Below are 144,179 nucleotides of genomic sequence, written 5' to 3'. Positions count from 1 at the left end.
GGCTTGTAGGTTGGGTTTTAAAACCCAACCTACCAATGGGGCAAACCTACAGGTCAGGTTTTAAAACTTAGTCTACCAATGGGGCAGACCTACAAGTTGGGTTTTAAAACCCGACCTACCAATAGGAAGACCTGCAGGTTGACCTGCACTACTTGGCAGACCAAAACTACACTTTGGGTTTTAAAACCCGATGTGCAAGAAAGCGCAAGAAACACTGCATTTCAGGTTTTAAAACTTGAAGTACAATTAAAAGATGAAATAAAATATCAAGGAAAAAACATGAAAACAACAAAAAGAAAGATGCAAATTGACACAACTTACAAGGGAAGTTGACCGACCTTGGAGGATGTAGGCTATGAAATGGAAAAGTTTCATAGGGATTGTCCCATGATTTAGGTTAGCTGAAATCGGTGACACCAACTGGCTTTGACTAGGGAATGACCTTCACTAATGAAGGTTGTAGAATCTAGAACTCTAATTACCTGTATCCATTGGGCTACAGAGTCAAGCAACAAAGACACAGACAACAAGATTGATGCAAAGCAACCAATTGAAAACAAGACAAAAACTTGTGCAACTGCACTTATTGAAAAAGGAAACAAACCTAACCTAAACTAACTGACCATGAAAACCTTCCTAAATGAAACCATTGACGGGATCACTAAAGTAGTTGCCTTTCTTTAGTAGCTTGTAGTTCCTTTCATGATCATAAGAACTCACAACCAATAGAAGCACACACAAGTATACTAGAACCTGATGCAACATTTCTTGAAAAAGATGAACAGATCCACCTTCCTCCTCAAATAAATATATTGCTACTGCTCCAAAGTGAATCAATGAACCAAGACTGCTCTTTCTTAGATGAAAATGCATGTTTGGCCTCTTCCTCAAGTGTATCTTCAAGGTAATGTACAAGTGGAACCTTTGGCTTTCCATTGGCTTCCAACCAAGCAAGATGTCCGATAGGACATCCTCTTGATGGGACAAAAGTAAAATTCTACTTGTTGATTATGCCTTTATTAGATGCTTCTTCATGGATAGCCTCAAGTTGAATATAATAAGTTTACTCATGTGAACCAACTGAAAATATGATTGCATAGCTTGCATCTTCATGTTGCTTACAAACTTTAAATTTGAGAGAGTTGTCATCAACACTTGAGCAAAATTCCTCTATTATGTTTGTGAAAAGGGCTTCATCTAGTTCCTTACTATCTTCTTCATGCACAATATTTTCATGTTCATGACCTTGAAATATGGATGCAGTCTTCTCATCTTGTTCAACTTGATTAATACCTTCATGCATGTCCATATTTTCACATCTCATGATTTGATTATCATCCTTCTTTACCAACACCTTTGAAAAGTGGCTTTCAACCTCTTGTTGTGTATTGTCCATGGTATCTGGCATAGACCTTTCCTTTTGTTCAACAACTTTTTGGTATTGCATCAACTAGATTTGAGAGTCACCAACTATTTCTACTTCCTCCTCTTGGAAGAGACCAGCAAGATCATTTTATTCAAGTTCAAAATTATCCACAACTACATTTGTTGGTGGTGCCTCAAGTGCAAGCCCTTCTGGTGGTCAATGAAACTTGTCTTGATTTTCATCTACATAACAAGGAGTAGTATTTGGATACAACCTCCTTGGAATTTCTCTGTAAGGAGAAGAGAATTCACCTTGATCTATTTTCTTTTTAAGAGCAAGTATCTCATTAGCCAACCTCTGCACCATGGGATTTGTTCTCTTGGTAGACCATGCTCCAAAAGAAGAGTTTTCTTTGAACCCATTTGGCTCTATCTTTATTTTATCAGCAAGGATAACATCATCTTCAACTTCTGTGGCCAACTATTGTGTGACAACCAAATATGTAGGAGCATTTATACGCAAAACAAAACTCACCTCTAGCAACTGTGCATTTATAAAGAAACATTTTAAGTTTCCAGTAGTAGGTTGTGAGGCAACGAGAATGTGGTTGTGCAACTTATTGAAATTTGCCACAAATTATTGCATAGGCTCCTATGGTTCCTTCTTCATTTGAGTCAATTGTGCTAAAAGTGCTTGATCATCTTCAACGAGCTTGAACCTTGCTTGGAACCTTGTTCTGAGGCTAGCCCAATTCATAATACAATTATTAGGAAGTTGGTAGAACAAATCAATAGCTACACCTTGCAAAGTTTCAATAAATAAACTTATAGAAACATATTCATGCTCAACCTCGAGAACACCACATGCAATATAAAAAGCAGTGATGTGCTCATCAGGGTGTTGAGCACCATCTCCCAAAAAGTTAGGCAAATTATTTCTTGTGCCCTTTGGAAGCTCATGTAGAGGTGTCGTAAGATTCAAGGGACCAAAAGTACCCCAAGGACCTTGGGATGCTATACTTAGTGGATTGCATGGGGGAATTATAAAACAATGGATGGTTGGGATAACCACAACTTTAAAACTTGAAGCCTCACTTGGAATAGGAGACCGATGTGCTATAGGAGGAAAAGTCCTTGTTCGCTGCAAAGGAGATCTTGTTCATGGAGGAATCACAAATGGAAAATTATGCTGCTACAAAAACTCAAATGTAGGATCAAAAATAACTTGTTCTCTTCGACCATGAGTGTAACTTTGATCAACCAGATTAGTACTTTGAGAAAATCAGCAATATATATACTACAATGGAAAAACACACACTGCAACCCAAAAGAGAAAATACTAGTTGCACACCACTCCCCAAAAGATTTCCCAAAAAATAGTTGGGTGAATATTTTCTCACCAATGTACCAATGACAAAATATGAATTTCACATAGAACTATGTTGAGACAAAGTCTCTCCTCTCATCAAGGGGAGGTTCCCTAGTAGAAGTTGGGTATTTCAACAACCTTGAAAGTAAATTCAGGGGTAAGCTTAGGGCGTATAATTCTATTTTTTCTGAATTAACATATATCCCTTTACTTGATGAAACTTCTTACAAAATAACCAACTAATGAAACTTGCATACAATGACTAAAATATATCTGTAAAACCGCATAAGAACAAAGTCATATGTGAATACAACCTAACTTTCAAATCAATTACAACTATAACTAATATAACTTGTAGCTCAAAGTCTTCAAGATATATATATATATATATATATATATATATATATATGAAACTTTCAATAATCTAAAGTAACTAGGAATAGTACAAATCCTACTACCTAATCATTGTATCACAATACTAATTCTTAAATATGAAAATAGAGCAAAGTCTATTTGCCCCAATTTAGATGCTCCCTTAATCACATGAACAAAAATGCCACCAATATCAAGGAATTAAAGAGCATTTATAAGCAATGAACATTGGAACATCCACTAATATAAATAATCTTTGACCCAAAACAGAGTTTGGAATCAAAAGGAATTGCTTTCTTTATTTGTTTGATTGAATCTTCACAACAAAAAGCTTAAAGTCTTAGTTGAGGCAATGATTTGGTAGAGTTTTTGCTTAGCATATAAAAGATAAATATTACAAATGAGGTTCCTCCTTTTATAGGAAATGAGAGGAGAAAAATTTGGCCGCAGTTGAATAATTCAATTGTAGAGTCCCACTTGACTACAACTACTGCATATAATAAAAATGCAAATGTAAGAAAATTTGTAGTAAGAAAAGATGCAACTACAGGAAACCTACTTAGTGTCAATGAGGACACTTTATTCTTCATTTTCTTCCCTCTAGATTTACTTGGAGAAAAATCAATCATCTTCCAAAATCTGTAACATTTTCATCATGTAAATCAATATTCACCATCTCATCGTCGACTTCAAAGACCCAGAATGATGTCTGCAAGATCAAAATTATACTTAGGCAAAAAGATAGAAAAATGAGCAAATCGGATTTTAAAACCTGATTTGCACTTGGGTAGGTCAAGACTGCAAGTCGAGTTTTAAAACCCGATCTGTAGTTAGGCAAAACATAGGTTGTAGGTCAGGTTTTAAAACTAAACCTACACCATGTGTAGAAAGAAAAAAAATGACAAGTCGGGTTTTAAAACCTAACTTTCATTAGGGTCAGACATGATCTGCACATCGGGTTTTAAAACCCAGTGTGATAGTAAAAGAGGCTTGCAAGTCAGGTTTTAAAACCTAACTTGCCAATGGGGCAGATCTACAGGTCGAGTTTAGGCAGACCTGTAGGTCGAGTTTTAAAACCCAGCCTGCACTACTTGGCAAACCAAAACAACACTTTGGGTTTTAAACTCGACGTGCAAGAAAACACAAGAAACACTGCATTTTAGGTTTTAAAACCCAAAGTACAATTAAAAGATGAAATAAAAAATCAAGGCAAAAACATGAAAATGGCAAAAACGAAGACGCAAACTGACACGACTTACAAGGGAAGTCGACCAACCTTGGAGGATGTAGGCTACAAAATGGACAAGTTTCGTAGGGGTTGTGCAATGATTTAGGTTAGCTAAAATAGATGAAAACACTATCACCAAGTCATCTTCATCAACCACATTGATTTCACATGCTTGTGGGAATGAGAAAATACTCCCCAAAAGTTTGGCAATCAAATCACCTTCCTTCATTTGTTCTCTCTAGATTTATTTCGCTCCTTGCCAACCTTTTTGAATTTTCCTCGCAATCTTCTTTTTTGGTTCCTCTCAAGCCTATTGTCATTGATGCTTTCCACATGCATGATTGAATTCCCAACCATTTTTTCTACCCAAAGGGATTCGATTACCCCTATTACAAAGGCAGAGCTATGTGCTTCTTCATAAAAACCCTTGCCATCTGCCTACCTTCTCTTTGCAATTTTGTTGCTTTGGTTCGTCTGGTTTTAAATCTTAATATAGGACAAATCTATTTTTATTACTTTGTAGAGACTCTACTATATCATATTTAATAATAAAAGAATGTAATTATTTATTTGTACTATTAATTCTATGTTTATGGTTAAATATTTATAGTGTGATCTATAAATAAATCATCAAATATTATATAAACATCTCAAACTAGAAAAAAATCTCTTCATATCTTTTATAAAGATAAATTTAAATATCTAAACTAATGTCATAGATTTTTTTTTAATTATGTGTAAAAGAAATCATTATATTAATATTATTACACCGAGAGGCATATTATACTCACATAATGGATTGATAGATATCCATGATTAAAAACCCCCTTTGATTTTTTTTTAAAGGGCAAAAGGTCGAAGCCCATAATGTATATATTAATACTTATAAAATTATTACAAAGTCTAATAGAAATATGACTTGTATGATTTGATCCAGAAACCAAACTAAGGAAAAATACCTTTCCCAATGATCTTCCAGATCATTCTTGGATACAAATTTGGGAAATAGATATACCAAGATACAATCACCTTCCAATTTAAATACAAAAAGCTCTGACATTTTCAGAAAGAAAAAATAACAATCATGTGCTTCAAGACTATTTGCTTTCAAAAAATCCATGCTTCGAACTGACCTTGTATACTGTTTCTGCAAGGCTCATACTTTTGCTCTCAAAATGCCTTTGACAGTGAGGTTGGTAGTCTTCAAATTTAATAGTACCCGCTTCTTCTTCAACACAAAAAGTTGTGGGAAGAGAACACCTTCAAGATGTGTCCTCCAACAAAATCTTCTTCTTCTTTTGTTCCGTGGTTGATTAAAAATCCCCTATGATTAAAATTGACACCTGTCATAATTATTATTAGTTTTACTATTAATTTTACTTTTAATTTTTTTATTTAATAAAAAAAATACATGGTAAATTTGAAATAGTCTAAATAATTGATTCGTTGACTATTAATATGAAAAAAGTACACTACAAATAAAATAAGATTCAATTTATTTGAAAAAATATATATAAATTTTTCATTCGGTTAAAATATATATTGAAATTTGTAAAATATTTTGTGAATTTTATTTCAAATTAATTTAAATTAAATTAAATAACTTAAAATAAATAATTAGAAGTAAATTAAAATAATGTAAATTAAATTAAATAACTTAAATGAAAATAAATATAATAAATTAAATTAAAATAAATAAATTTATAAAATTAAATAACTTAAATGAAACTAAATTAAATTAAATGTTTTTCATTAAGTGTGGTCATTGGATTTTTATAATAGACTTTGAAAACATGCATTTTTAGTGGCCTCGCAATAGTTGTGAAGACGTGTTTTCAGTGGTCTCACAATAGCTATTTTTTCTTTAGTTTTTTCATGCATAATAAATTACATTGCAATCTTGCAACAACAATTTTCAATAATCTAGTACCACAGGATTCCAACCATCTTCATGGGGTGAACATTATTGAGCTTAGTTTGAGTAAATAGTTATGAGAGATATTCAACTCTATATTGAAAATTATTTAAGTTTCATGGTCTATTCTTTGCATTTCTTATGCATGGTGAATATTTTTGTCTTGGTTGGTGAGTTGTGAATCCATACTTTGCACATATTATTTTTTTGACATATTTTTTATATCTTTGCTATCATTTATGCAGTTGAAACATTCTTGATATTACACTTATAGGATGACATAATTTTTGTAGAATTTTGAGGTAAGTGATTTATCATGCTATTGCAGTTTCTTTATCAACATATTGATTTTTATTATATTTTAATGTCTTTCCTTTCTCTCAATCTTTGTTACAAATGCATATCTATATGGTTTGTTTCAATATTTTTTTAATGTTAAAAAAGAGGATTAGATTCAGCCTTAGATTTAGATAATCATGGGCAATAAGTTAATTTTTTCTAAGAAATGGTGTAGCTTGAAATAGAGCAAATTGTAGGATTGTTGAATTTAAAGGCAACTCAATCAAGGAATATACAAAGCCCTTATTTGGTGAATTGTAAAGAATAATTAGGTGTTTTGAATAAATTCATGTATTAGCATATACAAATTTTATAGAATTATTTTGGACCTTTGTAGTTAAATTTGGTGGATTTCATTTTTTGAATGAAATGTTGCAAACTCTATGACTTCAAATTTTGTAGCAACCTTTGTATGCATAGTTATATTATGCTAAGAACTTTAATCATACTAATAATATTTTCAAATCCTTATGTCTACTTGCACATCCACATTGTATTCCCTTGATTTACATTCTTCAATCTTCACTATATACTCTAAAAGGAAGAAATAGAACATGAAATTTAAGATTAACACCCATGAATAGTTAATGTAGCACCCCTCCACCTCTAAGTAATCAACACTGCAATAGGAATACTCATTTTTTTAAGGACGTTTTGAAATTGTTTCTCTATTAAATAAATTGATAGTTTCAAATCATTACCCATATTCCAATATAGAAGAAGATCCATTCAACATTGTCTAACATTAACCAATCCATGAAAGGAAAACCATTTTCAAAAACATTGCTTTGACCTAAAAGTTTCCTCTTGAATATGGAGTCAATTGTAAAAGCTTTGACGTAGTCTTGATTGAAAAGTTGCATCCTCCTCTATAAAATATTTTTTTATAAAAATTCAAGATTTGAACTAAAAATTGTGAGGATGAATCTCTCTCACTTGGACATAGCAATGTGTCTCATACATCCCATGTCTATTTGTGTGCCACACTTGTGAGAAAAATTCATTCCACATTATCTAAATTGACACTTGAATAGTTTCAATTCAAGATGTATTGATTTGATGTGCTGATGAAGATTAGATTTAATTAAATGGACTCTTTTATGGATTGTGTATTATTACTTACAATCATTAAACAAAAATAAATAGACAAGCATCCACTTTAAAATATTATCTATCATTACATTTTTATTTATTTATGTGTGCTTGAAATTTTCAAAGTCATAATTGCTTTAAAACAAAAAATCATATATTATTAGAATTATCAAAATCTACAATCATTGATGTATGAATTTTGCTGATCTTTGTTGTGAAATAAATTCTGTAATTTCTTTCAAATACTCCTAAGGATCTATTCAACTATTTCACATCAAATGTATTACAAACAAACTCTTAATTATCATTTAAGAATATTAAATATATTCATAGTTTGATATCTCTCGACGAATTTTATGATTTTTAAAAAAATATATGTATGCTAGTAGAAATATTATGATTTAAATTATAAAAAATAATTAAATGAAAAATAAATTATTAAAGTATTTTTAAAAATATTAAATTATTATTAAAAATTTATGATTTTCAATGAAATTAGTTTTAAAAACTATGAAAATTGAACTTTATAAAGGTAAACAATTATATTGTGAAATCGGAATGGGAAATATTGGATAGAGACGGATGGCGTTTTGCGGAGCTCTGGTGCGAGCTAGGGCCCGCGTGCCCTAGATTGTTTTCTGCTCGCGGGGGGGGTTTTCTGTGTTCGCAGGGGTCTGGAGGGGGTTGGACAGGGGTTTGATCTCCTCTTTTCTATGGTTGGGCATTTTTCTGGCCATCGTCTAGTGCGAGGGTCTCTTAGACGGAGGGCTCGAGGTCGTTTGGGCATTTGGGCCGACTGCCTTGCCTCTTTCCTTATTTTGCTTGGTACTTGGGCTCTTTTTTCCATGGAGAATCAGGGCCTTGCTTCTTCCCTAGATTTGGAGATGGTAGATCCATCCTCTTTGATGCATGCCAGTAACAAGGATTGGACTGAGTTTCCCCCTTCTGGGGAGGGTACCTCCTCGTCAAAAGGGTCTTTTCGAATTAAAAAAGTTAATGGATGTTTGGAGAGATCAGAAGATAGACCAGTTTTGGTTATTCAACCTGAGCAGGTTTTAGAAGATGTTGATTACTGGGGCAAGCATGCTCTTATATGCAAATTTTTGGGCCTTCGTCTCTCTCTTCCTATGTTGGAGTCCTGGGCACGTCGGGTTTGGAACCTTGAAGGAGATATGGAGATTCTTTTAGCAGCTAATAACTACTTCCTAGTTATTTTTTCAAGCATAGCAGACAGGAATAGGGCTTTTGAGGGTGGCCCTTATTTCTTTAACCAAGTTGGGCTCTTTATCAAGCCTTGGCATATGGGCTTCAACTCTACGGAAGAGATCCCGTCGTGGGTGCCTGTGTGGGTTCGTTTGCCGAGGCTTCCATTGGAATTTTGGAGGGAAGATATCCTCCACTCAATCTCTTTACTTCTTGGGAAACCTATTGGATCGGCTTCACAAACTCAAGATCGTAAGGTAATCTCCTTTGCTCGCATTTGTGTTGAAGTTGATTTGAATAATCCATTACCAGACTCTATGGAAATTTGCATGGGTTCTTCCTCCTGGATTCAGCAGCTAGATTACGAAACCCTCCCATTCAAATGCAAAATTTGCCATGAATATGGTCATCTTCATCGCAGATGCCCCAGATTGAATGCTTCCCCCTTGCCTGCCTCTGAACCTCCTAGGTTGAACAAGGGGAAAGCTCCAGTGTCTGATGGGCCTGTTGATAAGGAGGGATTTACCCCAGTTAAATCCCATAATAAAGGCAAAGGCAAGAAGAGACCTTGGATGGACAGACAGAATGATGACACATTTAACAGGTTTGAGATTTTGGATAGCGTAGTCCAAGAAGATGGTATTCCAACTGAGCTTTCTTCTGGGGTTAAGGGTCAAGTAGAGAATCAAGAGGTGGTTGCCAGGAAGGAGGAGCTGATTCTATCATCAGGGGTTCAATAGGTTTGTCAACCGGCTTTGGACTTGACCTCTCATGTTTAGAATATTGGTGGCCTCCAGGAGTCACAGATTACGGTGGGTAATGCTAGTTTGGCTCCTTGTCTGGAAGTTTTGAAGGCTTCCGCGGATCCTGTGAAGGGTGCTAAGGCTCCTCCTGCCTTAGGCTTGCATCAAAAATCTTTTAAAAAGGGACCTCTAGATAAATAGTCAAGGAGTGGAAGGAAGACTGATCAAGAGAAGGTCAAGATTATGGGGGATACTTTGGTTGATTCTGGGTCTATGAAACCCATTGATTCCCACTTCTCCCACCCCCCTAAATGATAGTTTTATCTTGGAATGTAAGGGGGTTGAACAGCATCCCTAGACAAAAGGTTGTTCGCAGATTAATCGAGTCTCAGGCTCCGGATGTGGTATTCATTCAGGAAACCAAGCTTACAGTGGATGGTTTGAATAATTGTGCTCTGCGTATCTGGTCCCAAGGCTATTGGCAGGGGGTGGGGGCGTTCGGCAGTTCTGGGGGGGTGGCTTGCTTCTGGAACCCGAGGAAAGTCTCCCCCTTATGGTGGGTCTCTAGTCGGTCTTCTATCTCTATGGTTGCCTCCATTTTTGAAACAGGCGAAAGATGTCTTTTCTCCAATATTTATGCTCCTACTGATCTTCCAGGCAAGACACACCTTTGGGATCATATCAATTTTGTCCATTCTCTAGACCCGTTTCTCCCATGGATTTTGGCTGGTGACTTTAATGCTGTTATTAGTATGGATGAAAAATGAGGAGGGTTAGCCAAGCTTGATCCTTCCTCTCTTTTGCTTAGAGATAATATTGGTCTCCTTAACCTTGTTGACGTGAAGCCAATCAATGGAATTTTTACTTGGAATAATAGGCGGTGTGGTGATGTGGCTATCTTAGAATGGCTTGATAGATTTCTGGTTTCCTATTATTGGATGAGTAGCAGGTGGACTACCAGTTTTGATATCCTGGATTGGAGGGGATCTGATCACTGGCCTATCAAACTTTGTGTCTCCTCTTATGGGGTCACCAAAAATCCATCCTTCAAATTTCAATTGATGTGGTTACGGGATCACTCTCTTCAGGATCTGGTGCTGGATTGGTGGTACGAAGGGCTTCCTGCCCATGGGAGGGCCATGTACACTTTTAGCAAACAGCTCCAACATGTGAAGTATAGGCTTAAGAGGTGGAATAAACAATGTTTTGGGAACCTGCATGCTCAGAAACTTGCTGCTCAGTCCAAGCTGGATAGTGTCACTCGTCAGATTCGAGACCATGGGCTGTCCTCTGACCTTTTGAATGCTGAGTCCTTGGCCCTTAAGGGCTTAGAAGAGTGGGAGCTTGGGGAGGAGATTTTCTGGAAGCAAAAATCTCATATTGATTGGCTTCAGGAGGGGGAGAGGAACACATCTTTCTTCCATAATTCGGTTAAGGCCCATAGGCAGGGGAGCTCCTTTTCCATGCTTGTCTCGAGTGATGGGACCCAACTCTCGTCCTGTGGTGAAATTTTGAGGGAAGCTGCCAACTATTTTTCTAATATTTTTACTAGGGAGGATATTGCTACTAGATCTGAGGAGAGGGCTATCTTGGATTCTATTCCTTGCTTGGTCTCAGATGAGATGAATGGGGCTCTTTTGGGTCCAATAATGCTGCTTGAATTGGAGAAGGTTGTGTTTAGCATGAAAAAAGGCAAAGCTCCTGGCCCAGATGGGTTTCCGATTGAGTTCTTCCAGGAATTTTGGGAAATAATAAAGTTTGATCTCCTTGAGGTGGTTCAGGAATCCCTTAGGAACAAACAAATGCTTAAGTCTCTGAATTCTACTTTTCTGGCTCTCATACCTAAGAAGGAGGGGGCTAATCGGATGGATCAATTCAGGCCTATTGCTTTATGCAATGTTGTCTACAAGATCATCACCAAATTGATTGCTGAGAGACTCAAACCTCTCCTTGGGGCTTTGATTTCTGCTGAGCAGGGAGGCTATGTGGAAGGGAGACAAATCTTGGATGGTGTTGTGATTGCTATGGAGGTTATTCACTCTATGGCTTCCTCTAAGGAGAGGGCGATGTTCATTAAGCTTGACATGGCTAAAGCTTATGATCGGGTGAGCTGGGAGTTCCTTCAGAATATCCTCTTGGCCTTTGGCTTTAAAGAGGAATGGGTGAGTTGGGTTCTCAGTTGTGTTACCTCATCCTCCTTCTCCATTCTCATTAATGGGGAATCTTCAGATTGGTTTAGTGCTTCTCGGGGACTCCAGCAAGGGGACCCTCTTTCCCCTTATCTTTTCATTATCATGGCGGAAGGTCTTGGTAGATTTATTAAATCTCAGGTGCAGCAGGGTCGTATTCACGGCTGGAGCTGGAACAATGATCTCCCTCCCTATTCTCACCTTCAATTTGTGGATGATACTGCATTGATGGGCTTGGCTAGAGTTAGTGAGGCAGTGAATTTCAGGAGAACTTTAGACATCTACTTGAAAGCTGCTGGTCAGAGTATTAATGATGATAAATCTTCCATTTATTTCTTTAATACTCCTCATCTCATTCAGTACAGGATTGCCAGGATTCTTAGATTCCAAATTGGATCTCTTCCCCTGATATACCTAGGGATTCCTTTGGCTTTGGGACCCCAACAGAGAGATTTTTGGTAGGGGATTTTGGATAAGTTCCAGAGTAAGGTTAGTCATTGGACTTACAGATGGCTCTCTTCTGCTGGTAGAATGCTTCTCCTTAAAACTATGGTGCAGGCTCTCCCTATTTATAGGTGTTGTGTGTAGATTCCTCCTGCCTCCTTTATGAGGGAGTTTGATGCTCTTTCCCAGCAATTCCTTTGGTCGGGAAACCTTCTTTCTTCGAAGTGGAGTTTAGTCAAGTGGGAGTCTGTCTGTAGGTTGAAGCATGCTGGGGGCCTTGGCCTTAGGTCTGTGGCTCTTATGGTTTCAGCTTTGGCAGCTAGGCTGTACTAGAGATGGTGCAACAACCAGGATCAGGAGTGGGCCAAGATTCTTTCTTTCAAGTATGTTCCTGGGGTTGAGAGTCAGGAAGTGTCGTGGATTGCTCTATTGGGCAAAGGTTCTTGCATATGGGATATTCTTAAGAAGGGAGCTCAGCTTGTTAGGAATGGTCTCTTCTGGATCTATAATAATGGATCTGATGCTCTTTTTTGGTTGGACTCTTGGGATGGTCACCCTCCCATCCTATCTAGTTTCCCTCAGCTTCTGCCTCTTTGCCAGATGTTCTCTGATGCTGGGTGGATTAAGGTGGAGCATTTTAAAACTATTAAGCGTATTGGTCATCTAGAGGTGTCTTGCTGGAAGGATCCACAAGAGTGGCCTGTGGGCGGTTCTGAGGAGGATCGAGCAGCTTTGTGTAAGGTCTTGGAGGGCAGGCTTTGCAGCTCTCTGAAGGAGAGGGACAAATTGGCTTGGAGTCCTAGCCCAAAAGGTAATTATACTGTTGCTCAAGGCTATGCTGTGCTTGATAGGAATTTACATGGTCCTGCTGAGGTGCCTTGGTGGAGAAAGGTCTGGAACAACTTTTCTTGGCCCAAGTGTAACTTCTTTTTATGGTTGGTTGCCCAGAGGAAATGTCTCACTTGGGAGAACCTTCGTAAAAGGGGGTTTCAGGGACCTTCCATTTGTGTTCTTTGTTTGAGTAGTGAAGAATGTTCTTCCCACTTGTTCTTCCACTGCCCCTACTCTCGTGAGATTTGGCACAGATGGTGGGAGGCTTGGCATCATGGTTGCATTCATGCTTCCTCTCTTATTGAGTTTTGGGAGAGTCTGGGCAGGCCTCCTGCGAAGACTCCTTTTCTTCAGGTGGCTTGGTTCATTGGGCCTAGTTTCATTCTTTGGAACCTTTGGCTGGAAAGGAACCGTAGAGTCTTTTGTGATTCCAGATTAGATAGTGGTCAACTGTGGACAAAGATTATCAGTAGGCTTCAGGAGACTATTTATGCTAAATGTGATATGTCCGTAAGTATTGATCCTGGGGATGTTGCGGTTGTGCGAGATCTGAGCTTGGGTGTTAATAGTAGGGGTTGCTCTGCTAGTATTATGCCCCGTCGTGTCAAGAAATGGGTCTGTCGTGATGGGAGATGGGCACCTCCTCCTGATGGGGTTCTGAAGATTAATACAGATGGATCTTCTCGGGGGAATCCTGGGCATGTTGGTATTGGGGGTATTGGCAGAAGTAAAGATGGTGATGTTGTTTTTTGCTTCTCTGTCTACAAAGGGCTTTACTCTAATAACCTGATGGAGGCCCTGGCTATTAAGACTACTATTGAGTGGGGTTGCTCTCTTGGCTGGAGGAGGATTATCTGTGAGTCTGACTCTCAGATTGTTGTGGATATGTTGAACAACCAGAGGTTGGATGGTGTTAGTTAGCATTTAGCTTTGATGGTCAGACAAATTTAAGTGTATGTAGCTCCTTGGAATCTGTCTCTTTCTGTCACATCCCTAGAGAATGGAATACCGTGGCTGACTGCTTGGCGAAGTGGGCCTCGGAGAAAGGGGATGGTTGGGATATCAGTGGTAGGGGTGAGTTACCTTCTGATTATCGAGAGATTTTGGAGAGAGCTTTATTGGAAGACATGACTATGTAGTGTTGTTGTTTGGTTTGTTGGTTGTTCTCTTTTTACTGAGCCTTTGGCTTCTACCTTGTATCTCGATTTGGATTGAATAAATTTTATCCCCTTCTTTTTTAAAAAAAAAAAAATTATATTGTGAAATCGTAATAATGATAATTATAAAAAATAATTAGATGAAAAATAAATTATTAAATTACTTTTTAAATTATTAAATTATTATTTAAAATTTATGACTTTTTTTATGAAATTAATTTTTAAAATGTGAAAAATTAAGATAAAAAATTATATTATGAAATCATAATAATGATATTTACATAAAATAATTAAATGAGAAATAAATTTTGATCAATGTTGCTTCTGGGTTAGATTGTGTGTAAAATTTTTGCATCAACATTTTGAATCACACTACGATCAAGATGAAGAATGCTAGAGAAAGAATATTATTGTAGACTAGGAGACTAAAAAGAAGAGGGAAGGGAGGGTATGGGTGGCACAAGAAACAAGGAACTAAAAGACCCTAAAAGTTAAAACCAAGGTCATAATACAAACATAAAATAATAATAATAATAATAATAATAATAATGAAAGCACAAGAATTCTTTGTAAGCCGGTTTCTTGAGAAGATTGTGTGCAAATTTTTTAGATCAACATTTCAGATCACACTCTGTGAGTCATCATCAGGATGATTGAGAGAACAAGATGTAAAAAGATAAAAATAAAACCAGTGGACAGTAAAATAATAAACCTCAACAATAAACTAAAGAAGACAAATAACCAAAAAGAATAACAATTAACAAAGGACCAAAAGAAATAAAACTAAAACACTAAGGAAGCACTATCAAAATAAGTACAAGATAAAAAACAAATGAACCAAAAGAACAAAGAAAAAAGGCAAAACATGAAATGAATAAAACAAGAAAGATAAATCAAATAACCAAAATACATATAAAAATCCAAAGAGCCAAACAAGAAAAATGATGTATGTATGTATGTACATACACACACACACACACACACACACACACACACACACACATATATATGCATACATACATATGTATACACACACATATATGCATACATACATATGTATATATACATACATTCATATATATATACATATATATGTGTGTGTACATATACATATATGTATACACATCTATGCATATGTATGTATGTATGTATATGTATGCATGTGTATACACATATATATATGTATATATGTGTGTGTATACATACATACATGCATACATACATACATACATATGTGCACTGGTATATATATTTATATATACATACATATATGCACTGGTATACATATGTATACATATGTGCATATATGTATGTATGTATGTATGTATGTATGTATACAATATGTATATGTATATGCATATATGTATGTGTTTGCATGTATGTATTTATGTATAAGAAAAGGCACCAAACTCAAAGAATAAATAAATAATTGTTCTTGTGTGTGTGTGTGTGAGAGAGAGAGCTTTTGGCACCCAAATGAAAATATATCGGATATCAAATATATATCCATATTGCACCCAGTGCATTTATGACAAGGTTCATGATCAAGATTTCATTACTTTGACATCATGGACTCAAAAGACAGAGTGTACCCAATCACCCTACGAGCTCATTTGGGATTATCATGGTCCACACCATGTCATCTTTGCTATGATATATAAGAGAAAAAGGAAATAGGAAATTACTTGTGGGAGTGTCTCATAGGTTTTTATGCTTTTATGGTCTTTCGTGATCAACCCATGATGCCACCAATTGTGGGCAACCCCATCCAAGTGCAGTAGGTAATGACAAATTTGTAATGCAAGAGGCAATATTTTGATGCATTGATCTATGTGATTTATGTGTATATTTAATACATGGGTGCATGCATAATGGTTAGCGTGTCCCATTCTCATCTCCTATTTAGGTCCATTTTGTACTTATTATCCAATTTTGATGCCATGTACACCCACTAATTGATTTCCTAGAGAGGTGTCCTTCTCCATGGGGCTTAATGATGGTCACTAAGTGAGAGGTACTAGGGCACCCATGCTCTAGTCCTAGGACCAACTCACATTAATTTTTAACTTAATTTTGCCAAATAAAGAGACACAAACATTCTATCTTCATATTAGTTTGTTGGCTTCGACCTTATTTTTTTAGAGATTGTTCTTAATGTTTAGCTTTTGGTGTATGGTTGTGGGTTGGCTCCTATTTGCTTTTGTTGTATGTACCTATAGAATTAAGTAATTGGGTTCTAGATTCCCACAAAATTTTTGGGCTTATTGAGCCTCCATCTTCAACAGTTTGCAACTTTAATGCATGCTATTGTAGACTGTTCAATCAATTGATAAAAAATTAGTTAAATTCTATCAATGGAGAGAGTGAATATGTCAATTTTATGCTAATGAAAACACTTATAAGAAAATCAATGATCTAAAAATTAACAAAGCACATACAACTATTGATTCGTACCACCGAAACAAGAATTTCAATTAGGCGGTGTTAACATCCACATATATTTTCACATTTTTGAGATAGGTGGTGGAAGGTTTTTTATCATCAACCACATTGTAGTAATGAGGTGCCTTTCTATTTTTTAAATAAATTATATTATGATTTTGTATTGGACCATATAAAACCTAGTTATTTTGACATGAGGTCATTCTAGGGTGTTGATGGTGGCATGCCACAACATAGATTAGAGGCACATGCTGTTACACCCTTACCTGCTCCACCCATGGTTCCTCCTATTGATCTAGTTTTTTAGTACTTGTTGTAGACAATATTATTGCATTCACTCAAGCTTCTTTATTCAATTAGTATGCACCAATCAAAAGTGATTATTATTTTTTCTTAAAAAAAACACTTGGTTTTTGTAAAGTTAAGATTTATATTTTTAAATTAAGATATTGTAAAAATTACTTATCCACACTATGATTGGTTTACAAAAAAATGTGTTATAGGAGCAAATTTTTAGGTAGGATAGATTTTTTAGGTTTTTTTTCAATTTCTTTGTATTTTAAAAACTGAAATGGCTATTTTAAATAGTTTTTCTTTATTTTTTATCATTTATAATATTGTAAATAAAATATTTTTCCTAAAGAAACTTATACATTTTAATAATTATTTTTTATCTCAAAATATAGATAATAAAACCAATTATATGTTGAACACAATGTACCACTGAGAGCAGGGTGAATCAGTGGTTTCCAATAAACTAAACCCTTTTTAAACCTAACTTATGATACCGGCTAGTAAATTAAACACAAAGAGGATATATTGGTTGAATCAAAGAGAAGAGTAAAATGCAAGGATCCACAAAAGCACAACTCACAACACCAGATGTATGAGGAAAACTTAATGTGGGAAAAACCTTAGTGAGAAAAGTTGTTGGAGTCTACTGCTCCAATCTAGCCTCACAATAAAATAATAGTTTACAATGATTTAAGGAACCAACCCAAGGAGAACCAACCCCTGCACCGAGCTCCAACTCAGTGATATACAATGAAATAACAACTTATTACAATGATAGCATCTTGTTACAAATGTGTTTTGTAACACCTACTCAACTTCTATCTATCGGTTATAACTCTTCTCCATTTCACCATGTAGTACTCCTGCCCTATTCAGTTTCTAATCTCGGTTTGATCTTGGTTAGTTTATCATAATATAATGTTATAGTCAGATGTTTTGATTTAGTGCATATCTATTAATGTGGTTTTCATACAGTTTGTATATGAGCTGATTAGTTTCCTATTTTGTGTTATTAATCTCGGGCTAACACTTTCATTAAATTTATATATGTATGCATGTATGACTCTTGGTTGCAGGAGATTTCAGGTGCAATGTCACATGGGTCTGAGGTTCGTCTCCACCTGAATTTGTAGGTTTGATTGTACCTCTTTAATCCTTAGAGTTGGATTAGGTGGTCGTGATATCCTCATTTGACCATAGTCATGCTCAAGTGAGCATCGTTAGTCATCGTCGGTATTCCCTTTAGTTGGGTATGTGGGTCGTCTATCTATGTGGCTTTCTTGGATTGCATGTTTTGTGTGCGGTTAAATCGAGTAATTAATCCTTAATCCTTAATTTGATTAAATGTGTGTTTTTGCATTAGTATTTTGGGGACTAAATTAAATAGGCTCCATTTTTATGTGATTAATTGTTAATTGAATTGCTCAATTCAGGTTGGTAGCAAGTTCAATTAAATGGTTAATTTTAATGTCAAATTATTCTATTTATGCTTATGAAAAGAAAGATTTAAATTTAATTGAAATAGAATTAATTTAATCTTGTTGGCTTCTTTGAAATAGAAAGGTTAATTTTAGTTATTTGAAAAAAATCAATTTTAAACTGAAAAGCAAGTTTAATTTATTGATATAGTTTAAAAGAATGATTTTTTGAGAATTATTTTAAATAAAATATTTTAATTCCAAAAAAGAAAATTTTGGTCAAACTTCTCCCATTTAACCTAGGTTTTTGGAAAAATATGGGAGGTTGATTTTTTTTGGAAAATATTTTTGGATGAAAAATTTGGGGGTTTTGTCAAAGGAAGGAATTTCTTGAGCCTGGAGGTTGGGCTCCTTACTAAATCTTTTCCAGGATTGCTATATGCGGTAAGATTATGGTTTATAACTTTGATTTCCTTGTTTATCAGAGTTGTTTGTTTGTTTTTTTTGGAAGGAATTTGGTTGTATTGTTGAAGATCTCATTTATTTGGGGAAAATGAAAGAAGTTGTAGATTAATTTATGAAATTAAATCCTCCTTGCTCCCTTTCCAATCTCCAGATTGAATTTTGGATTGCTCTCTATAAACTTGGTAAAAAAAAAGATAAATGAATAAATAGAACAAATTTTGGGGGTTTGGTTGTTCTTGATAAAAAAATTTATTTAACTCCTTTGAAGGTTTCATGTTCAAGTTTTTAAATTGAATTTAGTTTGGGGTTTTGGCGGATTTGATGTTAAATATGTGTAAATCAATCTTATCTCGCCAAGATGGTGTCTGATTGAAAGAAATTTTCATCTTCCGGGTTATTCTGTAAATGGAAATTTTAAAAAAAAACTCATGCTTTCTGAAAAAGAAAATTACTTTCTTTTAAGTCTCTGGGAGACTAGTTTTTTTTATTGTGTGTATTTCACAGCAAGTAAATTTTTTTTAAAATATATAAAATAAATAAAATAAAATAAAATAACCTGCGTGGCGGGGATAAACCCCCACCACGGGGAGGTAGCACGCAGGGTAGCAGTTGCTACCATTTGGTAGCAAGCTACCAATGGTAGCCGCTTGCTACCATTTGGTAGCAGTGCTACCAATGGTAGTGTGAGCTACCATGGGGTCCACATGGGTACCCCCCCCGTCTCTTTTTCAATTTAGAAAATTATAAAAAAAAATTTAATATATATATATTTTTAATGCAAATATATATATATATATATAATTTAATATTTTAAATAAAGGTTAAGTTTTAAACATATTTTTTTAATTATGATTAAATTTGGCATTAATTAATAATTCATGAATAATTTGTTATTAAATAATTGTATAATGTCAAATATTCATTAATTAATATTCAAATCTTATTTTATTATTATGCATATTTTTGTAATTAAATACTTGATTTATTAATTTTTCGTTATTAATTATTAATTTGTTATATTTAATTAATTGTGGATTGATAAATATATACATTAATTAATAGTTAATTTTAGTATTTTTCTATATGTACGTAAGGAAGTAATTTTGTGGATTTGGGAAAAGCTTGCATATTTTTGGTTCTTTTAAATGTAGATTTCCTTAATCGAAAAAGTTTAACTTGGTTCTGGAAAGATGAACTTGGGCAATTATTTTCAAACCAACATGACAATGATGTTTTATTTGTAGAGTAATATCATATTTAGTTGGTTAATGGTTATTTAATTATATTCACATGAACTTGGTTTAAGAACTCATAATGGCGTATTTATGTATGTTCGATGCTAATGAACCTTAGAGAGTTAGAAAACCAAGAATGATCTGTACCTAGTTGAGGTAGATAAATACAATCTAACTTAGATCATTTAGAAAACTTGATCGACATTTTATGTTTAAACCAATTTGGAAAGAGATTGTATCTACCAATTGTTGCCTATGCAAGTTTCATTTCTGTATTCGTTTTTGCTTAAGTAATGGCAAGCCTTGATTTGTTGGATTGGACCCTGTCGTATGGATTGATTTGGGGCACCTGTTTCTATCTTTAGTCTCAAGTTTGACTGTTGTTTTGTTATGGTGTTATTTTGGTCATATCCTTTATGCGGGTGTCGAATGATGTTTGGTGATTGACCATAGTTGGCCAGGGCTCTAGTTAGAGTATCATCTGTTAGTGCACTTCATATGAAGTCATGTTTGACCAAATGGTTGTTCCATCCATTTTGAACTCTATTTGCTTGACCTTGTGTGTTACTTCATTTATCAAGTTCATTTGAGTATAGTCTAGTGTCGTATGGGAAAGTGGATTTCGATTGGGGGCCGCGCCCAAAGTGGCTGCTGGGTAACCCATCGAAAGTGAGTCTAATAAGTGATAACCTAATAGTATATTAGAGTGTTGTTAATGAATCACTAAGTAAGATAATTGTGCCTCACATATGGGATGAGTGCTAGTACAGAATCGACATGTAGTGAGAAGGCCTGAGATGGCAAACCATCATCCTTGTCTTCATGAAAGGATGTGTGGGTCCACATAAGGCTTGGATGGGCTAGAGGTTTGGATTAGGTTGCCAGAGTAACCCAGTGTATGGGGTCGGAACCTATGAAGACCTGCCATGGTAACCATACCAGGTTGTGTGATGGCACTTGTTCCTATGTTCGCTAGTGTGTTGTTGTGTTGTCTTGATAGGAGCACTTTTGTGGAGTCATCTTGTTGCTTATGCCCTTGTGAGTACCTGATTTCATGCTATACCTTGGGTTGTGATGACTTAGTTTTACAGATGCTCTAGTGGACCATTGTATTTGCTTCTATTATGTTCAGATGGATCCTTTCCTATTCAGGGATCATTTATGTATTTATTGACTGATGTGATCGTTTGTATAATGGTTATGTTCACCTTGATGGCAGGATTGTAAATGATGTGAACCTTATGTATTCTTAACTTATTTAATTATCAGAGGGGTCTTGCAGTTGAGCAGACCTGGAGATGTAGCCCTCTAGGGGTGAACTCTGAGATCAATTTGGTGTTATGTGATGCTTACATCTTTATATTCCTTTTTAGTTTTAGCATGTATGGATGGCATTATGATAGAATGTATAAAGTGGATTAGATGAAATTAATCTTAAATGCATGTATGCAGTAATTGGATCATGAAAGAATTTATATTAGAATAATGGAATATATTTAGTTATTGTTAAGGAAATTAAGTATGCATGGAAAGATCTCATTAGTTTGTGATAAAATTCAAGTGTGTTGTTAAATTAGATGCATGACTTAAATTTTAATGAAAAGTATGAATGAAGAGTATAGATAAATCTTAATGGATGAACCTTATCTTGTGATTTATATTTTCATCTTCTGAAAGAAATTATCTTGCTATAAGATAATCAGCTTATTGGATTTATTAGTGTGAGTTAAGTGAAATATGGGATTAAGTAATCACATTGGGAAACTCTTTAGGTGTTAGTTGATGTCTTCTGATGTGTAATTTGAACTTTGATATCTCATTGTATCATTGTGTTGTGTTTTAACTTTAAAAAAAATATTATTGTAGTCTATTCTTGTGTTTTAGCTTAATCCCTTCAGGGTTTCTTGGTGGGGCATTACACACCAGTGCTTTCACTACTGGTTATCAAATCACTCTGCATGATCCCTTACTTGTCACTCTATGTCTTTCTTATCTTCCCTTGATCCTCAACCTACACTTTTTCACTTTGTGATGCCTTCCTATTGGTTCAACCATCACCAGTACCTTTGACTATTAGCTCTGTAATAGTTCCCTGATCATTCTGTCTCCACCAGTTAAAGCCTCTTACCGGATCTGCCTTCAACACTTAGTCACTCTATTCTTCTATGAAAGAGATCTCAAACTAATTATCTCTTTTCTTTCTCAAGCACACTCTTCTCTCACAATAGGCATCATGAATTTCATCTTCGGTCTACATATTTATACTTGTCTTTCCCACTACTAGAATTCAAACAATGGAGCACTAGGGTTTTTCTCCACCAACCCAATTTGTATCAAATCTGATCAGATCTCATCTCCTTGATTGATAATCTATAGCAGATCAAACATCATCACCACATCCAATGATTCCTATAAATGCTTTCTATAATTAGTAACCTATATCTTGATTTTTGGCCTAGCTCTGTCAATCACCATTAATGCCTCAATTATTTCCTTTGGAAAATGAGTATAAAGATTGGATTCTCCTACTTGATTTACATCACCAAAAATCTTATGCATCTTGATCCACCTCGAGCCGCACTTCTTCTATCATCAACCTGTGATTTACTAGTTCCTCGTTTAAAGTCAACCTACTCATCACCTACCACATCGATGAATGGTCTGCCTACCACTACATGTGTGCCACATGGAATCTATGTGTCTTCCTTAGTCACCATCCAACTCAACCTAGTCTTCTATGTTAGTTTGAGCTCATTCACCGACCAAGACACACGACTGGTGTTAAGGACCTTACCAGTTCATATACCCTACCGATAGACCTTCATATCATGAAGTCCCCTATTTTGCCGGTAGATCCAATTGACTCAGATTGCCCCCAATTCTATGTTCACACTCTATGTGATTCAACAATTGTTCAATCTTACTGATTTTTCTTTGGCTTGTGCACACATGCTCACCGGTGGATCACCTTATTGTCTACAGACCGATAGTCTTCATGACACTAACATTTCATCAAACTCACATTGGCTCATCACAAACTCCAAGTTTCATACTAGTTGACATCTCTTTCTTGTATCTACATACCGGAAACATACATACCAGTCAGTGAAAACTTTAGTGGCTAATATTCGCCAATTGGCTATTTTTTGAAATTTGGGAATCAAATTTGGCTAATAATTTCAACTTTTAAGGTGACCCAAATCGCCACATTTTTACAAATTTTTATTTTAATGTTATTTAAATTGCCAGAGAATTTATTTTATTAATTTTTTTAACTTAAAGGTTTGCCACAATATTTGATACATGATTTGATCAAATTTGCCAACATTTTATAATTTATTGTAGAAATCCAAATTAATTCACCAATAATATATCATAGTTATTAGTTACTTTAGGGCTATATCACCAATATTTTGTTTCCATTATTGATTTAAAATATAATCTAATGACCTTCATTGTATTCCATAAGATAAAATGTAACTACAAGTTGTAATGCTCATGGGGTTTGAAATTGCTTTTAAATTGTTGACTTCAATGAAAACCAATGGTCTAAAAGCAATTTTTGGCCCCATGAGTATTACAAATTGTTTGTAAATTTTATCTCACAAAATAGAAAGAGGTCTCTTATATTATTTTAAGTTAATGGTAGAAACCAAATAAACTATAGTCTAACCCTTAAACTCATTAATGATTTCAACCTTCATGCCTTTACTTTTTTATAAAAGATTATTTTTACATGAAATGAAATGCAATAGTAATTAATGCATACAATGATTATTTTCTAAGATTCGCCAATATTTTCTATCAAAATAAATTGATATAAACAAATTCGCCAATAAAATTAATTTTTTTTAATAAAAAAGAAAGATTCGCTAATAAACATTATTATTATTATTTTTTAAAGTTAAATATTCACCAAGATTTTATACAATTTTTTGAGGGGGGGTTTCTTAAAGTTATCACTGGTACCAGTTGACACTCTTCTTTGACTACCAGTGGTCATGGTCTTCTCTGTTGTCCTTTCCTTGCTTATCAGTAGAGTTACAACTCATGTTTACCTACATACTATATCCTGCATACACTTCCTTCATACTGGTTGACTATACTGGTTGACATTGTGTGCGGGAAAAGTGGGGTGATGAAACTGAAAATGTGAATTCAAACTAGTCCACACACCATGGGACTCTTGGTGCAAGTTATGGAGTTATATTGAGAAACGCAACTTCCCAAAGGATGGTCCATTGTTCTCTATCTCACAAGACCCCTCAAGCCAATGCCTTTTCTCTTAGATCACTGAGCAAAGTGACTTACAGATGACAATCATGAGAATGAGGGATACTTGATCAATCTAACATGAATGCAATCCTAGATGTGAATGATATTAAACATCACATGATTTAAACTAGAATGGATACAATGATTAAGAGGAAAGGATTAGTAAAAGAACTATCCTAACATGATATACTAGCTTACTATAATTATTATGATAATAGAAATGCTTCTAAACTACTTATTAGATTATTTCTATTCAAAGAGAGACTAAATGCTTTATAAAAATGAGTATAACTTAGATGCATGAAACTTGGATATCAAAATGGAGGAATGAGAGCTCTATTTATAGGAAAAATGGGGCAATAGATGGTCAAGATTGGATGATCTTATCAAGGGTCAGGATTGAAAGTTATCAATCCATGTTTACAATTTTCACCAACGAAATTGTGACAATTGTCAACAAGAGACTGCTTGAGAGTAGATGTAAGAAGCATTAAATGCTTGAGAAGACATGAAGGTTACCTTAGGAGGTAAGGTTAAGGTTGGTTTTACCCAAAGGATAAACTCTTGTGCAAGGGTTAAGGTATAACCATGGTCAAAGCAATGAATGCTTGATGAGACCCTTGGGTTAGATGAGGGTTGAGTTAACCATTAATGGTTTGGAAGACTTTCAAGGTTAACTTGTTGAAGACACAAAGTCTTTAATGGTTTTCAAAGACTTTGAGGGTTTGAGAAGTGACTTCCCTTTGTTTAGGGATGTGACAATATTTAGTAGATGGGTTAGGCTAATTTAGAAGTGATTAGAAGAATCTAGAAGGGGAATTAGAAAGGCAAGTGGGAGATGTAGGAGAATGCAAGTGGATGGGGGGTAATTAAAATAAATTACTTTATTTCAACTAAAATGCAAGTGGGGGATTAAAATAAATTAATTAGTTTTATTTACTTGCAAGGAATAATTTAGTTAAATGTAATTTTAATTAAAAGGGGAGAAAGGGAAATTAATTAAATAAAGTGATTTATTTAATTATGAAAGGCTTAGGTGAATTTGAATAATTTATTTAATCAAATAGATGAATGTGAATAATTTAATTAAATACAATTTAATTAAATAGAGGAATGGGTTAAAATGAATATTAAATATTCACTTAGGAAAGTGGCCATTTTTATACGTCTACATTTTGCCCCTCTTTGAAGTGACTTGTATACACATGTTGATTCAAAGAAAATTTGATGTGTTGCCAAAATTTGATCGATGTGATGTCATATATCAAGATGTTGATGTCATGTGTCGATATGTTGATGTCATGCATCAAGATGTTGATGTCATGCCCTCGGTTTGATAAATGATATTGATGATGCCCCCTCGGGAGATGAACCAAAAATTTGAAAATGTTCTTGAGTCGATAAGAATTTGAATTTGATTGCATTGTTGAATTTTGATTGTGTTTAATGCAGAGTTATTGATTCATCTCTCAAAAAATGATGTTTGATAGGGTTAAAAATGAGACAATGAGCAAAATACATGCCCCACCTACTAACCCTAATTTGCTTTTACCCTATAAAAAGGTAAAAAGTGATTTCATTTGTATCATTTGTACCTTTTGAATTTTGGTGAGAGTGACACTTGGAGAGTGCCAAAATGTTGGTTCCCTATGCTTCGCATCGATTCGAGTGTGTTCGTCAACATCAGAGGCCCACTGCATATGGTCCTCCTGTAAGTCATCCTAATTTTGTCCTATTCATTTCTGATTTGGTCGATTTTGGTTGCATTTTTTTTTTTTTGCTTTCGAATTTCATGTTTTAGTGCGTCTGGTTCATCACCTGGTGCATACGATACAAAAGTTAGCGCATAGGGTTTTTTTAGCTAGGGAAGCATTTGGGAGGTTTTTGGTAGCTCGTCGTAGGTTTAGGGTAGCACATAGGGTCATTTAGTGCATAGGGATAACAAGTTTGTGCGTAGGGTTGACCTAGCACATAGGGTTCTTAGGGTAGTGCGATGGAAGAATTGGGTAGCGCATTAAATATGTTAGTGCATAGAAGAAAAATTGTAGCCCATCAAATGTTTATGGTAGCGCATGTCTAGTAGCCTAGCGCGTGGGATAAAAAGTTGGTAGAAAAATGATTTGGGGAATGCATCAAGGGAAAATAGATGAGGTAGATGGTTTAGGGGGGGATAGGGATTTTCCAGATGGTTTGGGATGGGGTTTGAGCCAATTTTTTTCCTACTATGATGGTGTCCGAGTCTTGATATGATGATTGATAGTTTTGTTGAAATTGCTTTTGTTGTTGAAGTGCCAAGTTGATTGTTTGTTTTCAGAATCCTGATATGTTGTTGATATGGATCTTTGATTTTTTCCTTACAATTGAATTTGATGTTTGATATGAGTTTTGATTCATGATTTCTGATATGGTTCTTGATATGATGTTTGCGATATAGGTTTTTGAGTTGATTTCGATATGGGACTTGATTTGATGTGTCGTTGTTTCAAGTTGATATTATTTTGTTTTCAATATGGGACTCTAATTGTTGATATGGAACTTGATTTGATGTTTCATTGTTTCAAGTTGATATTATTTTTATTTCAATATGGGACTCTGATTCTTGATATGGAACTTGATTTGATGCTTTGTTGTTTCAAGTTGATATTGTTTTGATTGCAATATGGAACTGATTTTCGATATGGAACTTGATTTGATGTGTCATTGTTTCAAGTTGATGTTGTTTTGATTGATATATCAGATAGATGTGGGAACTGATGTTTGGACATGTTTTTGTTGTTACAGGAATGGCTTGGCATGCTTTAGTCGCGAGACCAATTTCCTAGACCATGGTTCTTGATTCCTCAGTTGACACAAGATGATAGAGATGTTATTGAGAGGTGTGGTTTATCCTCTTTGTTGGACATGCCTCGGTATATCATTAGCCAAGGTTTGTTGGTAGCTTTGTCGAAGAGGTGGCATAGTGACACCAATGCCTTTCATTTGGCTACTGGCGAGGTAACAGTCACTCCTGAGAACTTATCGGATTCTGTAGATTCTAGTGATTGGGGCAATTTTCCATATGAGTAGACAGAGGAGGGCGGAACAGAGGCTCTCCGTTGGATATTCCATGATGATCAGATTAGTGGATATGAGATCCTATGGAAGGAGTTTATAGATTTTGATTATGCTCCACTACCTTCTGTACTGGCAGGTTTCATAGGTGGCTTCTTGTGTCTCAATCGTAGGTCAAAGGGACTTGCAATGGGGTGGGGATTGGTGCTAGAGGATATGGTGACTCAGGGTCAAGGGTTTGCATGGGGGTCTTGTATGTTGGCACACTTATATAGGGAGCTACACCAAGTAGTGTATCTAGGATACATGATTTTATCAGTCAGAGTCATGTTATTACAGGTGTGGGTTTGGGACCACATTCCTACAGTGAGGCCACTTGTAGATAAGGATAGGCCAGCTGGTTGGGCTTATGTATATGGGTATACAGGGATAGTTGTCCAACATAAGTTGGTCAAACTAGGGCATTAGATGAGGGTGTTAGATGACATTATATGGTCATCTGAAGACCGTATATGGATTGTGAGGTGTGGGTGGAGGACAAGCTAGAGATGCCCTATGTATACATGTCAAGATACTTGATAGGGTGGATGCCCTTTATTATTGAGACATTTTTACATAGCTGTGTTCAGTGGCAGTATGGTCGACAACAGGGTATACCACAGGGAGCATGTTTATATGCTCATCAGAGATAGGATGTGCCAGAGTGGGGGCCGATGACTGATAGTGCAGCGGTAGTGGAGGAGTATATGCAGTTGGCTAGACAGATATGGGATTATAGGTTTGAAGTGGTTGATGTTGGGATGACAGATGATTTCTCCTCTTACTTTGTAGCACATGTTGTAGCATGGATATGAGATCCAGCAGAGATGATTCCTACTTTTGATGATGATGAGGATGAGTAGTCGGAGAGGAAAGGGGAATTGAGATGGAGAGAGGAGGTGGGGGAGGATATAAAGGAGGGAGATTATGGAGGAGATGATGGAGGAGATGGGAGAGGAGGTGGTAGGGGAGACAGGGAGATAGAGAAGGAGATGGGGAGATAGAGAAGGAGATAGAGGGAGAGATGGGAGAGGAGGTGGATTAGTTAGGTGAGCAGTTGGTGAGAGAGGGAGGGGAGGTTTGGTGGTTGGAGCTGGTGGAGTTGGCCAAGTTGGTGAGGTGATAGCAGTTGTGGGTGGGATGGAGGAGTTCAGGCGGCCTACCCAGAGAAGGAGATCAAATGTATTACCTCCACTAGCGCCTAGGATAGGGACAAGGATGGGTGGGACCATGACATAGGTACTTGTTCATGTCCGGATACCCACCCACTGATAGGACTCATAGACTAGGTCCCTATAGATCATAGTGCAGCAGCTTTAGGCATAGGTACTGGCTTAGTAGCACCAGATTACCTAGATTACGGAAGAGCACCTAGGGCAGACAGAGGAGCTTGCAGAGAAACTGCAGACAATGACATCTAGTTCCCCTATGAGGGACACACTAAGGGAGATATGGTATACATCTAAGGAGGCTGAGTACTATAGGTGATTATACGAGTAGCTAGTCCCTAGAGAGCACAGATCTCCTAGCTATACAACTAGTTGACCTGTTCGGAGCCAGACGTGGACAAAGAGCAGAGGTGTTATAGGGCCCTCACGACATGATCCACATAGGGATCTAGGTGTTGGGACATCTGCTATGAGACCCTTAGCCTTAGGAGATATTCATACCTAAGAGACTTGTCTCTATTGTATTTTGAGCATTTTGTTGTATTTTGATAGACATGACATCCTTTGTATATTTTGACCATTTTTGAGATATATATGACACTGATTTCTGATCCACATGTGATGTGTTTATGGATGATGATTTATGCATTGACTATGTTGCTTCTGTTGTTTATGTGATGCTTTTATGATGATTATGTGATGTTGTGATGAATTCAATTTGTGAGATGTATCTTGAAAATGTATGATAATGATAATGATGTGAGATGTAATGCAAATTTATACGATATGCAACTAATTTGTAAAATGATATGCAACTAACTTGTAAAATGATATGCAACTAATTGTAAAATGATATGAAACTAATTATAAAATTATAGGCAACTAATTGTAACATGATATGCAACTAATTGTAAAATGATATGCAACTAATTGATCATCCTCATTCTATCATTGTCATTCCTGTGTAGTCACATGTTTTTTCTCCGTTTATTGTTTATCATCATTGAATGTTTGATATGCTGGAATTTTATGCAAGAATAATGGTATAATTGAACCATAATGACTTGAGTAAAATGTACATGGATTTTTGATAGTGTAAGATGGCACAAGCATCAAGGTATAATTAAACCAAGACAACCTGAGTGTTGCTTGCGTATAAACAAACAAGATTGAACCATTTGTATGCATAAAGTGGAACAATGTCTTCAGTGATATGTTTATAATCACTTCTCAAGATAAAATTTGCATAGTACAAGTGATCACCTCACAGACAAAAAAACCAAAAATATCAAACTCTCTGGCCATTTCATCTAGCTCGATGCATCATTGAGAAATGTTTTAGGAGATCCGATGATTCAAAAAGTTCAATTTGCAAAAATAGTCAAAACTTAATGCGAGATGTAAACAATTTATATTTTAGAAAATCATCCATCATGTGTGTTAAAGTTGTGGAGTTTTTTGCTTTCTCGGCTAATGAGTTGTTGCTAGGATTTTCTTGGTGTGTTGTGATTCTTGTTTGCTTGTTTGTTGGAATGTTTTGAAGTCAAAGGAATTCTGCCCCTATCTATAGATATCGATCGATGTGGATATTTATAGTGATTACCAAGCCATGGTGGGATATGATAAACTGATCTTCAAATAATTAAGGACAGTGACTACGCAAAGTGTGTCTGGGATAATGCTATGTAAAAAGTGTTGGGCGATGGTCATCAGTTTTGACTTTGGATACAAAATATATGAGTAATGATAGATAGAGGAGTTGTTCCCTCACAAATAATGCATGTTGCTAGGTTTTCACCACTTGTGTTTATTGCACCCTTTTTTTGTTGTTTTTGATGATTTTTTGTATTTTTCCTATTTTTGATTTTTTTGTATTTTTAACTTTTTCATACATTAGACCACTTAAGTATAGAATTTATTCAGATGGATGTTGTTGATTGGTTCATCCAACACATCACCCTCTGAATTTGTTAGTTGATAGGTGTTTGATCCATAGGCTGATATGATAACATAGGGACCTAACTAGTTAGGTTCAAAATTTCCCTTCTTTTCTCGATCTTGTTGATTTTGGAGATTTTCTTTGAGTACAAGATCACCGACTTTAAAAATCCTAGGGATGACTCTATGGTTGTAGCTTCTGCACATGCGCTATTGGTATGGTTTGAGGTGATCATAGGCATGTTGTTGTTTTTCATCCAGAAGCTCTAGTTCTTGCAATCTATTTACCCGATATCTGGAATGAGGCCTTTCAAAGATAATCTAAGTGATGGAATTTCTACCTCAAGAGGTATAATTTCTTCTAATCCATATACCAAGGAAAATGGTGTAGCCCCTATAGGTGTCCTGATGCTAGTCCTATAGGCCCAAAGTGTCAGATTAAGTTGTACATGTCAATCCTTTCCTGCATCATTTACTATTTTCTGTAAGATTTTCAAGATTGTTTTATTTGATACCTCTACTTGACCATTTCCTTGTGGGTAGTAAGGTGTAGAGAAACGATGTTGGATTTTGAATTGTTCACATAGTTCTCACACATCCTAATTTTTGAAGGGACGCCCATTGTCTATGATGATGGAACTGGGAATGCCGTATCTACAAATTAGATAATTTAGAATGAATAAGGCAATTTGTTTTCCAGTTACTGTGGTCAATGGGGCTGCTTCGATCCATTTTGTGAAGTACTCTATTGCAGTGATTATGAATTTGTGTCCATTTGAAGAGGAAGGATGGATTTTCCCTACTAAATCAAGTCCCCACTAATAGAAAGGCCATGATATTGTAAATGGCTACAACTCATGTGCTAGTGCATGGATAAGATTGCCATGACTTTGGCACTTAGGACATTTCTTTGCAAATTGATAAGAGTCTTTTTCCATGATCGGCTAGTAATATCCCATTGTCAGAAGTTTTTTAGCGAGAGTAGGACTACTTGAATGTGTGCCACAAATATCCTCATGAAGCTCATGTAAAGCAGAGTCAGACTCATTACGATCAAGACAACAAAGAAGAGTACCATCTAGACCTCGATAGTATAGGGTATCAGCAGTTAATGTATAATGGGTGGCTTGCTGAATAAAGTTGCATTTTTTATTTGGAGATAGGTCAAGGGGTAGGGTATTGGTTTTAAGGTATTCATAAATCATCCCGTATAACAAAGAGCCTGAACCGGTTAAGGCATAGATGACTTGGGATGCAAAATTGTCATAGGATGGGTAGAACAGTTGCTCTACCAGGAACTCATAATGACTCTGTTGCTATGGAATTTGTAGCAGTGAAGAGATAGTAGCCATTGCATCACTTACTCTATTGTCCAACCTTGGTATTTGCTTAAAGATGATGTGTACAAAGTATTGTTTGAAGTCATCCACCATTATTTTGTGTCACAGCAACTTGTCATCCTTTGTCTGATATTAATTGTTGATCTGATTTATAACCAGTTAGCAGTCTCCATAGATATTCAATTCTATAATTCTCCATTCTATAGCCATTTTGATTCCTATGACTAGAGCTTCATACTGAGCAATGTTATTGGTGCAGGGAAACATGAGTCTATATGATCTTGGAATGGTGTGCCCTTCAGGAGTGACAGACAAGATGTCGACACCTGAGCCATGTTGAGTATAGGAACCATCAAAGTATAGGGTCCATTGTTTGGGTGTAATAGTAAGGACATCCCTGTTTGGAAATTCCACTTTCATTGGTTTCTTATCAAGTAGTGGTGCTTCAGCTAATTGATCCATAATTAGTTGTCCCTTGATATCCCGACACTCTGTGTAGTGGTTATCAAACTCATTAAGAATCATGACCCATTTAGCTAATCTTCTTGTAAGAGCTACTTTGTTGAGTAAATACTTGAGAGGATTAATTTTTGCTACTAGCTTGATTGTGTGAGCTAGCATATAATTTCATAACTTTTGAGAGGTGAATAATATAACTAAACAAGCCTTTTCTATGACTGTGTAATTCAGCTTATATCCATTTAATATTCTACTGATATAATAAATAGCTCATTCCTTGCCTTCTTGATCTTCTTGTGCCAACATTGCCCCTAATGATATGTCAGTTGTTGAGATGTAAAGAATGAGTGGCTTCCCTGCTATTGGTGGTACCAGAACTAGCGGATTCATTAAATATTGCTTGATTTGATAGAATGATTCTGTACACTTGGCTTCCCATCTGAATGGTATGTTCTTATGTAGCAAAGGATTGAATGGTAGGATTTTATCTTCTAGTTGGGCTATGAATCTCTTGATTGACTGTAGCCATCCTTGTAGATATCTGAGTTGACTAATATTCTTGGGAGGTGGTATCTCTATGATGGTTTGTACCTTTGTTGGATATACTTCAATTCCCTTTGCTGATGCGATATAGCCTAATAATTTGCCTGATGTTACCTCGAAGACACACTTCTTAGGGTTTGGCCTGATGTGGATTTTTTCCAGTCATTGAAAGATTTTATCTAATATGCCTAAGTGTTCTTCCCGAGTAAATGACTTAGCCAGTAAATCATCCACATAGTCCTCCATGAAGGTATGCATCATATCATGAAATATTCTCATCATTTCTCTTTGATAAGTTGCCTCAACATTTTTCAAGTCAAAAGGCATGATGTTCCAACAATATGTTCCCATGGTCAGGTGAATACAGTTTTATCTTGATCTTCTGGAGCTATCTTGATTTGATTGTGTAGCGTCGTAAATTGTACGCACTTGCTAGGGTGGTACAATTTCACACCTAGTTTAGCACCCACCTTGGCGCATTTTGCATCTTGCATTCCATTTCCCCTTTAGCACTTAATTAATTAAATTAATTAGGTCTAAGGTTCTATCTTATCATCTTCCACATCATAAAGTTGGGCCCTTTCATTAAAGTGTGCCCTTTTCATTTTATTCCTCCAATACATCATTTAATCAAAAGCCCTAATTAGGTCCTATTTTGAACTTGGGGGCTTGATTTCAGGGGTCAAAACATCTTGAGGTCACTTGTAACTTCGGGATTCTCTCTAAAATCATCATATCCGATGGCCCTGAAAATTTGTCGGGACCATGGCGCCCGGAGTGCACATGGTCCCGGACATTTTTCCCAAAATTTTAGGACCACGATCCAATCATAAAATAAAGCTTAACCCCAAGAAATTGGTGGGAGATTCAATCTCTAGGTCGGCCAAAAGTTGAAATTATGACCTAGGGTTTCATATATAAGAGCTCTCTTTCTTCATTTGAAGGGATCCAAATTTTGGTTTTCAGGGACCTTCTATGCAGCGAAAGAGTAGATCTTTGAAGACTTCAATAACATTCAATATCCATCCATCAAGCATTCATCAATTTCATTTAGGGCTTTGAAGGCATTGAAGAGCAATAAGGGATCACCGACTGAAGATTGGCTTGTATGCCTCCCTTGGGGTTGGGTATGATTTCATGTTGTTTTCATGTCTTTGCATAAGCCTCATTATATCATTTTTATTCATGCTTTAGATCACTTTGCATCTTGATTTGGAGCATTTACATTATCATTTACAAGCAATTAGGGTTTACTTTCTAGGTTGCTCTAGTTTGCTTACTTGCATTTTAGGATCTTGCACACACACAAGGTCTGCACACACATTACTTTTACAATACAACTTGGCTATTCGTGGAGGTGGAAATCACCAAAGCAGGGGTTTGACTAAGGCAAAACCCTATATAGCTGCCCAACACACCTTTTTAGATATAAGTGCAGATTTCTGAATTCGAAGGACGCCGTGAGTTGCAGATCCGACGGGAGCAGACTGAGATGGGACAACACACCAAATTTCAGAGTAAAAGACCAGGACAGGGGCGTGGGGCACCCTAGTCCTACCAGGATAGGGGCGCTGGGTGCCCTGGTCCCTCTGTCAGACAGTAGTTTCAACATTTCTGACAGCTTTTCAGGTTGCAAAACAACAGTTTCCGAAGCAGTTTCAGGGGCAGAATCAGGACAGTGGCACCTGCGCCCCCGTCCCAAACATTTTCACTCAAATTTTATCTCCGAGTATGCATTTGCATTCTTGTCTTGTCCTTGTGTTTATAGCTTTCTATTGTTTAATCTCAATTCTGCAATCTTGTTATTAGTTCATACTTGCATTTTAGGGTTAATAGTTGAACTTGCATCATTCTATCTACCATTTGCAACAAAGGAATAGAAATCCTAATAGGTAGCCCGTGGCTCTCTCTTCCACAAAAAGAAGTAGCCAATTGTGTGATACCTCTAGGCTCTCTCGTATTCCACAAGTGTGTGATTGAAAGTGAGATTAGGGCATGTTTGCTTAGTGTCACTTTTTTCCCCACACATTTTGGTGAACCCGACGTGAAATCTATTATTTCTTTCTCTTGCATTGCATTTTTTAGATCTAGATCTATATTTAGTGTGTTTCATTTAAGTTGCATTTTTCATTAAAAAAAAAAAAGGAGAAAAAAAAAAAGGGGAAAAGAAAGAGTGTGTTTCTTTGTTTCTTTGCGTTGTGTGTTTAAGTTTTATGCAATCTTTATTTCAAAATGTCAAATTTTTATTTGCATAGCCAAGATGAATTAGATGAAGCTTTAGATGATTTTTTGAACCCTAAAGATACCAAACCTTCATTTTACCAAAAACTCATAAACATTGTTACTAGGCCATTTCATTGTGATGAGAAAGATAAGTTGAATGATTCCTCTCAAGGGTACATTCCTATCAACTCTTCCACTAAATCTAGTAACATGGTTGTTATCAATGATCCCCTCTATGAAGAGATGTCTCCTTTTGAATCAAAAGATAAACCTTTTAATAGATATGATCATGCTTTGTTGGATGATGCCCTTGATGACTTTGTGTCTCCTAAAAAACACTCCCTTCATAAGCATCCCTTAGAGAAAGAAGAAATAATAAGCAATTTCCTTAATTCTCTCTCCCCTAAAAATCATATTGAACATATTTTGAGGAAAGAGGATGAGTTTAACACATCTATTGATGCTCTCCCTCCTAAGGATGAGGAATTAATAAACAATGTTATCTCCTCTCCCAAAATTGACAATACTTCAAACATTCCTTTCAACAACTTCACTATTTGGGATGAACCATTAGAAGAAGGTGTATATTATTCTCTATCCCATGAGAGAACCCTAGCCAAAGGGGATGAAATCAAGATTGAAAACTCCCTTGATAGTTTCTCACCTTCCTTGAATCTCAATTGTTCTCCCTCTAAAAATAAAGCATCTCCCTCTCCTCAACTTGGTTCTACTCATAAGGATACCCTAGTTCAAAGCAAGATGGTTAACATCTCTTTCAAAGATCTCCCTCTCAAAAGTGAGACTTTAGAGAGTAATGTTGATCCTTCTCCTAGAGAGTTTATTCCCCATGTAGATCCTTTGATGATAGAGGATGATATGACCTTTCCTAGTATTACTCTTCCTACTAGAACATCAATGCCTATCCCTTGTCTCTCTCCTAAAATTGATTTGATCCGTGATAAGATTTTAGTGCAAGAGAAGACTATCAATAATTCTTCCAACACTTTTGTTCATTCCTCTAAACCATCCTCAATCAATTTGATACATGTGAATGAAACACCTAACAAACCTCTCTTCACTGTCCAAGGTGCTTGTCCTTCTCAAAATTCTCAACCTTTAAATAAGCCTATCCTAGTGGTTTAAGGTGGTTATGCTAATTATTCTTTTTGCACTCCTAAGAAACCTGTTATTACTGTGCAAGGAGGTTATTCTTCTAAGAGCCCTTATGAGTATGCTAAGCAACTGACTAGAGAGAGTTATAATGCGGTTGCTCATACCTATAACACAAGAAACAATAGGCAACCTAATCCTCCTCCAGTTATCCCAATGTCGCTTCCTCCTTCCCAACCTATTCTTCCTCATGCTCCTCGTATTTCACAAATGCTTAGTAAGGACTATGATCTCATAGAACAACTTAAAGCTACCCCTGCTAAGATATCCCTTTGGGATTTGATCCAAACTTCTTCCGCTCATCATGGAATGTTACAAGATGCCTTGAAAGATTTGAATGTTCCTCCACCTAATACATCTAGTAATATGGTAACTTTGGTTAACTCTGTGATGAATCCTAAAGCTCAAATTGTGTTTACTCAAGATGAATTGCCTACTAGTGAAATTCAACATCAATATGATCCCTTGATGATTGTGGTTATCATAAATGACACTGCTATAAGACGAACACTGGTAGATAATGGCTCTGGCCTTAATGTGTGTAGCATTAATCTATTGCATAAGATGAATGTGGATACATCCCTTATTGAGCCTGACTCTCATCCCATTCGAGGCTTTGATAATGTGGCTAAGTCTTCATTAGGTATTATCACCTTACCCATCATAGTGGGATTTGTTACTTTGCCTAATCCTATCCATGATTTATGTCGGGAAATCTAACATACAACTTGTTATTAGGGAGACCTTGGATTCACAGTATGCAAGCTGTCCCCTCTACATTGCATAGACAAGTTAAATTTATTTATAACAATAAGACATATACCTTGATAGGTGATACTAATTTTCAAGCTTGTTTGCAAACATCTACTTCCAAAGGGAGTTCTTCTAAACCTTCCTCTTCTAGTGATGACTCTTTAAACAAGATACCTATGGATGAATCATCACCCTCTGATAATCAAAATTCTTTGGATGAGTCTAAAGTTCTTGAAGAAAATTCTTCTCAACTTGAATCTACACATGAAAAGGATTTTGATCCTAAGAAGGTTCTCGCAGAAGACGATTGGGGATCTCTTGACTTTAATCCCACCTTTGTAGGTGAGTAAAGGGTTCCTCCTAGAGAGCTTAAAGTTAAAAAGAAGGAAGAAACTAAAGAGAAGCCCACTTTGTCTAAGCAATTCAGTAACAACTTTGTGGCTACCTCCGATTCAAAAAAATCTTCAACATCTTCCTCTAATACAAATAGCACTGAGACCTATGGGGCATCACCATCTTTATCTGATTTAGCATCCCTTTATGGTTGTGGTTTTCACATTTTGGCTAAGAGTGGCTATAGTGGAAATGGTTGTGGCACAAATGAACAAGGAATTAAAGTTCCTTTAGAACATAACATGCATGAATATTCATTTGGACTTGGATATAATATTTCTAAGCCCACCAAAGCATCTAAAAGACCATCTCTCAATGTGAATTCTATATTTAGTAGTGATGATGATCTCACTTCAACTAAATCATCTTCTACTCCTATCAACTCTCATTCCCCTCATAAGGAAATCTTGGCAATGAACAAATCTCTTTATGAATCCCCTCAAATTTCTAAATCCACTTATGAATCTTTATCTCCTATTCATCATAAAGTCCTTTCCTCCAGGGATAAGGCTCTAATAAATTACACTCATCCCTCTTCTAAGATTTCTTGTGACTTTTCTTCTTCAATTTTATACATGTTTTTGATCTCACTTCTAGTTGAGCATTTAGCATGTCATATTCAAATACCTCATTCAGTCTATCATGTCTTTAAATAACATTAATGGCTATTATGTTGCTCATCATTATGTGACATTGGTAGCTCATTTACTGGGGGCTCATTGTCATTCATGATGGTACAATTTCAAGTGCAATCATATTTTTGAAGCAACATAATAGCCTAATTTTCTATGTTATCTCTTGTTCCTATGGGGACAAGAGTGATTTCATACATCTCTTCTTTTTATGGTTAAAATTTCCCTTTGGGGTAATAGTGTGGAAATATTGATCATCTTTTCTTTAGAATCCTCTTTTTCTAGATATGGGAGAAGATGTGTATTCTCTTTCTTATCCTATCCACTTCTTGTAAGGAGCATTTTACATACACTAATGTCTTGCTTGCATGAACTCATGTGAGTATGTAGTACATTTTGCTTATGTCTAAATCTCTCCCTATAAGATTGTGTAAGTCCTTCTCATTGTCCTTATCCTTGGGAGGCCATGATCTTTCCTTATTTTTATCTAAGGATCCACTTTTTCCTATTTCATGGATGGTGTGAACTTTATTACTTGATGTTATTCCTTGTGTGCATTTCTTGTTGTTTGTTCAAGGATTCTCTCTTACAAGAGGTGTAAGTCCTTGACTACAACCTCTTTTGCACTTGGTAAAATACATCCATAATGAATTCACTCTCCCAATTGGGTTAAAAAGAGTGTCATCCTTCATTAAGAATCACTTTCACTTCGCAAAAGAAGGAAGTATTGCATTCTTATTCTCTTCTTTGTCTTATTGTAGAAGATGTTATATTTGTCTAAGACAATTCCTCTCAGGGATAGGTGTCTTTTGTACAAAGATCTCTTCTCCTCTAAGGATCTCCTTTACACATACTACAAGATATCCCTTTTCAACTATCTTATCCTTGCTTAAAGAGTGCAAAACTCTCTTGCTTGGATTTATGACATTGTTGCATTTTTGGGGTATCTTCTTTTGTGATGAAGGTAGGTATCCTTGTTCTACTTTGCTTATGACATAAACATTACACTTTTTGAGCAATGGGTCCTTCTCGAAACTAGAGCACAGACTCTTAGAGCGAGATGTCTCCATTTTTCTTTTATGCAAGGTGATTATTCTTGGAACCAGAGCACAGACTCTTAGAGCGAGATGTCACACTTTTATACTATGCATATACAGGTTGTAGCATACTCGGGCATAGACTCCTATGAGGTGCTTCTAACCTCCCTTACACACACATGCATGAGGTTGAGTGGAACTAGCGGCATAAGGATAGACTTTCTCACTCTCCTCCCTTACATGGATCACCTAGACAGACTCTAGGGGCTAGTTTTCCATGTCCTTTTTCCCATGGATCACCTAGACAAGATCTAGGGGCAAGAAGTCCATGTTTTCTCTCTCACTATTCTTTTCATGAATCACCAATGTGTGTATTCATGCTTTTTTTCCTTTCTTTTCTTCTCTTTGCATTTACATCCTTCATCTTGTGTTAGAGAACTCCCAAATCCTCACACTCTTTGTTGTGTTGGAATTGAGATTTAGTCCTCTTTCTTACCAAATTATTCTCCATTAGTTTTTGATCTCATATCAAATCTTCTTGTGAGCATTTGTCATCAATATTCTTTAACAATTCGAAGTGGTAAACATGATACCCTGTTTCAACTCACTAAAATTAGCAAGCCGAAACAGGGGGGGGCATATAGCTACCGTTGAATTTTCATCACCTTCCTTAGTAAGCATTAGGTGATTTTGTGATCTAACATGTGGTATTGTAGGTTGTGGTTCTTAACTGAGTACTGCAGATACCGCTGGGGGCTTCATCCAACAACTTATGGATATATCCTTTTTCAAATAATGTTTACTTTTCTGTACTTTAGCTTGCATATGCACGTAGTGTTCATATGATCGCTAAAGTGGGGGCTAAATGTAGCGTCGTAAATTGTACGCACTTGCTAGGGTGGTACAATTTCACACCTAGTTTAGCACCCGCCTTGGCGCATTTTGCATCTTGCATTGCATTTCCCCTTTAGTACTTAATTAATTAAATTAATTAGGTCTAAGGTTCTATCTTATCATCTTCCACATCATAAGTTGGGCCCTTTCATTAAAGTGTGCCCTTTTCATTTTATTCCTCCAATACATCATTTAATCAAAAACCCTAATTAGGTCCTATTTTGAACTTGGGGGCTTGATTTCGGGGGTCAAGACATCTTGAGGTCACTTGTAACTTCAGGATTCTCTCTAAAATCATCATATCCGACGGCCCTGAAAATTTGGTGAAAAGTTGTCGGGACCGTGGCGCCCAGAGTGCACATGGTCCCAGACATTTTTCCCAAAATTTTAGGAGCATGATCCAATCATAAAATAAAGCTTAACCCCAAGAAATTGGTGGGAGATTCAATCTCTAGGTCGACCAAAAGTTGAAATTACGACCTAGGGTTTCATATATAAGAGCTCTCTTTCTTCATTTGAAGGGATCCAAATTTTGGTTTTCAGGGACCTTCTATGTAGTGAAAGAGCAGATCTTTGAAGACTTCAATAACATTCAATATCCATCCATCAAGCATTCATCAATTTCATTTAGGGCTTTGAAGGCATTGAAGAGCAATAAGGGATCACCGACTGAAGATTGGCTTGTATGCCTCCCTTGGGGTTGGGTATGATTTCATGTTGTTTTCATGTCTTTGCATAAGCCTCATTATATCATTTTTATTCATGCTTTAGATCACTTTGCATCTTGATTTGGAGCATTTACATTATCATTTACAAGCAATTAGGGTTTACTTTCTAGGTTGCTCTAGTTTGCTTACTTGCATTTTAGGATCTTGCACACACACAAGGTCTGCACACACATTACTTTTACAATACAACTTGGCTATTCATGGAGGTGGAAATCACCAAAGCAGGGGTTTGACTAAGGCAAAACCCTATATAGCCGCCCAACACACCTTTTTAGATATAAGTGCAGATTTCTGAATTTGAAGGACGCCGCGAGTTACAGATCTGATGGGAGCAGACTGAGACGGGACAACACACCAAATTTCAGAGTAAAAGACCAGGACAGGGGCGTGGGGTGCCCTGGTCCTACTAGGATAGGGGCGCTGGGCGCCCTGGTCCCTCTTTCAGACAGCAGTTTCAGCATTTCCGACAGCTTTTCAGGTTGCAAAATAGCAGTTTCCGGAGCAGTTTCAGGGGCAGAATCAGGACAGTGGCACCCGCGCCCCCGTCCCAAACATTTTCACTCAGATTTTATCTCCAGGTACGCATTTTCATTCTTGTCTTGTCCTTGTGTTTACAGCTTTCTATTGTTTAATCTCAATTCTGCAATCTTGTTATTAGTTCATACTTGCACTTTAGGGTTAATAGTTGAACTTGTATCATTCTATCTACCATTTGCAACAAAGGAATAGAAATCCTAATAGGTAGCCCGTGGCTCTCTCTTCCACAAAAAGAAGTAGCCAATTGTGTGATACCTCTAGGCTCTTTCGTATTCCACAAGTGTGTGATTGAAAGTGAGATTAGGGCATGTTTGCTTAGTGTCACTTTTTCCCCCACACAGATTGTATCTAGGGAAACCTTCCATTAATGAGAGCATTGCATGGCCTACTGTGAGGTCTACAAATATGTCAATGTTGGGCAAAGGAAAGTCATCCTTTGGACATTCTTTGTTGACATCTATGAAATCTGTGCATATTCTTATGTTGCCATCTAGTTTTAAAACTGATACAATGTTTGAAATCCATTCAGCATAGTCTATAGGTCGAATGAATCTGACGTCTAATAGTTTCTTTAGTTCAACTTTGACCATTAATGCTACATGTGGATTCATCTTTCTTAATTTATGTTTAACCGACTTAGCTCCTAGAGAAATAGATAAATGATGCATGATTAAGTTTGGATCTACTTTGAGCATGTCTGTGTCAGACCAAGCAAAATTGATTTTCTTTTCTTTGAAGAATTTGATAAACTCCGGTTGTTCCTTTTCTATCAATGATTCGGCTAGATGTATGTTTTTATCTATTTCTTCTGTACCAATGTTGATTGATTGAGTGGGTTAAATTAATATGGGTGATCTCTCTTGGTAGTGTTCAAGAAGAGTGTCAAGTCTCTCATCCATAGGTGCCTTAAAAAGGTTTTCACCCTCAGATGCCTCCTTTATTTTGACTTATTTGTGATCTAGTGCTGCCATTGAGTGGTTTTCAGCATTAGATCCTTTATTTCTTTCATTTTTGTGACTGAGAGACTTGGCACCCTCCTGATTGTAGATATCATTATTTTGTTCATTATTATAGTCTGTTTCCAGATTGACTGTACATAGGCAATGGACAATGGATTCATCATCTAGAAATATGGGTAAGTTATGGTGTTCAGGTTCATCCTAGTCTATTAAATCACAAAATATGAGTGGTAAAGGATCATTTGGTGGCTCAAGGTTGATTGCGGTAAGTGTAATGATAGAGGTATCATTAAGGTTGTCTAGGATATTGGTTAAGTTAATGATATTTTTGAGGTCTTCGATGGTATTATCTTCTATGTAGACTTGTTCATAATGTTGTTGCTCATTTTCCTTAGCTTTGCAGATATTTTGTGGAGAAAATTCAAGTAATTTAGACTCTGTGCCTTGTCCTTCTTGAGAAAGGGTTGTATGAATAGAACCTTTAGGTATATCTTCAATAACATTTGAACAACTACCCCATTCATAGTCATTAGAATTAGTTTTGGAATTACTGTCCCAGAGCCTTTCAGTGTTGTGGACAAGTATGTTGTAGGGTGAAAAGAGATCCCTAATAATTGATACCAGTCTTGTAGTTTTTGTGGATTCAGAATCAGAACCTGCTTGTACTCTTTGCATTTGTTCATATACTATTTCTCCTTGGGGAGTAGTGATTTCTTTAGGTGGTGATTCTGCCTTGTTTTGAATAGGTTCTTGGACATGGTGTACTTCCTCATAAGTTGCTTCTTCTCTTTGAATAGCCAGTTCTTCTTGTCATTTCTCTTTTTCCTGGTGTTCTCTCTCTTTCCTTATTATTTTTACTTCTTCGTGTAGTGCCTCTTGCCATGAGTCCTCATTGTATTTCTTCTTTTCTTTCCACTAAGGTTTTTGATATTTATCCTTCTTTTTCCTTGGGGGTATGATGTGTCTATATCCCAATCCTATTTTGTCTCTAGAAAATTATGAAGGAGGGTCCAATGGTTCTGTAATGCCTTTTTGATGCTTGCTTATAGGTCCTTTACCGTTGTATCCCATTCTTTGAATGATTCAGAATCCTTTTCCATACTGTTGTTTTGGTATGGCTATCTCCAGAGTAGCAGCTCAAACTTCTTCCTCGTCCTTGTATAGCCAACTAAGGATATTTTTCTCTTCTGATTCATTTGCTAGTGTGCCCAATTGGATAAATTTTCCATCAAACTTAGTGATGGGCTATGTTTCTTGATGTGTTGATGCAGAAGGTTTCCCATGAGTTTTTGGCAATGTTGGCAATTTGGATAAGCACATAGGTTCGAAAGAGTATTCTCCCATGCCTTGCTCTTTGATTTTCATCTTTTGTTTGAAATCCATGGATAAAGATATAAGCCTTTCTTGATGATGATTTGGTGCTAAGGAAATTTGGGCTTCCCTGTTGTGTGGAACTAGGCTGTCTTGAGCTACCCCCATAGCATTGCAATGTTGAAAGGGGTTATTCTCAGTAGAGATGGAAATCTCTTGTCCATTATATGGGAATTTGACATACTGATGGTAAGTTGATGGCACTACTTGCATTTCATGTATCCAAGGACAACCCAATAAAATATTGTATGTCAAGTCTATGTCTAAGACATGACACATAGTGTCCCTTTGTATCGGTCCTACTTTAATAGGTAATATTACTGTTCTCTTGGATGATCTTTCTTCATCATCATATGCCTTGATGGTGGTCTTTTTGTGTGGATCAATAGATAGCTCTGAGAAGCCTAATGCATGGATAAGTTTTAAAGTATAGATATTGAAACTAGCCCCTCCATCTATTAATACTCTTTTAACTCAATGTTTATAGACTAAGACTTCAATATGAAGGGAGTATTATGTGGATGGCTCAAAGAGATATTATCATGTTTGGAAAAGATAAGATTATGAGGCCCTGTCATGTGAGCCACCATGGCTTGAAATTTGTCAATATCCAAATCTTGAGGTGCATTTGTTTCAGCGAGTGCTTGCTCTTAGATGTCCTTATGTTTCGGCAAGAGTTTGAGAAACTGGAGTATGGATATCTGAGCAGGAGTTTTCCGCAGTTGATCAACTAAGTTATACTGAGTCTTGGGGAGGATGGTTGTTGTTGATGTATGTCCTTTCAATACATATTTTTGAGCTTTGGTGGTTACATTGATTGACTTATGTTCGTGTTTGTCTTTGATTTTAATGACATTTACTTGGTTGTCATCTATTGATATATGATTCATGGTGTTATTGTATATGTGATTTATGCGAGCTCCTCTAGTATCATTTGATGATGAAGCTCCTTGTTGTAATTTGGAAGAGGATTTTTAAATGCATCATGATCACTATTTGTTTTGAGACCATCAACCGTTAAATCATCTCTATCAATCATGTCTTGAACAATTTTTTTAAGCCTCATGCAATCATTCGTTTGATGTCCTTTGTTTTGATGAAAATCACAGAAGTGTGAGTCATTCCACCAAGGCGGTTTGACCTAGGGTTCAAAGTTGTTTATGGTTGGCAATGTGATAATCTTATTTGCTAGGAGTTCTCAAAATGTTGATTCTAAGGATTGCCCCAATGGTGTGTAGATGCGTCTATTTGGGAAATTGTTGTTGTTGCCCCATTGATTTGGATTAGTTCCTCTATTAGTGTTGTTGCTTTGGGCATTGTTGTTGGTATTTGGATTTGAAGGTCCCTGATTGGTATTTTGCGTATAAGTGTTAGTGCCTTGGTTAACACCCTTTTGAGTTTTGTTAGCTTGTGAATTACCTGATAAAGCCAATACTGGTTGTTTGGACTTCATGTCATTAGTATCATTTCCTCCCCCATTAACAATATTTTTGTTTCTGGTCCAAAATTTGGATTTGTCGAAATTGTTGTTATTTTGGTTTTTAAATTTTGAGGAGTTATTTCCTTCCTTAAAGAATTTTAGAGTTCCTTTCTTGATGCAGGCTTCCTCTACTTGGATGTCATTCTTGATTAGTTTTGCAAAATATGGGATGCATTGGATCTTGATTTGATAGCTCATCTCAGTATTTAGATTGTCAATAAAGATTTCCATCTTTTCCTTTTCACGTACATCTCAAGGATACCTTGAAACCATATGTCTCCAACATTGAAGAAATACCACGAATGTTTCATTGTTTTTCTATTTTGTATTACATACATCCAACATTGTGATTGCATGTTGGATATTATAGGAGTATTGTGTGATAAGTTTGTTTACCAACTCATCAAAGGATCTGATGGGAGGTGTTAGTTTAGACAACCACTCCATTGTTTGCCCTCCTAAACTTCTTGGGAATAGCCTCATTAGTTAAGTTTCATTGTGAGAAAATTCAAGGCTCATGGCACATAATTCTCGAACATGATCATGGGGATCACTCTTACTATCATACTTGTCATATTTTGGTATGTCTGAATTTCGGGGGAAGGGTATCATGTTTAATCTCCTATCAAAGGGGTAAGGACAAATTTCATTCAAGGAGTATTGTACAGTGGTCCCCTGTTGCATATCTCGCATTTGTCTTTGTAACATTTGCATTTTTTGTGTAAGAGCCATCATGGGTGTATTTGTTTGCCAAGGGAAAGCATTCTTCCCTCTCATTATCCGTAGTTTAGGCATGGTTGTGTTCAAGTATGTTATGTTGTTCAGGCATGTTATGTTGTTCAGGCATGTTATGTTGTTCAGGTATGTTATGTTGTTTGGGTATGTTTTTTAGGGTAATGTGTTTCCTCTTCTCTCTATTGTTCTTGATAAGTATAATGTCAAGACATTGTCCTAAAGATTTCACTATCAGTGTCTTTAGGAAGTCTAACTCTCTTGCTTGTTAACATGAGCATGTATTTTAATTTGTCAGCTTCTATGAGTCTTTCCATAAATTTTTAGAATGAGGGATTTTCTTGAAATTCTTGGAGAAGTTCCTTTGTGATCTCTGTTTATCCTAGATCAATATAATCAAAAGGGTTTGATAATCTACGACCCATACTTGATTCTAGTTGTGGTTCACTTTGCTTGTTTCATTGAGAGTGAGTGACAATGGGCATTTAGTAGAAGCTTTTTGTGACAAAAGGGACAAACTCTTCTTCTACTTGTTTAGGGGTTGGTGGCTTGGGTCGATCTATGCTATAAGTGATGCAAATTTCTAGGAAGAAGGTGGGGTTGATCCTCCCTCCTTGATTTAGCTGTTGACTGAATGCTTCTTTTTGACGAAAAGCTCTACTTCTCAATGGTTCTCTGTCAAATTTATTTGATTTTCCTTGAAGATATAAGTGCATATTATGGATAAAGGTGCGATATGATTTGAAAATTCGATGATTTATGTAGAGAAATTTGTTTCATTTGGAAGTTTTTGAGAACTAGGTTGTCATTTCTTTAACTTAGTTTTGTGATGAAGGTTGTTTTTTCTCAAAATATGAGGAGTGGTCATACATGAGTGATCAATGGTTTCATTTGATTTTTTTGGATTGAGATACTTTGTTTGAAAACTTAAGCCTACTTTTATCGAGTAGAGGTTTAGGTTCACCTCCATGACAAAGTGCATCAAATGATATGGATAAGAGCTGGATATGGAAACTCAATTTGATGACTTAAGTTTAAACTAGGTATCTTTGGTTGATGGAATCCATTTAGTTGTTGGACCTTTTGATCAATGTGATGGTGTTACCTAATTTTGATTGGAGAAAGCCTTATCTCTAGGTAGTTTTTAGTTTTGACAACTGTTATTCTAAGAATGCTTGCTGATTTGTTGGAATATTTTCTCTGATGTTCTAGTTGGTGAGTTTGACTAAGGATCCAAAAGGGTATTCAAGACTGATGATAAGAAAATTTCAAAACTGCTAAGTTAACTCTCTATTTTTTTAATTTTTACCTATGTGCCAAAACAAAGACCGGATGTGCTACTGTGTGATCTAGATACACTAGGAGATTGCTCCTATGCACTAAGCTTCCTGTGCTATGCGCTAACTCAGAGTTTTGAATTTTGTTTTGACAGGAATGATCAAGTGCTATTATGTCCTGACTATGTGCTAATTTTTAAACTCAAAATGCCAAAGTTTGCCCCCAATGCGCTGAGCTGATGCTTCAAAGTGCTAATATGGTATCACCAAGCGCTAGTGAAATGTTTATCAAATTTTCAAACTTTTATGCACTATTTTGAAGGGTTGGTGTGCTATGTTTTGGTTGGTATGCACTAAAGTATGTTCCAGATGCACTAGGAGATTGCTCCTACGTGCTAAACTGCTTTGTTTACTCTAATTTTGGCTTTTGTGGAAATTTTTAACACTTGTTTGATTTTCATGGATGATTTTCTGAAAATATAAATTGCAAACATAGCATAAAAGAGATAACCAATTTTTGCCTATACTAAATAGATAGTGTATGTCCTATGAGGACGTGTTCAAATCCCCAATGTTTTCACAGGTTTTCCATAAATTAACCCAAAGTGAATTGCTTCACAATTAGGTAGCTATCTTGGGAGATATATGGTGAGTAATCTTGGGGGCAGATTCTTCCCCACCCTTGCACTAGGATAGTGAAGATGTTTGGATACTGAATCAACTTAAGGCTTCTATTTCTATAGTTCATAATCAAGCTTCATGTTCGATCTTCAGTGATAAACTCCCTCAAGAGGCTTCCCAACCTTTAGAACAAAGGATTTACATATCGTAAAGATATTGGGGGAAGGCTAATCGCTGAGCAAAATCATTGAAGTCACTTTCGTCAACCTCCACTTTTGATTATAGTGGGTTGGAACTCTTGGCGATAAAGTCATTTCCCACTTAGGTCGTTCCCCTCTCACCGACCATTTAAATGGCGCTCTAAGAGAAACTCAGGAGGATAAGCCTACTAAAAGATGTAAATGCTTGAAATACAGAAAGCATAAGAGTGGTTTGGCTTTTTGGTCACCTAGTTAAGGGGAGAGCATATACCTTCCACTTTCGAGACAAGGCAATCAAGTTGTTCTTTTTATCCTTTCAATTTAGTGATTTTCTAAAGTCTATTTGGAGATGTTTCTCCAAAAAAGCATGGTGTTCCTTTTATCCTCCAAATCAATTATTTTTTAACTAGGTAAAGAAATCCTGGTCAACAAAAGAAATCGCCATTTGGTCAGCAAAATGAAAATCGTGATTTGGTCAATAAAATTAAAGTCGATAGGGGAAGAATTTCCCTCTTTGCTTTGCTTAAAATTGAAGATGAATTTCTTTTACCTTTGCAAAATAAAATGGATCCTTTTAGACACCAAAGGATGCTGAGGTTCGTTTTAAACTTTGCAAAAAGTAAATTTGTTTGGTTCTCTTTTTTTAAAATTTTTTTTAGAGCTTCTAAAATGAAGTGTGTTCTCTCTAAGAAAGCAAAAAAGTGATTGTTGTTTTTCTTTTTACTTTGCAAACAAAATATGAATATTCTTTTAAGCCCCAAAAGGAAGTCTGATGTTCATTTTAAGTAGCCCAAAATGAAATGTGAGGTTCACCTTAACTTTGCAGAATACAGGGAGAGTGAATTCTTTTTAACCAACTCCTTTTTGAGAGAAATTAAATTAAAATAAATTAAAAATATTTCTAAACTAACTCCTTCCTTGCATAAAAGATTAAACCTACACACAGTCAATGATAAAAAGTTAGTGTGGGCTTACACAAGCCTAAAAATGATTTTCTCAATTACAATTTTTTTTCTTTTGCTCTGCTAACCCTATGCGCTAAGTTGTTGCCCCAATGTGCTACATAAAGGTATAGATGCGCTATAGGAAAGACCCTATGCTAGACTAATTTCCTAATGCGCTCTGATTTTATAGTTGCTAGCAAAAATGTTATTCGCTAATCTATCTACTCAAGGTGCTAAGGATAGGGTCTTATATGCTAAACAATAAGTAATAAGTGCTAACAAACAACCACTATGCACTAAAAGAAGGTACCAACATGCTAACTCAGTTCTCCCACGTACCTGCAATATTAGTCTTGCATTAAAAATGATGTTATTTATGGGGTTGATCCCCATGGTGGGTGCCAAAATGTGTGCGGGAAAAGTGGGGTGATGAAATGAAAAATGTGAATTCAAACTAGTCCACACACCAATGGGACTCTTGGTGCAAGTTATGGAGTTATATTGAATAACTCAACTTCCCAAGGGATGTTCCATTGTTCTCTATCTCACAAGACCCCTCAAGCCAATGCCTTTTCTCTTAGATCATTGAGAAAAGTGACTTAGGGATGATAATCATGAGAATGAGGGATACTTGATCAATCTAATGTGAATGCAATCCTAGATGTGAATGATATTAAACATAGCATGGATATGATGATTAAGATGAAAGGATTAGTAAAATAACTATCCTAACATGATATACTAGCCTATTATGATTATTATGATAATAGAAATGCTTCTAAACTACTTATTAGATTATTTCTATTCAAAGAGAGACTAAATGCTTTATAAAAATGAGTATAACTTAGATGCATGAAACTTGGATATCAAAATGGAGGAATGAGAGCTCTATTTATAGGAAAAATAGGGCAATGGATCGTCAGGATTGCATGATCTTATCAAGGTTCGGGATTGAAATTTATCAATCCATGTTAACAATTTTCACCAATGAAATAGTGACAATTGTCAACAAAAGATTTCTTGAGAGGAGATGTAAGAAGCATTAAATGCTTGAAAATACATGGAGGTTACCTTAGGAGGTAAGGTTAAGGTTAGATTAGCGTCATCCATTGGATAAAGGTTTTACCCAAAGGATAAACTCTTGTGCAAGGATTAAAGGGATAACCATGGTCAAAGCAATGAATGCTTGATGAGACCCTTGGGTTAGATGAGGGTTGAGTTAGAGAGAAAGTCTCTAATCATGTAAGAGGGTTGAGTTAACCATTAATGGTTTGGAAGACTTTCAAGGTTAACTTGTTGAAGACACAAATCCTTTAATGGTTTTCAAAGACTTTGAGGGTTTGAGAAGTGACTTCCCTTTGTTTAGGGATGTGACAATATTTAGTAGATGGGTTAGGCTAATTTAGAAGTGATTAGAAGAATCTAGAAGGGGGGTTAGAGAGGCAAGTGAGAGATGTAGGAGAATGGAAGTGGATAGGGGGTAATTAAAATAAATTAATTTATTTCAACTAAAATGGAAGTGGGGGATTAAAATAAAAAAATTAGATTTATTTACTTGCTAGGAATAATTTAATTAAATGTAAATTTAATTAAAAGAGGAGAAAGGAAAATTAAATAAAGTGATTTATTTAATTATGAAAGGCTTAGGTGAATTTGAATAATTTATTTAATCAAATAGATGAATGTGAATAATTTAATTAAATAGAGGAATGGGTTAAAATGAATATTAAATATTCACTTAGGAAAGTGGTCATTTTTATACGTCTATGGACATCAATGGCAATACATTGCCAACAATCTCCCCCTTTAACATTGATGTCAACACACTCTGCTCTTTCAACTGGCTCATTCTCCCCCTTTGACAACAATGACAAAGGGTCAAGGAACCTCTTCATTTGATTCATTCTCCATCGATTATATAGTGTATTCTCCCTCTTTGTCAAATCTACTCTTTGTGATTTCCACCGGTATAGATGCATAAATGCTTGAACTCCCCCTGTGACCAACATGTGGTTCAAGAGATACAAATATACCTATAAACTCCCATTGAACCATAAATCTCCATATTCAATCAAGTGTATGATGTAGGTGATGCAACTCCTAACTTGTGTCTCAGATAATCAAATGTGCTTACCAGTAAAGGTTTTGTGAAGACGTTTGCCACTTGCTCACCTGTAGGTACATATTCCACCTTAACTTCCTGCTCTTCAACTCTCCCTGAGAAAATAATATTTGACGGCAATGTGCTTGGTCCTTGAGTGCATAGCCAGAATCTTTGATATGTTAATGGCACTTGAATTATCACATCAGATGGGAATAGGATCAAATATGTCTACCTAAATATCCTTGAGGGTCTGCTTCATCCATAACACCTGAGAGCAACATGGAGTAGTAGTAATATATTTTGCTTCAGTAGTTGATAGAGAAACTGAGTCTTACTTCTTGCTATGCCATGAAACCAATTGGTCACCTAGGAAGAATGCACCACCACTTGTGCTCTTCTAATCATCAATGCATCTTGCCCAATCAACATCAGTATATGCCTCCAAGCTAAATTCTCCTTTCTTGGGGTACCATAGATCATAATTGAGTGTCCCTTGTAGATAACTAAAGATTCTTCTGACTACATTCATATGTGATTGCTTAGGTGATGCTTGAAATATTTCCACCAAGCACACTGCCTGCACTATATCTGTTCTAGAGGCAGTTAGATACAATAGGCTACCAATCATGGATCTATACAGGATCCAATCCACTACCGGTGACTCATCATCCTTGCTCAATTTGTATCCAATCACCATGGGGGTACTTACTGGTTTGTAATCCTCCATTTGCAACTTCTTTAGTATATCCCTAGCATACTTGGTTTGTGAGATGAATATTCCCTTGTCAAGTTGTGAAATTTACAAACCAAGAAAGTATGTCAACTCTCCAAGCATTTACATCTCAAACTCTGACTACATCTGATCAGCAAAATCTTTACAGAGAGTATCCTTGTTCCCTCCAAAGATTATATCATCCACATACACAACCACAATAATCATCTAGTTTCCATCTATTCTGATGTAAAGATTGTTGTCAACACTTCCCTTTTTGAAACCTTTCTCCTTCAAGTACTTATCTAGCCTTGAATACCATGCTCTAGGAGCCTGTTTCAAACAATACAAAGCCTTCTTCAACCAGCATACAAATGTTTCATCATCATATAGAAAAAATCCTTCTGGCTGTTCCATGTAGACCTCTTCTTCTAGATTTCCATTTAGAAAGGCAGATGTCACATCCATTTGATATAACTTATATCCCTTGTAGGTAGAGAAAGCAAGAAAATATTCTAATAGCTTCAAGCCTAGCCACCGGTGCAAATGTTTATTCAAAATCAATACCTTTTGCTTGAGAATAGCCTTTGCACACTAAGCTTTCTTTATGTCTAACAATCTTACCTTCTTCATTCATCTTGTTCTAGTAAACCCATTTGGTGCCAATGATGTTCTTGTCTGCCGATCTAGGGACTAATTCTCATGTCTTGTTCTTCTCAATCTATTGCAATTCCTCTTCCATAACAGTCATCCACTTCTCACTCTTATTGGCATCATTAAAAGTTTTAGGTTCCATTTCAATCATGAGGTAGAAGTTTACCAGCTCATTGTTTTGAGCTAGTCTTCTCCTTGTATGCACACCATCATACTTATTAACTATGATCTTCTCTTTTAGGTGATTCTTCTGCACATACTGATTAGGGGACTATTATACCTAGCATATCTATTTCTCCATTTGGTCTCCTTGAGTCAAAATATGGACCCCCTTTTTTTTCCTCTTTTTGGTTTTACCTCAGAACTCTGGAGTCCCGGAGTCCCGAGGTCCCTTTTTGGTTCCGATCTCGGAACTTTGGAGTCTTGGAGTCCCGAGGTCTTTGTTGTTTCAACCTTAGAACTCCAGAGTCTTGAGGTCCTTGTTGTTCTGACTTCGGAACTCTGGAGTCCCGAGGTCTTGGGTCTTTTGGCCTCAAAACTTTAGAGTCCCAGAGTCCCGAGGTGGTTTTGTTTTCCTTTCTATCGACCTCGAAACCCCGGGATACCAGAGTCCCGGGGTCGTGTTTATGGTTTTTGTACGGAAGGATTTGGGAGGCTATATATAAGAGACGATGAACTTTTTGAGTTCATTTGTGCATTTAGAACTTCTCCTCCCTAGCCCCAAGTCGCAAACCTCTGGACTCCCGAGCTCTCTTTTGGTGTTTGTTGGGTTTTCAATTCACCAGGTTGGTGAATTTTTTGTGGTTTTTTCTAGATTAGATGTCTTTCTTGTAGTTTTTTTTTTTTTTCGTGTTTTGGTTTTTGGGCATGCCCTAGTTTTCTCGCTCGGAACCCCAGATCCCCAGAGTTTTGGGTGTCGACCTCCATTCCACCCCGAAACCCCAGATCCCCGAAGTTCTAGGTTGCTGGAGTTTCAGGTTTTGACTTCCATTCCACTTGAAACCCTAGATCCCTGGAGTTCCAGGTGTCGACCTCCATTCCACCCTGGAACCCCGAATCCTCGAAGTTCTGGGTGCTTGTTCCATTCCACCCCAGATCCCTGGAGTTTTGGGTGTCAAACTCCATTTTCACCTCAGAACCCCAGATCCCCAAAGTTCCAGATCACCCCAAATCAGGAGCCCAAATCCTCGAAGTTCTAAGCGTTCTTCCTTTGTGCTTACCCTAGGACCTTGAAGTCCCAAAGTGAATCAAAATTTATGTTTAGTATTGAGGACTAAAAATTTGTGTTTTGCATGTAGGTTCTAGTGGTTAGATGGACTCATTTACCAACAAGAGAGGCAAATAAATTGACAGACTTCCAGCCAACATGAAATACCAATATCAAGGACAGGTCCATGTTTCAAAGCTAGATGATCAAATTAAATGGGTCACAGACACCGAAGTAGGTCACATAGAAATTGGGGATATTGGAACCCAATAGGATAAACCCAACCTAGATGCTCTCCACGAAAGAATCAAGAGGTTTGGTCTAGTGCAAGCTACTCTATTCCCATAGTCATTGCAAGCACCAGAATTTATAATGACCATCGCTCCATTCTACAATCTAGAGACCAGAAAGTGCACTGATACACAGGGAAAAACTATTATCGACTTGTCTCTAGATATGCTGGGGTTCGTCTTTGTAATCCCAAATAGGCAAGAGGCATTCTTACTAACTGAAGAAGAGGCCTAGAAGGCATGGAATGACAAGGTATCAGCCAGAAAAAGACACATGAATACCAACTGGCTGGAAGAAGAGAGAAAAATAGGGCTCAAAGCTATAGAGGTCCTGAGGGTGGACTTCAAAGAGCCTCAAGGGGACTTGCTTATTATACTCAGTAGGGCCTTCACTAAGCCTAATTGCAAGCATTTCCACCGCTGGATGTTCCCATTTATGAGTACCATATTGGTAGGGAGGCAATATTTTGATTGGCCACAAATCCTTTCTAACAATATTTGTAAGCAGATGAAGGAGGTGTAGCATACCCAGAAGTTCTTTTTCACATCCTATGTCATTTGGGTAGCTGTGAGAGCCAAAAAATTTCTAGGCCTACAGGTAGGACAATTAGGAGAGAAGGAGGGATGGAAGAAGATATGGGAGTATTATTCCCAACTTACTCTAGCCAATTCTAAGGTACATTTCAAAAGGGTTAATGATGCCTTTATTTTCCCAATAATCATCAAATTAACAGGGGATATAGGATACCAGATTAGCTCTGAGGCTATGGCTATCATCCAAGAGTGGGCATCTTAGTTTATCCAAAACCCATGATCCACTTATATCAGGGTTAGTGGATTCACAAGGAGCCCAATGTTGTTGCCTCGGTATTGAAATGATAGGGTGATCCTTTTAGAATATGTAAGGCAGCTTGTAGGCCTCCAATCACTGTTGTCATCAAAGCATAAGGCAAGAACTGATTTCTTAGTGTCCATTGGGTATTTTGCATGTTCCAAGATACAGGTGGCAAAGTTGGCAGAACAAGAACTTCAAGATCTAAACTTGAAGGAATACAAGCATGCTAGGGAATTTTATGATCCCTACGGGAAACTTAAGCAAGCTATGCCTAAGGCATATGAGGGGCATAAGCCTAGCTTGAAAGACTTTTGGGCCAACTTGCAGGACAGTTTTGAGGTCAAGGAGAAGAACTATAATAGGTTGTCTGTGCAACAGGTGAGAAATTTTGGTATTGAGACTAACCTCCCTAAAGATCTGAGGGATGATGCAGAGTTACTTGATCCAATTTATAGAGAATTAGGGATAGACAAGAGGCCCCTCTCCTGAGTAAAATGGTCTGTAAGAAAGGATACAGATATAGAGAAGGTCTCCCAGGTAGTCATCAACATAACTAAACAATGGTTAAGCCAGAGGGTAAGGCCAAGCGTGTCAAAGAGAAAACAGAAGGAGTCCACCTCAGGGGTACCTCAGTCAAGAGGCCATAACGAGTATGCTAAAAAGAAAAAGTCAGCCTCAAGGCAGAATACCTCCACCAACCCAGTTGAGGAAGATAGGCCACAAGAGAGTACTGAGTACTTATTAAAGAAACTTCAAGAGCAGATGAGGGAGTCCAAACTACTGAAAAAGGCTGCAGACCTAGGGGTGACCTTTGGGCTAGGTGTGGTTCCACTTGCTAAAGTTCTCCCACTAAGGACCACTATAGGCCACATTGAAGAAGAGGGTACCCAGGGACAAGAAGAGAGAGTAGAAGCCATTGAGGAGGTACCCGCTCAACCACCTTCCACAGGTAAAACAAGTGCTTCAGGCATCACTGCTCCTGCACCACCATTAGTTAATGTATCCACAAGGTAGCCTGAAATGCAAGGTTTCACATCCACTACTAAGGAAGTAAAAATTAGAAACATTGAGTCTGACTCTGACTAGAAGGAAGAGGATCTTGAGCAACAACAGCCACTAGGGAGCGAACAAGAAGGGGGTGAGGTAGAAGACATCTTGAATGAAAGGTTGATTCTAACTCGACAAGACCAAGAAGACCTGCTTAAGGATATAGAAGTCGGGCAAGCAGAGATGGAGCTAGGTAATGAAGAAATGGCATTCAATGAGGAGGTCAGTGGTAAGCTCGAATAATTACACAAACAACAAGCTCTCCAAGCTAACCTAGCCCACTAGATTTCATCATTTCAAGATCCTGGGCAAACAGGAGCTGAAGCAAGAGATGAAGCAGAAGAGAAGGTAGAGGTTCATGTCATAACTATAGATATTGTATCACATCAAGGTGATAAAGCCAAAGATATACCACAATTGTTGAAGTTCACCTTCAGGAAGAAAAAGAGAAAAGCAGAGATCCCCAAGGTTACTCTACAACAAGCAATCACCGAGGAACCACCAAAGGTTAAGAAGTTGAAGATAGTTCATCACCTATCAAAAACTAGTTCTAGAGAAGTTATTGCAGATGTGGTGATTCCATCATAGGCCGAGGAAAATTATTCTCCCAAAAACCAAGTATCATAGATAAACCTAGGTAAGAAAACCAAGTGGGGAGAACTAGATACCTTGGAGCTAGCCACAAGCATTGTCAGAGGGTGCATGGAAAAGGAGCACACTTCAAATATGGAGCTTAAGGTGTAGCTTGGGCAATATAAACAACTCTTGATAGAAATGTGTAAACCTTTGGACTCTTGTAGAACGAACGACCTACCTTCAACCTCATCACTGCCAGAGGGAGAGGTAAAGGCACTACTGGAGGTGAGATGAGTAGTTGCGGCCACCAAATCTTGGAATCAAGTGAATGCAGCCAAGATTAGATTGTTTCTATATAATACAATGGAAGTATACGTTAAGGCGATATACGCAGGTGGAGCTTTGGCAACCTGTTCCACATAATGGGAGTAGAAGGAGAACACCTTTAATAAACAGCTCTGAATTTTGAAAAGGATACTATGGTTAGGAGAAGAGTTGATAGTAAAAGAAAACCTCTTAGGAGGGGATAGTTGTGAGAATTTGTAGTCCTACATATCCATTTTGGAGCTGAAAATAGAGATGTATCAGTAGTATATCAAGGAGATGACTAGTATTCGGGACCCTCTCCTCAGAGAGATTTTGTCATATGAGAATTTTGTGACAAATATACTAGGGCCTTTTTGCCTTAGAATAGCTGATACTAGAATAATGGACCATCTACAAGTTTTTAATCAATGGGATGCATATGAGGCACAAAACCTAGGACCTTCCCCCCAGTTCGATGCCACCCTTATGGATAGATACACACAACTGATTACTCAGTGTCAAGACGTGGTGGATATGGTAAAGGAGTTAGAGGAACATGAGGCACATGCAAATGAGGCTTTGAAGAAATATAAATTTAGAATTAAGCATGTAGCCAATCCGCCAGTCCAAGCAGTTGCATGCATAATTGAAAATTATAAGGCTTTTACCAAGAAATAAAGGATAGGCACAAAATTGCTAAAGATAGCAAAGATTTTTCTTGATTTTAAAACTGCTCCTCCTACTCAAGTCCCAATTTTGAAAGAAATCCTGCATTATTACGAGAACGTGGCTCACCTAGCATGGTCTTCATAATGCTCATGAATCGCCCATTTTGTAATTGTTAAGTGGATTGTCAAGCAGAAACTTGCAAGTTAACTGCGACTCCTAATTTTAGTTCTTAATTTAGGGTAGAGTTATTTCCTAAATAATAGGGTGAAGAACTTCTATAAATTGAGAAGTGGGATTCATTTGTAAGGATCCCAAATTGATGATTTGTGGCCTACTTAGAGATTTTTAGAGTATTTTACAAATTGCTAAGAAGTTTGAGTTATTTTTGTCATACATTCAGGGAGATTAATATGAAAAGTAGCTTGTAGATTGCCTGATCTACATCTATATTCTACCAAATTGTTCTGTGTAATCGGTAACGTCTATTATTTTGAGTTAGCAACATGGTAATATTTTTTTGTCTATCATGTTATGAACCATATTATGCATGTCAATGGTGTGTGAGAATTACTGTGATAGGCCATATTGTTGATGATTCTATGTCCGCAGATTTGTGAAATTGATGATTTTGTAGGTTTTATGGATGTCCATTGTTGAATGCTAACTTGGATAATATTTGATAATTGCTCGAATTGTAGGGAACTAATTGAATAGTTTATTAATTTTTCATTGTATTGATCTTCATTTTTATTTTCTTGTTTCCCTTATGCTTCGCATTTTATTTTCGCAGAGAGTCTTAAATCATAAAATACAAAAACAAAGGAGGAAATGCAATTGTTCGTAAACCAATGAGATTTAGCTCTAACCAGTAGGCCCCTTTATAGGTATAACCACATCAACCATTGAACTATCCATCACCATCAAGACCCGACTACAGAGACCTTGGGGTAGTAAGTTCTTCTATACTCGTTACTTTTCAGGAGAGGTGGTGAGTGTTTTCATAAACCACCTGACTATTGGTGGGTGTGTCAAAATGCTCATCAACAGAAACTGGTGCTAGAAGGAGGGCCTAGATGAAACCCCTCACAGGTGAACTACATATGGTACTTCTAGGAGATGGATTGATTCCCTTTACCCAACCTGACCTCAACAACCAGTAAGATGACATTCTTACTCAACTATACAACTTTACTTGGGACAGTACGATAAATTACAACCATTGGTTACAAGTACGACAAGTCTTAGATAATGAGAGACAAAAGGCTATATGTATAGAAGCAGAGGCACAAAGACAACTCAATCCTTAGGTGAACCCACAAGAAAATCTACAACCACCTCCTCAACTAGATAATTGAGGTACTAAGCTAGATCATATATCATCTTTTTCTCCTGAGAGATTCCACTGAGTCATGAGGAGTGGTTCTTCACCGTCTGACTTAGTTGAATTAGGACCTGCCACTAGGAGGAAGAAGAAAAAAGCTAAGAAAAAAGCATCCTCACCAGTATAGTCATCCATACCCAATGTAAGAGATCAACTGATCCCCAGTCCTCCACCTATCACTGCACCTTTTGTAACTCAACGTTCACCATCTCTACCTTCGATGGCCTACTTCAACCAAGACACCACACTGCTAGGAACCATACCAGGGGGTATACATGACCTACCTAGGAATCCTAAAAAATTTTGTAGCAAATTTTACTATCTAGGCGGACGAATGGCTGATGAACATATTGAAGCATTCAAAGATGCGGTTGTTTGTAATCATATTGAACACCAAGATGTAGTATGTAGACTCTTCCCATATTCACTTGGGGATAATGAATACAATTGTTACTTAACCCTACCTACAAACTCCATCACAGGTTGGGATCTTTTGGAGAAGGCCTTCATTGATCAATTCTAAGTGTACGTAGACCCTGAGACACTATACCATCAGTTTGCTTCTCTTAAGAAATTGTTGAATGAGCCATTAACGACTTTTAATACCAACTTCCAAAGGGCATTCAAGAGGCTACAAGCCCCATACTAGGTAGTGCCTAATGTAGCCATCAAATCATATCTGAGAGCTATTGACCCTTGGACTGCTATGTTCATTAAAAAGAGAGTTCCTCAAGATCAAATGGATACCTTAGCAAAAGTCTTCACATTAGAAATTAGCATGAATCAAGAGTTGAATCAAACCCTAGGAGGGATCGGATATAATTTACCCATAGAGGTGAATCAAGGAAATTACAATCAACTCCCAGGTGTACCCTTGTCTCTACCTATAGGTTCCCCAATGATGAACCCCATACCAATTTATGCACCACAACCACAGGCAAGTCAATAGTTCACAACTCAAGCATCGACTTGGCAAAATGGAAATCAATAATTTGAAAACATGAATTTGGCAAACCAACTTCCAATTATGGCACCTGAGAATCAAGGATCCCATATATCCACTGAAGTAGAGGCCTTGAAGAAAATCAGCAGGTTACTTCAGACTTGAGCTAGCTAAGGATGAATCCACCAGGAGGGTATAATCAATCTCAATCATATAATAATCAGTGAAATTACAATAACTTGAACCAAAATCAAAGGCACAATAATAAACCTTATAATAGGTAGTGGAATACGGGTCTGAATAACGGTGGGGTGAACCATGACCACCTGGATGCATGAGATAACCCAAACCACACACAAAGTGTTAACCTTGCTAATATGAATCTACTAACAAATTGGTGCAGGTTGCATGACACAACTTCCTATTTTGAGGTTAATTGTGCACAGTTTGAGAAAATCATAAGAATTGCTCAAGCTGACTCTCAGCCCAAAGATTGTTCTAATGATGAACTTGATAAGGTAAATACTACCATGCTGGTTGATACTTTCCTATGTAAAGAGTTTCAGGCTGAAGCTAATGGTGAACCATGCGTATACGATGCTCAGGCCTTTCAGACTAGGAACAATTATAATCTTAGGAGTCAAGGCAAAGCTCTGTTAATAGAGCCACCTCCCCCAATGGGTGAGTTTGTACCTCCAGATGCTAATGCGAGCAACAATCCTCATCCACCTCAAGCTTTCCAAGGAACACGCCCTAGACAATCTTAGGGGAAAGATTATGTTCTGAAAGGATCATTCGATGTTACTAAAGAGATGGAAAGGATTGCCACTACTATGTCCTTAATGGAAGTATTGAGATATTGCCCCGAACAGAAGAGGGCTCTCCTTAGGAAGTTGGAAATGTTAGAATCACAAAGCAATGAGGTTAAGATAGCAGACTTTAATGAAGTCAATGCTAACGTCAGTAATGATGCAATAGAAAATTCACCATTCTTACCGAGTTTGAAGATATGTGGGAAGAATTTACATAACTATTTGGTGGACTCAAGAGCTTCAGGAAATGTAATGCCTTACTTTATATGCCAACAACTCGGACTTCAACCAGTACGTGCAAATAGTAAGGTAGTACAATTAGACAAAATATAGGTTAATGTCATTGGAGAATTGAAAGATATATACATCTAGTTAGGCGCTGATCCTCGAATATCTCACTATATTGACATTCAAGTGGTGGATATTCCAGAAGTATATGGGATGCTCCTTAGTAGGGATTGGTCCAAGACATTGGGAGGATATTTCTCAACTTGTTTTACGTACTTATGGCTTCCTTGGAAGGGGGTGAGCAACCTGATCCAAATTGATAGTGAGCCTAAATTGAAGAAATTGGTCATGGATTATGGTGCTCTTAATGAAGTGGCATTTGCTGAGGTAAGCCCAAGGGTTTACAGAGTCAATGAGATTCTTACTTTCTCTGCACCATCCCCACTTCAACTATTTCAAACTGACAAGACCGCATATAGAGGGTGGGTGAAAGAGTTTGTTACAATAATACAACAAGGAATGTGCTTATTAGGAAATACTATGAAGATACAAGAGTTGTTGCTACCAAAGTGGTGTCGGATATACCATTAGGAACACTCGGAAGTTTCATGTATCCCATGTCAGAATGAGATCACGAAGTTGATGAATTCAGTTCCATTCGAAGAAGATGATCATACCAACAATATGGGGGAAGTTCAAGGTGTCAAATTAGAGTCCTAGAAAATCAAGCCCGTAGACAGGATTGCCTTACCTAAAGAATACAACCATAAGGTTCTTACAGTTAAGGTTGTTAAAAATGAAGAGGGAGATGTTCCTCTAGAGCCTAAGAAGGAAGAAACACAATCCAAATTTCAACCTCAATCTAAATAGGTTTTTTCGAATACAATTGAAGTGTTTATACAACTAGGAATTAAACAAAATCAATTATCACAAAGTCTTGAGCTTGAGAAGAAACAATCCTCTCTGAGCACTAACCTCAGCATTGACCCAAAAGTGAAAAATATGAAGAGACCAAAAGATGAAATATGGTTTTTAAAGTTTGACGGGTCAAGATCCAAACAAGGCAGCAGAGTAGGCATAGAGTTAACCAACCCAAAAGGGAAAACCCTTTTAGATTCTTACCGACTTCAATTCCCTTGTACTAATAATGTGACGGAGTGCGAAGCTTTAATTAGAGGATTACTTTTCACTCATAAGAAAGGAGCAAAGTGTTTAAAGGTGCAATGAGATTCAAAGTTGGTGGTTAAACAAGTGCGAAGCCAATATGCGTGCCATGACAAAAGGTTAGTGGCATATTAGAATAGAGTGTGGGATTTGATTGAAGATTTCGAGGCTTTTGACATTCAACCGGTACCTAGGAAAGTAAATAGAATACCCGATGCATTGGCTGTAGCTGCCAGTACATTAGAACCAGTAAGCCAATCCCCTTTAAATAAGTTCTTGGTGGAATTAGTCTCTGCACATGTTGTGCCTGATAATATCAAACATTTTCAAGTCTTTCAGGATGATGCCCATATCTTAGCCTTTCTCGCCAATTTGGGGGCTTTTGAAGATCAAATTATTGATGAGGAAGACAAATCGGATGATTTTAATAACGAAGGTAATGTGGATATTTTGGATTTACCAACGAATGTTATTCCTAAAATGATGGTCACCTTGGAGAGAATTTTCTATTTGGACCTAAGAGTAAAAGAGAAATTAACAACTAATTCAGATGCCAGAAAATACAAGCCTCATAGTATTGGTTCGGAAGGACAAGAGAGAATTGTTTATATTGGGAAGATTTGCACTCAAAGCGAAAGAGAAAAACTGATATAGATCTTGAAAGAATTCATCGATGTAATAGCATGGGGGTATGAAGATTTAAAGACATTCAATACAATGATTATCACCCATGTGATTCCCCTAAAACCCAACATAAAACCATTCAAGCAAAAACAACGTCCGGTCAATGCACTAATAGAACCCTTGATCTTCAAGGAAGTGCAAAAGTTACTTTCCGCTAAGATAATTTTTCTAGTATGACATTCTACTTGGGTTGCTAATTTGGTACTGGTGTGGAAAAAGAATGGAGAAATACGGCTTTGCATGGATTTTTGCAATCTTAACAAAGCCTCTTAGAAAGATAATTACCCACTCCCTTCTTTGGATGAAGTATTACAAATTGTGAATGGTTCACAAATGATATCATTTTTAGACAGTTATTTAGGATATAACCAGGTGTTGGTAAATTATGAAGATTGTATGAAGATGACATTTACAACAAAGTGGGGAACATATGCATATAAAAGAATGCCATTTAGATTGATTAATGTTGGGGCAACCTTCTAGTGAGTAATGGATACAACATTCAAAGAACTAATTGGAAAATGCATTATTATTTATATGGATGATTTGACAATATTTTCCAAGATCAGAGAAGACAACCCAGACCACCTCATAAAGGTATTAGAGAGGTGTAGGAGATATGGGATTTCCCTTAATCCCAAGAAATGTGTGTTTGGAGTGGTTGAAGGAAAGCTAATTGGCCACATAATCTATGAGAGGGGGATCTTTATAGACCTAGATCAGGTAGAAGCCTTGTTAAAATTATAAATGCCGAGTAGTAAAAAAGAGATGAGATCTTTCTTCAAAAAAATCAATTTTGTCAGAAAATTCATTACTGGGTTTGCACAAATAGTTAAGCCCTTGAATGAAATGATGAAGAAGGATGCTAAGGTCGAGTCGACAACTGAAGAAAAAGAGGCTTTTGCCCAGATCAAGAAATCCATCACCGAAGCTCCTATACTAACTATCCCTAATTACACACTGTCATTTTACATATATTCTTTTGCTTCGCTACACTCAGGAGCAGTTGTTTTGATGCAGAGGCAAGCAAGAGATGAGAAACCTATTGCATTTATGAGTTCTCCTTTCAAAAGTGCTAAGGTTAGATATTCTGCTCTTGAAAAATGGGCCTTTGCATTAGTAAGAGCAGTCAAGAAGTTTAGACATTACATCTTGAGGAGTAAAATCTATGCGATCATTCCTAACCAAGCAGTAAAGTCACTACTCATGCAGTCTAAACTGGGAGAACGACGAGGGAAATGGATGACAATATTGCAATAATTTGACTTAGAGATGCATCCAATGAAATTAGTCTGAGGCCAAGGATTGTCTCAGGCAAAGGAGACCAACATCCCTTGAATCCAATGCCAACAATATACATTGAAGTCAATCACTCAGGACCCTTGGTACATAGATTTGGTATTTGTATTGTTGAATAATAGGTGTCCTGAGGGATTGACAACTACATAAAGATGAGCATTAAGGCTCAAGAGTGCTAATTATATGATCAAGGATTCGCCACTCTATAGAAAAAATTATGAAGGTATCTACCTTCGGTGCCTTGATCATCAAGAAGCTCATAATATAATTGAGGAATTTCATAGGAAATATGGTACTAGTCATGGGTCAGTAGATGCCACTGCACATCAAATTTTGAAGGCTGGATATTATTGGGCTAGCATATTTAAGGATACTCATGAACATGTACGACATTGCCATATGTGCCAAACTGCAGCCTCTAGAGAAAGAAATCCCGCTATGCCTCTCCAACCAGTGTTTGAGGTAAGACCTTTTGCTCAATGGGCCCTAGATTTTGTAGGAGTTATTAACCCTAATTCACCTACAGGGCATAAGTTTATTCTTATAGCAACAGATTATTGTAAACAGTGGATAGAAGCCATTCCCTACCACAAAGCTACTATTGAGGTAGTCTTAAAATTTATTGAAGAGCATATCATCACCAGGTTTGGTATGCCATTCACTCTGGTATGTGATAATGGTCCTGCTTTTACTTCCACACAGTTGATGCAATGGTCATACCAATATAAAGTGATATTGAAATTTTCATCCAACTACTACCTACAAGGTAATGGGGTAGCTGAATCCACAAACAAGAACATCCTAGATGTCATCAAGAAGCTACTCAAGAAAACCCCAAGGATTGGCATAATCAACTGAGATATGCCCTATGGGCTGATCGAACCAGAATAAAAGCCACCCTGGGAACTTCTCCATACTACCTTGTCTATGGCCAAACCCCTATTTTCCCAATTAACATACAAATACCAATCCTCCTATTAATGAAAGAACTTGACATTGAGGATCAAGTAGAGGTTCACCTCTTAAACTTATTAAGACTTGATGAAAAAAGAATTAATACGCTACAACACTTTGCCAAGCATCAAGCCATTGTTAAGCGATGGTTTGATAAAAGAGCCAAGGTGAAAGCTTTTCGGATCTCTAACCTAGTCCTGTTATGGGACAATGCCAAGGAAAAGAAAGGTGATCATCACAAGTTTGAAAGGTTGTGGCTAGGTCCTTACCAAATAGCTGAAATTCTAGGCGAGAACACTTTTAGGTTGAGCTCATTGACTGGAGAATTGGTACCATTGCCCGTCAATGGTCAATTCCTCAAGTACTACTTTGATTAAATCCTCAATAAAGCTTGACCTGTTGTATATAGTAGTTAGTTGTTTTTCTTTTTGGTTGTGCTTCGTTGGGCCTTGCTATGTGTTTTCCCTTTTGTTTGTTGAGTTAGGGTATATGTTTTGTTCTTGAAGATTCTAAAAGGAAGTAGGTATCATTTGTATAACATCTTGCTAAATTCTGAGAGACTTCGACTCTCTACTATTTATGATTCATTGTCATTTGGTTGAGTTTGAAACCTTTGTCTATACTCATTCAAAGTGGTATATAATTGTTTAAATATGATACGAGGTTTTGAATTTTAATTTGGAAAAGGCTAGCTTGATAAACTCAACACTAACATCACATTAAGATACATCAGAAAGGTTTTATGAGATAGTAGATAAATTGGGTATCAAGTGAAAAATCTGAAGTCAAGGCATTTCATGTTATCCACCATGGCTCCCAACCCAGTTATCGAACTTCAATGTTTGGAAGTTGCTTGAGAGATTATTGAAAAAAGAAGTCATTCTCTATATCCTATAATATTCCATCAAAAAAAGGAACAAAAAAGAGAGAGAGAGAAATGATCCTCTTAAGAAACTCAAATGGGTGTTTCAAGTAACCTCCACCGGGGCTATGGATGCCTGGCTGGCAGTGGACCACTACTTGATGGAGACTAGAGGTATCTCTATCAGGGCTATAGATGCCTGACTGGTAGCAGAGCTATGCCCAGGATAACCTTGCATGAAACACGATTAATGACTTCACCTATGTAACTTGCGCCTAGTTTCCTTTGACTATCTACATTATTGAAATGATGGAGTAATAAATCATACGCACACACTTAAGAGTTGATCATGTCTATTTCTCATCTTGGTTGTTTGTTCAAATCACTTATTCATCTTAGATTCTTATACATCCTTTTGAATGATAATAGCCTTACGTGTCGGGTTAACCAAAGATTCTGAAATTCTAAATTGCCTATAGTCATTTTTCTCAGACAGTCACCATTTGTTATGCCTAGCATATCTGTTTCCCCATTTGGTCTCCTTGAGTCAAAATATGGACCCCCTTTTTTTATTCTTTTTGGTTTTACCTCAGAACTCCAGAGTCCCAGAGTCCCAAGGTCCCCTTTTGGTTCCAACCTCGGAACTCTGGAGTCCCGGAGTCTCGAGGTCCCTTTTTGGTTCTGACCTCAGGACTCTAGAGTCCTAGAGTCCCGAGGTCTTTGTTGTTTTGACCTTGGAACTCTGGAGTCCCGGAGTCCCAAGGTCCTTGTTGTTCCGACCTCAGAACTCCAAAGTCCTGAGGTCTTGGGTCTTTTGGCCTCGAAACTTCAGAGTCCTGGAGTCCTGAATACCTAAGGTGGTTTTGTTTTCCTTTCTGTTGACCTCGAAAACCTAGGACCTCGGAGTCTCGGGGTCATGTTTATGGTTTTCGTATGGAAGGATTCGGGAGGCTATATATAAGAGATGATGAAATTTTAAAGTTCATTTGTGAATTCAGAACTTCTCCTCCCTAGTCCCAAGTTGTGAACCTCCGGACTCCTAATATCGCTTTTGGTGTTTGTTGGGTTTTTGATTCACTAGGTTGGTGAGTATTTTGTGGTTTTTTCTAGATTAGATGTCTTTCTTGTTGTTTTTTTTTTTCACATTTTGGTTTTTGGGCATGCCCTAGTTTTCTCACTCGGAACCCCAGATCCCTAGAGTTTTGGGTGTTGACCTTCATTCCACCCTGGAACCTCGGATCCCCAAAGTTCCAGGTTTCAACTTCCATTCCACCCAGAACCCCGAATCCTTAGAGTTTCGGGTGCTAACCTCCATTCCACCCTGGAACCCCGGATCCTCAGAGTTTCGGGTGCCTATTCCATTCCACCCCTGAACCCAGGATCCCTAGAGTTCTAGATCGCCCCAAATCAGGAGCCCAAAACCTTAGATCTCCAGAGTTCTAAGCCTTCTTCTTTTGTGCTGACCCCAGGACCCTGAAGTCCTAAAGTGAATCAAAATTTATGTTTAGTATTGAGGACTGAAAATTTGTGTTTTACCTGTAGGTTCCAATGGTTAGATGGACTCATCTGCCAACAAGAGAGGCAAAGAAATTGATAGACTTCCAGCCACCATGAAATACCAATATTAGGGATAGGTCCACGTTTCAAAGCTAGATGATCAAATCAAATGGGTCATGGACACCAAAGTAGGTCACACAGAAATTGGGGATATTGGAACCCAATTGGATAAACCCAACCTATATGCTCTCCACTGAAGAATCAAGAGGTCTAGTCTAGTGGAAGCTACTGTATTCCCACAGTTGCTACAAGCACCAGAATTTATAATGACCATCGCTCCATTCTACAATCCAGAGACTAGAAAGTGCACTGATGCACAGGGAAAAACTGTTATCGACTTGTCTCTGGATATGCTAGGGTTCATCTTTGGAATCCCAACTAGGGAAGAGGCATTCTTACTAATTGAAGAAGAGGCCTCAAAGGCATGGCACGACAAGGTATCAGCCAGCAAAAGACACATGAATACCAATTGGTTGGAAGAAGAGAGAAAAATAGGGCTCAAAGCTACAGAGGTCCTGAGGGCAGACTTCAAAGAGCCTCAAAGGGACTTGATTACTATGCTCAACAGGGCCTTCGACAAGCCTGACTGCAAGTATTTCCACCCTTGGATGTTCCAGTTTATGACTACCATATTGGTATGGAAGCAATATTTTGATTGGCCACAAATCCTTTCTAACAATATTTGTAAGTAGATGAAGGAGGTGTAGCATACCCAAAAGTTCTTTTTCACATCTTATGTCATTTGGGTAGTTGCCAGAGCCAGAAAATTTCTAGGCCTACAGGTAGAAGGATAGTTAGGAGAGAAGGAGGGACAAAAGAAGATATGGGAGTATTATTCCCAACTTACTCTAGCCAATTCTAAGGTACATTTCAAAAGGGTTAATGATGCCTTTATTTTCCCAATAATCATCAAATTAATAGGGGATACAGGATACCGGATTAGCCTTGAGGCTATGGCTATCATCCGGGAGTGGGCATCTTGGTTTATCAAAAACCCACAATCCACTTATATCAGGGTTAGTGGATTTATAGGGAGCCCAATGTTGTTGCCTCGGTATTGAAATGATAGGGTGATCCTTTTAGAATATGTAAGGCAACTTGTAGGCCTCCAATCACTGTTGTCATCAAAGCATAAGGCAGGAATTGATTTCTCAGTGTCCATTGGGTATTTTGCATGTTCCAAGATATAGGTGGCAAAGTTGGTAGAAGAAGAACTTCAAGATCTAAACTTGAAGGAATATAAGCACAGTAGGGAATTTTATGATCCCTATGGGAAACTTCAGCAAGCTATGCCTAAGGCATATGAGGGGCATAAGCCCATCTTGGAAGACTTTTGGGCCAACTTGTAGGATAGTTTTGAGGTTAGGGAGAAGAACTATAATAGGTTGTCCATGCCGTAGGTGAGAGATTTTGGTATTGAGACTAACCTCCCTAAAAATATGAGGGATGATGGAGAGTTACTTGATCCAATTTATAGAGAATTGGGGATAGACAAGAGGCCCCTCTCCTGAGTAAAATGGTCTACAAGCAAGGATACAAATATGGAGAAGGTCTCCTGAGTAGTCATCAATAGAACTAAACAATGGTTAAGCTAGAGGGTAAGGCTGAGTGTGCCAAAGAAAAAACATAAGGAGTCCACCTCAGGGGTACCTCAGTCAAGAGGCCATAAGGAGTACACCCGAAAGACAAGGTCAACCTCAAGGCAGAATACCTCCACTAACCCAGGTGAGGAAGATAGGCAACAAGAGAGTACTGAGGACTTATTAAAGAAACTTCAAGAGAATATGAGGGAGTCTAAACTACTGAAAAAGGCTATAGACTTAGGGGTGACCGATGGGCTAGGCGCGGTTCCACTTGCTAAAGTTCTCCCACCAAGGACCGCTATAGGCCACATTGAAGAAGAGGGTACCCAGGGACAAGAAGAGAGAGTAGAAGCCACTAAGGAGGTACCCACTCAACTACCTTCCACAGGTACAACAAGTGCTTCAGGCATTGCTACTCCCGTACCACCATTAGTTAATTTATCCATAGGGTAGCCTAAAATGCAAGGTTTCATATCCACTACTGAGGAAGTAAAAATTAGAAATGTCCAGTCTGAATCTAACTAGGAGGAAGAGGATCTCAAGCAACAACAGTCACCAGGGAGCGAACAAGAAGGGGGTGAGGTAGAAGACATCTTGAATGAAAGGTTGATTCTAACTCCTCAAGACCAAGAAGACCTGCTTAAGGATATAGAAATTGGGCAAGCAGAGATGGAGCCAAGTGATGAAGAAATGGCATTCAATGAGGAGGTCAGTGGTAGGATGGGAGGATTACATAAACAATAAGCTCTTTGAGCTAACCTAGCCCACCAGATTTCATCATTTCAAGATCCTAGGCAAACAAGAGCCGAAGCAAGAGATGAAGCGGAAGAGAAGGCAGAGGTTCATCTCATAACTGCAGATATTGTATCACATCAAGGTGATAAAGCCGAAGATATACCACAATGGCTGGAGTTCACCTTCGAGAAGAAAAAGTGAAAAGCAAAGATCCCCAAGGTTACTCTACAACAAGCAATCATCAAGGAACCCCCAAAGGTTAAGAAGTTGAAGACGGTTCATCACCTATCAAAAACTAGTTCTAGTAAAGTCATTGCAGATGTGGCAGTTCCATCATAGGCTGAGGGAAAAGCTTCTCCCAAATACCAATTATTATAAATAAACATAGGTAGGCAAACCAAGTGGGGAGAACTAGATACCTTAGAGCTAGCCACAAGCGTTGTCAGAGGGCGCATGGGAAAGGAGCACACTTCAAATATGGAGCTTAAGGCATAGCTTGCGTAGTATAAACAGCTTTTGATAGAAATGTGTAAACCTTTGGACTCTTGTAGAACGAATGACCTACCTTCAACCTCATCACTACTAGAGGGAGAGGTAAAGGCACTACTAGAGGTGAGACGAGTAGTTGCGGTCGCCAAATCTTGGACTCAGGTGAATGCAGCCAAGATTACATTGTTTCTACAGAATATAATGGAAGCATACCATAAGGCAGTACAGGAAGGTGGAGCTTTGACAACCTGTTCCACACAATGGGAGCAGAAGGAGAACACCTTTAATAAACAACTCTAAATTTTGAAAAGGATACTACAGTTAGGAGAAGAGCTGATAGTAAAAGAAGACCTCTTAGAAGGGGATAGTTGTGAGAATTTACAGTCCTACATATACATTTTGGAGCTGAAAATAGAGATGTATTAGCAGTATATCAAGGAGATGACTAGTATTAGGCACCCTCTCCTCAGAGAGATTTTGTCATATGAGAATTTTGTGATGAATATACTAAGGCCTATTGGCCTTAGAATAGATGATACTAGAATAATGGACTAGCAGCAAGTTTTGAATCAATGGGATGCATATGAGGCACAAAACCTAGGACCTGCCACCCAGTTTGATGTTGCCCTTATGGATTGATACACACAGCTGATTACTCAGTGTCAAGAGGTGGCAGATATAGTAAAGGAGTTAGAGGAACAAGGAGCACATGCAGATGAGACTTTGAAGAAATATAAATTTAGAATTAAGCATGTAACCAATCTGGCAGTCCAAGCAATTGCATGCATAATTGAAAATTATAAGGCTTTTACCAAGAAATAAAGGATAGGCACAAAATTGCTAAAGATACCAAAAAAATTTCTTGATTTTAAAACTACTCCTCCTACTCAGGTCCCAATTTTGAAAGAAATCCTACATGATTACGAAAATGTGGCTCACCCAGCATGGTCTTCATAATGCTCATGCAGCGTCCATTTTGTAGTTGTTAAGTGGAGTGTCCAAGTAGAAACTTGCAAGTTAACTGTGACTCCTAATTTTAGTTCTTAATTTAGGGTAGAGTTATTTCCTAAATAATAGGGTGAAGAACTTCTATAAATTGAGAAGTGGGATTCATTTGTAAGGGTCCCAAATTGATGATTTGTGGCCTACTTAGAGATTTTTAGAGTATTTTGTAGATTGTTAAGAAGTTTGAGTTATTTTCGTCATACATTCATGGAGATTAATATGAAAAGCAGCTTGTAGATTGCCTGATCTACATCTATATTCTACCAAATTGTTCTGTGTAATTGGTAACGTTTATTATTTTGAGTTACCAACGTGGTAATAATTTTTTGGCTATCATGTTATGAACCATATTGCACACATCAGTGGTGTATGAGAATTACTATGATAGGCCATATTGTTGATGATTTTATGTCCATAGATTTGTGAAATTGATGATTTTGTAGGTTTTATGGAAGTTCGTTGTTGAATGCTAACTTGGATAATATCTGATAATTGCTTGAATTGCAGGGAACTAATTGAATAGTCTATTAAGTTGTCATTGTATTGATCTTCATTGTTATTTTCTTGTTTCCCTTACGCTCTGCATTTTATTTCCGCAAAGAGTCTTAAATCATAAAATACAAAAAAAAGGAGGAAGTGCAATTGTTCATAAACCAATGAGATTTAGCTCTAACCAGCAGGCCCCTTTACAAGTATAACCACATCAACCATTGAACTATCCATCACCATCGAGACCCGACTACAGAGACCTTGGGGTAGTGAGTTCTTCTAAACTTGTTACTTTTTGGGAGAGGTGGTGAGTGTTTGCATAAACTACCTGACTGTTGGTAGGTGTGTCAAAACACTCGTCAATAGGGACTTATCGGTTGCATCTTCTGGTTCACTGTCAGACTAAACTTCAATGTCTTCATCACCAAAATCATCATACTAGTTGACTTGTGGTTTTCTTTGTGCAAATATTCATCAACCCTAACATTCACACTCTTAATGACTCTCCTCTATCTCTTGTTGTAATATTTATAGGCTTTACTGTGAGTTGATTAACCAAGCAAGATACCTTCATCACTCTTGGAATCAAAGCCACCTAATCCATCCACATCTCTCTTGATGAAGTATTTACTTCCAAACACCTTGAAGTATTTGACTGATGGTTTCCAGTCATACCACAATTCATAAGGTGTCATATTGATGTTTGTTCTCAATTTAACCTGGTTCAAGGTATAAATTGTAGTATGAACTACTTCCTTCCAGTACATGTCTGGTATGTTTGCCTCATTTAACATTGTTCTAGCCATCTTCTTGAGTGTCCTATTTTTCCTTTCTACCACTCCATTTTGTTGTGGTGTCCTTGGGGTTGAGTATTGTCTTCTAATTTCATGCCTCTCACAATAGTCTTCAAACTCATTAGATGTAAATTCTCCACCCTGGTATGATCTTAGGGATTTCAACTTGCATCCACTTTCCCTTTCAACCATCTTCGATCTTGAATATTTCATATGCTTGTGATTTACCATGGAGGAAAGTGACCCATGTCATTCTTCAGAAGTCATCAATGAAGAGAATGAAATATCTCTCACCAGCTAGGGCCCTTGTCCTGGTTGGACCACATAGATCTGGGTGCACAAGTTCTAAGGGACTTGAGGTGTTGTACTCTTTGGTCTTGAAGGTTACCTTGGTTTACTTCCCTCTTACACACTCATCACAAAATGTGCTTACCAGTTTGATAATCTCTGGTATGTGTCTCACATAGCCCTTTTCGCTCACTTTAACCAAATTATCAAAATTTGTGTGGCCTAATATTTTGTGCCACAACCATCTTTCATCCACTTGTCCCAACATGCATTGGGATTCAAAAAATTCTTTCAGATTGTACACATTTCCATCTGTCCTTTTTCCTTCTACTACAATTTGACCGATACTCTCCTTTCTTATCTGGAAACTAGTAGAGTCAAAGGTAAAATTGTATCCTTTGTCACACATTTGACTCACACCTAACAAATTGGTCTTCGGGCCTTCTACATAATAAACATCATCTGCTTTCAATTTGTCTCCAAACCTCACTGAGCCACCATTCCAATATTCAAACTTGATGAATTTCTTCTTGTCTTTGATCATGTGATTGGAATAACCACTATCTACTACCCATAGATTCCTTCTTCCTACATGTAGGACAATCTATACAATCAGGCTTGAGTCTGTGTTGATCTTGTCTTTCTCAACCCAAACCGGTTGAGTTTCCTTCTTCTTGTCATATGCAATTTTATGCTCTGGTTTAGCTACTAGTTTCTGATCTATTACTCACTTCATTTTTTTAGCTTTTCTAAGTTTTCAGTGCTTTGCAATGTGACCAAACTCCTGACAATGGTAACATTTCACATTGGCATTGAAAGATGAACTTGGCAAAATATTGTAGGACATCAGTTGACTTCTCCTACATTCATAACTCCTATGACCAAATCCATTACATTGATAATAGACAACTTCTATATCTTGAAGTGCAGCAAATGGATTTCTAATTGCAAAACTAACAAGGGGCTTGTTTATCAATCTGCATCCAACAATCCTATGTCCAAACTTAATACATCAATAACAATAACCATGAAAGTTTGGTACATACAGGTTTTGTTGCCTTGGCCCTAAAAAAATTTGTCTTCCTGGGTGACTCCTTCTCATGTCATGAGCTTTGGAGAAACCTTCATTGTCAACTTTGGGCTTCCCTTTAGAATCAACATACCGGTTTGTAGGGTGGTTTCTTGCAGCTTCTTCATATGTCTTCTTACCGTATCTTTGCTAATAGTGAAAGTTTGTTTTTCTTTGCTTTCACTTGAGGAGGTGAATTCTATCTCCTTACTGGATGTGTCTTTGCTACCTAAACTCTATCCTTCTTCAAATCCTAAACCACTAGTATCCTTTGAATTCTTTTGATTACTCAACATCTTGTCCAAAGCTTCAGTGCTACCCTCATACTTGCTTCTCATTTTCTGTTCTTCCTTTCTCTTTTCAAGCTCCTTTTTGAGCCTTATAATTTCTTCTTCTAGACCTTGATGCTCCTTCTCCATCTTTATCAATTCAAAGGATGTGACTTCACATATCCTCTTTCTTTCTTCTATTTGGAGTTTCAAATCAGCAATTTGTTTCTTTGACTCCCTTAGAGTTTTCTCCAATTGGTATTCATCCTCTACTACAGCATGATTAAACCTTTTAAGTTATTTCCTTGTTTTACTCAAATCTTCAAGGGCACTTATGAGTTCTCCTTCTAGGTCCACCTCATCCTCAATTTCTTCATCTTCCTCTTCTTCATTAGCCAATTCATCTACTACCATAAAGAGATTGATTTCTCTTTCTCCCTCATAGAAGTCATCCTCTAAGGCACTTTCTTCATCTGTGGCATCACGCTCAAAGGTTTATAGGTTCTTCTTCTTCTAGTAGCTTCTTCTTCCTAGCCGGTAGACTTTCTTCTCTTTATCTTTATCAGAAGACCTGCCTGAGCTTCTTTTCTAATCTCCACCGGTTTCACTATAGGTACATTTACCAACAAAGTGTCCTATTTAATCATATCTAAAGCATTTGAGAGGCAATTTTCCTTTATACTTACCAAATCCTCTTTTAAGCTTCCTCACAAAGTTTTCCAACTCTATGTTTGAGTCTTCACTAGACTCGCCATGAGCAATTTCTTCTTTGCCCTTTTTGGTGGAGTTGAAAGTAGCCTCTTTCCTTGAAGTTCCTTCACGAGTTGTCCTCATTTCATAAGTAGTTAGGGAGCCAAATAACTCATCCATTGAAAATATTTTCAGATCCTTGGCTTCTTTTATAGTAGAGACCTCTGTATCATACTTAGATGTGAGTGATCTAAGTATCTTTTTGACAATAACTTCATCAACTATATCCTCTCCAAGTCCTCTGATGGTATTCATAGTTTCATCAACTTTGTGGAGGTAGTCTGTAATATTTTCTTCATCTTTCATCTTCAAGCCTTCAAGATGGCCTCTTAGTGTTTGAAGCTTGGCATCTTTGAACTTGACATCTCCTTCAAATAATCTATGCAATTTATCTCAAGTCTCCTTGGCGGATGATCGGTGCATAACTTTGACAAACTCATTATCAGACATCCCACTGAGTATAATGTGTTTAGCCTTTGCATTATTTTCATATTCCTTCTTAACATTTAGACCTATGGGAGGAACACTAGGGACAATATACCCATTCTTTACTGACATCCAAAAATCAAAACCTAGTGAGGATAGATAGGTTTCCATTCTTCTACTTCAAAAGGCATAGTTGGTTCCATCAAACATGGGAGATTTGGAAGAGGAGGACTCATTTCTTTCCATTCTTATTCTTAGACCAGAATCTACCCAAGCTAGAGAAAGCTTTGACCAATAGGGAACCTAAGGCTTTGATACCAATTGTTGAACACAATGTACCACTGAGAGGGGGGTGAATCAATGGTTTCTAATAAACTAAACCCTTTTTAAACCTAACTTATGATATTGGTTATCAAATAAAACACAAAGAGGATATACCAGTTGAATCAAAGAAAAGAGTAAAATGCAAGGACCCACAAAAGAATAACTCACAACACCAGATGTACGAGGAAAACCCAATGTGGGAAAAAAAATCAGTGAGAAAAGATACTGGAGTCTACTGCTCCAGTCCAGTCTCACAATAAAATAATAGTTTACAATGATTTAGGGAACCAACCCAAGGAGCATCAACCCAAAGGAGAACCAACCCTTGCACCGAGCTCCAAATCAGTGATATAAAATGATATAACAACTTATTACAATGATAGAACCTTGTTACAAATGTGGTTTCTAACACCTACTCAACTTCTATCTACTAGTTACAATTGTTCTCTATTTCACTGGTTCTTTCACTACCGGTTATCAAATCACTCTCTCTAATCCCTTACCAGTCACTCTCTATCTTTCTTATCTTCCCCTGATCCTCAACCTGCACTCTTTCACTCTGTGATGCCTTCCTATCGGTTCAACCACCATCGGTACTTTTTGTTACTACTTATCAAGTTGCCATTAGTTTCATGTCAAAGTTATTCTATATACTCTAGTCAGATATCTCTACCGAGATATTCAGTCAGTATGCATAGTCTAGTCGGTTACAGAAGAAAGTAAGTCTCAAAATGTAGTATACATCGAGCTATCTACCAAGTATCATTTCATGTCTACCGAGCAGCAAAGATGACACACCGAGTGAAATGTGTTACCAGATTCATTGAACTTGGACATGCATATGAATGTTAGGGTTCCCACAGATACTGAGAGGGGGGGGGGTGAATCAATATCTAACCGGTAGAAAATTTTCTTAAGACAAAACATGCAGAACATAAAGTAACAATGTACCGATATGCAAGAATTAATGTAATAAATAGAATAAAAAACATCCACATGAAAAGAACAACATAACACAAGATGTTTAACGAGGAAACCCGGTGTGGGAAAAACCTCAGTGGGATTTGTGACCCACAATATTCACTTACTGGCCAATAAGAGAATATTACTTACAATAGGGGCCTGCACATGCAGGAAGGCCAACTGCCTAGAGAACATTGCTCAGTGAGAAGTCACACTGACTTACAATGAGGATTATGCTAATCCAATATTTTGTACTACTTTACAATAGCATCTTCAATGCCAGATTTAGTACCGGTTCTTGCTCTGTTCTTTACATATACCCTTGACGTACAATTCACACATTAGGTCTGCCTAATAATTTTCTTTATGCTCACTTACCTTACCCTTACAAATGTCTACAATGATCTCCTTTATATACAAGAGTCATTTTACAATATGCCAAGTCGGCTTATAATAATAAACAAAATATTACATATCAAAAATCCTGTCGGCCTCTATGTCGGTATACATCTTTTCTTCTGTGTCAGTGCCGGTGCCGGTGTAGAGTGGTCTTGTTGATGCCGGTGCACTGTCTTGCTTGAATAATGCTTTGCCAATAGAAATTTTTGTCGGTGCCATAGGATTGCAAGGTTGCCATCAATGATAAAACCTTCAATCACACACAATGTATCATTGGAGTGTCCATATGCCAACAATCTCCCCTTTTGGCATTGATGGCAACACTCATGAGAAATTCCAAAAATATATCCAAAAATGTCTAGACCAAAAATTTACCAAAAAAGATGAGGGACTCCCCCTAAGTATATGATCCCTGTGTTTTGAATTTTCTCATCCTACTACTCCCCCTTTGGCATCAATGACAAAGGTTTTCAAGATGTTAGTAGAGTTTGTAGTTATACCGGTCCATAACCTCAACCTTGTAGTTGGGTAGTTATTATCTAAAAAAGATCACCCAAAATTAAGTTTATACTATCCATAAACTTTTTGTTATCTTTTATTGCTGTTTCAGTTCTCTTCATAGTGTCGGTGAGATGCTGCAATTGCTTTGCCAGTGTTTTACTTCCCGGTGTTAATGCCTCTGAGATTTCCTTCTGTAGAGATGCTAGATAATCCAATCTTGGACTCAGTTTAGATCTCAAGTATTTTGCCTTATTTATTATTGTCTCTTTCTCTTTCTCTTGTTTAAGTAATTCTGTCTCAAAATTTGCTAACTTATCATCAAAAATAGATAATGAATCCGGTGAGTTGACAAAATTGTCTGCAAGCTTGTTTATCTCTTCCTGTGTCTTTCTTATCTTCTTGTCTATATCTATAGTTAGGAAGTTTGTTTTGCATGTGTCTTTGTAGAGGTTTTTGTACTCTTTTAACAAACTACATAGTTCCGGTAGAAGTGTGTCAAAATCTCTATTACACTTCTTAATTTCTTCCTCAAAGAATTTTTGTTTCTCCTTTTCTACAATGTCCTTTATAGATTCTAACTTTATTTGCTCAATATTTCCAGAAATGTATTTACATAGTGTATCCAACTCTCCTAAAGAATCTTTATTATCTATATTACAATTAGGAGCGATTGTTTTCAAAATTGGTATTGAATCATCTATTGCTTTGTAAGCTTGTGAGCTATAATCAGTTATTTTCATGATGGATTCAAGTAATACCTCAGTCACATTTTTTGACTTTGATGGTGACCCAACAAAATGAGTACCGGTGGAAGTGACCATGCTTGTATTGACCTTTGGTAGGTTAGTTTGTGTCTGCATTTCCTTTAGCACTTGTTTTCCTACTTCATTTCTTAACGGTGGCATCTGTTCTGGAGCCTTTAGCTCTATCAGTTTCTCTATTTGTGCTTCAGATTCCATCTTTTTCCCTGTATCCACTATTGTTTGCTCTGTATTTCCTGTTATCGGAGGCTCTTTGGCCATATCTGATTTTTCACTTGGGTCTTTATCAACTATTATGTTGATCTTTTGGGTATCAACATTTACAGTGAATAGGACTTCATGATTTGTATTACTATCCTCTATATCCATGCTTTCAGTTGCCAGTTGGTTTTCAAGGATTGTAATTTTTATAGGTGGAGGTAGGTTATCTTTAACCTTTATGCTTGGAGGTCCACCAATTTTCCCTTTCCCTTTGTCTTTATCGTTCTGATATACCTTAATAGGCTTGGGATTCCTATATTCTTCTTGTTTTTCTTTTTCAACCAAAAATATGTCCCAACCATCTTCTGTTTCCTTTGAAACCTCTGTAACTCTACCTGCCATCAGTGAAATATGCTGGTGTGCAGTGGAAAAAACTATCTAGTTGGCCTAAGCTATCAGATCATCAATTTCTTTTGGGGAATTTACCGAATATATAGCAAGTAGTTTTTCTACTTTTATTTTCTTGTCCAGTTCAATTACTCCTTGCCTTATGGCCTCAAGTCTTTTGTATAAGTCATCAGGAATTTTTTTTATGACTTCCATCAAAAAAATTTTAAACATGTCCATGTGTAGTATTACACTCTCCTCAACTTTCCCTTTCTCATCAGCCGATAGGGTGTCATAAATTTTCCCTATGTTCTTCAATTTTCCTTCCTCTGTGATCTCATTGAACAAAATGTCTAGAGGTGCCAAGTTAGTTTTTGCCTTTTTCTTTTTCTTAGGAGTCAGCTTCCTTTTAGGTGTGACCTTTCTGACTGGAGATCTCATAGCTTGTTGCTTCTGCCTTGTCGTTCTAGGTGAAGGAGTGGTTGTTAGTGAGGGGTCTCTTTTCCTAACAACTCTTTTAAAAGTTGTTGGCATATCTCCTTCTAAGGAAGTACCTACCGGTGATAGATGAGCTTCAGGTTGTGGGGCTGCGAACTCATCTTCAGTTATGCCAGTTTTCTTTAATACATCTGTCTTAATGGCTTTTGCTTGTTTGGATCCTTTTCTCATAAAAGCTTCTACCTTCTTCACTCTCTTCTTGGACTGTATTTGTTTTTCTATTGTTTCAACACTACCAAATGCTTCCTCCTTAGGTTCATTGGGGGCTTCCAGAAGTGCTTTGGCATAATTTTCAACTATGTGATCATCTGTTTCATAGCCCATCTATGTTACCCAGATTGTCCTAGGGATGACTGCTTCCATCCATATTTCATCCTTTTTGATAACAAAGCATATATCATCTTTGTATTTGTCTACAATCTTCTGTGATAACCGTGTCCTTCTCTTCATTTTTGTCTTTAGTGCTTGAAAAAAGTCATGAATGTTGTTTTCCTTATTCTCACCCATGGTATTGAATAGTTCTATTAGTTGCTTTCCTACCGGTATGTCATATCTGAATTCTTTATATCCTATACCGGGAACTTGTTTTGTTATATGAAGCATTAGACACACTAACAGATTTCCAAATCTGAAGGTTCCTTTCTTATCCTTCTTTATCTTTCCAAGGTTGTCTATTAGTTCATCCTTTAGGCATTCACAAATGTCAATTTTTGCATTGTTGGTGATTATGTCATAAGCACTCTTAATGCATAAACTTGAAACTGAGTTGAGTCTATTGGCATGAGTGGCTTTGTAACCTAATATAATGCTTATGAATCTCACATTTGTATCCTTTACATCTTTAACCCTTAAAGATCTTTTATTAGATGTTGCACCTATTAGGTCAATGACTAAATCATTTGAAACTTTCTTGTTTTTATTTGGTCTTTTACCGATGGTCGGTAACCCTATGATAGCCTTTACCACTTGCTTGGTGATCTTATGAATTGTATCTAACTAGAAAAATTCTCCATGAACTCTGCTTAATACTATCCTAATCACATCCTTAGGAAATTCAGGAATACTAAGGATTTCTGTGAATCCTAGGGTTTCAATGATTTTGTGTTCAGCTTTGATATTGCCGGTATCATCACATATCTCAGTTTTGTACATGGTTTTGATTTCCTCATCTCCTAGCTCTTCAATATTGCAGTGAATATACATTCTAGGGTCTTCAGCATATACAACACCTTTAGGGATTTGAGAGAATGCACCTAAGGTATCATCTTTCTTTGCTATTTTGGGGACCAACTGAAATATGGGCCTAGGTCTTTTAATTACTTCCACAACAGTAGGGTTCGCTATGTATTCAATTGCAGAGGAGGATGCCATGATAAAATACCTTTTTCTGTCTTGGATGAATGATTGCTTGGAGTGTGCTTGCTTCTTGCTCGAAATGCCTTAGCTCGGAAATCTTCGCTCTCTCTGAAAGTTTGAAATCATAGTGAAATGAAATGGAGCCAAAACCTTATTTTATAAAGTCTTTTTTGCTACCTACCACATTAATTGCTTGTCGGTAATGTATTCACTATTTGCTAGTGATAAGTGATTTTCAACTTCTTTTCTCTAACCAAGGGAATAATAGCACATGTGTCATTAGATTGCCAAACCCTCAAGATAATTTTCTTCAATTAGATGAAGAACTTCCTGCCGGTGGAGCATCACATTGTCCTACCAATGGAGCATTTGTTGGTTCTATTGGTGGAGGATTATTCCCAATGTGTAGATCAACTTTTCTAATCCATTGCTTTGAGAATTCTTGCTTAACCTCTTCAACCTTTTCTTTACCTTTCAAGCTAGTACTTTTGTTGTCTATCAGTGTACCTTTACTTCTACAAAATTTAGCAATATGACCAATCTTGTTACATGCATAACAAGTGACATTATTTTTCTGAATAGCTTTCCCATAACCTATTCTAGTTTGTGTTCTGCATTGATTTGATAAATGTCCAAATCTTCCACAAACATAACATCTTACATTCATTTTGTAGTTTTTAGAGTTATGACCAACTTTGTTGCATTTGGAGCATTGACCAGTGGGAGGATTGATATTCTGATAATTCCTAGATCTACATTTGTTTGCCCTATGACCATATTTATTACAGTTAAAGCATTTTCCATTGAATTTATAAGTATTAGGAGGTCTTACCAGTTTGTTGTGATCCTGAGTATTTGCAGTACCGGAGCTTTCTCCAAATTTAAATCTAATTCTAGAAGTGTCACCTTTGGGTTTTTGATTCTTCAATAAGGTACGAAGTTCTTCTGAGCTTTTCTTGAATTTTTCTTTGTGTTGATTTGTAGTTTCCAATTCCCTTTCCAAGATTTCTTTTTGTCTCATTAGTTCATTCGAGTCATTCTGGGTATGCATCAGATCTGTCTTCAACATGTCATTTTCATAGCTAAGTCTTGTGTTCTCATTTGCTGCATCACTTAGTCTTCTGGTCAATTCTTCTTCATTCTTCTTTCTGTCCTCAATCTCTTTGCAAAATCTCATAGTCATATCCTGCATTTCATTTTTTGTTGTCATGATCTCTTGTTTCAACTTGCTTATCATATCATTAAGTGATTCCTTTTCATCATTCTCATTTTGTAATTTTTCACAAAGTTCTCTTCTCTTATTTCTTGTAATAGTAAGATTTTCTTGAAGTGCCTGAATGATATCCTGAGCTTCTTTTAAATCATCTTCTAATTTGATATTTTTCAACTTCTCTGCATCATAGTCAGTAAGAGCTCCTTCAAGTTGCTTCATCAAATTTTCCATTTTTACTGGTGTCAAGATCTTCCTCAAGCTGTTAGGCTACTAAAAATAGAGAACCAAGCTCTAATACCAATTGTTAGGGTTCCCACAGATACTGAGAGGGGGGGGGTGAATCAATATCTGACCGATAGAAAATTTTCTTAAGAAAAAACATGCAGAACATAAAGTAACAGTGTACCAGTATGCAAGAATTAATGTAATAAACATAATCAAAAACATCCACATGAAAAGAAAACCATAACACAAGATGTTTAATGAGGAAACCCGATGTGGGAAAAACCTTGGTGGGATTTGTGACCCACAATATTCACTTACTGGCCAATAAGAGAATATTACTTACAATAGGGGCCTACACATGCAGGAAGGCCAACTGCCTAGAGCACACTGCTCAATGAGAAGTCACATTGACTTACAATGAGGATTATGCTAATCCAATATTTTTTACTGCTTTACAATAGCATCTTCAATGCTAGACTCAGTACCGGTTCTTGCTCTGTTCTTTACATATACCCTTGACCTACAATTCGCACATTAGGTCTGCCTAATAATTTTCTTTATGCTCACTTACCTTACCCTTACAAATGTCTACAATGATCTCCTTTATATACAAGAGTCATTTTACAATTTGCCAAGTCAGCTTACAATAATAAACAAAATATTACATATCAAAAATCCTGTCAGCCTCTGTGCCGGTATACATCTTTTCTTCTATGCTGGTGTTGTTGCCGATGTAGAGTGGTCTTGTTGATGCCAGTGCACTATCTTGCTTGAATAATGTTTTGCTAGTAGAATGTCTTGCCGGTGCCATAGGATTGCAAAGTTGCCATCAATGACAAAACCTTCAATCACACACAATGTCTCATTGGAGTGTCCATATGCCAACAATCAAAATGTGTTACAAGATCGAGCCACATTTAACCGTTATCACATTTGAAATTGCACTTAAAGATTGTGTATGATTTTGAGGTCATCTAACAAATGAAATAATTTGCATGGTTATTCATTCAATAAATCATATTTGTAAGATTGAAGCAATGAATGGATCACTGTCATAAGAGATCTATTTATACAACATGAGTTAAGAATTAAAAGTGTGTGTGTGCATAAGTGTAAGAAGATTGTTACAGAGACACATAGGTCACCGAGAAGGTTTTCAGAGACCAGTTAAAGAACAGAGTAAACAAAAGGGTTTACCAAGTCACTATATGGGTTACCGAGGTATGCTATAAGCAAGGTAACTTATTATGAGCACATAGAATCTGCTATAACATTCCAGATGTAAAGTTGCAAATATTTGTAATGATTTTATTGTAATATTTTGAAGTTGTAAGACAAACCTTTAACAAGGTAAAAGACTCTAAACAAGTCTATAAATTGTAAAGCCTCTAACCAAGTGCAACATTTAGATGAAGTGTTGTAAAATCCTGTAGCAAGGTAGATCTAATAGATCTTGTTACTCCTAATAGGGTAAGCTATGAGAAATAGCTAAACATGTAGCTCTAATCGAGCACTCTTTATTATTGCAGTAGTGAAGTTGTGGGTGCCATCCCCACTGTAGTTTTTCTCTCTAACCAAGAGTTTCTGTGTAACCAAAATATATGTGTTATGGAGTGAATCATGTATGACTGTTATCTATTTGTTTTAGCTTTATATTATGTTACTACACTATTCGGTTTATGCATAATAGTAAAGTTATTATTAAAGAAAAGTTTTGGAGTACTGATTCACCCCTCCCCTCTCAGTACATTAGCTTTCCATATTGGGCCTAACAATTGGTATTAGACCTTGAATCTTGGAAAATGGTTTAACTGCCTAAAGAGAAAGATCTTATCAATGGAAGGCTATAAACAATCTCAAAGGATTGTGTATCTGCAAGAAGAACTGGATCATGCTAATCAAGTGATTGTAGACATGCAAAGACAAATGCAAAAATCTCTGAAAGTAAGAAGAAGATTATCAAATGATTTGCAGGATTCTCAAGAGTTAGTGGAACAAATTGAGACGTCATCTAAGAATAGTATATCTGAAGAAACTAAAGAAATTATTGGAGTATTGAAAGAAAAGAACAAAGCATTGACTATTCAACTAAAAGCAATGAAAAGAGAACATGAACATTTTAGCACACAGATGACTGGAAATCTTGATGCATTGAGGACAACCGAGGATAAAGTAAGAGATCTAGAAAGAGAGAAACAACAACTTGAAGTCTTAGTATCTGATAAGAATGATGAAATCACAAGGTTGATTGGAATTCAACAAAATCTATCAAATCAACTAGGTTATGCACATCATGAAGCAATTCTGAAAAATGATGAGAATCAAGCATTGAAACATGAAGTATTAAGATTAACCGATGAACTTGAATCAGAGAAGAAATCCAAAGAAACACTCAAGAAGAGTTATGAAGCATCAAAGATGTTGGATGAGCAATTGAATACAAGAAGACCCAACAAAGATGCAGGACTCAGTTACAAAGGAAATCAAGGTCACATTGCCAACATGTTTCAAATCGGAAAAGGTAAGCAACTGAATGTCACTAAGTCTAAAGGTTATTGTTACAATTTCAATAAATATGGTCACACATCTAATCAATGTAGGACAAAGTTTGTTAACAATTATCAGAAGGCAAAATTCAAAGGGTTTTGTAAAAATTGCAATAGATATGGACATGGTACCAAGAAGTGCTAGCTTAAGCAAAAGAACTATATGTGGTCTACACACCAAGCAAATGCTAGAGGTTACTGAACTCACACACATCCTTACTGACAGTATTCTGCAGTACCATGGGATTACAATACAAGGATATTGTGTGAATGTTGTGGAAGATATGGACACATAAGTGCCAACTATTTTATAAGGTTTAGAATGAACAACCAAAGATCATGGAGAAATCCTGGTATGACATGTTTTCATTGTCACAAAGTTGGACACTTAGCTGGAGATTGCAGAGATCAACCTAGAAAAGACACTGAAGAAATAAAAAACAAATTAAAGATGATTTGGAAAAAGAAGGAAATTGTGTCAAATGGAGAAAGCACCTTACCTACCGAGTTAGGTGCACCTATTCCAAATTAATCAGTAAAGGTATGAAGGGACTGCATTCTCTCAAGGTTAAATCTTAACAATTCCTATTTTATCATGTACTTAATTCAAATATGCATAATCAAAGATGTATTAGTAAGTTTGAAATTCTATCAAGGTCTTTTGAAGCACTATATAGGAAACCTGTCAATTCGGTGAATGAAGGAAGTTTGGTTACTCGGTTAAAGCAAAAAAGTGGAACCGAGTGCATTTAATGTTTTTGACCTAAACCGTACAGAGCCCGATAAGGCATATGGTGTACTTAAAAGCAGTTTTGCAATCATTTACACTTACCAAGTTTTTGAGAGAGCAGAGCAAAGCAAATCCAAGGTGATCAAAACCTCCTACAAAGCAAATTCAAGGTATTTACATCAATCTCAACGCATTGTTAAGCTGATTTACTGATCTTATCTAGTTGCTATTATCTGCTAAGTATAAAGCGTCAGTTGTTTGAAAATCGTGAAACCCTAAGGATTCTTTGTTAGCTTTTTATCTGAAATCTACAATGGCGCCCAAGATCCAAGATTCCATAGTTATCAAGAATGTAGAGAAGCCCTCACTAAAATACTCTTTGACTCCCAAAGTTGCATCTGAACCGGATGACAAAACCACCTTTTCACTAATCCCAGATAGAGTATTGTTGGTCGAGGATGTGAGATTCTTCACCAAATGTTGTGTTGAAGAACTCAATCATGTTGAAATTAAAGACACCTATGATGAGCTGTTCATAGATGGTAAATTGAATAGCAAATATGAGCACATAAAGATCAAGGGATTAACTGAATCCCTAACCTATCACTGTGTGTTCAAACCCCAGTGGGTCAAGTTTGTTCTAAGCAAAATTCACGATGATTTCATGTGGCTAGAAGAGCAACCATTTAAGATTACTAAGGAAATCATTCAACTGATTACCAGTTACCCCATTTATGATCATGCTCAAGCCCAAAAGATGATATCACAGAAGGAATTGATCAATTTAACCAGAGTGGAATCAGATTGCAGAGGATTGAAATTGAACAATGTCATAGATGAAGAACTAAAATTTGCCATTAGAGCAATGGGTTACTGTTTCTTCCAATCGGCAAGGGAAAAGAGTGTACCCTATGTAGTAGTAGACCTGGCTTACAAAATTGTGAAAAAGGGAATGAAAATTGATCTATGTGAGGTGTTGCTGAAGAACCTATTTGAAAATCTGAACACCATCAGGAAGCCGAAGAAAAACAACTCGGCTAATACTCTAAGGTTTGGATCATTATTGGTATGCATGTTTTTCTATCTTGAAAAATTCTTTCCATCAGTCGGAAAAGTTGTTTGGGAACTACACCGACCAATCACCCATCAGATAAATGACTTCATCAAGAAGTTAGGTGATAATTTCAATGATATTATGGATGGTTACTTTAGTAAATTTCAAGAGAAAATGCATATCAAATATAGGATTCCACCCTAGCTAGTAGAGAAATACAAAAATGATATATGTTTTGAAGTTGACACCAATTACTATTATGTGAATGTTGTGGAACCGAGGACTCAATATTTGTCACCGATGGGTTACAAGATTGACTTTGAGATCACAGAACAACAAATTAATGCATTTCTTCCATTACCGAGGCATGCTACTGAGTTGAGGTATGGAACCTATGAGGAAGTAAAGGAAAAGGTAAAGATGAACATTGTAGTACCCAAAGCTACAAGAAAGGCAACAAAAATGATAAAGGCATTGTTAGAGAAATTTGGAGAAGACTCTTCCTCTACACCTGTCAAAGGCACCATTGCCATTATCAAAGAGGAATCTGAAGCCCAAGAGGCAGCAATAACACTGAGCATAGAATTGCCTAAGGGAAAAGTGTTGAAGAGAAAGAAACAAGACACATCAAAGGCCTCACCGACTCCACCTCCAGTAAAGTGACCTAACACTAGAGCATCTGTAGCCTCACCAATTAAGAAAACAAAAAGTGTTACTGCTCCTAAGGTAACAAAGACATACAAGAAATCTAATTGGAGACTCATTTTGGCAAAAGAGTCTAGTGATACCGAATCAGAGGATGCAAGCAAACTCCAGATTGTCAAGAGCAAGAACGTAAATATACATAGTGTTGAAAACTTCTATGCTAATCTGGAAGAATATGGAGGATTTGGATGATTTAGATATGTCAAGTATGAAACCAAGAATAATGATGAGAAGAGACAAATTAAAGAAGTTGTCATCTGCACACTTCTAAAATTTCGATTAGCTCCATTGGAACTAGCTAAGTCACTTCCGAATGAACTTTACTTGCATATTGATAATAGCTGGAAGTATGCAATGGACTCAGAGAAACAGGTCAGAGAGAGAAGTCTGGTTCATCTATTTCCTGACATGTCAGTAGCTGAAATAAAAGAACATCTGACAAACTACAACTCAAAGTTTCTTGTCAAATAGAGAGCCTTAAAACTGATGAATGGGTTGTATATTGAAGTGGAAAATGAGACAAAAGCAAAGTGGTAGGAAATATTTAAAGTCAAGGATGTAGGTGAGCAAGCTACAGTTGAAATTGTTGATCTCACCGAGCAAGATCCTGATGTTACCGAGAAAGACCTTGCTGACATCATTCAAATAGATGAAGATGTCATGGATATAGAGGCACTGGAACATGAAATGATAGAAGGCAATGCATATGCAAAACTTGTATCTAGTGAATCAGTCTTGGAACAAGTTCAACCTTATCCACTAGTCAAGCAACCTGTCTCAACTAAAATCCCTCATGACACGGAGCAAGGCATTGAAGGTCACAAGTCTACGATAGGAGAAGGTACTACTCAAGAATAGACATCTCAAGCACCTTCTAACACTAAGAATGTTGCAACTAAGACACCGAGTACCGAGACACCAAAGGACTCTACAGAGGCTAAAGAAATCGATCAAAGTGTTGCCTCTACTGAGAAACCTATCGAGGGTCATCAAGCCTCACAAGCCCTTGTCCTAGTTCCATCGATGAAAGGTAAAGAAAAGAAGATGAAAAAGCATAGTTTTAAAGTTGATTTGTCAAAACCAATAGTGTTGCCCAGTGTAGACATATCAAAATTGAAAGGGCAAGCACTCATTGATTTCGGTGAACTATTCAACGCAAAGGTCGAACAAAAGAAACAAATGGCCATTCAAAAGAAAAATAAAGTACTTCAGAAGGTGAAAGAACTCTTAATAGATATGCTACCTAAAGCTATAGTATCAATAGATGTAGCCATCCACATTCAACTGGATGAACTCCTAACAAAGATAGAGACATCTGGAGTAGATGCATCAGAGTGTTTGAGCAAGCTAAAAGACAAGGAGCTCATTGCAAAAATGATAGAAGAGGTATAGAAAGCTATAGCTATTGGCAAAGTTAAACTTGTCAAATTTATTGCTGAGTTGACTCCTCAACTCAAGCACATTCTTTATTTATTTCAGAAACTCTGCACATTTTCTTTATTCATTAAAGACATTAAGAATAAAACAGAGACAATTGAGAAAGAGATCACTGATCTCTCAAGCAAGTTGACCACAAAGCCAAATTCAGTTCAAAATTTTTATACAAAGCTACAATAGCTCATGGCTCAACAATTCGACCTAAGAAATGAAGAACACAAGATCAAGATGGACATAATGACACTTTAGAAATTATTCCTTTCCCATCTTTCATCCATCCAAGAACAGATCAACTGAGCCACCTCCTTATCTACTACACAAGAGGGAAGCACTCTAGATGGCTTAATATCATTATTGGCTGATATTCAAGCACATAATTCTTTAATGGACAGTGTAAAGAATGCCCTCTCTGTCGCTCTCACCGAAGCCTGGACCAAGTACAAATCCATTTTTGACTAGTTACCACCCCCGAATGGTAATTAAGTTTTGATGTTTGTCAAAAAGGGGGAGTGATATGATACAGTACTTAGTGGAGTAATATGTTACAGTACTAAGGTATTTGATACAGTATTGGGGGAGTGTAGCATTCAAAGCATCAAAGTATAAAATCAAACAACAGGAGTATAGTATACAGGGGGAGTATACTGAGCAGAGCACACAAAGTATCCAAGAGTAGTGCACCAAGCAATAAACATAACAGATCACCAAGCATGCAAATTCAAAGTTTTTTATAGTATATTGATAAGGGGAGTATATCTGATATATTATTTTATTGATTATTGTATATATTGTCAACATAGTCAAATTTTACAAGTACATAGATTATTGAGTTATAACTTTGAAAGTAGTTTTTGTCAAACATCTCAACTAATGTCAAAAGGGGAGATTGTTACTACTTATCAAGTTGCCATTAGTTTCATGTCACAGTTATCTATATACTCTAGTCAGTTATCTCTACCGAGATATTCAGTCGGTATGCATAGTCTAGTCAGTTACAAAAGAAAGTAAGTCTGAAAATGTAGTATACGCCAAGCTATCTACCGAGTATCATTTCATGTCTACTGAGCAGCAAAGATGACACACCGAGTTGATATACACCGAGTGAAACATGTTACTAGATTCATTGAACCTGGACATGCATATGAAAACGTGTTACAAGATTGAGGCACATTTAACCATTATCACATTGGAAATTGCAATTAAAGATTGTGTATGATTTTGAGGTCATCTAACCAATGAAATAATTTGCATGGTTATTCATTCGATAAATCATATTTGTAAGAACGCAGCAATGAATGGATCACTGTCATAAGAGATCTATTTATACAACATGAGTTAAGAATTAAAAGTGTGTGTGTGCATAAGTGTAAGAAGACTGTTACAAAGACATAGAGGTCACCAAGAAGGTTTTCAAAGAACAGTTAAAGAATAGAGTAAACAGAAGGGTTTATCGAGTTACTATATGGGTTACCGAGGTATGCTATAAGCAAGGTAACTTATTTTGAGCACATAGAATTTGCTATAACATTCTAGATGTAAAGTTGCAGATATTTGTAATGATTTTATTGTAATATTTTGAAGTTGTAAGAGAAACCTTTAACAAGGTAAAAGACTCTAATCAAGTCTACAAATTGTAAAGCCTCTAACCAGGTGCAACATTTAGATGAAGTGTTGTAAAATCCTTTAGCAAGGTAGATCTAACAGATCTTGTTACTCCTAACAGGGTAAGCTATGAGAAATAGCTAAACATGTAGCTCTAACCGAGCACTCTTTATTATTGCAGTAGTGAAGTTGTGGGTGCCATCCCCACCATAGTTTTTCTCTCTAACCAAGAGTTTCTATGTAACCAAAATATATGTGTTATGGAGTGAATCATGTATGATTGTTATCTATTTGTTTTAGCTTTATATTATGTTCCTACACTATTCGGTTTATGCATAATAGTAAAGTTATTATTAAAGAAAATTTTTGGAGTACTAATTCACCCCTCCCCTCTCAATATATTAGCTTTCCATATTGGGCCTAACACCTTTGACTATTAGCTCTGTAACAGTTCAACGATCACTCTGTCTCTACCAGTTAAAGCCTCTTATGAGTTATTCCTTTCAACAATTAGTCACTCTATTCTTCTGCAAAAGAGCTCTGAAACTGATTATCTCTTTGATTTCTCAAGAACACTCTTCTCTCATAACTGGCATCATGAATTTCATTTTTGGTCTGAATATTTATACTTGGCTTTCCTGCCAAGACTAGAATTTAAACAGTGATGCGTTAGGGTTTTTCTCCACCAACCCAATCTATATTAAATCTGATCAGATCTCATCTCCTCAATTGATGATCTACAACAAATCAAACATCACCGCCATATCTGATGATTCATGTGCATACTTTCTATATTTAGCAACCTATAACTTGATTTTCAGCATAGCTCTATCAATCACCATTAATGCCTCAATTGTTTTCGTTGGAAAATAAGCAAAAAGATCAGATAGTCCTGGTTGATTTACATCACCAAAAATATTCTTCATCTTGATCTGCCTCAAGCCACACTTCTTCTATTATCAACCCATGATTTATGAGTTCCTCATTTATTATCAACCTACTCATCACCTACCACGTCAATGAAAGGTTTACTTGCCACTGCATGCATGCCACATGGAGTCTATGTGTCTTCCTTAGTCACCATCCAACTCAACCTAGTTTGCTATGTCAGTTTGAGCTTACTCACTGAGCAAGACACATGATCGGTGTTAAGGACCTTACCAGTTCATATACCCTATTGGTAGACCTTCATATCATGAAGTCCCCTATTCTATTAGTAGATCCAACTAACTCAGATTGCTCCCAGTTCTATGTTCACACTCTATGTGATTCGATAATCATTCAATCTTATTGATTTATCTTTAGCTTGTGCACACATGGTCACTGGTGGATCACCTTATTATCTGCAGACCGATAGTCTTCATGACACTAACATTTCATTAGACTCACATTGGTTCATCACAAACTCCAAGTTGCATACTAGTAAACATCTCTTGCTTGTATCTGTATATCAGAAATATACATACCAGTTGACACTCTTCTTTGCCTACCAGTGATCATGGTCTTCTTTGTTGTCCTTTCCTTGCTTACCAGTAGACCTGCAACTCATGTTTACCTACATACTCTATCCTACATACACTTCCTTCATACCAGTTGACATCAATGACAATACAATGCCAATATTATATAGATTTCATTTAGGTTAAATGAAAATTAAATAAAATTATTTCTATTTAAAAAATATACCTAATTATCACATGTATTCTTTATAATTATATTTTATATAGTTTTTAAAATCATTCTATTTTATTCCCCTAAATTTTTTTTATAAAAAACATGGAGGAGGAAGCCTGGGACAAGCCAAGTGATTTACAGGAGGATGCCTTCGGTAGGAAGAACAACAGAGCAAAGGCTGTGAGACTAAGAAGGCCTATCAAATGGCATACTATGGAGGTAGACTAGGATGAATTTGGTATCAAACGAACCTGGTCAGAGGGAAGTGATGGAAGCATCGACCAAGAGATGAACTGTCGCACAATAGCAAGAAGGGGCTCTACGGATGATGTTTAGGAAATCGATCTTTCGGACTGTATTGAGGATGAGAAGGAGATTTTCGATAGACATGCCATCATAGCAAAAATTTTAGGGCCTAAATTGCCAAGAAAAGATATTCAAACATGGGTTTTGGAAAATTGGGGGAGTCACCTGAGGGTGAAATTTCTTCCAAAGGGTTTCTTTGTTGTGGTTTTTTCCTGTGAAGAAGACAGAAACCACACCATTACACTCAAAAATTGGTTCCAAAAAGAACATCCTCTGTACATTCAACCATGGGTTCTGAATTTTGACTCTACTGAGATGGCAACATATGACAAACCAATGTGGATTTGTTTATACAATTTGCCAATTAAATATTGGAGTGAGGGTTGCCTAGAGATGATTAGAAGATCACTTGGCATGCTGTTAGAAATTGATGAAGAAATTGTGGAAGGAGACTTGTATACATACACCAGAATAAAAGTTGTAGCCATAAGAGAAATTCCTTCTGAAATTATGCTCCACATGACAGATGGGAATTGGAAGCAACAACTTGAAATTGAAAAGGAAATTGAGGTTTGTCCCTGGTGTGGAAGAAAACTACATTTTATTACCAATTGTAGGATGTTCAAAAGGAAGGCTTTTAAGCCCTCTGGGAAAAAGATAGAGCAAGTTTGGAGGGCAAAAGAAAAATCACAAGGGCAGGAAATTTTTCTTTTGGAAGGTCCTAGAAGTAGTAATGGCAAGGAGGAACATAATGGTTGTTTGAATACTCCCTCCAAAAATACTCCAATAGGTGATGATCAAATCCTAGGCAATGATATTGTGGTGTATCCAAATGAGGAACTGACAGTGGAGGAAAATTTGCAGTTCTCAGAATCGGACACTATTGATCAGGGGAGTGATGATGCTAACCTGAACACCATAGAACCAAGGCACATTAGTCAATCTGTAAATATCATACTCGGAAGAGCAAAAGCCACAAGAGGAAGGAAGAGTCACAAAATAGTTAGGGAGCAGAGGGCAAAAAAAGGGGCATAGTTAGCATGATGAAATTCCTGAATTCGAGCAAGGGAGGCAAGGCCTCCTTTGGGGGAAGATGAAGATGACCTCGTGGACTGTCAAGGGTCTCTCAGCCCCTGACAAAAAATACCTAGTCAAGAGAACCATGACCAGGTTAGACTCAGATATTTTCATACTATAGGAGACTAAATTAAACAAGGATAAGGCGTGTGAATTCATTAAATATTGTTATAAATGGGAAGGTTTATTTCAGGAGGCAAAGGGCTTGGCTAGAGGTTTGGAAATCTTGTGGAATGCTGCCAAAGTGGAAATACATCCCATTGCTTCTTGTGATCACTGGATGGCATGTATTATTACCTGCAAGCAGTCCAATATATCATTTCCATTGTTTAACATATATAGCCCCTGCAAAATGAAAGAAAAGTTAAGAGTCTGGAATGAGGTTTTTAATCAAACAAGCCAAATGAATGGAGGTATGGTCATTGCCACGGGGGATTTCAATGCCATTTTAGACATTGATGAAAAGATGGGTGGACTTTGGAAGCCCACCAAAGTGATGGAAGATTTTTGGGATTTTATAGAGAATTATAAATTGGTGGATATCCATCCAAAAAATGGTAGATTTACTTGGAGAAATAGGTGACTAAACTTTGCTAACATATCAGAAAGGATGGATAGGTTTTTGGTTGGGGAGTGGTGGATCAATGGAGACTATTCCCTAGAAGCTGAGATTGTGCCTCAAATTGGATCAGACCATTTACCCTTATCTTTATCTATTGCACAAGAGGCGTGTAATCAGAAGAAAAATTATTTTAAGTTCCAAAGCATGTGGTGTAGAGATGAAAAATTCCTAGAAAACTTAAAAACTTGGTGGCTAGAAGGTAACATATACTCTGGCTCCCCCAGTTTTAAGTTTATCAAGAGATTACAGTATTTAAAAAATCAGATTAAGGAGTGGAACAAGAACACATTTAAAAATATTTTTGCCGAGAAAGGGAGAATTGAGGAAAAATTGGAAGAAATTGTCAAAAATGTAATGCAATTTGGCATGACAAATGAAGAGTATGAAATGGAGAAGGGCCTAAAAAAGTAGTACATGGAAGTTTTAAAGAGGGAAGAAATCTATTGGAAGGACAAGTCTAGGGAGTTATGGATTTCTGAGGGGGATCTCAATACAAAAATTTTCCATGCATCATCAAAAGCATGGAGAATTAATAACAGAATTTGTTCAATCAAGGATAAGAATGGGACACTAAAAACCTCGGATATAGAGATGGAAAGAATTGCCACTGAATACTTTGAAGGCATGTTGGGCAGCGCAGTGGAGGGAAACATGGGCACGCAAATAATCATAGAAGAAGTCATAGATCCCTTACTCTCCAGCTCTAACAATGACATACTCATGGCTCCCTAACCTTCGGAGGAAATTAAATTGGCCACTTTCACACTACACCCACACAAAGCACCTGGACCGATCGGATGCACGGTGAAGATTTTTCAAAAAGGTTGGGATTTTATGGGAAAAGATATATGGGCAGTGGTGGAAGAATTTCAGAAAAAACACAAGTTTGTTAAGGAAATGAATCATACCATTATTTGCCTCATTCCCAAAAAAGTAGACTACATTTCCATGTCTGATTATAGGCCAATATCTTTGTGCAACACCATTTACAAGATAATATCTAAGGCTATGGCTGAAAGATTGAAGAAAGTACTCCCTAAGCTGATCTCAGAAAATTAGAATGGGTTTACCCCGAATAGAGAAATCGCGGACAACATAATATTGGTATTAGAAGTCATTCACTCAATGCATAAAGGAAGAATAAGAGGTATGATCGTTAAACTTGATGTAGCTAAAGCTTATGATAAAGTAATCTGGAGCTTTTTGTGCCAAGTTCTTGTCAAATTTGGATTCCCTGATAAATGGATTGAATGCATAAAATTTTGCATTAGTACTGCTAAATTCTCAATACTAATTAATGGGAATGTAAGTGGGTTCTTTGATGCCACGAATGGTCTATGACAAGGAGATCCATTATCTCCTTCACTGTTCATGCTTATGGCTAAGGTATTGGGGAGATTAATTAAAAGGAGGCACCACAAAGGCATTTGGAAAGGGATTAAAGTTCATGATCAATTTGAGGCAATTACACACTCACAGTTTGCAGATGACACAGTCATTTTCAAGGAGGCAACTATACAGGAAGTGTTGGGCATTAGGAACACATTGGAGGAATATACTCTGGCTTCGGGACAAGTTATGAACATAGGGAAATCATAGTTGTTCTTTTTTAATACCAATAAACAAATGCAGGGTAGAATAGCACAACTTTTGGACATAAACATAGCAGAGCTTCCAATCAAGTACTTGGGGGTACAGATTAACAAAGGGAGCAAGCAAACATAAATTTTAGAAGATGTAATCAAATCTTGTCAAGCCAAAGTGGAAAATTGGAAAAATAGGTGGCTGACCCAAGCTGGCCGAATCACCATGATTAAGTCAGTTCTATCCGCAATACCCATATATAGCATGTCATGTTTCAACATGTCATTTGTGGTAGGCAAAAATCTGAATAACTTACTAAAGAAATTTGTGTGAACTGGAGCAAAAGACAACAGGAAAATTCCATTGATCAATTGGGACACTTTGTGCCTTGTCAAGGAAGATGGGGGTGTTGGTCTTAGAAAAATGGAAGTGCAGAACTGTGCCCTTGGGGTGAAGCTCACTTGGAAAATGTGTAAGGAACCTCAGAAGTTGTGGTGTAGATTACTCCAAAAGAAGTATCTGGATTCAGGAAACACCAATAGAATCCTCACAATGGAAAATTCGGAGAGGGGGTCGGCAACTTGGAATTTTATATGGGATTGTAGACACATAATCACAAATCACATCTCATGGAAAATTGGGAATGGCTGCACCATGTTGTTTGGAGAGACTCATGGGATGGGTTTCCTGCATTAGCAAATGCTTTTGAAGACAAGGGATGGGTGGACATGATGGAGAATCGTATAAGACAACATGTTTGTGACTACATAGAAAGACAGGCTGATCAAAATGGAATAAGAATATGGAGGAAGGTAGACATTGGGAGTCTCCCATTATGTGAACAACTATGGAGTGAAATTAAAGATAGGAAAATTCTAGAGACTATGGAAGAAGATATCATAATATGGTGTGCAGCAAAATCTGAAAGGTTCAGCATCAAATTCGGGTATGAAATTCAGAGACAAAGAGGATCCATCAATAGTTGGCCACATAAATTATGTTGGAATCGCAGAGTGCTCCCAAAAGCCGGGGCTTTCTTGTGGATTGCATTGCATAATAGAATTCTAACTAGGGACAGACTCAAAAATATAGGCATCTCAGGCCCTAGTCGGTGTGTGATGTGTTGTATGGAGGAAGAGTTAGCAAATCATCTGCTTCTTTGGTGTCCGGTTACAGAATTTTGTTGGAATTGGTTCCTTGAGAGTATCAATTGGGTGGTGGTCAAAAATGAAAGATTATTGGAATTCATTCTATCATGGCCAGACAATCAGAAGACAAAATGGGGTGATATATGGTTAATAGGACCTTCCTTAATTACATGGCACATTTGGAAAGAAAGGAACAGGAGGATTTTCAAGGAGACATCATTATCACAGGGCATGTTGGTGGAAAAGATCAAAACAACAATAGAAGAAGTAATGAATGGGAAGAAAACAATAGGAAGGGCCAAGATATATACTAATTGGGATGCACAGATGGAGAAAAAATGGTTCCTCAAAGAGCCACAAATAAATGTGACCCTAGCAGAGTGCCATGATATAAGTATCATCAGATGGGCAATTCCTCCAAGGAGTTGGGCAAAATTAAATTTTGACGGTGCCAGTAAGGGGAATCCAAGGGTTTCAGGTATAGGAGCCATAATCTGGGATGAATAGGGTAAAATCCTCCATGGGTTATTTGGTGGCATTGGAGTTGCCACAAATAACAACGCTGAGATACGTGCATTAGAGGCAGGTTTGCATCTCTATGTCAAGCAGGGAATTTCTAGAATCATGATTGAGGGAGACTCACAAATTATTATAAACGGGATTAGTCGACCAAGTTTTCATAATTGGAAGCTGAATAAATGGGTCCCTTTGATAAAAGAACATCTAAGGAAAATTGGGAGCTATGAGATTGGGCATGTCTACAGAGAAGGAAATCGAGTGGCTGATTACCTTGCTAACCTCGGGGTGGGAGACTATGATGTTCTGGTTTACTTTTGCCAGACTTCTGCAATGGAGGATATCAAAGAACAATGCTTGAAGGACTGCAAAAGATATCCTCGACAGGGGTTCGAATAGCATGTCTATGACTTTTGGGTCCCTATTGGCTGCAAGGGGATAGTGGTGGCAATTTGATAAACACTGGCAAAGTACGAATTGGAGGCCGCAAACAGGAATTGACTCTTTGGTGGCAGGAACACATGACACCTGAGTAGTTCATCATGATGCCTAGAAATTGCTACTCTTGGAAAATGATATGTTTGTAGAATGAAAGATTCTAACAGGGTATGTACAGAAAGCACTTGATTGTCATCACAAATCACAACTTTATATGGTGAATTCAGTGGGCAAAAACAAAATAGGGAAGTACAAGGGCTGTTTCGGGGGAGTTGCAAAGAAAATCTGTGGCAATGGCTTACTTTGGAAGGGTCAGTTGTGTAAACTATGAGAACGCATTGAATGTACAGTTGAGAAACTTGTTTTGCACTAATGAGTATGTATACGACTCTGTGAGGGGGCTCGTGGGCATCACTCTAAACTATGATAGACATTGGTGTGATGCTATGGTGTTGGAAGCCATTCTCCTGCCACTGGTGGATATCATTGAATCGAAGGAGTGAGTGGTTGAATCGAGTGAGCATTCTGAAGATATACTTCCAATTTGAGAACTACTTACCCTTGGATTTGGAGGATGATGGAGCGGGCAATGAAGATGGCAATGAGGATGGAGAAGACAACAAGGAATACATAGATGAGGAGGATTTTGTGGACACTGATTGGGAGATAGCCTATAGAGAAGTATGGAAGGAGGAGTGGGCGAGATTGAAGACTTTTAGGGATGAGGCGTGGGAGATTTTTAGGTGTGTGGTTTTTAATGGAAACCTGGAACCCTTTTGAAGGGTAACTGAGTCAGATGATTGGTGGCTCCCGAAAAACTCCACCCACAATGAAATTGGTATTGGTGAATTTGCTGCAGTAATATATCAAGCCATCAAGGGGCAGGTGTAATCTCTGGGTAGTGTCGGTATAGGAGTGGGGTGTATATGGATAAATGTGGGCTGATAACTTTTTGGTTCTTTTATGTAATGTTGGGCATATGTGTGTAAAGGAATAGATTTGTATATGTGTCTACAATCATATGTAGTTTTCATAATTTCAAGCAACATAGGGAGCTATCCCCATAAATGATAGCACTTATCATTAAAAAAAAAATTAAAAAAATCATTCTATATTTTAATATTTTTTGAAAATCATAAATTTTTTAATCATTTTAATATATACAAAATAATTTAATTACTTTTAGTCATAAATTTTAATATTTTTATTAAATTATTTAAAAATATTATATTTTCACTTTTATAGTTATTAATAGTTATTTATAAAAACTAATTATAATTAATATTACATAAATATAAAAAATAATATAATATTATACTAAAAATTAGTAATTATATTTGAGATTAATTTCATTATTATAATTATAATTATATATTTAAAAAAAAATTAAATTAGGATTATACTCTTAAGAAAAATATATATTTTCACTATAAAATTTGTATTATATTATAATTCTTATGTTGAAGCATTTCCTATATGAAAGTGAACCACCAACTTATTGAAATCAATAGTTTAAAATTGGGGAGAAGAATGAAGACTATAAAATTAATGGCTTAAATTTTATTAATTTTAAAAAAGAGGTCTTTTATAATAAAAAATAAAATATATAAATTTTAATATGATTTATTAGGATTTATTTTAATTATTTATATCTTTTTATAATAATTAAAAATTATTATAATTTAATCTATAATTATTTGTCTTATTACAATTTTACTAATAATAGAATAATTATATTTTGAATTAAAATATTTCTTTTCTTACTATTTTTTTATAATAATATCTTCTTTTATTTATTTATTTATTATCTATCGAAAAAAATATATTTATTTATTTATTCTAATTTTTCCACTTCTTCTTTTAAGGGTTTATTTTCTATTAAGTTAAAATTGTATTCTAATTATTTATGTTTTTTAATGGAACTAGAAATATTAATGAAAAGATATTAAAATTTATACATTTTATCTTATTTAAATTTTATTTATTATACAATAATTATATTTGAATTTTATTCTAATTTATATAATAAAATAAATTTCAACTTAACACCTAAATTAAATGTTTAGAATGAGAGAGAAAGAAAGAGTAACTAACTTTTGATTACTCATTTCATGCCAATAACTTAAGGATATCATATGTCCTTGGGGAGTTATGCTGATGGTAGCATGTGATTTGATTATTATCTCTCTCTCTCTCTCTCTCTCTCTCTCTCTCTATATATATATATATATATATATATATATATATATACTTCTATATCATCTCTCTCCCTCCCTCCCTCCCCTCTATATTTTTTTGTATATCTTTCTTCCTCTTTATATCTATCTCTATATATCTTTTACTCACACACATTTTATCTTACTCCATCCTTATCTTTATATCTATATCTCTCTCACTCACACAAACACACACTCCAGCCTATTTCTCCCCCCCTATCTCTATTCTATCTCACTATCTCTAGATATTATACACTCATCTTCCTTGATCTCTCTCACTCTCTCTATATCCCTCTCTACCACTGCATATATCACTTCCTATATCTTTATCTTTCAATCTCTATCTCCCCCTCTCTAATTCTTGCCATCTTTCTATCTCTATTTCTTCCTCTCCCCATTTTTCTCTCCTTCCATCTCTCCCTCTTTCTCACCCCCTCTATATTTTAAAAGTTATATTTACTCTCTATATCCTTTCTATCCCTATATATATCTCCTTATGTCCTTATATATTTCTTCTCTCCCTCTTTCTATCTTATCTATCCCTATCTCCCCATCACTCCCTCTTTTTTATATTTTTCTACTTCTTCTCTCTAATGTATATACACACACACTCTCTCTCTAAAGTCTAAACCTTTCTCTCTCATTTTCTCCATATTTGTTTCACAATATATCTTTTTTTATATTTCTATCCATCTATTTTCAGCTCATCTATTGATCTCTTTATATACATATACCTCTATCTATCTCTTTCTATACATATACCTCTATCTCTCTCTCTATCCCTCTCTATCTATCTATATTTTCCTCTATCTATATCAATTTCCCCCACTCTCTCCCTCTGATTCATCCCTCTCTTTATCTTACCCTCCTCTTTATTTCTCCCCATGTCTCCCTCCCTCATTCCCTCCCTATCCCCCTATTTATCTCTTTAGATCTCTACCTCTCTCCCTTTTTCTTCATATATATCTCTATATCTCTCTCTTTCTCTTCCAATACATATATATGTCTTTTATTTATCTCACCCTCTCTTGAATTTTGTTTGTCCATTCATTTATTTCTCTCCCTCTTTTCCTATGTATCTCCTCTCTTTATATCTTTATCTCCCCCTCTCCCTTGATCTATCTTTTTTCCCTCTTCTTTTGCTCTATCTTTATCTCTACCTCTATCTTGATCTCTCCCCCTAATCTCTAGACATTCCTCCTTATATCCATCCATCTCTCTCTCTCATTCTCCCTCTTTTTGGACCTCTATATCTATATCTCTTTTCCTCTCTATATCTAGATCTCTCCCTATCACTTCTTTCATCTATCCCTCTATCTATATCTCTCTCTACCACTGTATCTCCCCCCCTCTCTATATATCACTTCCTATCTCTATCTTTATCTTTCTATATCTTCATCTCTCTCCAACTATTTATTTTCTCTTCCATATCTATATATTCATATCCTCTCTCTCTCTCTCTCTCTCTCTCTCTCTCTCTCTCTCTCTCTCTCTCTCTCTCTCTCTCTCTCTCTCTCTCTCTCTCTCTCTCTCTCTCTCTCTCTCTCTCTCTCTCTCTCTCTCTCTCTCTCTATATATATATATATATATATATATATATATATCTTTACCAATCTCTCTCTTACTCTTACCCCTCTATATATCCCTCTTTCTAGCCCTATATCAACCTCACTCTTGCACTCACCCTATTGAAAAGATAATATGAGCATATTGCTAATGAAACTCAATTGTCTTCTCAATTTAAAGGTTTCATTTCAGTTATGATTGAATCCTTATAAGTGGATGCATAGTTGATTTTAAGCTACCACCTCTCAATTAAGTCCTTTGTTGTACAAACAAAATCATGGCCACAAATTGACCTAATGCACTACACAAATTTATCCAAAAAATAGGCCAAATTTTCCCCAATTGACCTTCCACACATCTTTGACATACCCATTGCACACCAAAGTGCAATTGCTAGTTTATATTAATTTATTAAAATAAGAGCTATACTTAATATTATAGAAATACCATTATTCTAATATAATTTTAAAATAATAATGATTAAAAATTACAATAATTAGAAATTAGGATAAAATTTTTTATTACAATACTATGATGGCAAGTACTTGCCACTACGTGGCACTTTTTTGTTTATATATTGATTTGTTGGGCGGTTATATTATTTTATATATTTTTAAATATTATTTCTTTAATTTATTATATTTTATGTCTGTTTTCATCTTGTCTTCTTATTTGCCTTTCCCTTGTCTTTTTTATAATTTAATATTTTTTTCTTTTATTATTAGCATTTTAATTTCTTGTGCTTTCACTATTAGTACTTGTCCTAGGCAATACTATTGCATTGATTGAAGCCCAATTAATCAATTAGTTTTCACCAATGAAACCTGATTAGAATTTTTGAGATTTAAAGATTTTGGTGTTATAAGAGAAAAATTTTAGGAATGGTAGATTTTTTTAGGTTTTTTTTTTTAATTTCTTTGTATTTTAAAAAAAATATCTATTTAATAGTTTTTTAATTTTTATTTTTATTATTTATGATATTGTAAATTAAATATTTTTTGTAAATAGATATATAAGTTTTAATATTTTTATCTCAAAATATAGATTAAAAAAAACCAATTATAGGGATCTGATTTAGTTTAAATTAAATTAAATACAAGTATTTCTATTAGAAAAACCTAATTATTATATTTATTCTTTATAATTGTATTTATATATATCTTTTTGAAATCATTATATTTTTTAAAAAAATTTAAAATAATAATATTTTTAATCATTTTAACATATAAAAAATAATTTAATAACTTTTAATGATAAATTTAAATATTTTTCATTAAGTTATTCAAAAAATGTCTATTATCACTTTGATAATTATCAATGGTTATTTAATTAAGATCAATTATAATTAATATTATATAAATAACATAATAATATAATATTACTCTAAAAATTAATAATTAGATTTGAGATTTTTTTTAATCAGTAATTTTTGCTAATTTGCATTAAAGTAGCAAGATTTAATCCTAGCTCGAACCAACATCAACACTAGCATTAGCCATAGTCCTAGAATCTCCATCAAGCATTGAAGAAGAAACAACATCAACCCAAGGGGTGACCTGAGCAACCTCCATCTCCTTTGAGGCTCATTGGGGATCATTATGGCTATCCTTTTCCACCACATAATGGTCATCCATAACATCTTTCCATAATGTACCTTGCTTGTTTGATTTTTTTAGTTCATAGCTTGCAGCAATATGACCTATCTAGAAGCAATGATGACATTTGAAGGGGATACCCTCATAATCCAATGGTTGTATCCAGTTACCCTCCCCAAGCTTCAAAAATAGATTAGTAGAAAATACTTATTTTAAGACCCATTTCAACTAGGATATGAGAAAAATTAGTGTGTTGGAACCCTAGGGACCCCGCATCCACTCCCAAGAACTTTCCCAAAGAATCACCAATAGCCTCAAAACAATAATCAAACCAGAATTGCAAAGGAAGTGATACAAAATCAATCTCCATCGCAGAATAAGGCTCCAAAAAATGCAACATCCACCAAACAAATACTACCCTAATTAACATTTTGTTTGAGATTTTGTTATATTTTGGTTAGTCCGTTCTAGACCGCCAAGAAGGAAGAGATCGTAGATCTCAATGAGATGTTATTATTGTCAGGTTGCAAGGTTATTATTGCTAGAAGTCAAGTTCGTTGCTCGTGTTCAAAAGTATAGATCATTGCGCATTGTCGATATCTAAGACCTGAGTTGTGGGAGTAATAGAAGATCATAAATTAGACAAAGAGTGCCAGAAGATTGTTTGAAGGTGCAAATCGTATGTGAGAGACTGAAATAGAGAACTTGTTGTAGTCATCATTACTAGAGCAAGAATCTATAGTTCCTAATAAATCAACTAAGTAGGATGTAATGAATTTGCCAGTTCTATTAGTTTATTATTCATTGTTTGGTCATACCACATATTAAATAAAAGAAGTCATATTTTGTGTGGTTGAGTGTTACTGGCTTTTTTTCTATTACTACTACATTAGATTATAGAAGTCAATAAGAATGGTGATAGATTCACACTAGTTTCTGTTGAAGATCATGTCATCTAGCCTATGAAGAAGAGAGTTGTAGCTTTATTATTAAAAGGAGAACTATTAAAAAGAGGACATGTTGAAAATTTACACTCAAAAGTTATTGAAGTTTGTGTGAACTTATGGAGAAGGATTCTTGAAGGAGGTAATAAGCTATGTAAAAAGAAGGTTGTGTTATGTATTGCCCAAGCTATTTTATTTTGCAAGGTAAATTTATCATTGAAATTGATGCAAGTTGTGGTCATTGTTTTCTTTGGAAATGTTGTATTCATTTGAAACAAGAAGTTGTTGATTAGAGATTATAGTGGAATCACTAGAGTAGCAGAAGGAATTTGTGGAGGTAGTTCATGACTACATAACAGTTAATCTTGAAAACTAGTTTCAACCTTTGTATCATTTTATGTTGGAGCATGTTTATTAAAAAAAATAAGTTCTCTACACAATTGAGAGGTGTGTTATGATTTGAAAAAAAAAGAGAAAAGAAATGTGAGGTAATATTTGAAAATAGCAATTCACTATTAAAGAACCAAAGCTTGTGTGTGAGAAAAAGATTGTTTTTCAATCTTATACCATTATTGGTATCTAAAGACTAATAAGTTTCAATCAATGTGAGAGAAAACCTTCTTTGCCAAGAGATGGTGTTTAGAGTCCATGGAAGAGGATGAGGTTGAGGAAGACAAGCTGTGAATGTAGAGAATCTAGAAGAGATGAGGCACATGCAAGCATGGTTGCAGGCTATGGAAATTGCACAAAGGAGAGGCATTGACATGGATGAAGTCAATGACAGAGAGGAAGAACCTCCAAAAGAAGCAACAAAAGGAGAGGAAGAAGGATTTAAAATAAGAATCATTAGAGCAATTCTGGGAGCAAGTTCCAAACCAAAGTTGCAGGTGTCTATGTATGAAAGTAGCTTGGATGTTGAGGAGTTGATCGACTATATCAGTGCAATGGACAAATATTTTGAGTATCAGAATATCATCGATGAAAAGAGAGTAAAGTTTGCAATAACCCAATTGAAGGGTCATGCATCCCTTTGGTGGGATGGAGTACAAGATGAAAGGAGACAAAATGGCAAGTCCAAGATCAAAAGTTGGGATAGAATAGTTGTGAAGCTAAAAGGTAAATTCTTGCCTAAAGATTACTAGCTTAAGAAATTGTAGAATCTTAGGAAAAAAGAAATGTCAGTTAAAGATTATACAAAAGAATTTTATAGGTTGACCATTAGAGCTAGCCATATTGAAGATGATATTGAAAAGGTGGCTTGATATCTCAATGGATTGATATATAATATTCAAGATGAAATTAACCTTTTGTGTCCAAGAACAATGGAATAAGTATACTAGTATGCTCTTAAAGTAGAAGAAAAACTATCCAGGAAACAAACATAGAGTTTGAGAGGGAAAAGTAGAAGTTTCAGAGGACAAGGATCACCTAGTGGTAGAGGTCAATGACAAGCTTAAAAAGAAGCAACCAATAGTTCACATCACTAGGAACACTCCTTTCGAGATAATAATTCATTTATAAGAAGAAGGCCTTATTCAAGAGGTAGAGGTGGAGGATTTTTTGGTAAATGTTTTAAATGTAATAAATGTGGTCATAGATGTTATAAGTGTCCAGATAATCCTAACACAAGCCAAAGGAGTGCACATATTTCTCAAGTTGGGGAGGAAAGTGTAGAATCACCTATTCATGAAGATGTACCTAAGACTGGAGAATCATTGCTCATGAAGTGAGTCTTGTTGAAGCCAAACATAGAGATCCAGGAGCCTGTACAAAGGAAAGCATTGCTAAAAATAACTGCAAAACTAAAGGTAAATGTTGTAAAGTTGTCATTAATAGTGGCAGTACTAACAACCTTGTGTTCACAGAGATGGTTGATAAGTTAGGCCTAAAGAAAACAAGACATCCCACTCCCTTTAAGGTGTCCTGGTTGCAAAAGGGACATCAAGTATTGGTAAATCAACAATGTCAAGTGGAGTTTCAAATAGTGAGTTACAAGGATCGGGTAATATGTGATATTATGTCAATGGATGTTTGTCATGTTCTTTTAGGTATTCCTTGGTAGTTTGACTAGAGGGCAATTCACGATGGTAGAAGTAACACATATACTTTTGAGATGGATGGAATGAAGCACACACTCATACCTCTCAAAGATGAAAATGTAGCTAAGGAGGTTAGTCCTAAAGTGTTAATGGTAAGTGGAAAATAATTTTTGCATCAAATCAAAGATGATGAGGTAAATTTTGCACTAATTGGTAAGCCAAAGGCAGTCATTACTAGCACAAACTTGATTGATTTGCCTAAAGAAATTCAAAATTTGTTGAATGAATTTGTTGGTATTGTTGTGGATGACTTACCCAATGAATTATCTCTAGTAAGAAGCATTATTCATCAAATATATCTCATTCCAAGAGCCCATTTACCAAACAAAGTAGTTTACAAGATGACTCCAAAGGAAAATGAGGAAATCAAGAATTAATTACAAGAATTATTGGACAAAGGAATAGTGAGAGAAATTTTGAGTTCTTGTGTTGTTCCAATAGTGTTGAACTTGAAGAAGGATGGAAGTTGGAGAATGTGTACTGACTCTAGAGCCATCAAAAAAATCACCATCAGGTATAGATTTCCTTTGCCTCGAATTGATGATTTGATGGATTGTCTAAGTAGTGCAAAATATTTCTCTAAGATAGATTTAAAAAGTGGATATCATCATATAAGAATCAAAGAGGGTGATGAGTGGAAAACTGCATTCAAGGCAAATGATGGGCTATATGGATGGCTAGTTATGTCATTTGGGTTAACAAATGCGCTGAGTACCTTCATGAGGCGCATGAATGAGGTACTAAAAGAGTTCATAGGTGATTTTTTCATTTTTTACGTAGATGATATTTGGTTTATAGTCAATCAAAAGAAGAGAACCTTAGACATCTCAGAATGGTTTTGAATAAGTTGTAAAAAGAGATTATTGATTAATCTTAAAAAGTGCACTTTCTTGAAGACAAAATTGATCTACCTAGGATTTGTTGTGTCACAAGAAGGTTTGAAGATGGATAAGGAAAAGTTAAAATCCATAATATAATGGCCTACCCCAAGGAGTGTCTTTGAGGTAAGAAGTTTCCATGGTCTAACTACCTTTTGTAGGAAGTTTATAAGAAAATTTAGTGGAATTTTTGCCCCAATCATGGAAACAATAAAGGGAGATAAAAAGCTATTCCAATGGACTCAAGAAGTTGAGAGAACCTATTATAGCTTTACCTGATTTCAACAAACTTTTCCAAGTGGAATGTGATGCTAGTGGGACTACTATAGGTGATGTCCTAAGTCAAGAAGGTAAGCCAATTGCTTACCATAGTGAGAAAATCAATGATTCTAAAAAAAGTATTCTTCATATGACAAAGAATTTTATGCTCTTGTTTTAGCCTTGAATAAATGGAGGCGTTATTTAATGTCGAAAGAGTATGTATTGTATACAGATAACCATGCCTTGGAATTTATTAGTGAGCAAACTAAATTAAATCAAATACATGTAAAATGGGCTGAGTTTTTACAAAATTTCACTTTTGTTATCAAGCATACAAGTGGACAAACCTACAAAGTTGAAGATGCATTAAAAAAGAGAACTGTTAATATCATGGAATCTAAGGTGGAAATCTTGGGATTTGATGTCTTGAAAGACATGTACAAAGAGGATTCAGATTTCGAAGAGGCTTATGCAGTATGTCAAGATCCTATAAGTAAAGATAGAAGTCCATGTGGATAGACTACATGATTAAAGAAGGGCTAATATTTAAAGGAAAGTAAGTTATGCATTCCCAAATGTTCAATGAGAGAGAATTTTCTAAAAGAAAAACATTGTGGTAGTTTGGCAGGACATTTTGGGCAAAACAAAACACTCACTCAGTTGAGTGCATATTATTTTTGACTAGGAACACAAGTTGATGTGAAGTAGTTTGTTGAAAGATGAAGGATATGCCAACATGCTAAGGGAAGAAGTCAAAACATAGGATTATATCAGCCCTTGTCAATTCCTAATAGTTCATGGGATTCAATTAGCATGGATTTTGTAATTGGGTTGCCAATGACTTAGAAGGGTAATGCTTCTATATTATTGTAGTTGATAGATTTTCCAAAATGGAACATTTTATAGCATGAACTAAGACAAATGATGCTACTCATATTGCTAATTTTTTCTTCAAGGAAGTGGTAAGATTGCATGGAATCCCTGGAAGTATTGTTTCTTACAAGGATACTAAGTTTGTTGGTTGGTTTTGGAAGACTCTTTGGAAAAATTTGGGAACAACTCTTAGCTTTATTTTAGCTTACCACCCTTAAACAGATGGGAAAATTGAGGTGGTCAATAGAAGCCTTGACAATATCTTGAGAAGCTTGGTAAGTGAACATCCCAAATAGTGGGATCAAGTCCTTGCACAAGCAGAGTTCACTTATAATGACTCACCGATTAGAGGCATGGATTATAGTCCATTTTAGATAGTGTATGGTATGCATCCAAGAGGTGTTTATGAGTTAAGGAATTTGGGTAAATAGGAGATGCATAGTGCCGATGGAGAATATTTTGCAACAACTATGCAAGAATTGCATGAAAAGGTCAAACAACAACTCCAAGAAAACACAAGTACAAAAGATGAGTAGATTTTAAAATAAGAGAGGTAAATTTTGAAGTTGGAGATTTTGTTCTGGTACACCTAAGGAAGGAAAGGTTTCCAAAGAGAGAATACAACCAACTAAAACTAAAAAATATTGGGCCTTGTAAAAACTTAAGGAAGTTTTCTTCAAATGCCTATGAAGTTGAGCTTCTAAATGACATTAGTATTTCTCCTATATTCAATGTTTCAAAACTTGTATCCCTTCAAAGGATAATAAGATTTGATAAATGTCCCTAAAATTTATGATGATCAAATTATAAATTGGAAGCAACAACTACCTAAAGGACAATCAAAAGCAATTGAATCAATTCTAGACAAAAAGTTAGTAAAGAAAACTAAGGTCAAGGAGTATTTCCAATACTTGGTCAAGTGGAAGGACCACCCACTTGAAGATGATACATAGATGATATCTTTAGATATATCCAAACATGGTCCACTATTTGATGAACTCATGGACATGAGTCCATGCACATTTCTTTTGTTCCTTGGGAGTTTGATGTAGGAGAAATCTCCTTCACAGAATAAGGCTCCATAAAATGCAACGTCCACCAAAAACATTATACTCTTATTAACATTTTGTTTGAGATTTTGATATATTTTGGTTGGTTAGTTTCATAATTTTTGCTATATTTTGGTTAGTCTGTTCCAAAATTTGTTGATCTAGAGCTCCCATTATTTCATATAAATATTTTAAGTTTGTCACAATGTAGGGGGAAGAATATGTAGAATAAAATATTTCTTGTGTGGTTTGGTGTGCAACCTAAGTTGATAATTAAAGAGTGTGAATTTTATTCATTTGTAATCCCAACCTTCTAGTTTACTCATCAGGGAGGTAAGGAAGTCTTACCCTCATTGGAACTTTGTCAAAGGATTCTGTGGTAGTATTGAAGGTTGGATCCCACAGTTTCAGAAGAAGTAAATATTTGTCCTCCTAGTTCCATTGATACTCACATAGTACCTTCTTCTGATCTAGTTCATTGTCGAAGACAACCATAAAAATCCCTCTCACCCTGGATAAATTTGGACATCTCCATCAAGAATGGGGTTTCAAAATATTGTTATCCATTTGTGAAGTTCACTTAAACTCAACTAAAAACCCTTGAATCTCCCAATCAACCTTAGTTCAAAGAAGTATTTTTCATTTTCTTTAACTTCCTTAACTATCTCAACCCCTAGCTACACTATCTGCCTTTCTAGAGTTGGGTTGAAAGATGTCCCCAAAATTCTCCTTACTTCGACCGCCTACCCAATCCCCTCCTCTGAAACTTTCGTTGGACAAAGTAGGCTTCATTCTTTCCCCCAAACATTGGTGCTCAAACTTGCTAGCTTCCTTCTAGGATGTGTTGTGGGAAACTTGTCCATCTCTCCCAAAATATCCGAAAGACGATCCATCTTCCCTTAATATCTTGGACCAAGAGAAATACATGTTACTCCCAACCCCATCAAGAAAGGTAGACCCACCTGCCTGACATACAAACGCGGGGTGAAAAACCATAGCACCAACATGCGGATGTGGAAGCACCATTGCTCGCAATTTTTTTAATTCAGATCAATTTTATTATTATTATTATAGATATATTTAAAAATAAATAAAATTAGGATTATGATTTTAAGAAAAATATATTTTTTCACTATAAAATTTGTATTACAATATAATTATTGTATTAAAATAAAAATTATAATTAATATTACATAAATATATTTATACTAATATAATTTTAAAATGGCAATGATTCAAAAGATTTATTTGAATTATTTGTCTTTTTATGAAATTACAAATAATAATTAAAAAATTATTATAATTAATTTAATCTATAATTATTTGTCTTATTAAAATTTTGATTATGATAGAAAAATTATATTTTGAATTAAAATCTTTCTTTTATTACTATTTTCTTTTGATAAGAATATCTTTTAATATTATCTTCTTTTATTAGATGTTTTATTATTTATTTAATTATTCTAATTGTTCCACTTCTTCTTTTAAGGATTAATTTTTATTAACTTAAAATTGTATTTTAATTATTTGTGTTTTTTTATGGAATTACAAAAAATAAACAATTAAAAGATATTAGAATTTATACATTTTGTCTTAATAAAAATTTATTTATTATAGAATAATTGTATTTGAATTTATTCTAATTTATATAATAAAATAAATTCAACTTAACGCCTAAATTAAATGTTTAGAGCGAGAGAGCAAGAAAGAGCAACTAACTATCGATTAATCATTTCATGCCAACAATTTAAGGATAGCATATGTCCTTGGAGAGTTATGTTGATGGTAGCATGTTATTTGATTATTATCTCCATCTCCATCTCTCTCCCTTATCTATATCTCCTTACCTCTTCGTTTATCTCTCTCTTTTCCCCTTCTATTTGTCCCACTCTATCTATCTCTCTATCTCTCCATCTCTCTATCCATCTCTCTATCTTCCTCTTTCTCTCTCTTTTTCTATCTCTCTACTTCTATATCATCTATCTCCCTTTCTGCCCCTCTCTATCTATTTATACATACTTCTCCTTGTTTATATATATCTCTATATCTATTTTACTCACACACACATTTCTTCTTTCTTCCTCCTAATCTCTATATCTATATCTCTCTCACTCACAAAAACTCACACTCTAGCATGTTTCTCTCTCCCTATCTCTATTCTATCTCACTATCTCTAGATCTTATACACTCCCTTCATCTCTCTCACTCTATATCCCTCTTTACCTCTCCATATATCACTTCTTGTATCTTTATCTTTATATCTCTCTATCCCCCCTCTCTAATTCTCACCCTATTTCTATCTCTATTTCTCCCTCTCCCATTTTTTATCTCCTTCCATCTCTCCCACTTTGTCACCCCTTTATATTTTACAAGTTATTTTTACTCTCTAGAACCTTTTTATCCCTATATTTGTCTCTGTATATCCCCACCCCCCCTCTCTCTCTCTCTCTCTCTCTCTCTCTCTATATATATATATATATATATATATATATATATATATATATATTTCCCCCTATTTATCCCTCTCCCTCTCTCTAAAGTATAAACCTTTCTCTCTATTATCTATCTTTGTCAACTCCTTTCTCTCACTCTTATTCCCCCTCTCTCATTCACTCCATATCTCTTGCACAATATATATTTTTTTATATCTCTCCATCTCTATGTCTCTCCCCATCCCTCTCTATCTATCTATATTTTCCTTTATCTATATCAACTCCCCCCCTCTCTATCTAGGCCATCCCTCTCTTTATCTTACCCTCCTCTCTATTTCTCCTCATCTCTCCCTCTGGTGCAAGAGCACCTAGTTTTGCTTATACTCTCCATTTTTGGTCTTTTTCATGCTTATGTGTTTGTGAGTCTTGTAATAGGTTTTGAATATTGTTATAGGTTGTTTTTAGTCATTTCATAATGTTTGGTCTCATTTTGTGCTTGAGAGATCAATTTTTGCTTCTTAAGGTTTGAGTTGTCAGTTTTGTGCTCCTAGGCCAAATAAGGCTAAAAAGTGGAAAATTGTCTTATAGGCTTAGCCATGCTTTGAAAAGCATTGAAAAATGTTTATAAAGTGTTTTTAATCACTCCTAGGTGATTTTTGAAGGTTAGTTGATTTAGGTTGCTCAAATCGTCACTTGGAGCAACAAAAGTTATCATTTTTGGACACTTTTTGTAAAAAGAAGACACAAATGACTTATGTCCATATAGGACTTGATAAATACCTCCAAATTATATATATATACCTCCCTCTTATTAGTATAGGGTTGGCTTTTGTACTTTCTATCATAATTAATCAAAAGGGCAGCAATTTTCTATTTTTTCTCATGTTTTGAGCTTCATTTTGTACAACAGTCCTTGATGGGCTTATCATTTCCATACTGTACCTTTTGGATAGTGATCTTGGTGTATATTCAATGCACTTTATGTAATTTCTTTGTAGGTTGTGCATTTCGAAGTTGGCTTTGTAAAATTGTTTCATTTTTGCTCTTTGGCTGCCCTGTCAAGGGTTTTGGCCTCCAAAATGCATCAACTTGTCTAATTCCAAGTTTGGTCTCCCATGGATGGACTTATACACATTGTAATTCTCATTTAAAGTGTAAATAATTCATGTTTTGGCCAAGGTTGTGCAAAAGAAGTGCTTTTGAGTTCATGCTAGGCAAGTTGGAGATGGATTTAGCTAGCAATGTGAACAAAGACTAAAACAAGTTTGTGCTCAAAGGTCGATTGAGTGAAAAAATTAGGGAAGAGGTCTGCACTAGTTTCCTTGGATTTTTAGATGTATTTGGAGCTCCAAACAGTGTGTATTTCACCTTGCAAAAGTGTTAAGTTGTGGCTGGCAGCAAGTACCCAGTTTTGGGGAATTTAATGTCTTTTTGAATCCAAAGTTTATTGATGACCATATCCATGCTTGGGGATCTTGTGAAAAGTTATAAAAATGCTTCTTGGAGGTTTTTACATACTTTGGTGAAGTTTTTCATGAGTTCTAACCCTTCAAAGTGCAAAAAAATAGTGAATTAGCAGTGACAGTGCATTTTAACGGTCATTTTATTATTGTATGGCAAGTGTTTGATGTAATGTCATGCAAGGCAGAGTTGGAGCTTGTTATAAATGATGGGGTAGAGTTTCTACAAGAATTTAGAAGCTTTGTTTGTGGTTTAGAGGAGACATCCTTTGTTACTTGAGCAAAACCCTCTCAAAACCCTCTTTTCTTGCCTAAAATTGTGGGCAGTCATTAAACCACCTTCTCAAGAGGTAAGACCTCAAAAATATTTGAGTTTGGACCTTGTATACACCTTCAAAGTTAGGTTCCTAGGTTGTCTTGGCCATCATTGCACCATATAAGAAAATTTCACTCAAATTAGGCCTCCATGAGCTAGTAGCCTTTTAGCCTTGTTTTCACTAAAAGTTGAACCCAATTGCCCCAAGGGTGTAAGAACCTTCCAAACTTGTGAAAAGTAGTTGAAAGACACACAATGGACCTATTACAATCAATTTTGACAGTTAAGACATAATTTTGGAGTTTGGACCTCTGGTGGAGGACTTGAGTAACTTGAGGAGGCAAGCTAGAACAAAGTTGTATAACACAATGGGGTGGTTGTTTGAGAAGAGGTGTGGGTGTTGAAGTTTTTTATTGTAAACAATAATTGGAAAAAAAGAAAAAAAGCATATCCTTGGGTCCACTTGACAAATTAAACCAATTTAGGCTTATTGAGTAACTTCTCACTCAATCTCCCTATCACCCTCCCTCATTCCCTCCCTATCCCCATATCTATCTCTTTCTCTCTACCTCTCTCTCCCTTTCTCTTCCTTTATATCTCTATATCTCTCTCTCTTTCTCTTCCAATATATATCTATCCCCCTTATTTATCTCACCCTCTCGTTGTCTCTATTTGTCCATTTATTTATCTCTCTCTCTCTATATATATATCATCTCTCCCTCTTCCTTTATATATCTATCTATCTCTTCTTCTTTGTCTCTCCCTCTCTATCTCTTCTCTTTCTATCTTTATCTCCCCCTAATCTCTATACATTCCTCCTTCTATCCACCCATCTCTCTCCCATTCTCCCTCCTTTTGGACCTCTATATCCATATCTCTTTTCCTCTCTATATCTATCTCTCTTTATAACTTCTTTCATATATCCCTCTATCTTCATCTCTCTCTACCACTATATATCTCCCTCTCTCTATATATCATTTCATCTCTATATTTATCTTTCTATATCTTCATCTCTCTCCAACTATTTATTTGTCTCTTCCATATCTATATATTTATCTTCCCTCGCTCTTTGTCTCTCTCATATCTCTGTCCTTCTCTCCATTTTCCTCTCCCCATGCTCCATGTTCCGTTATCTCTATCTTCGACTCCATCTATATCTCCATCTTATTCTTTATATCTATCTATCTCTTTACTCATCTCTCTCTCTCACTCTTACCCCTCTATATATCCCACTTCTAGCACTATCTCAACCTCTTTGTTGCACTCACCCTATTGCAAACATAACATGAGCTTGTTCCTAATAAAACTTGATTACCATCTTAATTAAAAGGTTTCATTTTAGTTATGACTAAATCCTTTTAAGTGGATGCATGGTTGATTTTAAGTTATCACCTCTCAATTAAGTCCTTGGTTGCACAAACAACATAATGGCCACAAATTGACCTCATGCACTACACAAATTTATCCAAAAAATAGAGAAAATTTCCCCAATTGACCTTCCACACCTCTTTGGCATATCCATTGCACACCAAAGTGAAATTGCTAGTTTATATTAATTTTATTAAAATAAGAATTCTAGTTAATATTAAATAAATATAATTATTCTAATATAATTTTAAAATAACAATGATTTAAAATTATAATAATTAAAAATTAAAATAAATATTTTATTGCAATTCAAAATTATAATTATTAAAATTAAAACTAATATATTTATTACAATACTATGATGCCAAGTACTTGCCACTACATAGCCCTTGTTATTTTTATTTTCTGACGTTTGTATTATGACCTTGGTTTTATTATTAGTACTAGTGCAATGAATTTTCAAGTTTTGCCTTGAAAAAAATTCTTAAAACCAATTACAATATAGTATTTTTTTAATTTACTATCAAAATTATGTTTTTTCTAATATATAAATGCATATTTTTTTACTTTTTAAATAAAATAGGATATTTTATGACTATTTGATTGGCCAAAATCATTTTACCTCTTATACACAAATTTGTAGGGATTCACTATGATACACCTACCATAAAATGATTGTTTTTTGGTGCATGATTTTTTCTTTATGTTAAAAATTATTCGTAATATATTTATAATTTTTAAAATCAATGAGAATTATTTTATTATTATAATTTTTTTTATTATTTCTAAAAATCATATATTATTTTTTAAAGTAGTTTATTTTTCTATTTAATTGAAGACTGATATTAAATTATCATATTGTGAAATTCATAATATTATTTAAATTGAATTAATGGATGTAAAATTTAATGATTTTCATATTGAAGAATTTTATAGAAATAAAAAACTTTGACATTTAATTTATGCTAAAAATTAATTGTGATATATTGATAATTTTTAAAATCATTAGAATTATTTTATTATTATAATTTTTATATTGTTTCTTATGATTTTTAAAGTAGTTTTATTTTCTATTTAATTTAAGACTTATATTAAATTATTATATTGTGAAATTCATAATATCGTTTAAATTGAATTAATAAATGTAAAATTTAATTATTTTTTATTTTATTTTTCATAGTTAATCTAGATAGAATTAATTAAAATAAGAGTTATTGAATTAATAATCTTTAATTCTTCTACTTATAGATAAATTGAATAATTTTTTTATATAGTTCATTTTCTAAATTCTTCCTATCTTATCTCATTTTCTTCAATTTGTAATTAAATAAACAAATTTAATTAATTTGTTTTATTTAATTATTCCTCTTTCTTTTAATTTGAATTTTTAATTCAAATTAAGTCACATGGCTTCTAACTTCTAACCACCCTCCACCTCATCTAACCATTTGTCCTATCAAGTGACATCAAATTGCCTTCTCACAAATTAAATATTTAATTAATCAATTATCCTCAACCAGCTAAACAACCTAAGGGATACATGAAAATTTCAACAAACTAAGGACTCTTGGCCTTCTATCCATTTTTCCTCTATCTTCCACTTGGCATTTTGTTCTCATGAAGGGTACAAGATCCCCTTTTTCTCTCTAACCTTCCATCTCTCCAGATTGAATCTAGACCATTGATTCCTTCCAACTAGGCTCATGCCTTGGAAAATCTATAAAAATCTCCTCATTTTTAGTCATAAGGGTTGTCTCTCATTAATCTTGCATTATTAGGCTTACATACTGAAATTGTGCATTCTCATTTAGCATATCAGCATTATAGTCTTTTTGTATCCATCATCTTAGCATAGTTTCTATATCAATCTAGGATCATGATCATTTATCTAGAATTTTGTATTTAGAATTTAGAATCATAATAGGTCATACTCGTTCTTCAAGTAGTCATCTTATAGATCATGCAACTGTCGAAAGCCAATCCATAGATCCACAAATTCGTTGAAGATGGACGACAACAAGATGCCATTAAGGAGGAGATTTGATTAATTTTTTTAATTGTTTGAATTCCTTGATATAATATTGTTGGCATTGTGTTTTCATTGATGTCAACTGGTATAGGCTAGCAACCGGTATGGGAAATGTATGTGCAACACTATCAATAATGCATATTGGATGTGATGTCACCTAGCTTAGCTAGTCACTTGTAAGGAAGAAAATTCCATCAAGAACAATGGCCATTGGAGTCACCAGTACACAAGTTAGCATTGACTTGTGTTGAAGACATGGACTAGAGACGGATAAGTGACATGTTGGCAATGCATTATTGCCAACTGACAAGAGATAAATATGTTGGGTTGTTGATTGTGATGAAGAGGCATAATGCTACAAAATCCTATCATCACCGGTGGTGAAGTATGTGTTGGCCACCAGTATGCTGTGTGGATGTGAAACAACAAGACTCCTACCGGATAAAGATGTGGTCACTATATGAAGAGATGACTAACAGTGAATTTGCCCAACCGATCACATGTGCCTATTTAAAGATATGCATGCTCAAACAGGGAAGCCACATTGTTGCAATGGCCAAAGCAGAATTAGATGACAAGGATCCACTCCCACCGGTAAGTGTAACTTATCTCACTACATTCATGGAATGCATCATATCCCTCTGAGATAAGATGAAAAAGTAGAAGGCAGGCGATTGGTGGATCACATCAGATCTACCAGTGAATCACAAAGTTTCCTTAGGTGCATGTGAGAGGGATATGTATCAATTCTGCAAGGTTAGACATGTTGAGTTTCTGGTATAGAGAAGGAAGGATATGTTTTCCATCTTGGAAAACTAGTTAAGAGGAGAACTTGTCAAATGATGAAGGTGGCAAAAGGTTGAGCAGTTGCAGACAAAGAGTACAATAGGACTAAAGATGGAGAAAGGCATTGCCACAGATGCAAATAGATGGAGATTAATGATGGTCATGGTTTCATCAAGGTGGTTATCGGTAAGTATGACCATCAGTAAAGCTAATGAAGTATAGAAGTGTTAGGCTCCCATCTGATGAAGATGTGCATGAGGTGGTTTGGCTAGTGTGATGATAGGTAAGGTGTTCCACCAGAAGAGAAGAAAAGTGCAAGGTTGAAGACGAACCGGTTATAGTATAGCTGACATGGTTTTTGAACTGCAAGATGAACCTGGTTATGTGTTGGTATGTGATAGAGTTTGACCTGACATGGTGATCTAAGCCAAGGTGGGTGCGGACTATTATACCACATGGAATTGTTGTGGAAAGCATATAGAAGGTTGATGATTTTTTGCATCGATGAGGTAGCCGATGGTTGGTTGACATTGAATGTTGATTGCAACAATCATGAAAGTGTTGTAGAGGGTTTGTGGCTTGATGAAGAATGAAGATCTGGGTGATGCTACGACCAAGGATGAATATCTAGTTGTAGATTTGACCTAGAGAAGGCAACCAAGAGATCGCTAAATGTGATTGATAGAATTAGTTTGAGGAACGGGATCATGTTTGATAAATATAAAAAACATGTATTGGAAGCTGTGAGATTGGTGATGATGAGTGATTTCCTATGGGCTATCATCCCAAAAAAAAGATCTGAGAAGATCAGATTGGATTTGATATACCCTATTGGTCAGAGAAAAAACCCTATGGTGCTAAGTTTAAATTCACATTTTGGCGGGAAAACTTAGAGATAAGTATGCGAACCAAAGATGGAATTCTGAGATGCTGTAGGCCAAATATTGAAGAGTAGAGTGTGAGAGTGCAATAGAGAGCCAACCAGTTAGAAATTTCATCAAAGATCAAGGTGATTATATGCTTGAGAGAGAACTAGTAAGAAGAGCTAAATCGGCAAGGGTTAGGCCATTGGTAGAATGTCATTGAGCCTAACAAAGGGGAGAACCGATATTGTTCCAACTAGTAAGAAGGTTATAGAGAAAGAAGCAATGAAGTATGAATGGTTGAGGAGATCCAGAAGGCTAGAGAGAAGTACAGGAGTAAACCAGCAAGCTGGGAACCAATAATGATTAGAGAGTAGTAAGCAAAGAGAAGAGTACCAGCAGAGAAGAAAAAGAGGTTGAATCAGTTAGGCTACAACAGGTGAGAAGGTAAGCAAAGTGTGAATCGGTAGAAAGGAGGCTGAGTGGAAGACAAAATATATTATCGGTAAAGCTAAGAAGAAGGGAAACCAGTAGAGAGTTTGTTCATGAGTGGTTACAAAACTCATTTATAACTAGGTTATTACTTTAGTATCTTAAAATATGTTTTATAGACCACTGAGTTGGTGCTTAGTGCAGGGGTTGTAGCTCCTTTGGGTTGTTGTCCATAAACTATCAGGGGTTGGTACTCCTTGGGTTGGTGCTCTAAAATTTGTAATCAGAGTTTTGATTGTGAGGTTGGATTGGAGTAGTAGACTACAGCCATATTTCTCATCAAGTTTTTTCCCATCTTGGGTTTTCCTTGTATATGTTGGTATTATGCGATGTCTCCCTTGTGTGACTGTATTGTGTTGTCTTGATTTATCCTACCGGTAGGCTCACTAGATATCAAACTGTTAACTGATGCACATACTTAGGGATAAAAGAGATAAGATTTTGGAAACCAATGATTCACCCCCTCTTAGTGGCATCTTGTGTCCAACAATTGGTATCAAAGCCTAGGTTTCGGGTTGATAAGCTTTCTCTAGCTTGGGTAGATTATGGTATTTGGACACAATGGTCTGTTTAGTGTCAAACCCAACTCCTATATTTAATGGGTCAAATTATTTCATTTGGAGTTGCAGAATGGAAGTCTACCTATCCTCCCTAGGGTATGATTTTTGTATGTCATTCTTTAATGGTCTCCCTAGTAATATTTGATGAATACTAAGAGCGGGGGGGTGAATTAGTATCCCAAAAATCTTTGCACTTAAACACTTTGCAAGGCTGACAGTAAATCGGTAAAACAATTTAGCAGACAACCTGGTTAACAAACATGCAAACCAAATAGCTAATAATGCATTCACCCACAGTAGCACAAACACCATAACACAAGATATTTTGACGTGGAAACCCAAATGGGAAAAACCATGGTGAGATGGAACTCATAAGTAACTATCTGTAGAATAGAAACCAGACCGGTTAAGGTCTTACAATGTTCTTTACCATAACAAATCCTATTAAGAATCTCAATCTCTATTAGGAGATAAGTCCAATTAAAGACTACCTTGCTAGAGGATTTTAGATCCACAAATGCGAATCACCTTGTTAGAGGATTTACAAGAGGCTTTTGGCCCTACCCAGTTAAGGGCTACAGACTTGTCAAAGATGTGAGTAATCAACAAGTGAGTGATCTATCAAATAGCACAGATTGCTTGGTTAGATCCTTGATAGCCCGATCTTAATGCATTATAGCATTGCTTCAGTCTTCTATACATTAAAACTCTCTCTAACTCTTCACCTACTTTGAACCCTAGCAACAACGTCAAACCTCAACAACAACAACAACAACAACCTTAGAACCCTAGACATGATGTCCTTATAAAGGAATCTGATTTCATGTCAGTCCAATAGGATTACAATACAATTTCCTAGGTTCAATGCATATGGACATATCTGGTAACATGACACAAAAAGCACCACCAGAGAGTCAGCACCATCAAACGATCGGTGGATGGTAACTCATCACAAAGTGCCTATTGGCAACTCATCACAGAGTATTACTAGTTCATACAAAATACCAGTTGCCGGTTTGTCAAAATGAAGGCTGGTAAAAATATGTTATGCTGCTTTAATCCCTCATACCGCTTGGTATCTACGAACCGCTTGGGGTCGACAAGCCGCTTCAGACCAGTAAACACATTCTGCAAAACATCAATAGTCTAAAGACTATAATACAACATACCGGTTGTGCTCTAACTCACACATATAAAGAGGATCTTAATGCAAGTGTGTGTTCATCAATGACAATCACAACATGAACATCAAAAATGCCAACAATCTCCCCCTTTGGCATCGATGGCAACACTTAGGAAAATAAAATTTTGACATCTAAGTGTTTTACAACAAAAACATGCCATTAGCAAAATTGATCCCCCTAAGCAAATACACTATCCCTTTAACAATACGATGTATAAAAATTTTGCATATAGAGCATAAACATTGAGATATCAAAGCATATATCAAAGCATATAGAAAATTTTTAAATCCAGATACTTCTCCCCTATACTTATCCAAAATAGATAGAGTACTTCGCCCCCTTTGCCAACAATGACAAAGTACCGCTAAACAACCCTGTTTTCCATTTGATATTAAAATAATAAAAGTTTATGACAACAAGGAATAATACTTGTCAAAAATAGATTTATAGTCCTACAAAAATTGTTTCATCTATAGAGACCAGGACTCAAGTAGGGAGGTGGCTACTTCTTTCTCTATTTGCATCTGGGAGACTTGTTCTTCCATGGCATCAACTATGCTCATCTCCTATGTAACTATCAAGGCATCTAGGTTTAGATAACACTTCTAAAGAATTTGTAGATGTGGGAGTAGAACCAATTGTAGCTCCTACAAATCTCTAGACTGTGTGTTGATCTCTTGCTCCATTTTGGCTGGCTAGATGTGAAACTGGTGAATGGTTTTCCCATAAGTTGCAAAGGAATCATAAGGTTTCTTGAATGTGCTCATGTAGGACTGTAAGTCTATTTGAAGCTTTTTCTTCTGAGCTAGCACATCATCATAGAACAGATGGGGTTAACAGATTTTGCTAAGTAGTAAATTTCCCTCATCCAAAGCATCCCTTATATCATTTTGTTCTTTCTTCAGTTTAGTCTGGATCTCATTCAACTTCTTCACCAGAGCTATATTGAGAGCTTTTTGATGCTCCTTCTTGACATTAGCCTCTGCTACCTCTTCAAGGCTTTGCACCTGATCATCTACTACTATGCATAGGAGCTTAAGTCTAGCTAGTGTTGAATCGGTGTTTGGAAGATTTGTACTAAGCATCAAACTGGTAAGTGTGTCCACAGCCACTTGAATTACATCCTGCTCCTTCTTCCTCCATATGTTTTCAAGGTTCTCTTGAGCTACCTTGATGCTCTGCATTAGCTCCGATTCACTTGCAGACTAGAGATCGATGGGACTGGTGAGGTCAGCTAGTTTGGCTTGACTCCTGGTTTCCTTCGAAGTCTCCATCTGTGTGCTCTTCTCCGCTTCTCCTACCTTGTCCTCTTCCACTTTCTTCTTCTCTGCTCCCTTCTTCTTCTCCTATTCCTTATCTTCCTCTTCCTTCTTCTTCCTCTCTGCTTCCTTCTTTTTCTCTTGTTCCTTATCTTCCTCTTCTTTCTTTTTCTTTTCATCTTCTTGCTTCTTTTTCTCCTCTTCATCTCTCTTCTTCTTTTTCTCCTCTTCATCTTTCTTCTTTTTCTCCTCTTCGTCTTTCTTCTTCTTTTCCTCTTCATCTTTTCTTCTCTCCTCTTTTCTCTTCTCTTCCTCTTTTCTCTTCTCTTCCTCTTTTCGCTTTTCCTCATCTTCATCTCTTTTCTTTTTCTCTGCCTATTCTTTAGCTGCTTCTTGTCTGTCCTCGACTTGCTCATTAGCCTGTTTAGCCTGTTGCTCCTGTCTTGTTCCCTCAAAAGGTATGTCCTGAGTAACATCTTCTACATCTAGGGCATCAACATCAATAGTGTCGATTGGTTCTACAACCAGATTTCCTTCATCATCAAATGCTTCGTCCGGTTTGGATATAACCGGTTCTTCCTCAGCTTGCCGGTTAGCTAGATGCACTTTGTGAGTTTGGACAGCAGTTACCATATAATAATGAGTGTCCCTTTCGACATCATCTACTCTTCCTTCTAACAGCTAGATTCTTCTTCTTCTAGTGAAGAAGAGTCCTTTATTTTGGTCAATAACATCAAATAATTTAGAATTTGACAGGTCAGGAAAGTACTGAGCAAAAACTTTCTCCTTAATTTCCTGTTCCTTTTCTATGGCAATGCACCATTTATTATATATAATTCCCTATAAAAAGAATCTAGTGTCTAAGATTTAATCTCTGATGGCAACCGGTCATTTGTACACAAATAAACAATAATCTCCTGTAGTACTTCTTCTTTCTCCTCATCACTAAAATCATCATAGTAGTCTACTAAATCATGTAATAATTTTCTCCTAATATTCTTCATTGTTCTTTGACAATGTGTCAAAGGTTTATACGAGGAGATATCAATATTTACCGGTGCAGACGCTGCTGGTTCATTCTTTGTTTTCTTTCTTGTCTGTCTCACCTTCTTGGGCTGCTCCTCAGACACAATTTCCTCTGAGTCCGGAGAGTTTCTTTTTGTCTTCCTTTTCCTCTCGAAGACTTTAGCCAATGTTGCTTCCATTTTCTTTTTGGTTGGTGACCACTCGGTCACTTTTGGAGTTGCAGTAGTAACCGGTGCAGACGTTGTAGGCACTGCCCTTGCCTTCTTTACTGTAGGTTCTTTTCCTTTCTTTGCTGGTGGTTCCTCAAGCGGTGCTATCCTCTCTAGGTAGGTGTTGATTCTCTTCGCCTTAGGATCAAGTGGTGAGGCAATAAGGGTAGAGGCATACCCTTCCAGCATATCATACATCACCTCATAGCCCATTGGCTCTACTTCTTCCTATCTAGGCTCAACAGCCTCCATTATGCATTTATCTACTTGGATGGTGAAGCAGATGTCATCTTCATATTTCTTGACAATATCACCTAAGATCCTCATCCTTTGGCTCATTTTTTATCTAAACTCATCAAAATACTTGTTCAGAACATCAGGGTAACCGATTCCAATTGCTTGAATGCTCTCCTTGATTTGCTTGGTTATTAGTTGGTCAGGAGACCACTGGACATCTCCTACTCCTGGAAAGTATCCTTGAAAGTAAAAGAACAACCTGACCAGTAGTTGTCCAAACTTAAACCTTTGTGCATTATCCTATTTGATCAACTTCAGATTTGACAGGAGTTGCCTCTACATACTAGTGCACAGGTCAAATGATGCATCCTCCTTAATCATCTGATAAGCGACATTTATCGCTGCAACAGATACAAAGTTAATTTTGCTAGCAGAGAATGTCTAGTAGCCTATCACCATGCAGGAATACTTAACTAAATCATCCTTGATGGAGTTGACTCTCATGCCTCATGAGTCACTCACTGAACCAATGAGCCTTGTCATTTCAGTTTTGCTTATTGTCCTTAGGGTTGGCACTTCCCCTGTGTTGCAGAAACTAGTGACTACATGAATTTCTTGCGGTGTGATATCATGCATCCTCTCTAGGTACATCTTGTCACCGTGGACTCTGCTCAAAATGATCCTTATGCGATCTTCAGTAAAATCTTCCAGGAAGTAGATAGCATTGTGGAGTTTCTTCTTCCCCAAGATATTATACTTTGGTTTGATTTTCTTATCCTTGCCACAAAACAAACCTAACTGGGAGTGGATAGCTAGAGACCCTAGGTCTTCAATCTTATTAGATGTAGTCAGAAATTCCCTCTTCTACTATCACACTAGCTAGAACTTGTGATAGAGCATTATACTTGGACTTTCATTGAATAAAACTTTCAGACTCAATGGATGCACTAGAACTGGTATGAGATGCGGAAGCCATGATAGAAACTTGAATAACTTCAAGAAATACCTTTTTAAAACATGTGAATTTAGGGCTTTTTGATTCTCCTTCACTCCACACTCTATCAGTTGTTGAATCACCGCTTTGTGTTCTCCACTTGACCGCTTGCAATTTGAATTTGAATCTCCTTCACGATTTGTCAATTTCTCAAGATCTCAGCTCAAATTGCCTTTTCGTCACTCTACTCTTTGAAAAACTTTTCTTTGCTTGAAATCAGATAGTGAGAAATGATTTGAAAAATGCCTTTAAATATATCTCACCTACCGCCATTAATGCTCCTTTATTAGGGCGTAAACCCTAATTTGCCTTTTTACCATTTTTGGTCTTCTGCCAAGCAATAGGTATCACATACTAGTTAAGGTCTTTTACTGGTGTGAACCGGGGGTTCAAAACATTTCGCCGTTTGCTCCCCCTAAGCTTTTCTGAGGCTTAGTTTTCCAGTTCTGATATTTCCACACTAGGTGCAAAAATTGGTTCCTCTTGTAACACCATTGGTTTCTTCTTCTAGGTTTTGTTCATATCTGCTTGAACGGTGTCAACATCAATGTCTCCTTCTGGAGTGACTGGTATATCATCAGATATGTTCTTTCTTGATCTATAGAATCTGGCAATGTGACCAGAACAGATCCTATTAAGAATCTCAATCTCTATTAGGAGATAAGTCCGGTTAAAGACTACCTCGCTAGAGGATTTTAGATTCACAGATGTGAATCACCTTGTTAGAGGATTTACAAGAGGCTTTTGGGCCTGCTCAATTAAGGGCTACAGACTTGTCGAAGATGTGAGTAATCAACAAGTGAGTGATCTATCAAATAGCACAAATTGCTTGGTTAGATCCTTGATAGCTCAATCTTAATGCATTATAGAATTACTTCAGTCTTCTATACATTCAAACTCTCTCTAAACTCTTCACCTACCTTGAGCCCTAGCAACAACATCAAACCTCAACAACAACAACAACAACAACCTTAGAACCCTAGACATGATATCTTTATAAAGGAATCTGATTTCATGTCGGTCCAATAGGATTATAATACAATTTCCTAGGTTCAATGCATCTAGACATATCTAGTAACACAACACAAAAAGCACCACCAGAGAGTTGGCACCGTCAAGTGATTGATGGATGGTAACTCATCACAAAGTGTCGGTTGGTAACTCATCATAGAGTATTACTAGTTTATACAAAATACTGGTTGTCGGTTTGTCAAAATGAAGACTGGTAAAAATGTGTTATGCCGCTTTAATCCCTCGTACCGCTTGGTATCTATGAACCACTTGGGGTTGACAAGCCGCTTCAGACTGGTAAACACATTCTGCAAAACATCAATAGTCTAAAGACTATAATACAACATACCACTTGGAATGAATACCGGTTGTGCTCTAACTCACACATATAAAGAGGATCTTAATGCAAGTGTGTGTTCATCAATGACAATCACAACATGAACATCAAAAATGCCAACAATATTAATCCTCCCATTGATCTTAAAGTAGAAAAAAATGGCAGGTGCAATGAAGAGGTAATGAAGGCCATATTCAGTGGTCTTACTAGTGATGTTTCCTCACAAGTAGAAAGGTGCATATATGCAAAACGTCTGTGGGATGTATTGAAGAAGCTTTATGGAAATGAACCCTGCACTACTTAATCAGATTATGGAAGCATAAAGAACAACAACATAGACACATGTGGAGGTGTAGAAAGCAGATCCATCAGCTACTACAACAATGGTGAAGATGAAATTCATCTTTTCATAGTCCAAGAGATAGGGAGTAAGAAGTAAATATTTGAAGGTGATAAGGAAAATAGATCCCACTGGAAAGATGTGTTTGGTAGTGATGAAGAAGGTGAAGAAGAAGAATATGCTGAAGTAGACCTTGAAGCAGAACTTGTAAGTGCACTTGAGGAGCTTAGGAAAGTGAGGAATGAATACAAATTGTTAAAAAATGCTACAGTTGTGGAGAAAAACCGGTTGATCAAATACCTTGAAAAATCTAAGAAATGTATCTTAGAGTTGAAGACTCAAAAAGAAGACACCAAGAGGTGCAAGTGTAAAGATCTTGAGTCTAAAATAGAGGTCAAGGACAAAGAATGTCAGAAGTTAGTAGGATAAATGGAGAACTTCTGAAAAGACCTTGAAAAGTGTCAAGATGAGCTGAAGGTAAGGATCAGGTATAGTGGCAGCACTGAGGCCTTGGATAAGATGTTAAGTCAGCAAAAACATTCCAAGGATACCGATGGATTAGGATGTGATATTGGTGATTGCTCCATAAGAAAGGAGACCTCCCACAAAGATATTCAGTTTGTCTCCTCAAATGGAAATGGCAAGGTTCAGACATTCACAGTCAAAAATGCTCCCAGGAAGAAGGTTGATCTGACTACAACCAGTGAAGACATGAAGAAGAAGACTGATACTGCAAGGAGAAATAATGCAGATGCAAAAGGAAAAGGGAAGTTGAGAGAAGACAGCTTCATTGGTAGTAAGAACTTGAGAAGACTACCTAGAAGATTTGCTACCAACAAAAAATGAAGAGGAGTTTCTACCACCAAGTCAAGACAAGTGTGGCAGAAGAAGGGATCAAATGGATGAAATACAGAGAATGAGAAACCTTGGATCCATCCTTAGAGAAGGAGAAATGGAGAAAATAGACCGGTAAGATCTCCCCATGCATGGAAAACTAAGTTTTTAAGTTATAAATCTTCCTTCTCTGGTTATTGTGTTGCATGTAATGGTTATGTCCATAGGGTAGAAGAATGTAGAAAGGGATCTAGAAGGAACAATCTAGGATCTCATAGATATCATTTATATGAGTAAAATGTATCTAGGAGTAGATACATACATATCCCCTCTCTCGGTTATGAAAATAGTGTTTGTTATAACTATAATAGATCTGGCCATAGAAGTTATGAATGCAGGAAGAAGAACTTGTAGTCCTATGGCAATTAGTGGAAAAATCACACTTAGTATAGAAGCAATTATAGAAGACATGAGCAGCAAAGACTTGCATGGAACAAGATGAGAAGTGTACCTGAACATGCAAGGAATCCATGGAGACTGACAGTTGGCTACAATGGAATGGTTAGAAAAGGAAGAGAAAACCGATATGTTAGAAAGTTTCCCAATCATGAGATTGGAATGGATGTTGTGTGATACTACAATAATAATTTTGGTTATGCTATAGAATCTGGTAGACCAAGGATAAATCAACATAAGAAGGTAAGACCTACTCCCAAGACCAAAAATGGGAAGAAGAGTGAAGCCAAGAAGGTGTGGATGAAGAAGTAAGAAGATGCAACCATGGACCAGCACTATGAATTCAATGTACAAGTGATATCTTCAAAGGCCTAAAGGAGATGCAGGATTCAAGGGGAGTTACTTATTGACCATATTATTCACCCCCTTAGTGGAAAAGGACAAATTGAATAACAAGGTGTTGCCAATATAGAGAAAGGAAATGAAATGGCAAGTGTGTGTACTGATTGCCTTGGCTACACACCTACAAATGAGAAATGGATCACCACTGTATGTGTCAATGGGCGACAAATTTGCAAATTGGGATCAAAAGCATTAACACAAAAAGACAGGAATTAGAGACAAATGCTCTGACAGAGATAATGGACTAGAATAGGAAACTGATATGTGCAGTATATTACTGATATGTAAACTAACCAGTATTTGCAGGTTATGTAAGTTGATGAGGTCTAGGTTCATTATATTAACTCCAGTAGCATTGATTGAGGTGTTTATGTCTCAGGTGGTACTTGAAAAGACATGAATTGCATATGTTGACCTAGTAGTTGATCTTGTGTGCATGCATTCTTTGTGGGCTAATCGTTTTGACTTATGGCATGGTAGTATTATAGTATGGCATTGTGTACGTCTAGGATCATGTCATATGTTGTGGTGAATATAATAAAGCTAATAAATCATCAAATGATTGCATATGCACAGCTCAACCAATATAGTGCAAATTGGAGCTCTGATTTTTTAACCTAACAGACAATGAGGATCTAAGATTTGTGGTTCAGGGGGAGTTCTTGGTAAAATCTCCTATCTCTTGAATGAGCACAAGGGGAGATCAAGTGTTTAGTGATGCAGAACTAACATGCTTAACCTCATGGATGTGCTGACAACATCAACTACAAAAGTTGGTGATTTTTGTAGGAATACCCAGGAGAATTTCATGATTATGGGTATCTACTTTCCCAATTGGTAGCACTCATAGTACAATCGCATTTGATTCTTAAGAACAATTGGTATCACATGGGAGTGTCGCAATCTAACCGGTAGTTGGTGTGTGACTCCTCTGTTTCAAATTGTTGTATGAATTGAGAGGATGCAATATATGATGGCCAAAGGAGGAGAAGAGCCTGATAGAGAAAAAGGAGGAGAGATAACTCTGTTAGTGCTTGGTAGATCTACCTATAGAGGAGAGAAAAGTGCTCACTTAGCTAGACTATGAGTAGAAAAAGGGAGAGTTACCTACATAGGGGGACAATATATCAGGTTGGTTCCTGATTGTCATCAATAAGTTGGTGTTAGAGCAATCCTCACAAAGGAAGAATGTATAATTGGTATCAGATTTATATCAATTGGTATCAGTGCCTTCATAAATAATGCATATAAAGGGGGAGAGAAAATATTGTAGCCCATATCAAAAAATGGGGAGAGTGTGCATGCAGCCTACCAGATGTTAAGACCCTTTGCTATTGTTGTCAAAGGGGGAGAGAGAGTCTGTGGTATGTTGGATACCACTTGTGTTGACATCAATGCCAAAGGGGAATATTGTTGGCATTGTGTTGTCATTGATGTCAATCGGTATAAGATGGTAACTGATATGGGAAATGTATGTGTAGCACTATCAATAATGCATATTGGATGTGATGTCACCTAGCTTAGCTGGTCACCCATAAGAAAGAAAATGACATCCAACACAATGGCCATTAGAGTCACCGATACACAAGTTACCATTGATTTGTGTTGAAGACATGGATTGGATGTCAGTAAGTGACATGTTGGCAGTGCATTATTTCCAACCGACAAGAGAGAAAGATGTTGGGTTATTGATTGTGATGAAGAGGAGAAATGTTACAAAATCATATCAACACCAGAGTTGAAGTATGTGTTGGCCACCGATATGCTGTGTGGATGTGAAATAATAGGAATCCCATCAGATAAAGTTGCAGTCACCATATGAAGAGATGACTAATAGTGAATGTTCCCAACTGGGTCATATGTGCCTATTTGAAGATATGCATGCTCGAATAGGGAAGCCATATTGGTGCAATGCTGAAAGAAGAATCAGATGACAAGGATCCACTCCAACTAGTAAGTGTAACTTATCTCACTACATGCATGGAATGCATCATATCCCTCTAAGATAAGATAGGAAAGTAGAAGGCAGGAGATTGGTGGCTCACACCAGATCTACTGGTGAATCATAATGTTTCCTTAGGTGCATGTGGTAGGGATATGTACTAGATCTGCAAGGTCAGACATGCTGAGTTATCGATACAAAGAAGGAAGAATATGTTTGCCATCTTGGAAAACCAGTTAAGAGGAGAACCCATCAAATGATGAAGAAGGAAAAAGGTTGAGTAGTTGCAGACAGAGAGTTGAAACTGACTGAAGATGGAGAAAGGTGTTGTCACAAATATAGACAGGTGGAGATTAATGAAGGTCGATGGCATGGTGTCATCAAGGTGGTTACCGATAAGTATGTTCATCGGTAAAGATAATAAAGTGCAGAAGTGTTAGGCTCCCATCTAATGAAGATGTGCATGAGATGGTTTGGCTAGTGTGATGACAAGTGAAGGTGTTGTTAGGATTCCCATAGCTACTGAGAGGGGGGGGTGAATCAGTATCTAACAGGTGAGTTGAATTTCTTAACTTAAAACATGTAGAACATATTATAACAGTGTACCGATTTCTGCTTTGCTTCTTACATAAACCCTTAACCTATATTTTGCATAATAGGTCTGCCTAATTACATTCTGTTATATATCTTCCTTACTCCTTTTATGAATGTCCTACAATGATCTCTTATATATATGAGTCATTTTACAATGTTGCCAAGTCATCTTCTAAAGATTTTACAATAATAAACAAAATATATTATAACAAAAATACTGTTGGCCTCTGTGCCGGTATGCTTCCTTTCTCTGTCGGTATCGATGGTTTGAGTGCCGATGTAGAGTCTGATCTTGCTAGTGCCAGTGTAATGCCTTGCCAGTGCTGTAGGATTGTAAGGTTTCCATCAATGACAAAACCTTCAATCACCTACAATGTCTCATTGGAGTGTGCATATGCCAACAATCTCCCCCTTTGGCATTGATGGCAACACTCATGAGAAAATTCAAAAGTGTATCCAAAACTTGTAATCCAAAAATCTTTCCAATAATATGTTACCAAAAATATAAGAGCTCCCCCTGAGTAGATAAGTCTTTTGCAGATTATTTTCTCATACTACTACTCCCCCTTTGGCATCAATGACAAAGGTTGTCAAGATGTCAGTAGAGTTGTAGTCTCAACCTTGTAACTGTGTGGTTACAATTTGAAAAAGATCCACCAAAATCAGGTTTATATTTTCCATAAACTTCTTGCTATCCTTTATTGTTGTCTCTGTTCTTTGAACTATATCGGTGAGGTGCTGCATATGCTTTGTTGGTGTTCTCTATCCCTGTACTAGTGCCTCAGATATTTCCTTCCGTAATGATGCTAGATAGTCCAATCTTGGACTCAGTCTTAATCTCAAATTCTTTGCCTTATTTACTATTCTCTCCTTTTCTCTTTCTAACTTAAGTAACTCCTCAAAACTTGTTATCCTTTGTTCAAAAACTGATAATGTATCAGGTGAGTTAACAAATTTGTCAGCAAGTTTATTGATTTCTTCTTGTACCTTGCTCATTTTCTTATCTATGTCAACTGTTAGAAAGTTTGTCTTACAGATGTCTCTATACAGAGTTTTGAATTCCTTCAGTGAGTTGCATAGTTCCAGTATAAGTGTGTCAAATTCTCTAGTACACTTCTTTATTTGATCTTCAAAGAATTTTCGCTTTTCAATTTCCAACTTATCCTTGAATGCTTCTTCCTTTATTTTCTCAACAATCACTACATTCTCAGTGATGTATTTACCCAAAGTGTCAAGTTGGCTTAAAGAATCCTTATTGTCTATGTTATAGTTAGGAGCTATCATCTTCAAAAGTGGGATTGTGTCATCTATATCTTTATAAGCCTGTGAACTACAATCTGTTATCTTTTTAATGAAGTCCAAAAGTACTTCAGTTACATTTGTTGATTTGTTACCTGTTGAGGAGGAACCAACATTCTGAATTCCACCTGTAGAGGAAGTAACCAAGCTTGTAGTGACCTCTGGTAGGTCTGTCTATGTTTCCATTTCTTTAAGCAATGGTTTTTGATCTTCTCCTATTGTCGGTGGCACTGTTTCCATGTGAACCTGTTCCTGTTCCAGAGCCTGTTGCTCTGCTTGTCTCTCTGTCTGTTGCTCTATTGGATTCTCTATCTGAGTCTCTACCTGTTGCTCTATATTATCAATCTAAAATTTTCTTTCAGTATTTTCAATGTTGTCAGTTGTCGGTGGCTCACTAGCCATATCTGTCTTGCTGATGTATCTTTGTCTATCATAATGTTGACCTTTTGTGTATCAATGTCAACTGTGTATAGTACTTTAGGATTAGGCTTAGTATCCTCTATGTCCATACTCTCATCTACCGGTTGATCTTCAGTAGTGGTTACCGGTGATGTAATTGGAGGTGGTGGGAGTAAGTTGTCTTTTACTTTGATGCTCAAAGGTCCACCAACCTTTCCTTTTCCTTTGTCCATGACCTTTTGATATACTTTTATTGGTCTGGGGTTCCTGTACTCTTCCTATTTTTCCTTTTCAACAAGGAATATATCCCATGCATTTTCTATTTCCTTTGTTATCTCTTTTACTCTTCCAACCATTAATCCAATATGTTAGTGTGCAGTACAGAATACTGATTAGTTGGCTTTTGCAATTAAGTCATCTATCTCCTTAGGTGAGTTTACTGGGTAAACAACAAGTAACTTCTCAACTTTGATTTTCTTAGAAAGATCTACAACATCTTGTCTTCTTGCTTCCAATCTCTTGAATAGTTCATCTGGTAGTTCATCTACCACTTCCATCAAAAACTTCTTATAGATGTCCAGGTGTAAAATGACACTGTTTTCAACCTGTTCTTTCTCATCTATTGACAATGTATCATATACCTTTCCTATGTTCTTGAGTTTTCCTTATTCTATGATTTCATTTAGCAATTTGGCAAGAGGGGCCATGTTTTGTTTAGTCTTCTTCTTTGGTGTTGTCTTTCTAACCGGAGACCTCACTACCTGTTGTTTTTGTCTAGTCCTTCTAGGCGAGGGTGTGGATGTCGGTGAAGGATCCATTTTCCTTACAACTCTTTTGAAAGTTGCAGGCATGTCACTCTCCAAAGAAGTAGCTACCGGTGATAGGTGAGTCTCAGGCTGTAGAGTTCCTAACTTATCCTCAGTGATATCGGTTTGTTTCAGTACATCTTCTTTAATACCCTTAGCCTATCTAGAACCTCTTCTCACAACTGCTTCAACCTTTTTCACTCTCTTCTTAGATTGAATTTGTTTTTCAATGGTCTCACCACTACCAAATACTTCTTCCTTAGGTTCATTTGGTGCTTCCAGAAGTTCTTTAGCATAAGTCTCAATGATATGATCATCAGTCTCATAACCCATCTCTATTACCCAAATTGTTCTTGGGATGATTGCTTCCATCCAGATCTCATCCTTGTATTTGTTTACAATCTTTTGTGACAGTCTAATTCTTTTGTTCATCCTAGCCTTCAATGCTTGAAAATAGTCATGAATATTCTTTTCTTTGTTTTCACCCATGTTGTTGAATAGGTCTGTTAATTGTTTTCCTACCCGTATATCAAATTCAAGGTTCTTATTGCTTATACCAGAAACCTATTTGGTTATGTGTAGCATCAAGCATACAAGTAGATTACCAGATCTAAAAGTTCCTTTCTTATCCTTCTTGATTTTTCCTAAGTTATCAATCAACTCATCTTTTAACCATTCACATACATCAATTTTCACATTGTCCTTAACCATGTCATAAGCACTCTTTATGTATAAATTGGAAATTGAGTTAAGTTTGTTTGCATGAGTTGCTTTGTACCCTAAAATCATGCTAACAAATCTCACATTTATATCCATCACATCATTAACCCTCAGAGACCTTTTGTTGGATGTTGCACTAGTTAAGTTCATTACTAGGTCATTTGAGACCTTCTTGGTCTTATCGGGTCTGTTACCGGTGGAAGGTAACCCTGTTACAACTTTCACAACTTCCTTTGTAATTTTGTGAATTGAATCAAGCCAAAAGAATGAACCATGTACCCTACTCAAAACTATCCTAATCACTTCCTTAGGAAATTCTGGAATGCAGAGGATTTCGGTGAATCCTAGGGTTTCAACAATTTTATGTTCAGGTTTTACATTGCCAAAATTGTCACATATAACAGTTTTATACATGTTTTTAATTTCTTCATCTCCTAATTCCTCTATGTTGCAATGGATGTATATTCTGGGATCTTCTACAAAAACAACTCCTTTTGGAATTTGGGAAAAAGTGTTAGAGTATTCGGGTATTTACTTGATTAATTAAACATTATTTGTTTAATTATTTAAGCTCCCTTTATCTATTTTACACTTGAGCTAACTTTAGGTGCATATAATTAATTGTTTTAATTAATTATTATGTGCAAACCTAGGTTTTCCCTTTTTAGGGTTTCTTGACCTATTAAAGGTTGAGTTCTTTCTTTTCATTGTAAGAATTACATTACATATTTTTGTGAATATTGAGCTCTCTTTTTGAGCATATTCTCTGTGTTTTGTTTGTTCTTTAGATTTTGCTTCATTGCTTCTCCTTGTAACAGGTTATTCAGCTTGTAGAAGATCTTCAAGCTCCTGTGGTGTTGTATTTCTCAACTCCTATATGGTATCAGAGCTTCACATCTATAGCTACCTATTCCTATTTTTTGAGAATTTTTTGCTTTGGAAGCAGATCTGGGGTTTCCGGAATTTTTATGTACCTAGGGTTTGAGCTTTTTTTTCTGAGCACTTTGGGCCTAAATGAACCTCACCATCATGCTCAAAAGGAATGAAAACCCTTATGGTCATATAAAATTTGACCTATTTTGGTTCCTAAGCCTCTGGCGGCAATTTTTTCTCAGATCTAGGTCGTACAGCCTTGGCACGTAGATCGAGAAAAAAATTTCAAAAAAAAAAATTGCCTTTTTACGACATGTAGGCCGAAATTTGCTTTTAAAAAAATTCTTTCAAAAAAAGTGAAAAAAAGAAAAGGAGGTAAAAAAAAAAATTTTTGGGCACATTTTTTGTGGGTACCGCAGGGTATCGGACTGACAAGCCTGTCAGACCTGTTAGTCCGGCCCCTGCGGCCCCCATTGGCAGCCCCTCCATCCTTCTTTGGCCACCACCACTATTTCTTTGGCCCTCGCCAGCCTAGTCTCCAGTCCCCCCCGGCCATGCAGCTCCCAGTCTCCGGCCCCTGCCAGCCATGTAGATCTCGGTCTCCCGCGCGCCACCCAACCTGGCCCCGCTGCTCCGCCTGGCTCCGCTGCCACCGCCCAACCTAGCCCCACTACACCGCTAGGTGCCTAGCTCCCTGGCCTTCCCACTGCCCGACCGCCACTTCCCTACCAACTGCCGCCTCCCTGCGCTGCCGACTACCCAGCTCACCGCCTCCTGCAGCCCCCGGCCTCCTCCCTGGCCCCCACCGCTGCTTCCGGCCACCATCCGCTCCACTCCCCAGGCACCTTTTTTTTTTTGGCCGGCCACCGCTCCACCACTGGGCCACCACCCGACCACTGCCCTGTCACCCGGCCGCCACCCACTGGCCACCGGACACCCAAACAAGACACCAGACTCCCTTTTTTGACTTTTTAGGGGGGGGGTTTGGTTTTTTGGCCCTATCTTGGGCATACAGAGTCATTTTTTTGAAAATGAATAGGTGTCAAAAAGCTAGTTCCGAGGCTGACCTCATGGTGTTGGTAATTGTTTCCAATTTTACTATTTGACTATGTTTTTTTATAGTTAAAGTGAAGTGTCTTTTTTGCACTCCGAGAGACGTAGAATGAGCATCCGAACTCTGTTTTTCAAAAACTTTATATTTTTGGAAAGCTTGTGCTGTGTACTTTCTAGAAAAATGGGTTTTATTTCCAAATTCTACTCCATACATATTTTATTTAGTTTTTTTCTTTTCAGCACTCAGGTGGATATCGTGGTTGTTTCGAGTCCTGGGATCTCTTTTCTGAGTAGGGTGTCTCTGTTTTGATTCTCGTTTCTATTTCCAGTCTTCTTATCATTGTAGCTTGTAATTATGAAAATGCACTGAGATAAAGTTCCATCATGCATTGTTTACTTGGAATCTTGCATATCTTGTGTCTTGTTGTACATGCACTGTTGATCAAGTGCCATGAGGGGATTGATGTTTTCTTGTTGTTTGCCATCTTCCTTTATCAAGTGAGTGTTCCTTCCACGACATTCACCTCATGATGATGTGTCTCAACACCTTTGATGTTCTTGGTTCTTCGTCATGTAGTTGTTTTTGGCTGTCCTTTTCAGTGTTCCTATCCCTCTCCGACTTTCACATTATGGGGAGGTTTATCCTGTTGGTTCTAATGCTTCTATGGTTTGATTGATCAGCTCTTCAGGCTTTGGTTTCTCATGTCATCTGTTTCTTCGATTTTAGTTGTTTTGCTTTGTTTGCCTCTTGATTCAAGTAGTGTCATTTGAGGGCACTCATGCAGATTACAGTCTTCTCTACCTGGTCATGTTCTAGTTCAGTGGATGTTCTTTAGATCAGTAGTTATTCTTCGACAGAGTTTGTAGGGTCTTCATGCTTCAGTGATATTCTTTTCCATCTCTTTTTGGAGTAGAGTTTTGTTCCCATGTGGTTTTCTCTATTTCTACAGTTCATAGAGATTTCATTGTATTTGGGTACCCAGTCATGTTCTAATTCAATGGATGTTCTTTAGATCAGCAATTATTCTTCAACAGAGTTTGCAGGGTCTTCATACTTCAATGATATTCTTTTCCATCTCTTTTTGGAGTAGAGTTTTGTTCCCATGTGGTTTTCTCTATTTCTCCAGTTCATAAAAATTTCATTGTATTTGGGTACCTGATCAGGCCTTGTTGCCGGGACCCATCTTTCATGCTTTCAGTAGTTGTTCTAGGTTTTAGCTTCTCCCTAAGTCTAGCTTAAGGGGGGGTGTTAGAGTATTCGGGTGTTTACTTGATTAATTAAACATTATTTGTTTAATTATTTAAGTTCCCTTTATCTCTTTTACACTTAAGCTAACTTTAGATGCATATAATTAATTGTTTTAATTAATTATTATGTGCAAACCTAGGTTTTCCCTTTTTAGGGTTTCTTGACCTATTAAAGGTTGAGTTCTTTCTTTTCATTTTAAGAATTACATTACATATTTTTGTGAATATTGAGCTCTCTCTTTTGGAGCATATTCTCTGTGTTTTGTTTGTTCTTCAGATTTTGCTTCATTGCTTCTCCTTGTAATAGGTTATTTGGCTTGCAGAAGATCTTCAGGCTCCTGTGGTGTTGTATTTCTCAACTCCTATAAAAAGCACCTACATTGTCATCCTTCTTAGCTATTTCGAGAACTAGCTGAAATACGGGCCTAGAGCATTTTATAACCTTGACTACTGTAGGGTTTTCTATGAATTCAGGTGTAGAGGAGGATGCCATGATGATAAATACCTTTTTCTATCTTTGGATGGATTGATTGCTGAAGTGCTTTGCCTCTTTTCTTGAAATACCTTAGCTCTGCAAATTTCATAGTCTTCGAATGTTTGAAATCTAGGTGAAGTGAAATGGAGCCAAAAACACAAATTTATAATTTTTATTTGCCATCTACCACATTTAATGCATGTTGATTAAGTAGTCACTTAACATTGTCTACCAGTATAGAAGTAATTTCCAACTTCTTACCATTAACCGAGGGAATTATAGCATATGTCTCATTGATTGCCAAACCCTTAAGAAAATTTTCTTCAATTTGATGAAGAGCTTCCTATTGGTGGAGTACTGCTCTGTCCTGCCGGTGAAGTACTACTCTGACCTGCCGATGAAATGTTGATTGATTCTACTAGTGGAGGAGTATTCCCAACAATATTTAGGTCTGACTTTCTAATCCATTGTTTTGAGATTTCTTGCTTAACCTCTTCAACTTTTTTCTTTTCCTTTCAAACTAGAACTTTTTTTGTCTGCTGGTGATCCTTTACTTCTGCAGAATTTTGCAATATACCCAATTTTGTTACATGCATAGCAAGTCACATTATTCTTCTGAATAACTTTACCATAACCTATGCCGGTATGTGTTCTGCATTGATTAGATAGGTGTCCAAATCTTCCACAAACATAACATCTCACATTCATTCTGCAATTTTTAGAGTTATGACCAACTTTGTTGCATTTAGAACATTCACTGGTGGGTGTGTTGATATTCTGGTAATTTTTAGATCTATATTGATTTGCTCTATGACCATACTTATTATAGTTAAAGCATTTCCCATTGAATTTATAAGCATTAAGTTGCCTTATTGGTTTGCTATGATCCTGAGTGTTTGCAGTACTGGAGCTTTCTCCTACCTCAAAGCCAATTCCATAGGTGTCACCATTAGGTTTCTGAATCTTCAATAGTTCACCAAGTTCTTCTGAGCTTTTCTTGAATTTTTCTTTGTGTTGATTTGCAATATCCAGTTCTCTTTCTAAGATCTCTTTCTATCTCATTAGTTCATTTGAGTCATTCTGAGTGTGCATCAGATTTGTGTTCAATAAATCACTTTCATAGCTAAGTCTTGTGTTCTCATTTGTTGCATCACTTAGTCTTTTATTTAACTCTTCTTCATTCTTCTTTCTATCTTCAATTTCCTTACAAAATCTCATAGTCATGTCTTTCATTTCATTCTTCATTGTCATGTTCTCTTGTTTTAGCTTTCTTATCATATCATTAAGAGATTATTTTTCATCATTCTCAATTTGCATCTTTTCACAAAGTTCTCTTCTCTTGTTTCTTGCAATGGTAAAATTTTCTTGAAGTGCCTAAATGATATCTTGGGCTGCCTTTAGATCATCTTCAAGTTTGATGTTTTTCAATTTCTCTGCATCATAGTCTGAGAGAGCTACTTCTAGTTGCTTCATTAGATTTTCCATCTCTACCAGTGTTAAGATCTTCCTCAAGCTGTTAGGCTTCTGAAAATAGAGGACCAAGCTCTGATACCAATTGTTAGGATTCCCACAGATACTAAGAGGGAGGGTGAATCAGTATCTAACCGATGGGTTGAATTTCTTAACTTAAAACATGTAGAACATATTATAACAGTGTACTGGTTTCTGCTCTGCTTCTTACATAAACCCTTAACCTATATTTTGCATAATAGGTCTGCCTAATTACATTCTGCTATATATCTTCCTTACTCCTTTTATGAATGTCCTACAATGATCTCTTATATATATGAGTCATTTTACAATGTTTCCAAGTCAGCTTCTAAAGATTTTACAATAATAAACAAAATATATTATAACAAAAATCTTGTTGGCCTCTATGTCGATATGCTTCCTTTCTCTACTAGTGCCAGTGGTCTAGGTGCTGGTGTAGAGTCTTATCTTGCTAGTGCCGGTGTAATGCCTTGCTAGTGCCATAGGATTGTAAGGTTGTCATCAATGACAAAACCTTCAATCACCTGCAATGTCTCATTGGAGTGTGCATATGCCAACAGGTGTTCCACCGAAAGAGAATAAAAGTGCAAGGTTGTGGTGGAACCTAAAATTATCCAGGTCGGACAATCAAAAAATTATTCTACAAGGAGTATATCTTACCCAAGAATATTTTTTTCAATGTGATTATATTTTGCATATAAATGATTTAAAAATAAAATATATTTTTACAAAAGGGCAGGGAGAGGGAGTTGAACACTCAACTTCTCAACCTAACCTTCCTAACTAGCCATACCTACCCTCCCCTTTTAACAATTGCTCTATTGTATTACTTGAAAATGTTTATTGGTGTAAATTACTATGGATAATAATTTGCAAATATTTCATATAAATGGATCTTATTTTGAAAAATGTTTCAAAGGTGTGAAATGTTTCAAATCACAAGTGGAGATAATAAAAAGCATGTGTTTATTTAAGTGGATTTTTAATCTTTTCATATGCATATTATTTGCCCTAGAGTTAATAAATTGAATAATTTATATTAGGGTAAACCATCTTATCATGTAGTTAATGGTTTGATTGGTTTGTTGCAAGTATGCGTCCCATGTGCTAAATTATTTCCAACCAAATTGAGTTTGCCTTCAAGATGAAAATCTATTCTGGAATATTTGCCAAGGTAATGTATTTTTATCAAGCGGAGGTAGGTATGTTTTAATCATTTGCTTTTGATTTATTATTTTAAAGGTAAAATTAATTTGAAGAGGTTATTATGGCAAATTCTTTGTTACTTTGGAAATTATTCAAGTGAAAGTAAAAACACTCTCAAATATTTAATATCCTTATTTGAATGTTTACTCAAGAAGTTTCCATTTACTTTTGGAGTTTTATGTTAATATCATATTTTATTAGAAATATTTTACCCTAATTGTGTGCAAAGATCATATGTCTCTTTAGGGGGAAAATATTTTTATCTGCATGGGGAAAATATTATCAATGATTTTATTAAATATATCCCTATGAAATAGGAACATATGACCTATCAAGCTAGTTGATTTTTTTTATGTTTTGTGCAGGATACTATAGGCAAAAATTATATTTCTTGGGTGCATATTAGCACGAAGTATCCCTTACTCAAGAAATTTAATTTAATGTTTTGATATTATAATTTGATGATTTTCAGGAGCACCTTGGCAAAAGAAATCTTGTTTACAACATTTGATAGGATAATAATAGTTTTCAATATTATCTTTTGAAATTACCTTTTGAGAGGTTATAAAGGGATATATTTTATCACAAAGAAAGTTATATTTTATAAGTTCTTTTACCATGGTTAATTCTTTAATTTGATGACCTAATAAATTTTCGCATTTTGATATTATCATTTGATCATTTATATTTTTACCTAAGTGAATAAAATGGAACATGTATATATTAGGGTTGATTTTATGCAAGATCAAAGAATGATTATTATTATTTTCGAGAAAATATACTTTTACCATAAGTAAAATGATGAAAAGCATTTATTTATTTAAGTGATCCTTCCATATACATATTATTTTCACCCTAGGTAAATAATTTGAACATATTCATTAGGGTGAGTCATTTAATGCTTGATTGGTTTTTGGGAAGGTTACTTTAAATGATATAATATCTCCACCCAAATTAAAGACTACCAAAAGGTGAGAAAGTATTGTAACATTATCAAAAGGGAAGTATTTTCTTTTACTTACTATACAAAATCTTTTACCTTATGTTATTTAATAAAAACTATTCTTGGAATAAATATTTATAAGTGTTTAATACTTTGATTTAAGTGAATTGTTGTAAATAAGTATTTTACATAGGGTAAAATGATTATTGCCTAATCTAAAGCGGAATATATTTAATCTTTAATTAATAAGGCATTTGATTGGTTTATTTTATGTGCAAGAGATATTGAATATTTACGGGAAGTATTATCAAAGCGGAGGATAAAGGATATATTATTGAAGCTTTATTTAGTGTGTATTTTAGGGATTCAAATGTAATTATTTCTGTAAACCAAAGGGTGTGTCCTTTGGAAAAACAATTGTCTGTAACTCCCTCTTGTATGCGAAAGGGTGTGTCCTTTCACATATGTCTTTTGGATTAGGTATTTATAGGGAGTCTTTTTCAATTAAGAAAAGGGATCCAGAACAATTCACAATCTGTCAGGCTGCCAATAGGGGCTATGGGATGTCTGCATTGGAGAAGTCTGTAGGAATGGAAGTATCATTTTGAGAAATCACTATGTAATGGAGTATCTTTAAGTGTAGCTATTGTATGCATTCACTCTCCAAAAATTAATATACAAGATTCGCTGTTTCAATTCCAGAATTTGTGTATACTTTTGTGTTGATGAATTTCATTTTGTCCTCTTGATAAATCTAGTAAAGGGTTTAATATAGTGTGCCACCACAAGTTGCTATAATTGAATATAAGATTTACTTCTTCATGTTCTTATAGCACTTAATGGAACCTTTGTATTGATAGTCTTGTGTTACAAGTTGCTTGAAAACTATCTCAAGAGTTTAATTGAATTATTTGTCCACAAAGTATCGTGCATATTCTTGGATAGAGGCACTGGTCTGTTATTTATTTCTAAGATTTTGATTTGTATGCATAAGGTCCTTACAGAGAAACATTCTTCCATATCCTATTTGATCTAATCCTTGTAGATTTCATTCAAGTCTTGAAAGCATTTCATTTTCAATATACAATATCTTTAACATACACTTTTATTCATATTCAGTTTTCAGTTTTCAAAGTATTCAGCTAAAGCACATGAGATAGCATAGTTGCAGAACACTAATTTGCCAGTTGTGTAAACTTTCTTAGAGGATTAAATCCACATTTAAATAACTCTTTTGTGCTTGAGAGGGAAGGGTACACCCGCCTAGGTCTTGTGGAGCTTGAAGTACAGAGGGATTTGGTCTTCGACCATCCCTATTCATTTGCCAAGGCTGATTGGATTTCCTAAGGAGTTGGCAAGTCTTTAGGTTTTCCAATCTACGGTTTTGGGCACCAATAGGTTGAAGATAAAATAGTTAAAGTATAGCCGATAGGGTTTGTGAATCAGAAGAAGAACCCGGTTGTGTGTTGGTTTGTGACAGAGTCTAAACCAACATGGTGCTCTAAGCCAAGGTGGGTGCCAACTATGATGCCACATGAAATTGTTGTGGCAAGCATGGAGAAGGTTTGTGATGTGTCACATCAATGAGGTACCTAGCGGTTGGTCAATATTGAATGTTGACTATGATAATCACATAAGAGTTGTAGAGGGTTTTTGGTTCGATGAAGAATGAAGATCTATGTGATTTTATGAGCAAGGAAGGATATCCAGTTGTAGATCTGACCTTGAGAAGGCAACCAAGAGATCACTTAATGTGATTTATAGAAGTAGGTCAAGGGATGGGACCATGTTTGCTAAACATAGAAAATGTGTATTAGAAGCTACAAGATTCGCGGTGATGAGTGATTTGTTGCTGGTTATTATCTTGAAGAGAAGATTTGACAAGATCAAATTGGATTTGATATACCTCATTGGTCAAAGAAGAAACCCTAGGGAACCAACTTCAACTTCATGTTTTGGAGAGAAAACTCAGAGATAAGTATGGAATTATGAGATGTTGCAAGTTGAATATTAAAGAGTAGAGTGTGAGAGTGTAGTAGAGAGCCAACCAGTCAAAGAGTTCATTGAAGATCAAGGTGACTATTTGCTCGAGAGAGAACTGGCAAGAAAAGCTAAATCAAAAAGGGTTAGGAAATTGGTAGACTCTCATTGAGATTGATAGAGGGGTGAACTAGTATTTCCCAACTGGTAAGAAGGTTGTAGAGAAAGAAGCAGTGAATTGTGAATGGTTGAGGAGATCGAGAAGGCCAGAGAGTAGTGTAGGAGTAAACGAGCAAGCTAAGAACCAGTAATTATTAGAGTAGTAAGAAAAGTGCAAAGTACCAACAAAGAAGAAGTAGAGGCTGAATCAATTAGGCTGCAATAGGTGAGAAGGTAAGTAGAGTGTGAATCAGTGGAAAGGAGGTTGAGTGGAAGACATAAGATATTACCAAAAAGGCTAAGGAGAAGGGAAACCGGTAGAGATTGTAGGTCTTGGAGACAACTGAGAGGGGGGTGAATCAGTTGTCAAATAAATTCAAACCAAAAACAACTTAACCAACTTAATGCTTAATACTGGTAAACTAGTTAAGTATGTCGATAGACAGTTTTAATAGTTAATTGCTATACCGGTAAAGATTAATGCATGAAACATAAACACAAAGTCATCCACAACACATAACACCAATATTTGTACATGGAAACCCTGTAAGGGGAAAAACCATGGTGGGAAACCTTACCCATAATCAAATGATACTACTACACATAGTAAGTGTACATAAATGAGGTCTACACATGCAGAAAGGCCAATAGCCTAGAGCTCACTGCTCAGTCACAAAATGGGAGTCACATCGACTACAGTTGGATGGTTAAATCCAATAAGAATGTACTGATCAAAATAGCATCTTCATATGCTAGATTCAGTATCGGTGTAATGCTGATATGCTTTCACAAAAACCTATCTTCACCTTCAAATCATGTCTTCATGTATAACTCAGCTTAATCTTGCATATACCTTCACACAATCCTTTTTCGCATTCCACACTTGATCTTACAAATAAGATCTTACATTTATATCATAACCTAAGACCAATTTTAGTAGGTCAGCTCTACAAGATATTACAATAAAAATATTTTACAAACAATATAATATCCGATGCAATAACTGATTGAACATGTCGACTTAATGCATTTACAACAATAATTAATCATCTCCATAGCGTGCCATGTTGATCTGGAAAATATAATCCTACCGGTGTAACCCTAGACCTATTTGCTAGTAACAACAAATATGCAACTGTGAATATACCAATGAACAAAACTCTAGGAAAAGATGTCCAGACGATGTCTTTGATATTACCAAGTGTTTCCCATATCATTCCAAGTGCTAGTGATCATTATATCTTGCTAGTGTACCATATACCAGTAACTATGCAATAGTTACTTGCTTGTCGGTGAATGTTGTTGGATCTCCAAAGTGCTAGTCTTTTAGTAGGTGTTGACATCAATGACAAAACCATACCAAAATACCAACAATCTCCCCCTTTGGCATTGATGGCAACACAAGATGGAAAAACCATCAATTCAATATACCAACTACTCCCCCTGAGAAGTAGCTTCCTCATCAAAGACCAGAGTAAAAGATTTGTCTGTTAATTCTGTCGGTTGATGACAATCATCAACTGTCTAAGTCTCTCCCGATGGTGGTATGACTCCAAGCTGATCTCTGAGATATTCAAAAGTCTCCTTAAGCAAAGGTTTAG

The sequence above is a fragment of the Cryptomeria japonica genome, chromosome 1, assembly GCF_030272615.1.
Source record: "Cryptomeria japonica chromosome 1, Sugi_1.0, whole genome shotgun sequence".
Taxonomy (NCBI): Eukaryota; Viridiplantae; Streptophyta; class Pinopsida; order Cupressales; family Cupressaceae; genus Cryptomeria; species Cryptomeria japonica.
This window is presented reverse-complemented; position numbering follows the sequence as displayed.